The sequence below is a fragment of the Hoplias malabaricus genome, chromosome 6, assembly GCF_029633855.1.
Source record: "Hoplias malabaricus isolate fHopMal1 chromosome 6, fHopMal1.hap1, whole genome shotgun sequence".
Classification (NCBI taxonomy): Eukaryota; Metazoa; Chordata; class Actinopteri; order Characiformes; family Erythrinidae; genus Hoplias; species Hoplias malabaricus.
In genome coordinates this window covers 29,534,622-29,665,216 of record NC_089805.1, presented here as the reverse complement: position 1 = coordinate 29,665,216, position 130,595 = coordinate 29,534,622, and the positions used below count along the sequence as shown (strand labels likewise).

At 40.6% G+C, this 130,595-nt stretch overlaps 2 protein-coding genes across 4 annotated transcripts; both read right to left on the bottom strand.

Moving 5' to 3' along the window:
• Positions 1–9,590: 9,590 nt before the first annotated feature.
• samd12 (sterile alpha motif domain containing 12) lies at positions 9,591–113,562 on the bottom strand. Of its 3 annotated transcripts, XR_010803754.1 has the most exons (6): positions 112,701–113,096; positions 96,446–96,642; positions 90,214–90,343; positions 74,581–74,721; positions 13,677–14,049; positions 9,591–13,275 (listed from the first exon to the last, which is right to left on the bottom strand). XR_010803754.1 is itself a non-coding variant. In XM_066675842.1 (5 exons), exons 1-5 carry the CDS (start codon positions 113,437–113,439, stop codon positions 14,027–14,029), a joined length of 504 nt encoding a protein of 167 aa, XP_066531939.1. In that variant the 5' UTR covers positions 113,440–113,562; the 3' UTR covers positions 9,591–14,026. The 3 variants fall into 3 exon arrangements, 2 of the variants coding, with proteins under 2 accessions (XP_066531939.1, XP_066531938.1); XM_066675842.1 differs by lacking the exon at positions 112,701–113,096 and adding an exon at positions 113,427–113,562 and having other exon boundaries at positions 9,591–14,049; XM_066675841.1 differs by having other exon boundaries at positions 9,591–14,049.
• A 6,679-nt stretch (positions 113,563–120,241) lies between these two features.
• abrab (actin binding Rho activating protein b) lies at positions 120,242–123,960 on the bottom strand. Its single transcript, XM_066675815.1, has 2 exons — positions 123,284–123,960; positions 120,242–121,222 (listed from the first exon to the last, which is right to left on the bottom strand). The coding sequence occupies exons 1-2, from the start codon at positions 123,958–123,960 to the stop codon at positions 120,739–120,741; spliced, it is 1,161 nt and encodes a 386-aa protein (XP_066531912.1). The 3' UTR covers positions 120,242–120,738.
• Positions 123,961–130,595: the final 6,635 nt, after the last annotated feature.

Below are 130,595 nucleotides of genomic sequence, written 5' to 3'. Positions count from 1 at the left end.
ATTACATACTTATTAAAATGTAATTACACAGGTAATCGAGTAGTAATTACGTAATAAGTTAGAGATAAGCATCCTGTTCTGACAGGTTCAGGTCTGCACTTGTTCCTTTTGTTTGAGTTCGAAAACATTACACAAACACAGCGATATGTTTTTACTTTAAAACGTTATTGTGGTATAAAGTGAGATTTTTAAATAGAAACGACACACACACATTTGTTTTAATGTATTGTTTGGCCATTGCATAGTCTTCCACACATTTGTGAAAATGTACCCTTATGTTGTAGCCTAAACGTATCCCACAGCCTAAATATAAGACCAACACTAATCCTATCACTTTAACCCTAATCCTAACCCTAAATACTAAACATAAAACATACCTGCACCTTATAATTGTATAATATACGCTGTATGAACCAGTTGGTGGTCCCCATAAGAAAGAGAAGTCCCTAGAATGTGAGTGTGGTTTTACTCCCCACAACTGTAGTTGCCCCTCAGGGATTTGTGGGGCTTGCACACACACACACACACACACACACACAACAGCATGTCAACAGCATGTTAACAACATGACAAATTCAAACCCACCGTCATCAATCTCGCACGCCTCTTCCCAGACACACTTCCATCCTGAACATGACCCACAGGACGGAGTTCTCTCAGAGAGGATCCAGATGAGAGAGGGGTTCCAAACCGATGCGAGATGATTGTTGTGGCGGGGTTTGATTGGGAAACAGCAGCAACGCACAGTGGTGGCTTTGATGGAAATGGCCCACCAGCACAGGACCAAAAGAGACTATTACGAGAGCCATTTCACATCAAATGGACTTAATTAATACCCCTGACTCCAGCTCCCACTTTCTGACAGATAGCATTGTGCTCTTAAGCGTGGTCCAGGTTCATTAAAGCGGAAAACAAAGACCAGTTAAGTGCTTGCCTTGGGGTCCCACGGAGGGTCCTTCTGTAGCTGGTGGCTTTGATAATATGTGATAATAAGTGTCCCACTGTGATGAAATAGGTCCTTACAAAACCTGTGACTTAAAGCTGTATCCGTTCTGACAGAAAACAATATTGCTTCAGGATGAGGTCTGCCTCGGTTACTGTCCACTACAAGATCATTGGACAGGTTTAATACATCCCAGAAGAGCCACACAGCACTTGCAGCAGACAAATGAACCAACAACTGACCACAGGATAAACATCCGACTAAGATAGGGACATGGAGGTCGTGCTGCCAGGGATAACAACTACCTAGAGGAACTACTGTCCGAAATGAGTTAAAGGAGACATATTATGAGGGGAAAACCCTCACTTTTTGAGTGCACTAACACACTTATCTGGAACCTGGAGCGCCTTCCAGCTCACAAAGTAAAATAAAACAACCCCTGCGGTTTGCCTCACAGTCGGAAAACATGGGGAAAAACATACTGTTCTGATCGTGTGCTGCTCCTTACAGAGTGCAGAGTGTTACAGAGTTGCCCATTTCCTCCTCTCAGTCTCACCAATGCTAGTGCTGGGAGAGCACAGAGAATAGGTTAATAGGAGCAAAACACAAACAAGGAGGAGGGAGAAATGAGAGTACTGATTAAATACGGCAAAAACAAGTACAGAGAAGGAAGAGCACAGAGCGAAAATGACTCAAATCCAGAGCCTGAGCTGTAGCTCATTCTCATTTAAAGGAACAGGCGCTGAACCCGGTCGTTCTGAACATGGCTGTTTATACAGGGCGAGAACGGCCTTGCGGTATTTTGACCAAAGCACACATAAACATTTCATTAAGACCCCAGAACTGTAAAATTTAAAACTAAATATGGATTATTTTTCAAATTTGTTTATTTGCATACTTTTTTTTCTCTTTTCTTTTTTTGACACAAATGGTGTGTATAGAGCGGCCTGCTGGCACAGGTAGTGTTGGGGTTAAAATCCCACCTCGGTTCATTGTCTGTGAGGACTTTTGGTGTGTTCTCCTTGTGTCTGTGTGGGTTTCCTTCACATGTTGGGAGGTGGATTGAATGTGTGAGTGTGTGATGCCCTGTGATTGACTGGTGCTGTGCAGGGTGTGCTCCTGCATTATGCCCAATGTTTCTGGGTAAGCCCCAGGAGCACCCTGACCCTGAACAGGATGAACAGGTTACAGAAGCAGAGCAGGGAGCTGGGTTTAGTGCCGAGGAGCTTGAATATCCAATTCACAAAATTAAAAGCCAAATACCAACCAAGGAAGGAATATCTGAATTCCCGAATATTCCGAGCCAGCCCAGCAGGAGTAAGTCACATTGGGAGGAGCAAAACCGGTTTACACTTATTGGGGGGACCTGACCCCCTCTGGTCCACAGAGTAAACAATTACATTTTTAAGCTGAAACATGGTTTAAAGTTGTGTTAATGTTAGGGTTAAACTAGTAGTGTTTGTGGAATAGTTAATGGCATTGTGTCCACAAAATGAATGGGGGTCTATGTATGTTACAGCCCCACAATTCATCTTCATATAAGATTGTGTGTGTGTGTGTGTGGGTGTGTGTGTGTCAGAGAGAAAGAGAGAAAGAGAGAGAGAGAGATATTTAGATAATTTATTCCGTGTGGTTATCCTCAGCATAACTAATGAAATGAGTGAAATTGTATTCCAGCTAATTGAAAATACTATCTGATGGTGGTCCATCATTCCAGGGAACACTGTTCAGCAGAGTTCCACTGCTCTACAGAACAGGGCTTGGGAGATTTATATAACAAACACTTGGAAATGAGTATCCCAATTCATCTTGTGCTTTTCAATGGGGATTGCACAATGGGTGAGAATCTGAATTCAGAAACGATTAAGTCATTCTGCAAACATTTGGGGGCAATGAATACATTATTGTTGCAAAATGCAAATTTCATCTATCTATCTATCTATCTATCTATCTATCTATCTATCTATCTATCTATCTATCTATCTTTGTACTGAAATTTCTTTATTCAGAAGTATAAAGGAAACTCCTTGATTCATACCAGTTTCAAGAAGCCATGCCACTTTCATCTGAAAAAGAAACTCATACTCGCACAGACATGTCTGTCTCTGAGAGAGAGAGTGAGTGAGTGTGTGTGTGAGAGACAGAGAGAGAGAGAGAGAGAGAGAGAGAGAGAGAGTGAGTGTGTGTGTATGTGTGTGTGTGAGAGAGAGAGAGAGAGAGAGAGAGAGAGAGAGAGAGAGACACTTGAGAGAGAGCTTGGGGGAGAGACAGTGAGGGGGTCAGTGATGATACATCAGATCTTTGTACTGGGACACCTGTTTTCTCAGATACACACACACTTAAATTTCCCAGGTGGAGCACGTGGAAGGCAATGAATCACATCTTTCCTCACTGCATCATCTCCAAAGAAAAACAAAAACCTATTACCTAGAGTTGCACAACGTTAACTGGAAACAGGGCAAAGTTGTGAAACCAGATTGGATTTACATTGAAAGGATGAAGTTTCCCAACAGCACCACGCTGTTCTAACTGAGCTGAGGTCCCACTGTCCTACACTGTCACCAAAGACCAGCGCTTACTGTACACACGTGACCCCACGCCACCGCACTCTACTGTACACACGTGACCCCACACTGTATGATACACAACTGGTTCCCCATTAGCTTTTTCTACAATACACATCTGGGTCCTGTCAGGAATTTGGTGTGTTCTCCCTGTGTCTGCGTGGGTTTCCTCCAGGTGCTCCAGCTTCCTCCCACAGTCCAGGAACACATGTTGGTAGATGTACTGGCTAATCCAAGTATCCATAAGTGTGAGTGTGTGTCACCCTGTGAAAGACTGGCGCCCCCTCTAGGGTGTATTCCCACCTTGCGCCAAGTGATTCCAGCTAGGTAAAGACATCGGGATCCACATCATCATTATGTTTCAGGTGACTACACATCAGCCTCCTGTGTGAGAGCCTCGCTAACTGTACAGCGCAGTTTATTATTGTTGATTGACATTACTCTGAGCTGATGGTCCTGAATGTCCACTCCGCAGTACTTTGGAAAGGAAGGGAATGTTTTCTGATGTCTAAAGTTTTGTGGTACACCTGCAGCGTGAGTGTACTGAACCATTAAGTATGTTTTTGTTGCTGTGTCTAAGAAAAAAAAAATAACTGACAGAGGGGCGTTCCATTCACTGCCTGCAGTGTGAAGTCGGACTGTGTTGGCAAAGTTTTGCAGAAGTTGAGTGTAACGCTGCACATTCAGTGATGATGTTTGTTGGAGAAGGATATATTCTCACTAACTTTGAATTATTCCTCCTTATTTATAGTGGAGTGTCTTGTATCTTATCCTCGCAGAAGGAGCTTGAATCATTTTTGGATCCTATTACTGACACGCACCTATATTCACACAAGTTTACTCCATGGTAATAACTAGTGCTGGAACAACGGAGAGTCAGAAGGAAATTCTGATGCTGGGTCAAAGTTGCCAAAGCCAGGTCCAGTTCCACTGCAGGATTTTGAGGCTAAATTTATTCCATTCCTCCGCCTCCAGCTGGGAATTCCACACTGCCAGTTACTGAGTTAGCAGACCAGTGTGAGGCGGCTGTCTAATGTGGATGAGTGTGAGTGTTCTCGGCTAATGACACACTGGCAGCATGAGCACTGGGTAACTGCTGCTCATTACTGGTTAGAGATGGCCTGAGAGAGGGAATGAGAGGAAGAGAGTGAGAGAGGGAAAGAGAAAGAGAGGAAGAGAGAGAAGGGATGGCATTAGTGCATTAGTGACTGGTGCAGGCTTTAACGAAGCCAGCACTCCTCCATCCGTGGTCGTGTCTGGAGCTGGTAGCAAGCAGTGGCAGCTTCCTGCTGGGTTAGCTTCTCTGGGCCTGGAGGGGCTTAAAACATAAAGTCACATACATACATACATACAGAATTACATACAGTATCAGTGAGGATCTTTCACTTACCTCCAGGGGCATCATAGTGGAGTGAAAAGTGAGACTGATTTACCAGGTCCCCAAGTGGGGGGAGTGCCCTTGAGGAGTCTGGAATTTAATTTTTGAATGTATTAATGAGCGGGAATCAAACCCATAACCTTCAGGTCCCTGGGGCTGTGTGACTGTGACACTACCTGCTGCACCACCGTGCCATCCTACTACGCCCCTGCTTACCTGATAGAATATGAAGATATAAGTTACACAATTTTAAGCATACTGCAGCTCAGCTGAGAGAGAGTTATGGCATTTGGCAGGTGAGACTTTTCAATAATTGTAATCATATAACATGATTCTAGGTGCCTTGCTGTCTTTAATGTAGCCTGGTGTTCATAAGTCATTCCCTCTAAACAATAATACTAAAATATACACACAGCTACAGTGTAAACAAAATCAGTGAACACGTCTAGACCCAACAGTTCAACACACTTGGAGGAGAACCTCAGCTGTCTATTCTGATATTTTCATAGGCACCTGTGCTGGCTAGTCTCGCACTGAGTGATGGAAGGCAGGGAAGGGGCCATTCTACCCAGCCAGGCTGTTTCTTCAATACAGACTTACTGAAAAGACACACACACACACACACACACACACACACACACACACATACACCCCTTCTGTTCAGATTGAAAGATCTGACTCTCTCTCTGTTGTTTCTGGAGTAACAGAATGTGTGTGTGTGTGTCTGTGTGTGTCCAGATCTGAGGCCCAGGCTGTCTGCAGCTGTGACAAATGTTGAGAGAGAGCTCAGCGTGGCCAACACACTGAGCCCACAGGATTCAGCACTAAAATGTTTGTCCACCATAAAGATTTTTCTGTGTGTGTGTGTGTGTGTTGATCACTGAGGAGAATTGTGGGGCTGAAAGAGTAGGGAACTTGGAAAAGGCCTAAAATGCAGGGACAATTGTCACTGCCAGCATCAAAGCATAAACTGTCCTAAACACACACACACACACACACACACACACATACACACGCACACACATGCGCATGCTTAATTTCCGAGAGATAGAGATAGTAATTCTGGAAACAGACGTACAATAAACTAGACTAAACAAAGCATGCATGTGTGTGTGTGTGTGTAAAAGAGATTATGGTTTGTTATACTGAAGGTCTTGAGGAAAGAGTCGTCCAGCAGATAAAAAGCTTGAAAGGAAAGTAAGAGTGTGGTGAGTAACGGGAGAAAATGATAAGAGCAGATAAGCCGTTTTCATTCCGAAACTGCATCGACCTTATTCTTTTAAAGGATGGCTCCGGACTAAGGAAATGTGGTAATGTTCTACTCTAGGTGTTTATAAGACATGACTGTAACTCCGTCTTATAAGTGACAATTACTCTGTCATTACACAGCAGTACCACAGAACTGAGACTCCACATTTAACCCTTACATAGCAGTGAACCAATGTATACACACATTAAAGCTTATATAAGCGACATCTAACTGCATGAACAAAGACTTTTACCATAATTTCTTACCAGCTTTTTTTTTCTTTTTTACCTCTACATTTTTGTCTGTAAACATGTTCACTCACATCCCACTACAACGGTACAGTATTCTCTAGAGTGATTTTTTTTTTCGACTTAAAAGACAAGAAAAACACCGTCTGAGGACGTAGCTTGAGCTCGTTCTGTTCTGCGTGGATTTTTGGGGGCGGACTGCTTGAAGTGTTTTGTTGTTGTTGTTGTTAGCAGGTGAATGCCGAAAGAGGCACAAAGCATATGTTACTGTCAGAAAGCTGAGTAGCTTATCACAACTGATTAACTGCAGTGAAGGTCTTCAGATCACCCATTACCACAAAGGCCAGTGTGGGTGTCTGTGCACAACCGAAGTGTTTGGCAGTTAGTGTTCTCCTCCAAGCATGGTGAACTGCACTTGGTGACATCACGAGACTGGTGCAGACCAAGAGGTCTAGAAGGAGGTGTAGGGCAATGGCTATAAACAAGTGAAGACAGGGAATTATAGTCAGATGTTTAAATGAGTGCTTGTAAATCAGCGTGCTGAAAAATCTGTGGTTGTACCATCAGTTTGGATGCAAAGGTGCTCCATTCTGGTGCTGTATTCAGTCAAGGCTTCAAGTGAACGGTGAGTGTACAACATTGCGGTGTCTGCCTGAGTTCAACAGCTCAGGAATAGAAACATGCTTGACCCGTCCCTGTTGAATCAGCGGCCCAAACACACACACGCGGCTGGCTTTCTGCTCTGCGTTTAGGTGGCTTTCTCTGCGTGAGATTTTCAGGGTGTCGACTGTGATGTTTAATTCATCCAATGGTGTGCTTACACATCAGAGAGAGAGAGAGAGAGAGAGAGAGAGAGAGAGAGAGAGAGAGAGAGAGAGAGGGTGAATGCGAGTGTACGGCTTTGATGAGGAGAGAGTTGGATGCAGGTAAAGGGAAAGAGGAAGAAGGAATATGCTGTATATATAATGTACAGAAATAGAGTAAAAAGAGCACATTTGGGAATGGAGAACAGAGTGACAGGAGAGAGGGAGTGAGAGAGAGGAAAAGAGGGGAAAAGAGAGCTGGGAGAAGATGAGAGTGCTTCTGCTGGAGTCACAGGGGAGTATGGACAGACAGAGTGATGGACTGTCATCGGTTTCAGTTCGTTCATCTCTGAGCCTCCCTCTCCCTCTCCCTCTCTCTCAGCAGCTCAAATGAAGCCCCTCCGTCAGCAAGAAGACACCGCGCAGAGCAGCAGGAGGGTGGAGGAAGTCCTGGTCAAGCGCAGTTCAGCTAAACTCTGCAGTGAACTGACCTCACGAGAGCCTCTGTTGTTAGTGTCGGAACAAACCATTCTACCTCCATTTTAGTCACTACCTGAAAAGTTTGTGCACAATTCATGATGAACATTCCAATAAAAATAGTATATAATTATGTATGAAGTTTCCAGATTTTCATACAAGGTATTGCTCTGACAACAATGTAACAATGCAACTTCATAAATTTGCATTACGTTTTTGAAAGCATTTGAAAAAACATAAAAACTTTTCTTCACCATTCATTATCTGTAAGTGCTTATCCAGTTCAGGGTCGCAGTGGGTCCAGGGCCTACCTGAAATCATTGGGTGCAAGGCGGGAATACACCCTGGAGGGGGCACCAGTCCTTCCCAGGGCAACACTCACTCACACCTAAGGACACTTTTGAGTCACAAATCCACCTACCAACGGACTGTGGGAGGACACCGGAGCACCCAGAGGAAACCCACGCAGACACAGGGTGAACACACACAACTCCTCACAGACAGTCACCTGGAGCGGGACTTGAACCCACAACCTCCAGGTCCCTGGAGCTGTGTGACTGCGACACTACCTGCTGCACCACCGTGCCGCCCGCTTCTCTTCATCTCTAGGAACGAATGAACGAACGAACAAACAAACAAACAAACAAACAAACAAACAAACAAACAAACAAGAGGATCAGACACAGCAGTGCTACTCGAGTTTTTAAATAGCCTTTTCACCAAAGACCTTATAGACCTATATAGACCTTTACTTTCCCATCTATTAGACACACCAACTTCACTGGTCCACCTGTTGATATTCTCAGTCCAGCAGTGAAACCGAGAGGTTTTAAAAACTCCAGCAGCCCTGCTGTGTCTGATCCACTCGTACCAGCACAATACACTAACACATTATTTACATCAATCATAATATTAAAGCCATGTTCAACAAGGGGAACATGAGTGTTTCTGGTTCACCCGTTGTGCTTCCTCTGACCACATTTGGCGGGTACAACCAAAACATTATGACCATCACAATTTGGCCCTTGTGAAATTCACTCAGACCCCCCTCCCCCAACCTTCACAGGAACTATTGTAATGAGATGATAAACATTCACTTGACTTATCAGTGGTTTTAATCTTATGGCTTGTCAGTGAACATACATACAATTGTATGTCATTCATGTCACATTTTCATGTACACAAATATTACACTATTATTCTGAATGTCTGCGTTATCCGTCCCTGGTGCGGCTCTATGATCAGCTCCTGGCTCCTCCCCCTCCACTCAGACAGCACTGTCCCTGCTCTTCTCTCTTTATATGAAGAGAGGTGTGCAGTACACAACAAAAAACACATGCAACATTTGTACCTAATTAACATGTGATTAAAAGTAGACAGCAGCTGTGAGAGCACTCTCCACAGTCCAAGGTCCAGCCTCATCATCTGCTCAGAAACATGCACAGTACACAGCAAATTCACCAGTATTACATCAACACTGAGAGTGTTGACAAGTTTACATTTTTACACCAATGGTGTCAATTTAACACTGGTGAATTTGCAGTGTCCGGCCAAAAGCGTGGACATTCATGCGCCCCGTGCCTTCTGCGATGAAGTGGATGAGAAGATAGTTGTACTGTATTGGAATTGGGCTTTACAGAAGATGTCAGAACATACCTGTGAAGAGCTGCTGGAAAGAGAGCATTAGTAAGGTCAGGTGCTGATGTTAAGTAATGAGTTTTAGATGAGGCCACTCCAAATAATCCTGAAGTGACTTCAGCTCCACTAGACCACAGCCGTAACATTTGGTGTCTAAAGGTGTTTGACCATATAACCACAAAAATAAACAAATGAATAAATAAATAAAAATAAATAAATAAATAAAAACCCCACACAGGTAAACGAGAGCTTCTGATATATTAATATATTTATTATAATTTATTAGACATTTTAACATTTGTTTTTTAGTCAACCATGTTTAGGCACACGATATGGATGGAGAAAAGATCAGGGTGGTCGGCATGCCTGTCCCATACACAACAGCAGAAAAACATAACATGCTACCATAGTGTTTAAAATCCCAGATGTGTGTGTGTGAGAAAGAGAGAGTAAGAGAGAGAGAGAGAGAGAGAGAGAGAGAGAGAGAGAGAGAGAGAGAGAGAGAGAGAGAGAAGAGAGAGAGAGAGAGAGAGAGAGAGAGAATGCATTATCACAGCATAAGTATGGAAACCGTACACAAAAGGCTTTGTTACACTAAACGATCACTGGATTAGGAACACCTACCTTAGGAGCTCCACTGACCATGCAGCAGACTGAAGTGCACCTCTCTCTCTGCATACATTCATACTAATTTCCCCCTGCTCTTCAATGGTCAGAACCCCCAGAGGACTACCACAGAGCAGATATGATTTAGATGGTGGGTTATTGTCAGCGCGTGTTTGGATTGGTGAGAGTGGATCAGACACAGCAGTGCTGCTGAAGTTTTTGAAGCCTTCAGTGACAGTGCTAGACTGAGAACAGCCCATCAACCAAAAATATCCAGCCAGCAGCGTCCTGTGTCCACTGATGAAAAATTAGAAGACGACCAACACAAACTGTGCAGCAACAGATGAGCTACTGTCTCCGACTTTACATCTACAGGGTGGACTAATGGGGTAAGTGTGTCTAACCGAGTGGACAGTGAGTGGACACAGTGTTTAAAAACTTGAGCAGCACTGCTGTGTTTGATCCACTCATATCAACACAACAGACACCAACACACCACTACCATGTCAGTGTCACAGCACGGAATACTCCACTAGCCAAATCATACCTGCTCTGTGGGGGTCCTGAAGATTGAAGAGCAGGGTGAAGTGGGGATAATAAAGTATGCAGAGCAACAGGCGGAATACAGGCAGTAATTGTAGAACTACAAATTGGAGCTGATGAAATGGACAAGTGATTGATCCAGTTATTGTTCAGTGTGTGTGTGTGTGTTAGTTCTATGTGCTCCAGTGTCCATTTGTGTAGTTCTTCTGAGGGGGCTTCCCTGCTCTAAATGACAGTCAGAGGGAGGAGCTGGACCACATGTCAGTGTACACTACTGTTCTAAAGTTTGGAATCTCTACACATGCTAGTAATTTATGTTAAGCACTGAGCCTTTTGTTAGTAGCTTGTTTGTTCAATCCCTCGTGCTTCCACAAGTAGCATAACTGTCTCACTCTCTATTGCCATTCAATCACTCTGTGCCTTCCACCAGGTTTGATCACTATTTCCCAAAATCTACAGCTCATTTCATCAGGTTCTCAGCAACTATGGATATATACACCATGTCCATGTCCACCATCTGCAGGTAAAACGGTCTTATATTATTGAAAACAGATTCCAAATTTTGCATGCCCATATTTCAAACTTCTGAACAGTAGTGTGCTGCAGCAAGTGCAGTCTTTCACCACTGAAGACTTTGTCTGATAAGTGGAGAGCTACTACAGATGCAGTGACCTATGTTTGATTTCCTGACACTCATTAGATCTCTGAGCACACGTTGAAACAGCATGTCACTGAAGAGGAGAAGAGAGTAGTATCTAGAGGAGGTTAAGATATCATTATGTAAAGAAGACGGCCCTAACCCCAGATCAGCTCTCTTATTCTGTGATGTGCTATAATTGTGGCCTGGAGCTCATAGACCACTAGGGTGAATCTGCTTTTAGCTCGAGGCTGAGGAAGGTGGAGGTACAGAGACGTGAGCATTCCGAGGTATATCTCTTGTTAATTCATTCTGTTTCATTTGTTCTTAGGCTCAACTTGTCCTCGACTTTACGTTAGAAGCCAAAGTAAATGGCCGTTATCCCAGGGCCTGGCTGATTTTAATGACTTTGAAGGGTCTAGTGTCTCGGTTTAACTGTGAATTAAGCAACTGAAAGAGGAAGTGCTTCCATTTCACTTGTGTGTTATATCCTGCTCCTCTGAAGTATGGGTCCTTTCAAAAGTTCAGCACTGAAGAATATCTTGACCGCCATCGTTCCCGTTTTGACATTTCGCAATATCATGGAACATTAAGTGTCAAATTTCCCAGTGGTCGTCCAATTACCTTTTCTCAAATGGTGCCTCTTCCATACGCACACAACAGTAAAAAAGCCCTCATTTCAACCATCCTGAAGGGGTAACAATTTTTCACCGCAAAATGGTTGAAAATACCCCAGGGACAGTAAAACTCTGAACAGACACAATCTGGCATGAGTAATTCTGTAAATGGGAAAAGTCTTTTCAACGACTTGCACTCTATGGCCAATGTACCATAGTTTTATAAACGTCTGATCAAAAACACTACTCTGTAAGGAGACTTCCTCTACGTTTTTGATATTTCACAGCACATTAGTTACAGTTAATTACACATGCCTTGGTAATTACAAACAAGGGTTAGTGGTCAACATTAATAATTAGTGATAGATAAATAAATATGAATATGTCTTAAAAAAATGCCCTTAAATGTACGACACCCATGTAACAAGCCCTGAAATGAAAACAAGGCCTCAAACCACTCTACACTCCTAAGACCAATTACATGCTCCTCGCACCACCATATCCCTACACACCACGTCAATAATCACAAAGCTACTGGCGCGGAGTCCTTCTGTGTAGGCTTCATCCAGCCATGAAATGGTCGTTCTTGGTTTAACTGTAACATGGTCTATCCCATGTGAGTCTGTTGTAGTACTTTTCCTGTAAACCATGGTTTGGCTAACACACGCTAGTCTAATCAATACCATTCAATCTGCGACAGTTTCCCACATCACTACATGAATCGACTTCATGCACTCTTTAATATCACATGCCACTGCCACCCTCAACACAAACTGGAACTGTTCTTTTAGATCAATTCCTAATTCCCCTTGTCTGCTCGACTGGAAGGCTAGTGCTATGTGTCATGCTACATTGTGAGATTGGGGTTAGTGGTTTTTATTTTTTTTTCAGCTACTGCATCACAAAGATTTGAGGTTTAAGACAATGGTGAACATGACAATGAGCGAAGCCAAGATGCGTCCACCCCATCCAGCAGTTCCATGTGCTTCATAGTAATAAAGGTAACAGTGTATGGCCATTATCACACAACAGTGACACCTCGGAATAGATCGGCAGACACAGAATAGGAAATTCACCACTTCCCTTGACAGACAAGACATCACGTATCTTTTTTTTCCAGTCAGTTCTTTCACCTCTATATTATATAATAATACTTTAATAATGTTATTCTACAGCTGGTCTTTTTTCCCCCCTCATAGTGGCTTGTTGAACTAGAGGAGGCTGCCCAAAAGATCCATCATCACAAGAAGAATTACTGGCCATTTTCCAGGGGCTTTACAATAGATGCAGTTCCTCTGGAAGTTTCCACAGCTCTCAGGTCATCTCCGTGTTACCGTTTCTAATCCCAATGAGGACCTGTTTTTTATTTTTTATTTTTTTTCTGTTGAGATGATCAGAATATAAGTGTTCTACTCCAATGCTGTAAGTAGATGAGGTTTGGGTGTAGCGCCCCCTGTGGCAGGGCAGGGTGGTCTGTTGCTTTCAGACACCTGGTCAGAGTCACAGTGCAGTTCAGACAGAGGGGAGGACTAGTGATCGACTAGTGGGACTCGGTACAGCTGCAGTGGAACACTGAGGGAATGCGATCACGGGGACACGATGAAACAGAACAAAGAGATGACTCATTAAGCAAGGCTACAACAGACAGTTCACACGCCAGAAGGAGACAGCAGACTGAGGACGAGACATGGGGGGGGGGGTTAGATAATACACAGATGTGCAAAATGCAATCTATTCGTAGTTCTTCCGTTGCCATGTAGAGTAGAGAAGAGGAAAAATGAGAGAGAAAACGAGAGAGAAATATAACAGGGCAAAAGAAAAAAATGGCCAGCCCTCCCCTACTACAGTGATTAGGAGGTCTAGTATGTGGTAGAATATATCATGCTAGTCTGCAGAGCGTAGCTAACAGGCTCTGGAGAGGTTACTGACAGGAAGAGCAAGGTTAAAGTGCTACATTTGATGAGATTACATACAGTGAGTGGCCTACGTCAGCAGCTAGTCTCACACTGTCCAGTTCAGGCAGGAAGAAGATCCATTGTCCAGGTCCTTGAGCTCCTTCATGGCACCAAGAGAAGAAGAACACTGAAGAGAAGCCTTGAGGGCCGGTCTTGGGGGAGACCAGAAGAGGTGAAAGTAGAGAAGGGGAGGGTGACACAAAGGATCTGATGTAGAAGAGGGACTGGAGACTTTTTTTTCTTCTTTTTTTTTTGAGAAGGTTCAGGAGACTTGGCGAGGTCTGGGAGGCTGGTGCATGTGCTGTTGGCATTTGAGAAGACGTTTGGAGGGTCACGCGGTGGCTTGCGGGTCTCCAGGAACGCTCAGGTTATGGTGAACTCTCCAGAGAGGCTGCAGAGAAGGACAGAGACCGAGGGGAAGATAGAGAGAGAGTGAGAAAAAGAGAAGGAAGGAGTGGAAGAGGAAATTAACACAGGGTGGGAGGGAGAAGGATGGCAGGGCGAAAAAGAAAGTAGAGAAAATTAGGAGTGAGGAGGGGGGAAAAGCAAGCGTGAAAGAGAGTGTGAGAGAAATGACATGAGGGATTGAGGGAGATAGAGCGGAAGCAGGGAAATTAAATGAAAAATAACAAATACAATTTGAGGAAATGGAAGAGGTAAAAATGAACATGGGCAGGGATGCGGAAAGCAAAGGACAAGACATTTAAAAAAACAAATGTTGTGGGTAGGAATTTAGCCAGATTTAAAAAAAAAGAAAAAGAAAGGAGAAAACAAGAGCAGAGGAGAAAACACAGCTTAAAATGGTGGTTACAGTGGTAAATCAATAGAAACACGGCTCAGGCTTAGCATAAAAAGACAGGAGAGGTCCCACAGTGTCTGTATATGTCAGTGAACTGGCACCCCACTAGCATGTCTGCCCTGAAAAACATAGAGAGAGAGAGAGAGAGAGAGAGAGAGAAATGATAGACCTAACATTCATATGCCTCTGACATGCCCGGACATGCCATGTGTGACGTGTGGCATCACAACACGTCTGATTTGAGACAGATCTGACACTCAGCAGTCGAACAGCTTGGTTAAATCTTGTAGGAAAGCTCCAGCAGAGGCTACCGTATCAATCTCTATTGAAAGAATCCCACTTATATCAGTGCAGATTATAAATCCATACATATGCGGCATAACAAAGCACAGCCTCCCTCTCAGTGAGCACCTTATTAGAGCGTATACACTCCAAGAACATGCATTGCCTCCTGGCTAGCATTTGAAATTCATTATCATGGAGCGTCTTGACAAGCTGTCAACGCGGCACAGGCTCTCCATCTCAAGCAGATGCATCGGTGCTGTTGTTGAGCAGTGAGTATGAATGGCTGACTCTGGAGGCTCCGAGCCTCAACCATAAAGCGGCTGCGTGTGTGTGTTTGTATGTGTGTCTGTTTTTCTGGGGGGATTCTGAATCAAGGTCAAGAATTTTCACTCACTTTGCCAGAAGGTGTGCCAACATGACAGCTACCATACGTGTACACACAAACACACTGAGGCGCACACACACACACTCACACACTCTTTGTCATGTCAACTGTGGGGTGAAATGCTTTAAGCACTTTCCCCTGAGGCCTAAAAGTAGTAAATGGAGAGTTTTTAGGGAATTGGCTGCTAGGCAGAACCAAAATATCCCATCCTTACGCATGCCGTCACTAGGAGTTTTAAGAGTTTTCCAGCAGTGGGCCTCCATCACACTTTGACATTTTGAACCACAAGTGGAATCATAATTTCCACTGTAACTGAGCAGTTCCTAACTTCCCACCACTCAGACTGAACACGGATTACTCATTCATGCACTGCCTCATTCCATTACGTGAGTAGCCAAGCATCACTGAGATTATTTTAAAGAATGGATAACCTGGTTCTGTTGTTGATTCCATGTTTGATTGATTTTAAAGCCAAACAACAAAAAATAGGATTTTTATATTAGGTGGCTATGTGTGTGATGTGTAATGATAATAATGTAATTCAAAATGTAAACATTCTTCTGCTCTTTTGTCATTTCAAGGTATCTGTTAGTAGTTTTAAAAACAGAAACTGTCATTTATTCAACAAATATAACCAAACAATTAAGTAGTTTGAAAATAGCGGATAATTTATTCGCCACTGCATTTATTATGAATTCCACTGAGGTAAAAGAGCTGCATAAGCATGTGCATCAATTTGTTCTGTTCTTTGGAATAATATTTTATACAAAAGTATTTGAGAACTTTGGTTTAGATGAAGTGTCGCAGTCACACAGCTCCAGGGACCTGGAGGTTGTGGCTTTGATTCGAGTTTCTGTAGGTGTGAGTGTGTAAGTGAATGTGTGTGTGTTGTCCTGTGAAGGACTGGCGCCCCCTCCAGGGTGTATTCCCGCCTTGCGCCCAATGATTCCAGGTAGGCTCTGGACCCACCGTGACCCTGAACTGGATAAGGGTTACAGATAATGAATGAATGAATGAATGAATGGTTTAGATGATTTAATTGTGATTTCAATGTCAGCGATCACAAACGTGGTGTATTATTATTAATTTTTAAAATAAAAATACAATTGTCATTTTACACAAGTTACCATAAAACGACAAAAGAGCAGGAGAATGTTTGAATTTTGAATCAAAGTTTTATGTTACACAAAAAATACTTTAAAGAAATTTTCTACATCTAATATGTGTCATTTTTACAGTGAGTCCTTCAGTAAAGCTCAGATGTTACTGTATACTACTGAAGTAGTAGTATGTCTTTACCATGGCTGTTTACCATGATGCTCAGATTAGTTCCATTTATTCATTTATTCCCAGTGCATTGAAAAACATGTATGTCCCAAAATAGTAACTTTAAAGTGAAGGTAAAAACCTTCTTAACTGTCAATGGTTAAGAAGTCAGAATGGTTAAAGAATGGTTAAAAAGTCAAAGTGAAAAGATTTCATCCCAATGAATTGGAGCATTTCTATTGGTCCATTCATCATGACTTTTTCACACAGTGTGAAGGACAGCTGCAGTGTTTGATTTAGTTTGTGAAAATCCACAAAAATGAAGAGACCTGTTATTTAATTGGACTGCAACAAATGTATATACCATTACGTCACATAAACACAATCTGTAACATGTTGGTTTTACTTAATACATAGACAATGTCTAACAACAAATTGTTAATGACTTACCGTTCAAAATACCAATTCATTGTTATTACATTCATGTATTCATTTTCTCTACCAAGTCACTGATTGTAATCTTAACCCTGGTATTCTAAAATCAAGTGACCCAGATAAAGTTTTCATTCTTGCCCGGGCGTCTTCTTTTCTATGATTACTCACCCCAAAGCCTGTTGAAATGACGCCATTTAAAGTACAGCTCTGAGATCACACTCCATTCTGCTTCACCCCACTGATTCCATCCTCAAACAATGTGATTTACTCTCGATGGAACGGTGGAAGGATTTGTGCAGTTCATATGCTACGCATTATATGCCTGTGTTCCGTTTCCTTTCCAAACAAAAGATGTTTATCATTGTAACCTTCCCCTGACGCAATTTATAGCGCAATAAAAGATGACGAAGATAGAGTGTTGGATCTTTTTTATCTCTTCCTGCACCATACTGGTTCGCCCTCAGCCTCTGTGGAAATGATAGATTGGATTCAAATGAATTACAGATGAGCAGCCCAGAGAGAGAGAGAGAGACTGAGAGATCCTGGAGAGAGCTCTGGAGGAGAAGGAGCTGGAGGCTACCTATGCATTCATAATCAGTTCCTACCTCTCCCACTGAATTCCTGCAAAGTCCCTGACTGTTCCAAGCCAAGCTTCTCTCTCTCTCTCTCTATAAACCACCCCAAAGCCCTTTGAGTTCCATCATGACTGACAGCTCGGCCTTTGTAGTGGTTGAGGAGCTTGCTGATTGGACGGCTCGCAAGGTTTTTGGTGACTCTGATCTACCGTGGCTTCTGTTTTGGCTAATGACCTGCGGCTATATTCGAAGACTCTGAAGGGGGATAGCCTCTGCTCTCTCCCTCTTGATTTTCTTGAATCGATTTGAAATGGCAGTGGAGGTGAGGCTTAGCATGTTGGCTACTGAGTGCTGCAGGTGTATCATTGCCTTCTATTCATGCAGGGAACCTCTAAGCAATTAAGTGCAGCAATGAGAAGAGGGGAAAAAAAATCTACAAAACACTGTGGTGTCTGACAGATGTGTGGGCTCACTGCCTGTCAGCTATTATGTATGTTTGAAATGGCAATTAGATGGAAGAGATTTGAAGACATGACAAGGTGCAGTTATTTGTTCGACACAGCAGCGTTCTGAAGTGGATTGTTCTTAAATTTATTGCCAATCACTGTAAGCTGGTGTTCAAATACCTCAGAACCCACGCATGAGCTTAAGCCATCAGAGTTTCCCTTAGAATGTCCATAAAATGTTTATATTCCTTGTGTAATAGGGAATTTAGCTATTTTAAGGTGCACTTATATACAGTCAATTGTGTTTACACAATGTTAATAATGAAAACACTGCACAAGCGGACAATGAAAATTGGACACAAACACAGTGATTAGCTAGCAACCTTGGCTTCCAGGGAGCAGGTGGGGGTTAGGCTCTTCAGCTGTGGATGCTGAGTGAGGAAAAAAGCACTAATCCTTCACTCTGCAAACCCATACTGTTTCTGCCGGTCCTGAAAAGCCCCCAAACATTATGCTGTGGGACACTGTAAATGGAAAGGGTGAATTCCACCCAATAGATTAGGAATTATCTGGTGTGGACCTGTGGTGGTCTATTCCAATGCAATCAAATTCTCACAGAAATGTTCCAAGATAAAGTAAAAAGCCTTTTTCAGAAGAGCAGACGAACAAACCCCCTATGAACACCCTTGATTACAGCACACATTTGGGATGAACAAGTGTCCTCAAACTTTTGGCCAAACATCGTAGCTTCAGCTCTTCTGTGCGTAGTCTGCCAGCATATGTACAAGGCTTAAATAGGTCGTCCTGTTCTCCCGCACACTTAGTTCCTGCCCTGATTTTTGATAACAAACAAAAGAAGGAAGTTTTCCAAACAAAACTGCTCGGCTGCATAACCCGCAGAGGTTAAGTAAATAGGTCTATTTATGCAGACGGAGTCGTTTGCTCTTTGTTCTGACTCTCATCATCAACGCTCCCATTTGTCGCTTTGGCTCCCTCCCCTCCTGCTCACTCCCCTCTTTCCCTCCTGCACTGAGTACAGAGCAGAGGCACTGTGGAGAATGGAGGCAGAGAACAGCTGGTTTAGGCACAGCATCGTCCCTACCTCACTTTTGTGTCAGTTCCCCCGCTGACTTCAGGAAGAGCTGCTGAATAAATCACTTGGAACACTCTTAAAACATTCACCAGTTTACATTTTGGTTTGTTTCTATGTTAACCAGAACTGGATAATTTCGCAGATGTAGCCACTTACACCTAGATACACTTTTGCATAGTCAATTAACCTATATGTGTTTATTGATTTGCATCCAGTGGAAAACCACACAGACACAGGGAGAACACAACAAACTCCTCACACACTGAAATTTTCCGCAGGTGTAAGAGTGTGAGACAGGGGATGAGACCCTCTGGTGGACTACCTTTTGCCCAATGATTCCGGTTAGGCTCCAAACCCACCATGGCTCAGTAGGAACTGCTTAAAGAAGATGAAAGAATGAATGAATAAATGTTATTTGAGTTCAACTCTTTCCGGCATACACTACACTGAACGATCACCTGATTAGGAACATTTACCTGCCTTGTATCTCCACTCATTTGCCATGTTATCAGCTCAACTGACAACACAGCAGCACACAGTAGTTCTATAATTACAGGTTGGTCATGACCACCACAGAGCAGGTATGATTTGTGTGGCAGAGCATTCACAGCACTGCTGGTACGAGTGGATCAGACACAGCAGTTTTAACACTGTGTTGACTCACTATCCACTCTGTTTAACACACTTACCTTATTGGTCCACCTTGTAGATGTAAAGTCAGAGACAGGATCTCATTAGTTTGTGTTGGTCACCTTATAATACTTCATCAGTGGACACAGGGCGCTGGTGATTGGAGGACTATTCTCAGTTCAGCACGGACACTGAGGACTTTAAAAACTCCAGCAGCACTGCTGTGTCTGCTCCACTCGCACCGTCACAACACACACTAACACAGTGTTACTAGAGTGCTGAGTATGATGCACCACCCAAATGTTCTGTCTTCTGTGGGTGCTGACCATGTGGATAAGAAAGTATGCAGAGAAACTGATGGACAACAGTCTGTAATAGTAGAACTAAAGTGCTGCGGTATGGTCAGTGGAGCTGATAAAATGGAGAATGAGTACAGAAACAAGGTAGGTGTTCTTAATCCAGTGACAGAAAGGTGCTCCATCACTCAAAAGAACACTTTCCACTACTTCAAAATCTAATATGGTATTGGGCATGGTCATCTCAAGCTCTCGAGCAGTTACTCCTGGGGGTTCACATTTTGTTTCCAGTTTTATTAGGGACACTATATAAGCTGTGCATACCCATCTAACTCCACATTTTAATTAATCTTAAAGCTGAATTTGCTCACTATAAGGAATGTCTAGAAACTCTTAAACACAGTTTGTACTCTCAGTGAACCTGAATATTCCACTCATCTACTGAGCAACTGTGAGAAACCTCTCAAGGCGAGAACTGTGGTGGGGAATATATGGCCCCTGTGATGAATTTGTAAAAAGACCAGTATCTTTAGAGTACTGTGTTCAATCACACAACTCAACTATTAAAAGGTATGGGCTGGGAAGGAGCTAATTATGCTAAGCTAAGGAGCTGTTATACTGTGCTGTAACTGAAAGAAAAAAGAAAGTCTTTTGATGTGGAAATGCTGAGGAGTTTTTGGAGGTTAACAACACTCTTTGCACTGCATATGAGAACATGTGTAGCATATATAATTAGTTATGCTGTCAAGTGATTAAAATGATCTAGATTAATCACACTTATTTGAGCAAATTAAAAATGAGCTGAAAGGAAAGTTTGAGTGCAGATCTCTTGAACTCATGCACCAGAAGGTCAAATGTCAGTAGAATGTACTCCTCTTGGAAGGGTTTATACTCAGTGCTGAAACATTGCGGTGAGGGTTTGATCACATTTGGCCATGAGAGCAAAATTTGGGTCAGGTAATACAGGGTGATAAGTTTTGTATCACCAACCAAAATCCAACTAATCCCAAAAATTATTGGATGGTGCTCCATCACACTGGGGAATACCATCTAGCTGACTCGTGGCATTGAGCAGGATGACCTGGTGCTGCTCTAGAGAGTCTGGTTTTGTATATGCTTCTGTATGGATATTATACAAGCAGTGCACACACAATAGAATGTGTTTTCATTAGGCATGCACCTTACAATGGGCGAGTTCCCTATACATAAATGCAGTATACAAACCTACGAACATATTGTGTATTGGGGCTGGACGATATAGCCAAAGTTATATTACGATTTACTTCTTAATTTCTGTCAATATGAACCATATAAAGCCACAGAAAAACTGCCAAGAAAAAACAAGGAACAAGACATTACCATCAAACTTCTTGGCTTTGTTTATATTAATATAACTATAAAAATGAGTGAAATGAACTGATGGCGGCGCCCTGTAATGAGCATCATTCAGTGACAGATGCTGTAAATAATGTATATAGAAATATTAAACATGGGTTTAAAAATCACATCACATCACATGACTGATCACAAGTCATTACATGTGTCAGCACAGTGTCAATGCAACAAGTGTCACTGCCACACAGCTTGTGTCTCAGAGTCCTAACCCTGGTTCAAACCTGCCTCAGGTCACTGTCTGTGAGGAATTTGGTGTGTTCTCCCTGTGTCTGTGTAGGTTTCCTCTCACAGGCCAAAAACCCATGTTGATAGGTGCATTGACAGTGAAAAAGTGCCCATAGGTTTTACAGAACATAAGTGAATAAATTAGGTGTCTTTTACCTGGAAACGTCACTTTTGTTATTTGCCTATCCTTAGAAGTTTAAGTTCATTTCTGTCTGGTCATGGAATCTCCCCCCACCGCAACCTAGGAATGGTTCAGTCCAGCTAATCATTCTCCACACCTGCAGGCATTCCTGAACTCATTATCAGTCCGACTTAAACATCTGTTCTGTATTTGTGAACATCTCTGCAGTCCTTAGCCTTGTCTAAGATGTGCCTGTTTTGAACGCTGCCCGTACTGACCATGAGTAAAGCTAAAGTTCTGCACATGCACCCTGCCTCCTGCACATGTCTCATTTATTTATTTATTTATTTACAACAGGGAAGCTAGGAGAAGTAGCTGTAGCTGAAGGAGAGGTAGCTGGGTCTCACCTTGCTCTTTCATGGTTCATTCATACACATACTCTCTCCTAAAGTACTGCTGGTGATAGTGATGCAGGTCGGGCTGAGGGAAGAGGAGGCAGAGGAACAGAAGGACATTCCGGTTAAACTGAGTATTAAAGTACAATGGAAAGACGAGGCTGGAGAGTGGTATACATTCACACTCCTTCACCTCTGGGTGAAAACAAAACGAGCATGACGCCGCGTGGTGAATCAGCCTGACTCACCTGCTTCACTGTGAACACAAACAAAACAAAGAGAGAAATAAAACATGATGCTCGGGGAGCTCGAGGTGCGAGATTCTGGAATTAACTCTGACAGCGAGGAACCTCTCCTTCTTTCTGCAATTTAGTGCCGCAGCACTGGCTGTAGCCTCAGAGTCAACGGTGCATGGAGCCAGGCTTGGCATGACACTGATAAATACCTGAGGAACTGGTCCCACTCTCTTAGAAAAAAAAAACAAAAATAAAACACTCTCTCCCATCATTAACCTTGTAAAACCTAACCTCCAGCCTATGATTAACGACACTCCATTATAGCCCTATTACCTAGCATTATTAAAGAGAATATTGTACATACAAATACAACAAACTTTGCCAAAAGGAGTATGAATGCTCTTACCGAGGTTAGCTCGGGGCACTCTGCAGTATAACACACACTGAAGAGGAATATTTATGTCAATATTAGCTTAAGGACTTGCATAATAGGCTGTATTTTATCTATTAATAGTTAAGCAGTTAACTATTTTTGTGCACTTCTCCACTTCTCGGAATGCTAAAATATACAGTCTGCATACATTCAGCATTGAGGGAATTTTAAAATATGGCCAAGAAAGAGAGGAGTATTAAAAGATAGAACACAAGAGCATGCAGAGAAGGATAAAGAGAAAGAGGAAAAGAGCAAACGAGAGAGAGAGAGAGAGAGAGAGAGAGAGAGAGAGAGAGAGAGAGAGAGAGAGAGAAGGCACACAGACACAGATGAGGGGAGGGCTGTATTCCCTAATGTGGTTCTGGGTGTAGGCTCTCAGCTCCTGCTCAGAGGATTACTGCATTTACACTTCAGCTTAAAAATAGCCCCCGTGATAATTTATTTAGCCTGAGTACGCCTGCCTGCATTGTGCTCCTGGAGAATGGCTTCTTCTGCCCAAGGCACGATAACCCTCCCTGTACTGCACATCTCCTGTCACCCTACCTCAAACACCCTTCCAACACCCCTGAAAATACATGCAACTGCAACTATCAGTACCTCCTTTCCCTCTTAATCACGTTACGACAAAAACACCACGTCATCAAAGTCTGGTAGGGACCTGGAGGTAGGGGAATAGGGGAAAAAAAGCCTAGAGCAAAAAACACAAGCATGCCTGCCCTTGAGGTTCGTCCCCTGTTGTTCTCAATCTCTGTCTGTAAGAAATAAAGAAATAAATAAAGCCTCGAGGAGTTTGATAAGAGAAGAGGAAAATAAATAAATAAATGAATGAGGTCCACTGCTCCCCAGAAATAAGTCCATGGAAAACTTGGAACTTGTCAGGAGCAATTACGGCAGACATTGATAAGGGTGTAGCCAGCAGCTCTCCTCGCTGGCTTGGAGAAGGCCTGTGGTGCAGGGTAGCAAGCTGGCCAGAGCTAATCGGTGAGGTGCCGAAGCTCATTAGCCCTTCATCGGTGGGGAAGAACTCTCAACAGAGCTCTAAAATGTGACAACTCGACACTTTCAGTAGCCATGATCCATGTCGGCCAGGAAATGGGTCCAGGAAGGAATCCTAATGTTTTGACTCAGCGCTTTATCTCCATAACCTTGAAATTCATTGGTGAATAATGACTCTCCTTCGTGAGTTGACATTGCTCATACGGGAAAAAGATATTGTATTTTTCCCCCCCTGCTGGCACCACCAAAACGCTGGTGCTTATTGAGGACGCTAAATTGCGGATTCTGTGACATAAAACAAAAGTGCAGATGGTGTACGTTATGTGCAGGCTAATAAAGAAGCACAGAATATAAAAAAAGCTACAAAGTTTAAGACAATGAGAAATTCACCAAACTTACGGCAAAGTGCTTTGCGATGACATTTCCTCGACCTTGCTGTAAAAGTACAGAAGTCTTTTCACTTACCCTTCATGTTGCTATTCTTTAATAGCACTTCAAAACAGACATAATCAGCCACTGAGTCCATAATGAATTTATACTGCGTTCACAAACTATACGCAAACCTCATAAGAAGGAGAAATGGGTCATGATCATATGCGCGTCTGAGATAAAAGTGCTTTGTGTGATCAGCCTTTCTTTATGACAGTAAACAACTGCCTTAAAGTGTCCTCGCAGCTCCACAATATGTTTGCAGCTGTGCTGGTGAATTTCTAACGGCTAATGGAGCTTGTGGAAGACTGGGAGACTGGGCGTGGAGCTGAACGCAGCGCCAAGTTAAGCGCATTAAAGAAATCAGGTTCAGTGCTTTGGACTTGAAACACAAACTTTCAAGCAGCACTGGCCTTTTTCCCTCCAGAGTTCTGCATGGCCCAGTGCTTCGTGGGGAAATGAATTCTACAGTAAAGTAATTAAATCAGAAATCAATTCAACAAACAATTAGTCTGGGAGAGGAGAGTTCCTCCATGAATGTGGGTGTCGGGATGTGGGCTGACTCATTCTGGTTGATTACAAACATGCTTTCTTTTCTTTTTTTCGTTCTTTCTTTCCTCCCCCTATTTGGTTTGTTTTTCTAGAAGCAGGAAATTCTACTCAGGGCAAGTCTGGGCCTAATTACCCAGGTTCTGGAAGGGAGGTGTGTACTGGGGTTACAGAAAAGAAGAAAAGGGAAATAGAAGGAGGATAAGGCAATATTCCAGTCACACCTCAAGTAATATTCCAGTAACATGCTCCATGGATGAAGGACATGGCTCTAGAGTTTGGTTTGGCTTTTGTAAATTATTCCCTTGCATGCGCATTAGTTTTACCTGTGGACATAGGGCTAATTATTACTGGAGTATCCCAGTAGGTTTAATCCCATGCGAATAGATCATTTTGGTAATTTTTTTTGGAGTGCCCGCTCAAAAAGAAAAAAAAATCCTTAATCTTTTACCTACAGTAAAACAAGCAGTAAAAACAAAAGCAAGGAGAAACTAGGCAAGCTTAATGTTGCCGAGATAGGGTTAGCTTGTGCTGAGCTTGTGAACTCTGGCCAATGCGCATGGTGTCACACCAAATACAGCCCCAGAAACACACACAAAAGGATCATGTTCCTGTCTTACTTCCTATTATTCAGCCAGGTGCTGAAGAACCTACCATACTTTGGTTCCAGCTGGGAACAAATTTTTGTTTTGTGAACCAGTTAATGTCTGTGGAAATGCACCGAATGGTTCCAAATTTAGTTCACAAATTGGAATGTGAAATATGGCTGAACTAACAGTTCCTGCTCACGCATGTGTGTTTCAATATTAGAAGTCTGTCAGTCAGTCACTCAGTCAGTTAGCAAGTGAAAATGCCTCCCAGTGCAAATTAAACTGTGGGGGGATTTTTCATTATATCCCGGGGGTTGGATTTTTCCATGGGTTTTCTTGAGAATGGAGCCACTGGAGGAGGCGTATAGTGATGAAGTATAAAGTTCAAGTATGAGGCAGCATTCAGACGTGTTATGTACATGTGTCCTACTCACCTAGTTACCATTAAAGGCTTTATATTATCAGTTATAATAACTAAATGAGGGTGGCATGGTGGCGCAGCAGGCAGTGTCGCAGTCACACAGCTCTCAAGTCCCGCTTTGAGTGACTGTCTGTGAGGAGTTTGGTGTGTTCTCCTTGTGTTTCCTCCGGGTGCTCTGGTTTCCTCCTAAGATCCAAAAACACACGTTGGTAGGTGGATCGGCAACTCAAAAGTGTCCGTGAGTGTGTGAGTGAATGTGTGAGTGTGTGTCGCCCTGCAAAGGATTGGCACCCCCTCCAGGGTGTGTTCCAGCCTTGCGCCCAGTGATTCCGGGTAGGCTCCGGACCCACCGTGACCCTGAATTGGATAATCGGTTTCAGACAATGAATGAATGAACGAATAACTAGATCATTAGTAAAGCTTTTTGAAAAAATTTTTTTTTGAAAGACTAGAAGATAAGTTTGTTGAAGTCTGGATATTTTGGAATGGAGGGCTGTTCTCAGAACACTAGTGACAATCTAAAAACCTGTGAAGCTCAGCTGTGCATGATACACACAATGCGAGAATCGAGTAGCCACTCCCATCTCTGTTATTTTCACCAAGACAAGATTTCTTATCCAGTGTGAACACACCATAAATATTTTGAGTTACATCTGTAAAATTACATTACCTCAGCTCCCCATGTAAAACTAATTCAGTCCAAATAGTGCTAAAGACATTGAAAGATGGCCTTAAGATACCAAGGGTCATGTCTGTAGTGGGGTTACTTGGGATTTCAAACCATTCTGACAGTCATCAGCATGCATCATAGTCTATGTACATTAAGAATCACATTAGCAACTGTAAGCTATGTAGGTCGCATCAGAAAAGGGTGTTTGCCAAGCAACTAAATGATAAATATTAATAACAAGAGTGCACTGGGACTCTGGGGAGTGCATGTCGCCATGACGACTCGCTTCCTTCCATCTCTGGCTTGTCGGCCCCTCGTCGGCTCTCATCACCGAAGCAACTGCTGAGACTAACCTGCCAACTGATTAGCCCAGCAGCAATACCCAGAGATCTTTGCCAGGGAGCCCTCTTTAAAGGGTTAAATTCATTAAAGAGCTTTTTAAACCAACAACAAGACCAGGAAAGAGGGCGGCAGAAGTGGTAAAACAAGCATATATCCAGCAGAAACAAAGTCAACAGAAAAATACAGGCCAAAGCAAACAAAGCCAGAGGAAGACTGTGCATTTGTTGATGACTAATGGCCGACCGTTCATTTGTGTTCCAATAAAACGTGTCGCCTGATCAAACACCCACTCCTCGCTGAATCACGGAGGCATACATCTGTCCTGTTAGCTCAGCCTCTCCTCTTCCCACCACACAGCCAATAAGCGCTCAGCAAACATGGCTGTGCCCACCGTGCACACCTCTGCTGAAGACGTGTTGGGAAACGGTGTGTCTGACTGCCAGCAGGGATAAGGTGAGAATTAACACAATGAGTCACTCACAGCCCAAATACGGCTAAACAATGACGGCGAGCGGAGTATGACAGGCAGAAGGAGAAAGGAAAAGACGGGGAGAGAGAAAGGACGAGAGAAAGAAAAGGCACCATCCTTGTTATCAGTTACAATTAAAAACTTTTCTGCCGGGAGCTTAGGGAGAGCTCAATGAAGCCGTGACACAGTCGAAAATCAGTTTTCTCCTTAAGCACCTATTATAATCATTCCTTTTATGGGAAAAGGGGACTTGCCCACATTTTCTATCTCAAGGCAATTATATTAGGAGAGAAAAAAGGGAATACAAAGGGGAAATGATTCAGTGAATCTTAATCACTCTTCAAAAACAGAGCCTATAGGCGCAGAAAAGCCCAAGCTGACTCCTTCTCAGCATTTAAATTAACCCTGTAACTTAGCCAGTCCAATCCAGACCCAAATGACTATGACTGAACAATTTGGGGAAATACAGTTAATTGTGGTGTTTCGGTCTAATATTGAGATTGCAGTTCAAGTTGAAGTTATTTCCTCTACATTTCCAGGGCCGTTTTTATAAACAAGAAGAGCTGGCATTCATTTTGAATGCTGAACCCAGTGTGTTGGTTTCGTTTGGTTGTGGTCATGTATACAGCAGCACCTCTTAACCCATTTAAACATCCATCCATCCATCCATTATCTGTAACCGCTTATCCAATTTAGGGTCGTGGGGGGTCCAGAGCCTACCTGGAATCATCGGGCGCAAGGCGGGAATACACCCTGGAGGGGACGCCAGTCCATCACAGGGCAACACACACACTCACACATTCACTCACACACTCACACCTACGGACACTTTCGAGTCGCCAATCCACCTGCAACGTGTGTTTTTTTTGGACTGTGGGAGGAATCCGGAGCACCCGGAGGAAACCCACGCGGACACGGGGAGAACACACCAACTCCTCACAGACAGTCACCCGGAGCGGGAATCGAACCCACAACCTCCAGGCGCCTGGAGCTGTGTGACTGCGACACTACCTGCTGCGCCACCGTGCCGCCCCCATTTAATCATATGAGCAAAAATGTTTATTTATGGAACCAAAAGTGGCTCCTCTATGGCATTGTTCAAAGAACCTTTATTGTTAAGAGTGTACATGTCCTCATATAAAACTTGTAAAGACATACATTCATGCATTCATTCATTTTCTGCAAACACTCCCTAGCCTACCTGTTATCACAGGGCACAAGGCAGGAACTACTGTTGCAAAGGGGTGGGAAATTTCTGATAAATTTCCAATAAATTACAAGTAACTTTTTCATGGGAAATTTAGCTCAGGAACTTTGGAAATTTTCCAAAATGTAAACTTTCCATGGAAATTTATGGGAAAACCATATCATACACTATCATCAATGTACAATTTTTTGTCAACAGCAGACGTGAAGGCATAAGAATACAAATAACTATCACACCTGTGATGTCATAGTTGATGCATGTGGCATTCTTCTGTTAAATAAAATGACAAAGTATAAAAACACTGAAGCTAATGGTCTTCAAAATGTTAAATAAACAATTAATAAGTATTAATTCTTGGTTATAGGAACCCATTGAGGCAAGTATATGTAGCTAGCCTATGCTAGCCTTGGTAAGCTAATCTCTTGCTAGCCTGCTAGCCTTGGTAAACTAATTTCTTAAATGAAATTGCTCATTAAGCTTTTCTGATTTACAAGACAGTAAGCAACTTAGATTACACCTTGACTTAATAGTTGCTTAAATGTTTCAATGCTATTACTGTCAATAAATATATGAACCTTGTAAAAACTTAGCTGACTTTAGGTAGTCCTTTGGTCCAAATGTGTGCTTTCAGTAAGTGGTGAGTGTCAGGTTTCTAGAAATCATCTGGACATATGCTGTACATGTGATGGAAGAATGAACAGTGCATGCAGAAGGTGTGGTCTCAATAGCCCTTCAGTGTGTGAGACAGAATGAAATATGTAGCTATTGTGATTTGAAAAACACCCTTTTTTAAACTGCAATTTCCATATAAAAGCAATTAATCTCTGCCCTAAAATAGACATAGGAGAGGAATTAATACACCTCTGTCTAATGAAGAGTCAATAGACACCAATGCGTGAAGCACACACTGTGACAAACATAAAAAAAATGTTCAGACTCACATTCTTCATCTCAATCCCCGGAAAGGCTCAAATCCTATATAAACATGTCACCAGTATCAATTTTAAGGAGCTGAAAATTCGGGGGAAGATAACAAAATCCAATATACACTATATGACTAAAACCCAATGGAGTCTTTTGAAATGAAGGGATTTAAAAGGTAGTTTTCTCCCTTTGGTTCAGAAATAGCTTCTTCAAGCCCCCAATGAACCACAACATTCAGACCATGCTATTTGGCAGAAGGCACATGTCAAACTGATGCCCCCATTAACTCCTAAACAGTTCCCAGCATCATAGTGCTTCCAATTGGACCAGGAAAGGCATCCTGGTGTCTTCACTCTTCCAGTCAAATGATAGACATACACCCGGTTGTCCACTTGATAAAAAAAGAAACAGGGACTTAATGGGGACAAGGTCACCCTCATTGACGGCTCCTAAGTCTAGATGCAATTCAAGCAGATCCTTTGTTTGTAAATTGGAGAGTGGTCAGGGGTTAGCGTAGGCAGCTGCAGAGCCCCATATGTGAAACTGGTGTAATACAGTGTTAATACTGCCCTCTGCAAAGCACACTAGGGTTCAATTGCCAGCTTCAACAGGAATACAGTGCTGTGCCACTATAATCGCTGTAAGATGATTAAATTACAATTATGAATTTTTGTACATTGTACCACAAAGGGCCCCTCTGTTAATTCAGACAAGAATAACATTCCTTGGCCTTGTGCACTGAAGAGACTTGGACACCTCCTCAGACCACTGTGCGTGTATTTCTGAGCAGTATCATCCCAGATGCGTTAGAGTTTAGGGCCAAATCATCAGGCCAAAAAAAATTGACTCTCTTACAAGTCTTTACTCCTGTCCCTTTCTCTCACATACATTACCTCAAGTACAAGAACTGACAGCTTCCTTTCTGTCCAACCTAATCCAGACCTAGACTGTTATGAGATAATCAACAGTATTAACTTCAATAGCGAATGGTCTTATTGTTGTGGTCCATCAGAGCATGCAATTACACTGGGCCTCAAGATCAGCTGATGTTGTCTGTCAACAGATATCAGTCAAATCCTAGACTCCAGAGGTTCTAACATCTCTGAATCTTGGAGCTAAGCTCTTCTCAGCACATCCAAATGCGGTAACTCTTTCCAGGTTGGAGGCTCGCCTCCTGGATGCAGACTCTGGCTATGTTGTATGCCAGAGGATGTAGGCTACCAGAGCTGTTGCATCAGGCATGCTGATATAGCACTGGCACAACCTACCTCTAATCATTCCTGACATAAAAAGCAGCTCTGCAAGCCACACCAACCCTATTAGGTGCAGAACCTAGAGAAACAATTCAAGAAGCATGACAGTGGAAAGTAAATCAGGGGCATTAATGCGTTAGTGGGTTTTCAGGTTCATGCGCTGGCGTGTGTGTGTGTGAGGGGGGATAGACATGTGAATGTGAGCATGTGCACTCCATTTTGATCTCTACATTGTGTGTGTATTTCATCTAGTTTACACCACAGCCTCTGCATTTCTCCCCTCCCTCTTCACTGCATCAAACCGAGGTGAAGACGAGCTGTCACACACCGCAGGAGAGCAGGAAAATGGCAGGATTTCATTCTTCATTAAGGGAGGAGAAAATGAGTTTGTCTTCACGGCTGGCTGCGGTGCAGGTTTGCAACAGTCTGCCGAATGCACTGTGGCAAGCAAACTTCCACTTATTTTAATGACATTTTCTGAGGAAAGGAGCACTGCCAAATAAATGAGAGTGAATTAGAAAATGAGTCGCTATCTTGATGAATGTTAATTTGATAAAAGGTTTCTCCTCTTTTCAAGCAGAAAATGGTGCTTTTTGAGCTCCTTTCCCTGAGGCTCTAAAAATTCAAATGGGCAAATAATCATTATGGCCTTGTCATGGTCATCATCACCATCATCACCTTATTCACATAGGGCCATTTCTAAAACAGATATAAAGCTACATTAACAGTTTAAACTGGAAGTGTATTACCATTATTACTATTCATTGTAATTAGCAGGGGTCGGCAAAGCCAGGTTGTACTGGTGGTGAAACTGTGTTCTTGAAGTGTTTTTTTTTTATTTAAGAGCTGAGAGGTTATTGTTTTTCCTTAAATATCATGACTTATATGTATACAAGTATCTTGGACCATTCGCCGTAAAGCTGAGGAACAAATAACTGTTTTATTGTAAGTTCTATAAGAGTAGGTTTTTTAAAAACAGTATAAAAAGTGGAGTATATCATATCATTTTAAGTACATAACTGAATTGGATTACACATTCATGTAAAAATCATAAAGGACTGATACAACTAGAAAGCAAAGATATGAATTATGGACTCATTTTTCAAAACAATACAACAAATGATTACAGAATATTACACTATGAAATACAGGTTTTAAGCAACTAGTTGAATGGACTGCAGGCTGGACTTTGTTACAATCCACACTGTTCAGTTTGTGTACATGCGTTATGGACACGGTAAAAGAAACCTTTGTGGTTTCCCTATAAAAATAATTGTAGATCTGAATTTAATTCATAGAATAGGGCTCCTGTCTGTTTCTACTAGTGTTGTACCGGTACCGACAAAACACTAGCAGTATTGGCTACAGAGAGCACCGATACAATAGGTGTGTTGAAAATGGCCCATTACTCGCTATTCCCTACATGTAGTACACATGGCACTTTAAAGGACACACCCCATAAGCAGATACTAACGGTGGATATGCGCCGCTAGATGCAGCTCGAATTTAAAGTTCGGGCAGATTATAAACAGACTGGGTATTTCACACCACACGACTGTAAGACTGTAAAAATGTCACACACAGTACATAATCCCAAACTCCCCAAACAAACGCATTTCATCGTTTCCTTGGAGACTTAGATAAATGCAGACATACAACTTGCTGTAGTTATTGTTTGCACTGCTATTTGTGTAGATCCACAAAAAAAAATAAAACACGTAAAAATGTCTTTGGCTCATGGATGGGAAAACATAGCCAGCGCAGTCTCTACACAATGCAGCCAGAGCTGGAGATTAGTAGAATAGCACATAGTTGCGGCTACGTTCCACCTTAAATGAATCAAAAACAATGGTAAGTGTAGCATGCATCACAGTGTTGCATAATTTAAGATCTAATGGATCATTAGAATACAGTTGGAATAACAGCGTGTTGTGGGGTGGCACGGTGGTGCAGCAGGTAGTGTCACAGTCACACAGTGCCAGTGACCTGGAGGTTGTGGGTTCTCCCTGTGTCCAAGTGGGTTTCCTCCGGGTGCTCTGGTTTCCAAACACACGTTGGTAGGTGGATTGGTGACTCAAAAGTGTCTGTAGGTGTGAGTATATGAGTGAATGTGTGAATGTGTGTTGCCCTGTGAAGGACTGTCACCCCTTCCAGGGCTGCCTTGCACCAAGTGATTCCGGGTAGGCTCCGGACCCACTGCAACCCTGAACTGGATAAGCAATTACAGATAATGAATGAATGAACAGCGTGTTGTCCTGCGCATTATGTTCTCCTATGAGAAAAAAAATCATAATTTGGGAACATGTGCATCCAGCACTATGTAATATATTGTAGTTTTTCATAGTTTTACTGTTTAATCCATCCTCCACTACACACGCCTGTTTTTACATTCTGTGCTCTGTTCTCATTGGCTGTTGAAGGGACTCGTTCAGCCTTGAGTTGGGGGAGAGTGTATACTACACGACTACATCCAAAGTCAGGTTGAAAAAAATCTTTTCAAAAACATTTGATATGCTGCAACCGGTATGAAATGTGATTTCGAGGAGAAAATAAATATTAATAAATATCAGATAAATATTAAAGAGTATAAGTATTAAAGAGTATTTATTAATTCCAATAATTCCCATGAATTTTCCAAAATGTCCATGGAACATTTACATTTTGGAATATTTCCAAAGTTCCTAAGCTAAATGGAAAATTAAAATGGAAAGTTACTGGTAATTTACTGGAAATTTATTGGAAATTTTCCACCCCTTTGCAACCCTATGGGCAGCATTCTCCAACAAACAATGAATTGTTGTCAGGAATTAAATTCAAAATGCTGGTCTTCCAGTTCCCTGGAAATATTTTTCTCTCTGCTTTTGTCAAAACCAATTATTAAACCAAGTATTTTTGGATTAATTGTATTTTCCCAAATATCTGAATTGTTAAAAAACAAAAATGGGGTTTTTGTTTTGTCATTAATACGACAGCTGCTGACCAGGCAGAAGCTTGCCTGGGCAATGCACAATGCCACATCATCCGTAAGGCTTTATCTACAAAGGAACATATTGGCAGATCCTGTTGTCTTGAGTACTGGCTTGGTCAGGCTTCAGTAATTGCTGCCACGGCTGGATATCTTAATCAAGACGTGGGCAGGATAGAGGAGGTTTCTAGGACAAGTGTTTAGAAGAAGTAAGTTTCCCCCCAGCCTGATGCTAAACATTTAAACATCTAAGCCATCAGTTTCTCTACATAACCTGCAATTAGAGCATCACTTTAGGGCATCATATACTGAGTCAAACCACGCTTCAGATGGGGATGTTGCGATCCTGCCGCAGGCCGAACAGTTCTTCAGGCTTATAGTTGACAGATGAAGGTAAACAGTTGTTACTGTCAGCTCTTGGGCAAAAACAATTTTTTCTTCTTTAATGCAACACGCACATGCGAACATTATGGAGAGTGAAAATGGTTTACCAAGAGATGTGGGGAAATGAGTGGGCTCCAGAGGAAACTGGACAAATGACAGAGGACAGAGGCATTCTGCTCATCCTGATTCTGAACTCAGCAGACATCATGTTCCTCATGGTTCCCACTACAGAGGAATGTTTTTGTGACTCCTCTGGGTCCGCGATTCCTTTGGGGTTTTATGATGTTCATGACTTTTCTTTTCAAAGCTAATCTAAACCTTCATAGAATTTATGAGGTTGCTACTTACCACGGTAAGACGGGGGCCAGAAAAGTCATGTCATCACAAAATGTCCTTGGTTAACTCTGCCGTGGGCCTAATGAACAGTACATTTGGGATATAAACAGAGTATAACCCACAGCCTTTATACTTTCCGCAGCTGCAATCTGTTTTCAGGGCATGAAAATATGCATATGCACACTCAAGCATTCTTCCTTTCAACAACGCATGCTTTCTTTCCACATGCATGCTCTGTCTTTTTAGTAAACACAGTGTTGAGCCTTTAGGCTGTGTTCATATTACAAGGTTAATGTGATACAAATCTGATACATTTCATTAATTTGACTCAGGCCTGATTGCTGAGTGTGCCATAAGGGACTGGGCTTTTTTGGTGTCTAAAGTTTGTTTCCTTAGTTTTACAAAGATAAAATAATGAAGTGTAGGTCACACAGCACTTGTCTGGGTGACAGTATTCTACTAAAAAAAACAACAAATAAAAAAATCAAAACAAAAAAAAACATACTTTACTGTGTACAATATCATTGCACTGAACACACACAATCTGTGAATTATGGGGACATCACACATATTTCCATTCATTCTGTGGAGACTTACCATTAACTTTTCCTTAAGTACTACTAGCCTAACCCTAGCACTGACCTTAACCCAAACTTAAAACTTGTCTTCACCTTATTATGTAATGATTTACATCGTGGGGACAAGCTGGCGATCTCCACAATGTGAGTGTGAGGCTTAGTCCTGCATTGTGATATTTTCTGGCACACACACCGACACAGTAGTGATTAGAGGAAGTGAACATACACACCCCCAAAGCAGTGGGAGGCCTTCAGGGCACCTAGGCAGCTGTTAAGAATTGGATGCCCTTGCTCAAAAGCAATTCAGCCATGAATGTTGAAGGAGGAGAAAGTGCTATATCTGCCCAATGCCACGAATCTGCCTTTTTCATTTAAGCCCCAGAAGACATAACATGCTTTAGCAGAGATGATGGTTTATGCCACAAACTAAATACAACACTTGGTGTCTGAAAATGACACAGCTATTATGTCATAGCTCCACACCAAAAAGGAACACAGCAATGGGGAGGAAAAGGTGCTGTTTGGGAGAGGTTAGCCCTGATGGCCTGAAGACACTTCACACAGGGTGTGGAGAGACCAGACAAGAGGCGATTATTATCAGCCATTGTTTTTTCCTCTCAACCAATTGAGGGCCTTTAGCTCAAAGACCTCCCCCCAGGACTGCCGCATTCTCACGGCACGGATGTGATAAGAGTCCTTCAAGCCCTTTCCCGGGAGCCAGGGCTGCAGTCCTGTGCCCCTGCAGAGGACATGCAGCTTCAGCCATCTCAGGACGCTGATATTTTACTGCCGTTAAAGGTCATATATTGATGCCTGCATTTATATTCTAATGCATATTTCAGCTCTCGGAAATAAACGCTCTGCTCTGACAAACCTATTTTGATTGGCACGGTGAGATGGGTCTTGGCCTTCAGCATAGATTATCAGCAAGTCTCTAAAGTGTCTTTTAGTGCTGAACTGAGACCAGTTTTTATGTTCCTCTTATTATGGTAGGGGATAGCTCATATTAGTGGGTGTCTGGGAGAGGAGAAAGGCTGCATGATAAAAATACTACCAAATGTAATATATATATGGCAATTACTGTAAACAGTATATTAAAAACGCACTGGTGAATCAATGGAGTGTCACAGTTAAAGCTTGGCATTCCTTTTAGTTATGCTTTATTTTCTGCATAATATTTTTGAGTAGTATTCAATGTGGTACTTTTGTTGAATACTGTTATAATACAGATTCACTGGAGCTGTAATTGGGAAATCGAATGCTTAAAAACAATATTATAATAGGCATGAGGAATTATATGCATACTGGAGCAAACTAGTTTGTTGTGCCATCTGTATTATCCTCTGAATTTGAAACTGTAGGTTTAAGTAGAATTCTCCTTGAGGAAACTTTATTTTATAAAAAACAAACCAAAAAACAAAACAAACACTTTTTGGGTAACTTTTTGCTAAAAGAGGATCTACTTGATCATATATACAGGGCGAGTCTAAAGTCGCAGGACACCCTTTTATTTCTTTGATATGCTACATTACCACTTCCCACTGGAAAAACTTGCCCATGATCCAATATGGTAGCTATAATGACATCTTCACCTCATAAACCCAATAAATTTGACAAAGATGGCAGTAAAGTTACTTTGGTAGTAGCGTACAGGCTGATGCTGGTGTTTAACAGTAGACTTACTTTCAACTGATGCCATTTCAAAGTGTTCATTTGCTTGTAGCATCATCTGTATTTGAATGACTCCGTAATTCAAATGACCTGGGGTTCCGTATAAGGGCATGACCCTGACCACAGTGGTCTACTGCAGAACACAGTATGGTGATAAGAGACTGTACTCTGTTGCTGAGTCTAAGGGGGATTAACAGGTCTCTGAGTCTACACTGAAAGTCCCAGTGTAAAGTGGCCTTTCACTTCTTTCCAAGGAGGCTTTCCGGCACTGCTGTCAACCATTCATAATTAAGGCCATGTCAGGACTGTTCTGGCCACACTCATATATACACCCCTTTAATTACCTCTGCATGTGACAAAGCCAAGTAAAAAGGATCAAAGGGTCTGCACTGGTTTGCCCCCATCTCTTTTATTCCCTCTTACACTCTCTCTCTTCAAGCCAAAGGTGATTACTCTCTCAAGCCCACCTCAAACAATCAGCACAGATGGAGAAGGGGAAGGAGCTAGGGTAAACATTAGCTTTGTGAGTGAGGACTACACACGAGCTCTGCATATCTAAGCCCCCTCTTCCATATGTGACCGCCTCATATTAGTGTACACACTCCTCTGCACACAAAACACTCTCAGGCATGAATGCACACACGACAAGCATACAATCGCACAAACATGCAATCTCCTGCACATCACCCCATTTGTGCACAATGCACCATATGCCTTCCCTTGCTTTCTAGATGAACATGCTTTGAACCCTTAATTGCACCCACAGTCTAACCACTGCACTGGCTACACTGATAGCAGGGATGTTTGGATCTTTACCTTCTGGCTTTGTGTGTTTGAAGAGGGGAGAGATATGGGACTAGCAAACACCATCTGCTGACTGCTTATCATGAAACTTACAAACAGAAAGTACCTATTGCAGATGAACTGTATCTCCATGGCAGTGCAACTCCACTGACCGGTGAGTGAACGGACAATTTAATGCTAAGTTCCAGTATCTGAAAGTGAGGAAAGAAAAGGAAGAGGGAAAAAAAAACGGGTCTCGACAAGTTTGTGGCTTGTAACTTGGTTAATGTTTATGTAAAACTTCTTGCTGCAGCACATTTTTATGGCTATGACGGCACTGATGACTGTGATCATCTAAAAAATGAGATGGTGGAACACTGATTACCCTTCAGTGCACCTCACAACCCATCCATGTATTCAGTCTTGGGTTAGGAAACACTCCACGGTGAGTACAGGTAAGCACACCAGTAGCTCCAGGTAATTACAATCACAAATTCACCAAAATTAAGCCAATCCTTGTAATATATTGAAGGGCAAACAATTTTGTTCAATCACGCTATTTCTGCATTAAGTGTGTAAATGTTGTCTTTGAGGCTTGGAAAAAAAATTGATTATTTGTTGTTGCAGTTAAACAAAACACTTGAAAAGTAACTTCTAAGCTTTCACCTAAAAAAATGTGAAATTTGCAAAACATAACTTTTATTGTAAGAAAGATTTTACAGAAACAAACACACACACTAATATATATATATATTGCCATGATTACAATTAATGAACGATTATTTTGTTTTTGTATTTTTGACCCTCATAATAACAAGTAAATATGCTCCAGTATAAAATAAGGAATATTTATTCTAATGTTGCTGGGAGCTAGTTCCTCTTGTTTACATTTGACTTTTGGTTCACTGTTGTTTTAACTGTAGTCAAACACAGCACGTCCAAACCACAAACTTCTGTGATTTTCTTTGGTATGAGCTGCTTGAGTTGCTTGGTCGGCCTCTGCATTTAGGTTGCTTCCATGTGGCAGATATGGGCAGAATCACGTGACTACAGCTTGGTAATATGGTTTTAAAGGGACATATATGAGCACACAGTGGGGACATTACAGAATAAAAACAATCAATATAATCGATATAGAGAAGATTATGTCGATTAGAAGTTCTGAATGTCAATTTCGATTAATTGCCCAGCCCTAATACGTGTGTGTTTTCTAATCCCACACTCACCTGTGTCTAAATTCCATCATATTAATAACCTTACAAAAAAAGATTCAGGGATTTAATAATGTATAACTAGGCCACCTTAACTTCTTCTATAAACCATCTGTGCCACCTTAACACTTCAGAAAGATTCTCCTGCAGGAGCTCAATGTCCTGCAGCCAAGCCATGTATGCACAGCAGAGGCCCCAGAAAGCAAAGGATCTGCCTAAGCCTGTGAGCAGGAATGCTGCTTCTTCATCGTGTTTGCTCTTCAACTCAGACACCTTGCCAATTGTTCTGGCATATTTCTGCACTGCTCGAAATACAACTAACAGAACAGTAAGAGCGCATATGAGACAGAGCTATGAAAAAAAATGCAGTGCTAATTAGCCACAGTCTAATGACACGTGTACTGGTGGGAGCAAAGATTTAACAGGTTATCTACTAAGAACTTCCACGTACTTAGCACAGGCACGAATCTGTAATTAACATATGACCAACGAAATATAACCCCATGTTTGGCTTAAAGTCTCAGTGTATTACAGCTCATTTCCACAAGTCTGGAGGAAAGATTTTTATCCTTCTGTTTTTATGCTTCTGTTTCAGATTGACTCAGAAAAGATCAAAACAATGACTTCTTTTCTCAAGGTTCCAACAAGGTTACTTTCAGACATGACTGAATGACAAATAATGAAGACCAGATAACACTTAAAAATGTTGGCAAACTACTCACAGCAAACCCCCAGCCGAACTCTTCCCTAATAGTATTTTTAAACTGTACTATACTAGTGGTTGAAGTGTAACTACATTTTTATTCGCTGTTTGAGTTACAACAGAGCCTCATCTGTAACTCAGGTTGTTTAGTTTCGTAGCACTTTTTGTCTGTGTTTACTTTCATACAGTCAGCTGTCTCCTGAATTTGAAGTCAGTTCTACATTAAGTAATGTGACAGCAAAAATAAGTCTGTGTTGCCCATCTATGGTGCCGGAATAGAGTAACATCCTCATCTCTTTTCATGCTTTTCAATGTTCTGAGGTCACTACGCAATTCAAGCACCTCCAGGTGTCAGCCATAGCTCAGCCAGAGAAAAGCCTGAGCCATTTCTGTCAAATTTTATAAAAAGTTTTTTGTATTTGGCAAACGTCACTTTAAAGTCAGATTTAACTACATTTAAATAAAGAACAAACTGAATGTCTGAAATAAGGTTATGCACAAATCACACTGGAATGAAGAGCTTCAGTGCAACACAAGCCTTGCATTCATTGTGTGATAAAGCTACTAAAGTAAATGTGAACCATGTTTTTCTCCATTCTACTCATTCAAATACTTGATCTGTGCTATTGAACTACAGTTCAAAATCCAACTCTTTTAGGGCAGCCCAGGAATACATGCATTTAACTGTCATCATTTCCAGGCACTGAGCTCAAAGGAGAGTCCTGGGCTAACAGATTTGAGAGCAGTGACCTTAAGTTTGCAAGGGCAGTGACCTTAAGGAAAAATCAATCGAGCAAAAAATGTAAGATAAGCTTGCAGAAGCGTAAACTGATCCCTGGTCAACAGGACGGCTTTGTGATAGTGTATCAATACAGGCCTGCACTGCAGATCTATGGACTTTTGTTTGAGCGGGAGCCATAGATATGTACAAAACACACACAGCACTTTCTGGAGGCACTGGCAGATTTGCAGATTTCCCTGCCAGCACTGTGTTACAAGCTGTATTCACATTTCCTTTTGTAAACGTTAAAATAGCATCTCTTCTCTGTGCAAATAAAGTTTAGTTCCAAAAAGTCTTTTAGGGATTTGAGACCTCCTTCGGCTTTCTTAGCAAGCTGTGTTTGGCATCAGTGAAAGAAAAAACACGGGAAACTAATGTGAGCTTTGCCGAAGCTATTCAAAAGACCTGTGTGTCAACAGTTTTACACAGCCTCAGCATACAGCTGTATTTTTAGCAGACACAACTTCATAATAAATGTTATAAAAACAATGCACCTATTAAGTCACATACTATACACAAGTGTGCCTTGGCATTTTCTAGATGCTTCTTCAATTCGCCCCAATTAGAGACAAAAGCAGAATGCCTTAAAGCAGGAATTTACAGAATCTGACACAAAAGATATATCTACTTCACACTGTTCAGTTAACTACTTCTTTACAATATATTACTCTCTATGTTCTATAGTAAGGGCAGTCACAAATGTAGACAATGGAATAGCCAAACTTTGGTCGTCCTTCACCAATTAAAGACGTTGCATGGAAAACCTTTCTAAAAGAGTGCATAAAAACAACACAACCTTTATAATCTCCATAGAATAGCAAGAAATATATCTAGGCATCCTGGAGTAGCTGCATATGACCCTGAGGTCACCAGGCCCAGTGCCAAGCATCATACAGAGGACAAGCATCAAACAGTAGATGAACTGCATTACAATACCTTTTTCATCATTTGGAGTGGAGTTTGTGATCCTGAACTAACCGTCCAAAATTAGAACCTGACCCTACCAGTTACTGGAGTGGCTAAATCCAATCAAATTCTGAAATAATTGAAGAAAATAATCCGTATAAAAGCAGAGGACCACTGAGATATTACAATAAAATACCTATACCTATACCTATTCTGGAAGAGCTGCTAGAGTTATCGCATAAATGCCTCAAGTTTGCTGTTATATCCGGCCCCCCCAAAAACATCTCAGTCTGACTGGTTTTCTCCTCACTGCTATCCATCCATGTTTTGCAGCAGACTATAATGTTATAGCTCCGGACTGTTTTCTGACATTCTTTTTCAATAAGACACTGTTAATGCAATTTCTGCTGGCTCTATTCGGAGAAATCCAGCCAGTGACAGGCGGGCCCATCAGCCGAGCTGGCAGGGGATCTGGGTTCAATATCTTTGTCAGATATATTGTAATTGTGAGGGGCAGTGTGGCAGAACCCGCTGGTTGGGATATTGGTTTGTATTTCCCCAGAGCCCACCTTAGCCTCCTCCAGTTCTTGCTCTCCTCTTTCTCTGTACATCTCTCTCTCTCTTTCTGTTTTTCACACATTTCTAGGAGAAGGAATGGTGGCATACCCAGGAGAGAGGGTTTGTGTCTCACACACTCATCCACTCGGCTGGCTGGAGCTCACTGATACAGTGATCCATTTAAAAGCCTGTATGAGGAGCAGGTGTCTGGGCAACTTCTCAAACAAGAAAGAGAAACACACGACGGTATGTCTGTGTATGCAAATGAAAGCACTTGCAATTATATATTAAAGAGGATGTCTACTATTGTGCAGAAATGCAGTTCTCTCTGGGTGGTTACATGTCTTTTAAGGTGGAATGGTTTGTTTGTGAATGTGGCCGAAGTTAAACTTGTCTGTAAGTTTGATTCACTGTTTGAGTTACTCATTTGTAACTCGAGCTGTTTAATTTTGTAGCACTTTCATTAATGCAGTTATCCGAATTTGGAGACATTTGGAGTGATCCAAAACAGCAAAAATAAGTCAATTTCCATGTCTAAAAAAATGACAGCTGAGCAGAGAGAGAGAAAGCCTAGCATTCCGCACCGAGGCAATTTGTTTTTTTTTCTACTAATTTACAGACACTGGGTCTTTGTAAACACATTAGGCAGGTTTCCAGCGCGCAAATAGAGTGGAGAGCTAGCTAATAGCAAGGAAGCATCTTCAAAATGTTATAAACAAGTGTCTTTTGCTTACAATCATGAACGTCTCCTTGAAGTGTTCAACAGTTGGAGGACACCTGCCCATCTAACATGTCTCCTGTAATCATGGGCTTTAATAGAGAGTTCCCGTTTGTTGCAGTAAGCGCATCAGATCTTACTCATGCTCTGAAGGCTGTTGACTAGATGCTGAAACCTGATAATTTTTTCTACATTGCACACACTTTCATTTCTGTCAGTCCAGAGAACACACTTCCACTGTTCCACTGCGCAGTGCTGGGGCGCGTTCCATACTTTGCATTAGCAATGTTGACCTTAAGCTAATGTAAAATAGCATTAGCATTAATATTTATTTCAGCTAATGCTCTTACTTCAGCACCCCAGTTCATCCTGTACTCATGTTTCATACAGAGGCTTCTCGGGTTGTATTGCAGTAGTGCATGCATGTTTGATGAATATATAATGTACACCAAAATAATAATTACACAGCATAAGTACAAAATTCATGTGTGCAGTCAGTGGTGAATGAGTATAGAAACAAGGAGGTGGTGGCAATGTAATGGCTAATCTGTGTATGTAAGATGTTCTTGTGATCGTGTGTATGCTAATTTCAGTGCTTTTTTTACTTTCACACATCTGCACATATTTTAACTTTTGGTAAGGTACTGGCAATTGATGTGGGCAGAGCAGTAGTTTCCACTGTCAGTGTTGTGTGTGACACAGGAGATAAGGGCTCTGCCAGGACCAACATACACCAAGCCCAAATACTGTGTCATACACTTGTTCTTGTTCCCTACGTCCTTGTAGTATGGGTATAATAAAGAGCAATTAAAAAGGCAATATGACTGTGTCCTTCAATCACACGGATTGCAACAGTATGAACACTGAATTTTTATGTGCATATTTAAATAAGTCTATAAGTAGTTAGAACTCACAATTAAATGTATTTGATTTGAAGATGCTCAGTGTATAATTGTGTTACACAATTGAACATGTTTTCCTTTCATTATAATTCATTTTCTACCCACAAAAGCCAACACAAACGTGAACTAGGCAGTATGACCTTCAGACAGCATCTGAATTCATTTAAAGGTAACCAGAGGGAGCTGTGTAGAGGCTCTGGATCTGCTCTATTCTCCTCCACCCCCAGTCTGTTCTGGTTCTCTTTCTTTTCCTCCTCTATCAAAGTCACTCTCTCAGCCTCTCCCTCTGTCCCAGTCGGCTGAATCCTGCTGGCCGTTAATCCTGCTCAGCCGCTGCCTTTCTCCTCCACACTGTGTTATTAAACACGGGCCTGTTTTAGTCAGTGGGATTAAGAGGGACCGAGTTGTGAAGTATAAAAGAAAGTCGTGTGGGAACGCTGCAAGCTCACAGTCTCATGCTGTGGTTCATGTTGTGATTTGTGTTACAAATAGGCCTTCAGCTAATGATCATTTCTAAAATCAATTAATCCATCAACTCTTATTTGTTTAACCCTACCTTATTGACCACCTTGTTGGGACTGGCTTTGTCTCCTTAAACAATAGAGCTTCCTTTTACTATGTAAAGAAGCACAAGGCTACCTTTATTATTGGATGCACTTTAATGCTTTCTGAGTGTGCAGATATTCAGATTCATCTCATGAAGGGCTTGTTGTTGATTTGTTTCATTAGGGTAATGGAAGAGGTGACTGAAGTGTGAAGCACCATTCAAAAGATTAGGATGCTGTTATTTTCTTCAGTAATACCCCATATAGCATAGACTGAAACAATAAGGTAGACATGAGAAGGTATTCCTTGATGTTATTGGAGAACATCAAATAGTAATATGTTAAATGATAATGTAATCTTTTTGCAGTTATTCCTTAATTGTTTATTTGTTTTGAAATTTCATATCAACAAATCAAAAAACGTGCTTTCTCAAATATTAAGCATTTTCTGTCATTACAAAAATAATTCATCACTGTGTACTTCATTCTAGCTGGGTCTCAGATATAGGTATGCAGTGCCCTACAGATTTGTTAAAATAGAACTTGCATCATGACATGTTTGTGTACTTCTATACATCTGTAACAGAATTGATTTTATGTTATTTAAAGGATTCCACAGTTAAGACCAGTAATGTGTGTATGCACAAATCTTCTGGGACAAAATGGTAGTCTGTGACACAAACAATATAAAAACCTAGTAAATGCAACAAAAGTAATGTTACTCAATTTGAGGAAGAGCACATATCTATCTCTGCTTTTAAGTGGTAATCGACTAATGTTTCTTCTTTTGTTTTCTCTCTCTTTAGCCTTTTTTTCAGGGTCACAATCATTGTGTCTATAGAACAAATGCTTTCTACTTTTATGGTGCCACAAAACAAAAGTAGCCATATTACCCACAGCGCTTCCCCTAGTGCACTGTTAATAGTCTAACTGTCCACATGGACTTCATGAACTTTACAGCTAACCAGCTTTTTGTTTTTAAGTTACTTACTGTTGATTATATGTATGGAATATTTTACTTATAGAGCAGTTGTACCCTTAAAATCTCCAAAAATATGTACAAAATTGTCTCTGAGGGGGTATATCACACTTGAATGGAGTGGCACAATAACAGAAAATATAGTACAACAGATGTAACCAACAGAATAATTATATTTTATAACCATTAAAGGTCTTAAAGATCCAGTGTTTTTAATTTCCCAGGGAGTACATGTATAATTTTATACCTTTTTCTGAGAGTGTATCTTTAGTCAGAACATAAGAAGGCGCCATATTCCACTGCAGTAATATATTTTAAGTTGCAATGATTCCAAGCACCTGTCTTAATTACAGACTTTTTAATTAATTTATTTTATTTTAATGTGGACCTTTCTGCCTGGAAAATTTAAAGCAGTGTACCTTTAAAGAACAAAAATAGACCTTTAACTATTATTGTACCTTTGGGGGTAATGTATTTTTAAGGTACACAATTGTACCTTAAGCCTATTATTATACCTTTGCTTGTAGCTTTGGTGAAGGAAAATGTACCTCTACAGTATCTTTTGTCTGACAGTGTGCTCACAAACTGGAGCTGCAAAGCCCAAGTGAACAGTAAATGCTGAGAGGAAGGACAGAAAGATAGAGAGAACAAGAGAGAGAGTGAGAGAGAGAGTGAACGAGAGAGTGAGCAAGGGCAAGAGAAGGCCAGTCCCCTGATACTCAAGCTCTCCAGGTGGTTTTTGGCTCTTTGCTCACAGCCCGTCTCCCACTTAGTCTGTCTCCAATCAGGTCCTGTGTGCGAGCTCTATCAAGCCACTATCGCATCTCCTGCTGCTGGAGGCTCACTGCATGACGATGACAGCACCCGTGGCTAATGAATACAATGCAAAAAATGAGCTGATGTGGGGGCCCGCAGGCTCAGGACTGCTGCAGATAAGAGGCTGAAGATGACGAATGGCCTTAGGCGCAGTGCCGCACAGATAAGCTGCTCTGAGGCCAGTCTAGCTGGGGACACATCTATTGTTGACCACTGTGAATACTCGGTGCTTAAATGCAGAAAAATGAAGCAAGCCCCATAAACATGCATTCGGTGATGGAACACCTAATTAAGACAAAGCGGGCCACAAATCTATCTGACATTTCTCCAGCACCAGAGGGGACGCCTGTCCGCATGGTAATGCTTTAAGACCCGGCCAACGACAGCCCCCTTGGAAACATCGTCACCCAATCTGATAGCGACTTTATCCGTGACATCCAATCAGAGATATCAGCGATATTTGGCTATGTACATAACTAGGGCAATCTGACAGTGATAGGAGGAGATTCTTACAAATCCACTTAATATTCCAACTGGCACGATGCAAACTGATCAGAATAAGAACCAGAGGGTGAACACTCCACACATATACAACATATACCAATTAAAGTCTGGATTCAGTATTTTTAGGTTTACAAATAAGTTTTAATGAATTTTTTTAATTATAATTGTAATTAATTATTCACATATTCTCCTGCTCTGTCATTTTACTCAACAGAATATAACCTACTTATTTAAGCAGGGGTGACACGGTGGCGCAGCAGGTAGATTCGATTCCTGCTCTGGGTGACTATCTGTGAGGAGTTTGGTGTGTTCTCCCTGTGTCTGCGTGGGTTTCCTCCGGGTGCCCCGGTTTCCTCCCACAGTCACTCCCAAAAACACACGTTGGTAGGTTGATTGGCGACTCAAAAGTGTCCTTAGGTGTGAGTGTGTGTGTTGCCCTGTCAAGGACTAGCGCCCCCTCCAGGGCGTATTCCTTCCGTGCGCCCAATGACTCCAGGTAGGCTCTGGACCCACCGTGACCCTGAACTGGATAAGTGCTTACAGATAATGAATCAATGAATGAACATTTAAGCAGTTTTAAAATTGCAAGCATAAAGCATCTATTTGTTCTGTTCTTTGGTATAATATTGTATCCAATATGTACTTTTTGGATGATTAAAAATTGCGATTTTGATGTTAGTGATCTTGAATGATAATTCATTTTTATTATTTTCAATACTACAAAACAGTAACCATAACATGACACGAGTTTTAGAATGTTTAAAAGTTTGAATTAAAATTATGTTACACAAACATGCTTTAAAGGTAATTTAAACTTTTTTGTAAACCTAAAATATGGTGTCCAGAAAATGTATAGAATGATATTAATAACAAAATATCACATTAAGAAAATTTAGTGTAGATTGGTGACATTCAAAAAGTGGGTTCCACAAATAGTTCAGACAAAAGCCACTTAAAAAAATAATAATAAAATAAAAAATTATAATATATACACACACAAACACACACACACAATTACATACAATTTTTAGAGCCCCCCCACCCCCGTTTTCCAATTAGAGAAGGTGCCCCTACTGTGGATATAAACAAAAACAAGATGAATGTGCAGAGTTCTCTACAGTGATGGAACGCATGTAAGTAATTACATTACGACCAAATGCATGAGTTAATATGACAACACCTGAGTCTACCCTTTTTAATAGTAGTGTTTATGTATTCACTCTTCAGGGAACGTTAAAGCAAGTATACATATCAGCGGAACTTTCCGAATCAGAGATAAAGCCAGCGAGACAGAGAGAAAGAAAAGAGCAGAGAGAGGGGGATCTTATCAGAGCGGCAGGCATGCAGGGATCAGCTCGAGGATCAGAGTGGAGCGAGGGAGGGTCACACTCAAAATCTGGAAGCAGCTTTAGACTGGCCTTATCACTGCAGCACTACAGAAAGGGAGACAGAGAGGGAGAGGGGGCAGAGGGGTTGGGGGTGGGGGGGGGGTGCGTTAGACTGGGTGCGTCAGCACTGAGGTGATCAGGCCCATCTGTGTGATGTGGCTTCAGACAGAACAGACTGCCACAGCCTGTGATGAGATTCTGCCCTTGTTGCCTCAGAGTAGGTAAATATCTCGCTTGCCGTGACGTGCTGCTTATGCTGGAAACAACAGGCTCACGCTGCCAACTGATAACATTCTCCAGCTTTTTACAAACAGTGTAGTACAACTGACCTGGGACAAAAGAAATATATCTAAGATCAACCAGGTTCATTGCCTCCCTTATGCACAGAGTTAACCTTTTCTACTAGGCTTAAACGTATTATTCAGTAACTTGTATAATAGTAGTGGTAATAATGTAATAATATGATTACCTGACTTTCTCTCAACAGTAAAACTTTCAAATCAGCAACAAGAAAAAAAAAAAGACGTACACACAGCAGCATTCAACACTTCCAGGATAACTTCTGTCCCCAACATCAGTAAATATTCTTTGGCTGAATACCTTCAGTATTCACAGCATGATTTCAGCAGCAATGTATGATAATCCACTCTAAGATGGACTCAAGGCTGTTTTATACTTCTGTGTAGATCCACATAAATGTCTGTGCTTGGGAATCTTGTACGTGTAGCATGCAGATGCTAATTGGATATCCAGTAGCCGTGGTCACAACGCCCAAACATTACTGAACCTGAGTCGAACTAGCATGGAGAGTTTAAGCTGGGGTTGTCAGAAAAGGTACAGCATGTTATTGGTGCAGGTGATGCTCAAAATGTGTTTATACTACATCTTCCTTTATTTTTTCCCCAGTATTCTCTTGCCTTTATTCATTCTGTGAACAATGGAGTGTGAGGCTTCCTTCCTCGTTGTTTGTTTCTATACATTCTCACTTGGATGCTTCCACTAGCGCACACACACATTACTTTAAAGTATACTGGCTGACACCTAGGTGAATGTCTGCATATGCCGTATGTGTCACAGTGCAGACACATTTACATGGGTTTTCTTAGAAGTATAAACCAGTCATTCACTCTGAACTAATCTTAAGCCTTCCCAGAGGAATCAAAGTGTTAGAGTAGTAAAAGGTGGAATAAACTACATTTGAGAATTGGGCACCACTTTAAAATAAGACTAACCTTACAAAGGTTTATACATAGTTTAAAACTGTTAATTAAATTGTTATTAATTGGGTTGTAACAAATGTGATGTAGCAAAATAAGGTGAGTATCTGGCAAGCTCTAAGGTTTACCAGTATATGCAAGACACGTTTATTTATAGAGCATCCTTCGTACACAATGGCAGTTCAAAGTGCTTTAAAGAGCAAAATAGGAAAATTACTGAATTAAAAAAGTTAAGGAACATAAAAAAACTATTAAAAAGTATAAAAATATAATAGAAACACTATATAATAAAAATAAAAATGATTAAAAAGCTATTCAAGTAGAATTCAAAACAAATCAAAATATAAAAGACAATAAAACAGTGTAATAAAAAAATGAGCTATTAAAATAGTACTAAGAATAAAATAAAATAAATCTGCATCTCTACTTCAGTCTAATTGCAGCGCTACTCAAAGGCACAGAAGAACAGAAAGGTCTTTAATCTTAATCTAGAGATAGTAATATTTGGGGCAAACCTGATGTCTTCCAGGAGTCTGCTCCAGGTGCAGGCAGCATAGTGACTGAAAGCTGCCTCCCCCTGTGTGGTTCTGACCCGGGGCACCACTAGCTGACAAGTCCCGAGTGATCTGAGAGGCCTACTGGGTTCATACAGTTCTAGCAGATCTGAAATATACTTTGGTCCGAGGCAGTTTATTGATTTATAAACAATTAATAGCACTTTAAAATCAATCATGTGTTTAATTGGCAGCCAGTGCAGTGACCTGAGGACAGGAGTGAAATGCTTAGTTCTCTTGGTTCTGGTAAGAGTTCTAGCTGCTGCATTTTGAATAAGCTGCAGCTGTTTAACTGTGGACTGGGGAAGTCAAGTAAGGAGACCACTGCAGTAGTCCAGCCTGCTAGAGACGCAAAGCGTCCGATGGGCGGGACAAAGCCCAGCATTTACCCGATGACTCGTCTCGTTTCGCTGCACTTGGCTGCTTCGCTATTGTTTCAAGCACTGTGAAGATGCGGGAATGATTGAGAGGAAAAGCCGCGTCTTTACCAGTGATAAGAAGCTGATTCTGAACAAAAGTTGAGCGTGTTGTAGTGCAGATTTATTCAATGACATGTACACACAACAGTATATATTTGATCACTTATTTTTTGACATTTTAGGGGAAGCTGAGCACCCCTTGCAGTCTTAGAGCAATCGCCTCTAGTATGCATTATAACTGATCATTAATGAGTTTTAATGAGCTTAAAACCTAAATAATAACCAGATTTTAAACTATTTATAAACCTTTATTAGGGTAGTTATAACCTTTATAAGGGTAGCATTTGTTACATGCTATAGATTGCTACAATTCAACTAGGAGTTATTCTGCATCTTTTTTCGTTCCCCCAAAGGCAATATCAGTTTATTCAAATGCTACTGCACGATGAGATAACTTCTGAGGGAACATTCCACTGTGTTTTGGTATGCTGCCGATGTTGCTGGCGCTGGCCCAATTTTTGTGGTCGCTCCATTGAGAAACATCCATTTTCATTTGGAACATCCATTTTGCTTTCTTCTATTTACTGTCATGATTTAACACAGCATGGACATAAGATCTTTACTGTGGGCTCATAGAGGCTCTTCGAGTTAAATGGTTTAATGGACATGATATCTTTTATGATATCAGCACAATTTTGGGATATTTTCATATATGAAATATGTGGTGCCAAGGAGGAGGTCCGGAAAGAGGCCTTTCGCCTTGCAAGGGAAAGTTGCCAAATCCCTTTTTGGTGGACAAGTTGTGTGCCAAGAGTTGATGAGTCAGAGTGGGATTGAGAGAAAAGATCCTAGCAGAAACACTCAGCAGCACAAGACTGCACTGCTACAGAGGCAGGAGGAAGGACGAGTCCTAAATTCGCTTTACATTCAGATTGCTTTGTTATGAATCATCGCCCAGAGCGGAACAAATTGCTATAAATGGCACTATTACCATAAACTAGAGGGTAAAGAAGACTTCAAATTAAGTCTACCACACACACATACACATGCACTCACAAGCAGTGTAATTATGCGAATGTGTGGAGTAAATACAGCCGGCTGGTGTTTGCTCTGTAATTGATTTGGCGGAGATGCTTTGTTTCTTAATGGCCAGAGGACACGGTGCTGACCCGCAGTGAGAAGGGGGAGTTTCTGTGCAGGGTGAACAGGTGCAGTTAGATATGATTTGTCAGGATGCTGAAATGCCCGGGACAGCTCCTCTTAATCATTCAGCTTAATTAAAAACGGCCTGCATGGTGTGGGACAGGCAGCTAATCCCACCGCTGCCACCAGTTCAGAGCAGAGAAAAAAAAAAACACTCCTCCTAAACCAGCAGCAATAATTAAGCGTAAAATGAGGGCAGCACTGAAGGCGTCGTGGGCGTGTGTGTGAGATCAGATGGGGTCACATTACGGTGGACCGTGCAAGATTGAGGTACACAGCAAATTAAGTGGTCAGTGGATGATAGTGGACTTCAGTTTCTGTGGTTCAGCCCTCCAGAGTAGCATGTGCTGTGCCTGGTACCTACTAGAAAGCAATACCATGGACAGAGATTGATTCAACTCAAGTGGAACGCCGTTTGGAGGTTGAAAGAGAGAGAGCACTTCCAGTACTGACATAAATAGAGATGGATGGCATCTTTTTTTCATACCATATCAAAATATTATCACGGTATACAGTACTATCGTGTGGGGTGCGTGAGCCTCACATCTGTGAGTGCGAGTCAATATAAGGGTTTTCGACCCTGTGCAGTACAGCTCAGCTCAACCTAACAGTGCACAATGTTGACAATAAAAAATAAAATTGGGGAGACAGCAAATTTCAGCAACTGGTGCCGGAGGAAAAGAAAAGTTAGAAAATACACTAAATAAGATGGATTCTACATTGTTTAGAAGCATAGCTGGCCAGCTAACAGGTACTTGCGGTTTAACACACCACAGCAGATGATTTTCCAGCTAACTGAAGCTCAAAACACACACATTTAGTGGATAAAGCACATGTCACCACAAAGTGTCTTCTGAGTATTTTGTCTGTTTTCAGCTTCATTCCTATGTCTTTTAACCCAAACTCAGAACTACACTCACAACTGCGGTGGGCTACTGAGCTTGTGTCCCCCCACCCACCCGTTTTCAGAGTATCACCAGTCAGTGAGCTCCCACAATTCCCCTCCCCCTAGAAACAAATTTGACACACAACAGACCTCATAAATACTGCCCACATTTTGAAAAACTGTCCACATTTTAAATACCGCAGTATACGGTATTATCATTATAAAGCCCAAGCCTAGATACAAACATAAAAAAGATATATGGATGAAAATGTCATAACCGTTTGTGACAACAACTGCAATAACATCCAATAAATATTTTGAACCACACTACAATAATATCCCAAACACTTTCTGAACCATGCTGTACAATAACATCCAGTAAACTGCATGAATGGCCTAACTGAGCTCGTGGGTTATGTATCTTGTGTTATTATAAAGCAATAAGCCATGAGAAGCCACCAAACCAAAAGATGCAAACAAAAGACAATTAGATTAAGAAGCCACTACTGATTGGAACGATTTGGTGACAACAACTGCATTTTTTTATATTATAAAATAAACTTTCAGAACCGCATTGTACAATAACATCCAACATAGTTTCTGAACCATGCTGTACTCTGAGCATTTGTGTCTTGTGATATTCTGAAGCAATAAGCCATGAGAAGCCCCACATTACTGTGGTTTCCCAAAGACGTGAAGCACGATGAATCACTGAAAACATGGCTGCCAGTGTCGTACTACTTTTATAAAATAGTGAACCCTTGAAGACGTAATATATTAGTGCATGAATCCCTCCTCCAATTTGACATCCTATAAACTCCTACATCTACCTTCTGTTTCTGTACCACCCACCACCCCATCTCTTACCTCCAGCTCAGCTCTGTCAGTCCTATCTCCATTTATCACCACAAGGGAGCTCCAACCTGAAAGCTCCCAGAACTCCAGCCCAGGTTCTCAGTATTCACTCCCCTCCTTCAATGTCCTCTTGTACTAACACAATGCTGAAGGCAAAGTCTGAACACTTCAGAAAAATGATGTATGAGGTGATAATATACACGCTGAGTATCGTATAATGGCATCAGACATGCCTCAGCTTGGTATTAAAACTGAAGCTTGCAAAGTTGCTTAGAGTCAGACCAAGGCTGCGTTCCTCAGGGTGTATTGTTTTGGTTATTTGGTGCACACCAGCGACTGTAATTCAACCAAAATGAAAATATTTTAATTGCATTTTACATCACCTTATACACTTCAGTGCTTAACTAAAGCACAAAATGTGACCTAACTGATCATAAATAATGCATAATAATTCTAGATGACCTTATCCGCATCTGTCTCCAAACTGGGCTGCTTCCCTGGTACAGCCTGCCAGGGTCATGCCCCTGTGCACTTTCCATTTCAGAGACTTTTCACTGTCAGGTATGTGACACGACACCTGCTAGCTTTAGTTTCATTATGGCAAGTGTACTGAAACCAAGGCAGAAAAACAAGCATTTAGAAAGCTTGATTTACCCGCACATATCCACTCCACTGCTTGTCACACACACACACACACACACACACACACACACACACACACACACACACACACACACACTCTATAATAACATCTGTTGACAACTGCTTATTCAATATTTTAAGTGTATCAATAAAGAGTTTGCAGCAGTTAACAGCCTCTACTCTTCTGGGAAGGCCTCACACTGCTGTGGGGATCTGACTGCATTAGGCCACAAGAGATTTAGTGAGGTCAACTGAGGTTGGTTGATTAGTTCAGGATCATAGCTCAACCCAAATGAATTGCAGCTCACTCCAGAGTACACAGTTTTCCATAGCCCAGCATAACTTAGTTTTCCATAGCCCGGCATAATTCATTTAAGTGTTTTCAAATGTACCCACATCAGCATCTTCAAATTAACCCACACAAACAGATTCAACATAACCCAGGCCAGCAACCTACTGCACATTCATTCATTCATTTTCAGGGTGCCCCGCTGGACGTAACGCACGCCATGGATGGTGCCCTAATACATATGTAGTATATAAAATATAACTTTTAAATATATTCTGAATATTGAGAACCTTTAAGCCGATACTTTAAATCAAATTCTGGGCAATGCTGCAACAAAGAGGAGTATGCGGTAACAAAATAATAAGCAGCATATCCCACATAACCAGCGAGAAGAGCCCCAGAATTGAATTCAAAAACTGAAATTAAGATTCTACACACACTGCCTTGACGACAAACCTAATACAAAACTGTAAATAACACCATGCGCTGACTATAACACAGTACTGTGCAATACCATTTCATTTTACAGTCACTTTCTCTCCAGAAGGAGCCTGTGGCCCAGTGGCACTTCACTGACGTTAAAATCAAACTCCTGATTCATTCGTGACAGGCCGCCATGTGACCCAGTGACAGCTCATCAGGGTACAATAGCTCTCCTCCACAGTCTCCCCGACTAACTGCCACGCTGCTCTTTCAGGAACATGACTGCTTAACAACTGCTGAGATTAACTAGCCTCATAAAGCCAAACGCCACAGCGCTGAGCACATCCAACACGGCCTCTGCGAAGGAGCTCCTGCAAATGAGATAACAAATCACATTGCATGTAATAAAAGAAGCTGCTACATAGACTCAGGCCAGGCCACTGGGGTCATCTGCTGACCGTGCCCTGGGGTTGGGTAATGAGCCATCAATCAGAGGATTATTGGGATGCCATTGGCTGTGGAGCAGCACCATCTGGGCTCAGCCGTCTGGCTTGTGTTGGCGCAGGTGACTGCTGCCTCGCTCCTTCTGCTCTTCCTCTTATCCTCTCCAGAAGAACCGCAAGATCTCAGCCCATTTAAATGCCAATATTTCCCTTATTTTATACACTCAAAGTCTTTTACTCTTATACACTATACTCTTCTACTGAGCTAATGTCCATCCTGTTGTTTTCTGTTATAGACAGCCTTATTAAAAGTCAAACGTCACTGGCAATGCGTTCAGAGCCTTCTGGTGCAAGCACATCCATACTGTCCATACTGTCCAACTGTATATGAAGAGAATGACCCACCCCCCTCATTCCCACCCCCCTTCATAAGTAGCATGTCTTGTTGAAATATTGCCCTGACACTCCTCCTCAATGCAAAGATGCAGGCTTAACTGCTGCAGGCCAGATGGAGCATTTCTGTGTGAATGTGTAGAATATTAAATGAGTTTATTTTTGAAGGTTAGTTTGTATACATGAATAGCTTGGGCTGTGGAGAGTTTAACCACATCAAAATGTTATTTTGAAAAAAAAAAAGTGAAGAAAATTCATTTTCACCATAACAGAAGCTGCATGGCAGAGAGAGTATAGAATACAATCCAGAGCGCACACTTTCAAAGCGGAACGGCTTTTACTGTGATGGGTATTTCAATATCAGACAACTATCTATGAAGGTGCTCAACTAATGTGAAATATTAGGAGGGTCAATTACATACAGGGGCAAAGTGACAAGAAGAAGATTGTGTGTGTGTGTGTGTGTGTGTGTGTGTGTGTGTGTGTGAGTGTGTTTAAAGAGTCGTACGGATGGAAGAGGTGGCACAGGTCCTGAGAGATATTCTTAGTATGCTGTATCAAAGTCTTGGGGAAGATCAATCAGCCAGAATAGCTTTAAGACCTTTCAATGAACTAGCTTTAATCTCCCCCAAATGTTACAATCAAACTGAAAGTTAGCGTCCTAAAGATGACCCAGGGGTTTAATAACTATCTCTGTGAACACTGTAAATCTTTAATAGAGGGCAAAGTAAGCCTGCGGCAACTGTGATGCATGCACATTCGCGTACACCCCCCCACCCCCCCCCCACACACACACACCTCCTGTGTTACAGTATGAACTAAAGTGCTTCTGTGACTCATCCGCATCAAACCCGTCGGGCATCATTTTGTCTGTAAATATTTATTATCTGATCACTATCAAGCTCTAAAACCACTAGAAACCAATTGGCTCTTCGTGACGAATAAGCACCCCAGGTTCGGCGACTCTGAGGCTCTGCCACCCAGACTTCACTCAATGAGATCTTGGCACCATCCACTGCCTCCATTATGCAAGCACTGGAACAATTACAACCACTTCTGCAGTGAGAAAAGAGGTGAGTGCAAAAGAGGAATAAAACAAGCCAAGGGAAGAAAAATTTGGCTATGGGACATATCTCAGGATTTGGCAAGCGTACCTAGTGTGGCTAAAGGCGTCTTTCAGCAGGGATACTTCAGCCAAAATGCCATTAAATCACTCCAGGGCAAATGAAGCTATAACATAACATCCAGCTGCATTCCCTGGCTGTCTTTGCTGTAGATTCTCAGTGTCGTGTCAAGAGTTTGTAGCTATATTTTAAATAAATGCAAAATGCTTTTATTATCATTGAGGAGTTGGAAATGTAGACTCTGCATTTAAGTCATCTGTGGTACTGTATGCACACACACACACACACACGTATGTCACCTGGATCCACCTAGATGTCCAGGGAGCAGTTAGTTGGAGTTTAGGTGCCTTGCTCAAGGGCACTTCAGCTATGGATTCTAAGAGAGGAGAAAGCACTTCCTTGTTTCCCCTTTCCCCTATTTAGTTCTGCTGGTCCAGAAAAATAATCCATATTTTGGTACTAAGCATACTTCTTTAACCTTTAACACTGGAGCCTTAATCCAATGCCTTAGACCAATCACCATGGGAACACACTGTGTCAATAGGACAATTTGGCCTCATTATAGATCTGAATATGTACAAAAACACAGTTCAGATACATAAACATACATTAAAATATATGCTACATAAAAGTTTATATAGCTATAAATATGATAAATAAATATAATTATATAATTCTACACTGCAACCCTGAAATGGAAAAGCGGAAAAGATGTATGTATGTATGTATGTATGTATATTATTCTACTTTGAAATATATATATATATATATATATAAAAAGGTCCAAAAAAAAGTTCTGACTCTGACCCTAAATGTTTCCATGTCCTGCCTAAATCTGCCACTGTGGTCGCTTCTGGCCTCCTCCTCATCCCCATCTTCAAATAACGGGCTCAGTTACTCTCTCATGTCTGATCTCTACCACTGCCACAGGTTGGCTGCCATGTCTTCACCCAGTCTTATGTTTCAAAAAATATTTACAGCATTAGTGTCCACTAACATATAAGTGTATATGTCATTCAAAATGATCATTTATGATAGTGACATCAGCTCTGAACATTCTCATAATTCTGGATGCCATATGAATCTATAGATTTGTAAATAATAGAAGTGCATCATCTCTGCATCCGAGACCTGCACACATGCAATAATAGCACTGTCTGTCTTAATCAAGGCCAATCTTCTATAATTACAGTCAGTGTTCAATATAGAAAACGACTGGAAAGATTAAAGCGCACAACAGCAAATGAAAGTTACCCCTTGTCTGTTTGTTCACAGGTGTGTGAATGCAAAAAAAACTGCACACAATAATCACTTCTCATCCAGCTCACCCACAGAGATAGGAAAAAGGGACATTTGGGCAGGCAATTAAACATGAAATACGCAACAGCACCAATTATGTCTAATGATGGATTGTTGGATTGTTGATTAGTGTTTGAAAATGCTGGGGAATTTTTTAGAAAAGAAGAAAATGAGAGAGGGGAAGGGGGGGGGTAGAGAAGGCAGTGAAGACTGAAAAACTAGTGTATGTGTATATTTGTGTGTGTATGAATGTGTGTGAGAGACCACACACATACTAGAACGTGTATGTGTGTGTGCGCGAGCACTGTCACAGCAGGTAGGCCCGTGTTCAACAGTGCTGTGAAAAGCCACAATCAGGCAAGTACAAGCGAAAGGATAAAAATTAGGCTCGTTTGTTACAAACCTGTGTGAATCCATGAAGAAGCAGCATCTTAATAGGTCAGTTTGTAGCAAAAAAAGCTTGGATTTAAGAAGTCACAAACTCCCAGCATGATTCTGTGGGACTCTACAGGCTCGTCAGGTGCTGCTCTTGGCTCATGCTCAGCTTGACCCTGCTTTTTCAGCACAGCTGAGACTCCATGGCCCAGGTAAGGTCAGTGAATCCACCATTTCCAAAGAAGAACACTTAATGATGCATTGGAACTATGAATCCGGTCCAAGTGACCTCAGCAGCTGGCTACTCAGAGTATCCTCAGGCTGAAAATACGCAGCTAAGTGCCTGTTGGATTGGAAAATGAAGGAAAGGTACTGATCTTGTTTCACTGCAGCATAAAAGGACAGCCCTGTTTCTGAAAGTTGTCCATGTACACATTTGAATGACAAGTGTAACCACACTGAGATGGAACTGTGTTTGGATCTAGGTCCTGATGATAATTATAATTAAATGATATTCATCATTTAAGAACATGGTAACATGAGAGGATTCCAGCAGAGGCTCTGTATTGAAACTTAACACTATGTGGATGTTGTTTAAACTTTAAGAAGGTGCTCCAATAAAATGGGTAAGGTTCCTATGCCTTATTGTACAGTCTGTAACACTCAATCTACTGGTACATTTCTGCACATGTTTTGCGATTGCAGCTTGATTTCTAAGTTGTGGGATTACATTTTATATAAAATTTCTGATATGCTTGTGATTCATATAGAAAAAAAAAGTTATTTTACCTTTACATTAGTTCAAAAGAGACTAATTTCTGCTGGTTTAACAGCAGCTAAAAAGACAATTATATTTAATTGGTTTAATCCCAAAACACCACTCTCAAAACAATGGCTACCATTTTATTATGACATAGTCTCTCTTGAACTGACTACTGCAATGATTAATAAAGCCAAAATAGCTACACTTGTGGGGTGGGATACCATCATAGTAGCCCTTAAGGACTTGCTTCCAAATCATTAGCCTATACCCACCTTGTACACTTCTTTACCTACTTCATGTGACAGTGAATGTGATGTTTAATTTTTTATATCTGGGTATGTTTATTTACGACTTTCTTTTCTGCATTGAATTGTATTTTTTTCAATGTGTGTAAAAAGCAAATAAAAAATTGATCAAAAAGAAAAGAAGGTGCTCCATACTTTGACATCTCATTTACAAAAAACAGCTCTTCATAGAAGCGGCTACTAAAAGCGTCTTAAAAAAATAAAGGAGAGATGATTTATTAATGGAGTAATGAAATTGAATTTGGATGAAGGACCACATCTGAAATTCACCCCCAACACATTTCTCACACTATAAATCCTCTCTCCCCTAAGTTTCCTGCCATGACAACCTTTGCCTGTCAATGCCACATGGTGACCACCCTTTCCGCCATGACAGCTTTATCCCGCTGAGTGACATGAAGCTCCAGCTAACATACCCACGGCAAAGCTTCCCAGAACGCCTCCCCAAACTTCAGAGTTCATCTGTTTTAAGTTCAGTTTTTGGGATGGTGTGTGTACACAAACTATAATGTATCTTGGCTCTATGATATGGAGGTCCCCTTGTTTGCATCACCTTCAACCAATCAGTACATTCTCATAAATAACCATTCTAAACAGGTCCTGGGCTTGGATGCAAGGTTCTAGGGAAAACCATCGGTAAACAGCTTTCAAATGACTTGAAAATTCTTTCAGCTTTAAGAAAAGTCCCCTCCCCTTGCAGTGCCTCTTCTATGACATCATTCCATAAAATTCTTTTTGGCACTTTATTTTATAAAGAATGCATGTCTGACATATAAGAATCTATCACATTAATAAACCAGTCTCATTTCTACCAGTATAACTTCTCCAGATTTCTGTTTTAAAAAAGAAAACCATCTTTCAGACATTTTATTCTGTCTTCTCATATTGATGTTTCTCTGAACCACTCACACTCTTGACTCTCTATTCTATTCCCAGCATCTAAGTCAGTGTCAGTTTAAAAAGTGCAGCCTTGTGGAGCCTAGGCCCATTCAGTGACCCAACCTAGAGGAGAAGAGAGATTTGAAATCTCTTATTAACAAGCCTCAGTGGAGTTGAGCAGAGATATGGACTGCCCAGCCCTCCTTTAATGCCCACAGTATCGATTGTGTTAGTGAGGTTCATGGCCCTGTGCTGGTAACTGAATGCATGGCAATGGGCAGAATGTGTGTTTTTGTGTTTTGTGTGCATAGCACTGTGTGTGTGTGTGTGTGTGTGTGTGCGCGCAAAAGGGTACAGTTCAGTGATTGCATGAGCACTGTGTGTGTGTGTGTTTGTGTCCTGGCGTCTGGAGGTCCCAGAGCCTGGTGGTTTTACGCTGGAGACCAGGGGCAGACAGTACGGAACCGGGCCAATGTCTTTTTAATGGACTTTGCTCCTCTGTGTAAGATGATGAAGGAGGCTCTTCGCTGTGAAACGCGAGCCTTCAGGCACTTCATTGTGAACTCTCACTGACCCAGTGCTCTGCTCGTTTTCACTGACCTGCTGTACACTCCGGCCCCATTTCCACTGTAAACACATCCTGCCCATTCCTCAGAACTGTCTGTCTTCCCCGGTGCTTGATGAAATATGCATCAAAAACAAAAGTGCAACTAAATTACGGAAAGTCTTTTGATGTGGAACCATTGTTGTAGGAATTTGATTGCATTCAGCCATAGTGAGGTCAGGTACTGGCAGGGGATGATTAGTTTTAGATCACAAACTCCACCCCAATCATTCTAAAGGAACTGAACGGTGCTCACTCTCTCCAGAGAACACTATTCCAATGCTCCACAGCCCAATGCTGGCGGTCTTTACATCCCTCTAGTGTATGCTCGACATTTAGGATAGTGACCATAAGCTAATGTGTGGCTGCTCAGGAGCACGCTGTTCTAATGGCCAGGGCTTTCCCATGGTGATAATAGAAACTGCATGTACTTAGTTGAACTTTAATGCACATTAAAGGAGCTGGAGTCACCCATTCTAAGCTGTTTAAATAAACCTTCGGACATCTAATATACTACAGTGAAATGCAGAAAATAAACACCTATTTATGTCCAAAAACAGCCCCCTGCATCTAAAGCCTGGCAAAAAGTGTACATACTTTATTTAATTGATTAAACCATTTCGAAATCAATGCTGCTATAATGCTACATTTAGACCTACTCATCCCTCACAAATCACTGATGCATTTTTAGGCTGCAAAGTACATCCATCCACAAAGACAAAAACTGGATGGGGTACTGTTGGATATGTAGTATCCAACCTGTAATAAAAACCGACCTGGCATATCCCTGGTCATAGAATACCATACTATTTCAGAAATTCATTTTCTCTAACCGCTTATCAAGTTCAGGGTTGCGGTGGGTCCGGAGTCTACCCGGAGTCATCGGGTGCAAGGAAGGAACACACCCTGGAGGAGGCGCCAATCCTTCACATGGTGACCCACACACACTATTGCTGCGCCACTGTGCCGCCCACCATGCTATGTCAAAAACCACAATTCGTATTTCAGGTGACCCCTGACTGTTGCTGGCCTCCAAAACTTCATACGCTGTTTGATTACATCACCGTTTTTATTACCCAACAATACCATATCTTCAGCAAAACACCTAAATCTCAGAGGCCATTCTGGTTGCACTCTGAAATAAGTCATGATATGGAAGGCAGTGTGGAGTGATTATGGATTCATGCTGGCTTTAAAAAGGCAGCTCCACCAGCATTTGTATTCCCAAATGTCATCAAAACACATCAGATTCGCTTTATCAGTATGGGCAGCAGCATGGGATTGTTAGAATGGGGACAGAATACAGCTGGAGAGCTACTTTGTATATACACTGCCCCTATAAATTCTTAGGGACACCTGATAAGCAAATTCCACACATTTAACTTCTTGCTGCGTTATCAGCACTCAAACCTTTCAGGTGTTTAAACCACCTTTGGGGTGAAAGATTTCCAATATGTGCTTTGAAACGAAACATCTAACCTACTGCAAATCCTACTCCGTCTAGTAAGAAAGTCCTGATAGTATGCAACAAACTACATGTTGAAAACTGTATGTAGTGTTTTAGTGTGCGGCTGTTTTACTTTAGTGAAATCACTGAAGATATTTTATATGAAAAAGTTTCAATCAAACCTCCACAGACAAGCATTGCTCTAAGAGTTAGAGCACATGAGCCAAAAGTCACCTTGCCCTATGTCAAGAGTGAGTTAGAGTTGTATAAAGCTCCCCCAACATTGGGATGTGAAGTAGTGAACCGAATTCTCTATCGTGATGGAGCACCATCCAATAACTCTGGGATGAGTAGGAGGCGTGTTTATGATCCAGAACTAATCATTCAAGCTCAGTACTTGACTTTACCAATGTTCTCATGGCAATCATATCCACACTGTCAGATGGGCCGAGAACATTCCAGCAGGCACTAAAATAAAATAAAATAAAATAATAAAAAAAAGCCCACAGTGGGGGTGGTGGGGTGGGGTTGTGCCAGTTTCATTAGGAAAGTCCTACTGATACACTGGATTTCAAAAGAAACCAATGTAGTGTATTATTACTTGGTAGAAAAGTAACATCAAGAAAATTCTAATTTCAAATGAAGGAAAGGAATCTTTCAACTTTTGAAAAGCACTGTATGTAATGTGTTTGAGCACACATTTATTGGTCCCATTCGGTATGTGCAAACCCATTCTGTCTCAGTGTTATCCTCCTCTCCAGCAGGCTTAAATATGAAGCTTCATTAAGAGCCTGCACATGTTGCTCATGCATCACTGCTCCTGCTTCCACTGTCCTTGAGAGCCTCTTCTCTCTGTCTCACTCTCTCTCCCACACACCCCTGAGAGGGTACTATACGCACTACTATGAGTGTTATAAATCCAACACATCATACTGCATTGATTTGGTATCACTTTATCATGGGTAACAAGCTACCTTAGCTGTATCAGAAAATCTATGAATGTTCACTTGAGTTTTGAAAACTCTTACAGTAAGCTACCTATGAATTTTCTATATTTAATTCCACCATAAACCTAACCATAAGTCATGTAATGTAAGAGATGTGTGTTGAGTCACAAGTTGCTTCATGGAAGGAAGTCATGTGTTATTGGAATGTGAGTCCAAGTTAAGTCACTGGGATTGTGTGTTTTAGTCCAGTCACCCGTTACAGAGGCTTGAGTTGATTTTAAAGTCAGACATAGGGGTTTGAGTCAAGTCATAAGATGCTTAAGGCAAATCTGAATCGAGTCACATGTCATTGGATGTGATTCTAGAAAACAAAACACTAATCATTCATTTATCATAATTGAGGTAAAATATTCAATTAACCATGATACTGATTTGCAGTCATATCACCCAGCACTAGTGAGTATACTGTGGTATTTAAAAAAATAAAATAAACTCTGCATAAATTCATCATCAGGTTTATTTAAACCATATAATACAGAGCTATAATGCGTAGGTTCTAATATTAAGGGAGTGGGGTATTGTATATTGTTGTCATTAACAAAATCCACTAACAACCCTGCTTTAATATCCTACCTCAAGGCTGACTGTGGCTCACAGCACGTCTTCACTCACTACACATGCATGCTAACCTGTTAACTAGCTCGCTAACTAAGGGCACACAGTATACACAATTTAACCTGATTGAGCGGAGGTGCTCTAATTTCAGGCACAAATCTAACTAAATGAACTGTGGTGTTGTTTTGCTTCGCTGTAAGTGTGCTGTTTTAGCATGTTCGGCTGTTTTATATGAGTTTAGATTTCATTTGCACAAAGACTTTTATGTTGAAGAGAGTGGGGAGAGCACTGTTTTTACTGCTGGAGAGCCTGAATGTGGTGGAGTGTTGCCTTAATCATTAACCACATATTAGTGCTGGGCGGTCTGACCAAAATTCTATATCATTGTATTTTTCAATATTATATTGGTTTCACGGTATTTGACTCCCCACTCCCACCCCCACTCCCACGCATGATGTACTAACCACATTGATTGCGAGATGCAGTAGAGTGGTTAAGAGTACCCTATCCCACTGTCATTAGAATTGTACAAAAAAAATCCACATTAGTTTGACATGTAATACAAGTTTGCATTGCCCCACATTCATAATCAGTTTTCAGAGGGTAGCACTAAATCAGTAAAGGAATCATATGGCGTGACAGTTGCAGTGAAAATGTAGAACGTTTTATTTAACACATTTTCAGACTTCACAACTATAGGCTTAAAGTAAACCAGCTACACTCTGTTAATGTTAGCAGTCTCTCAAACAAAAGTTTTCATTTGTTTTAGAAAACTTTACCTTCATTAATTTAATACATATATAAACAAATTTAGATATAAAGTTGCCATAGCCGGTTGTCAGTGGTTGTATTGCACTGAAGAAGTCCTAAATATCTACATTAAATAACAATATTTAAACAAATAAATAATAACAATAATCATAAATAGCAACAAGGTGCAACTCCCAGCAGTAACACTATTGATACTTTAGATCGAGAGCATTTGCATTAAGTGTTTGTTTGGTCCACGTCTGACACGGCTCCTTTTTTTCAGCAAAAGTTCTCCTGGGTCATCATCATCTACTTCATCTACTTCAACTTCTGGTTCAGAACTCCCCCTGTCCATTTTCACCACGCTCAACAACTCCACTAATACTTGTGCTCCATTCCATGTGTGTTTAGTGGCACAGCAATGAAAACATCCCCTGTGAAACCATTTACCACTGCACTGCGTTCTGTACATGGCTCAGCTTTTTAAACCGGTGTGGCCTGTATGTGAAATGTTCATATCATAACAAAAATAAAAACCGGTTTTCAGAGCGAACAAGTATACTGCCCAGCCAGTGGCGAATGCTGGTCTTTCAAGGAGGGAAAGCTCAATTTCCGCCTATATCATAAAATGTGTTTATTTATACGTAAATTCTACCCTCCGTTCCTTTTCAAGAAAATGATCTGTGACCCTGTCGTACCAACAGTCTTTTTCCAGGGACTTGACTAGTGTCCTCTCTATGGCCAGCAGAGCTAGGCTGCTTAAACGGCCTTGGCCCATGTGAAGTGTGTCGGCCTGTGGGTGCTTTGTGATGGTGCAGGGGCTCAGCAGCACGCGCTGGACAGAAACTGCGATAGAAGTCAGAAAGAGTGATAGAAGTCAGTCTCCAAACACAAGCAGCTACAAAAAAACCCACCAGAAATAGAAGCTCAATTTGTCACTAGTCGTTTTTAACAAAGAAAATGCCGCTAAAAGGATTAAGAAAGTCTCCGGTTCAACTCAGAACAGAATGAAAATGTAATGCTCCCTCGGTTCTTTACACCAAAGGGTCGCTGATTCGCTCATTTCGCTGTCAATGAAAAAGGGATTCAGCCTCAGACGGATCATCCAGTCATCATGCAGAAGCTGAGCGTCCGGGCCAGCCGAGGCCAGCCCACTGCCCCATAGACCCCCAGAGACGCTGAGCGTCCGATGGGCGGGACAAAGCCCAGCATTTATCCAATCACTCGTCTCGTTTCCCGCCCAGTACTACCACATATAATACAAAAAAACTGAATATCTGAATCTCTAAATTAGACACTGAATACATACCCAATGAACTAATATCTGAATACCCGAATACTTGGGGCCATTTTAAAATGAAGGCTGGATTGCGGCCCCCAGATTGGCTTTGCTCACTGATTCATAGTGGAGTCGTTCGCTAACTTGTGCATACACGGTGTCACTAAGGGCACAGAGTGTACATGAATAAACCAGAGCTTCATGGAGATGTTCTAATTTGAGGTGTAAAGCTAACAAAATGAACTCTAGCTTTGCCATGCTTCATTGTAAGTAGGTTGCTGTAGTGTGTTAGGCTTGTTTTAGGCTTCGTTCAAAACTTTTAGTTTAACATGACTGAATACATGTCAAGTGGAGGATTGCCTTTATCGCCACATTTATCAAAAAAAAAAAAAAAAAAAGAATATCTGAATATCAAAATTATAAACAGAATTCCCACCCAACGAAGGAATATACGAATTGCTGAATATTCAGGGCCAGCCTTAATAATGTGTTTAATGTTTTTGTTGAACATACTCTGATGACTGGTTTGATGTTTTTAATGCATTGACGTAGTTAAATCTTGACACTCTGCACGGTGGTGGGCAGCTCATATTTGCTACAATAGTCTGAATGCTGAAAATCAACACTTATTTGAGATGAACAGAGGGTAAGCATCATCAAAGATCATATATTTATATAAAGCTTCCACAATCCTCTCTGCCGTCATCCAGTGCAAGTGTCCACACACACAGTGAATCACAAGACAGTGAATAAAAGTCTCTTGAATCATGAGTCAGTAAATTAGGGGCTCGAGTGCGCCTTTAGTGGAGAGTTTAAGTAGGCATTCACTCGGTTCACATTGTCGCCAAAATCACTGGTGTGTGAGCATTACTAAACTCCAGCTGACCTTGTCATGGTTTCTTTGATGCCAAGCAAATGCCATTGCTGTAAACCATACTTCACTGGCATGTGTCTACATAGCATAGGTAAAATTAATCTGACCACAATTCAGACCCATTCCTGCCAAGTACTTACCAAACATCAGATAAATTCCTTCTACAGAAGAGAAATCATGACCAAGCTGGTCTCTTCCATATCTAATAGGGTCCACATACTTGAGAACCAAAAAAAGGCATACTGTTTCACAGTGGTGGAGATAAAGCACATACCTCAGTGTTTAATTCCCTCTGGCATATGCCACAATATTCACAACTAATTTAAGGAAATCTCAGCTTTTCTTAATTCATTTGCATCATCAACATTTGCTCTGCCTCATGTGCCCAGCTCTCTGTGATAATGAAGGTCTTCTACAGCTATGTCATGTTATGTTGCTGTTGATTATGAATGTGAGGTAAGGCTTCATTACCCATCTGGAATCTAAACCTAAAAATAAATATTAACCTCAGGGTTAAAAAAGGATATATACTGCCAGGTTGGTTTGAAAAATAAAAGTAACATGCTGCTGTGGTAAACATTACATTGTAGTTTTCTCTCCATTCAGGCCATTTCTGTTTTGCAAAAGTATAAAACTATACCGTGAGTCCTTAGGATGCAAGTTCTAGTACAACTTTTGGTTGTAGTTTGATTAGTTTTGCTCTTTAGGTCTTAAAAAGCGATATATGCTACTTTTGCTGATGTTGACATTGTCGTGACCCTGCCTTTTTTTTCATTTCCCTACACAGTCAGGCTATTTTTGTATCCAAAATGTACAAAAACACACGTTCACATACACACCCACATCCAAACTCACACACACACTCACTCACATGACTCCACTGCATTCCCTCTTTTCCCTCCTTGTCTCTAGATGAATGAGGCAGAGATGGGTTCTTTCTGACCTTGGCATTCTGCGCCCACAGTGTGCCATCTTGTAAGGAGCAGAGAGAGGAAGCACAAACCTGCAGAACTAAGATTAGTCCAGCATCGCTGCTCAAGAACACGAGGCTTAAATTGGAAACGGAAATCGGGAGCTCTCACCTCCTCTTGTCAGAGGTATTTTAGTCTCAGGTGGGTGGTGGAGGCAGTAAGGAAATATTTCTGATAACGCTCACCTATACGTTTATAGCTGCAGTCACAATGGAGCAGCAGAAGAGCTTCCAGATTCATTGCAATTCTCCACGGTATTGATCACTAATAAAATCCTTACAGTAAATACCATCTACAAGAATACATCTTGATAACCATGTCGTGCCTCTGCTCAGCCTTGGCACCTTTCTCTCATCACTGTGTCACTCTCCACCTGTGTCTTGTTAACTCTGTGTGTATATACACACACCCTAGTTTTGTTTAGTCTTAGTGAAGTCTTGCATGTGGTTTATTCCCTCTGATTCTGAGCCATGTTTTCTGTTATACTGGAGTCTATATTTTAGTTTCCTGTTAGTTTCTAGTTCCTATGTTTTCCTAATCCTGTTTCTGAGTGATGTGTAATCATGTACTTAGATCTCCACTTACCTTCTACCTTTTTATAAACATACAGTCACATGCACAATATTGGGACCCCTATTTGTATGAGTTTTGGATTTCAAAGGAAAATAAATACACATCTTTGCAGAGAACTTTTCTGCACATTTCAGCATACAATTACTCTTTTGCTGTTTATGTACATATTAAACAATACTGGGGATACATTAAAATGTGCAAAAAAAGTGGCTTGTGTAAAAATGTGCGTATTAAAAATATTTTCCCAATTTGAAGAGGCATTTTTGCTTAGTGACTGACTGACTCCTAATGTTGAAACGTGCATGCACAAGTAGGACCTCTTCGTTCAGCTGTATTTCACAGAGACAACATAAGGTGGCGCTATTACACTGTCTGTTGCTAGTTCAGCTATATTTCAAATTCCAGTTTGTCAACTAAATTTGGAACCCTCCGGTGCGTTTCCAATGGCAAACTGAAAAGATTTGTTCTCAGCTGGAACCAAAGAACAGTAGGTTCTTCAGCACAAACTGTGGCTGAATAATAAGAAATAAGACGGGAACATTCTCCGTTTGTGTGTGTTTCTGGGGCTGTTCACATCAGGACTTCGCTGTTCACATCAGGAGGTTCGGAACTCTGCAACATTTACACACATTCACATCTCACAGAGAGAGGAGGACTGCTGAATTTGTCTTATTTCACATGGGTGTTTGTCTTTGCCTGAAATATTGTAAAGGGAAGTGGTGGGGAGACATTTTGTGGCGTTAGTGTGTTTATAAAACTCCATATAGCTGCACACAGCCTCATTAAACGTCACGTGCTTTAACCTGTTTTATTGAATAAATAAGTAATTCTTAAAATCAACAAAATGTTCTTGGTCTTCTTTGTTATTTGGTGGTAGATCATCCAATATTTATTTTTAAATAAAATAAAATAAAAATAAAATGAACAAGAAAAACACTAATGCTGGTGTTATATATTATGAACTTTGTGCTCCTTTTTTCATTTCTGCATTTATTACCTGCCCTCCATATTTTCTGTACAACACAATCACATCATAAAATAACACATGTAAATAAAGACATTGATATGAAGCACCAAAGCTTCTCCAGACCTTCCAATGACTTTCTTGTTTTTGAAATGCCAGAAACACCCCTGTGACAATGGCTATATGGTGGTCTGGCAAAATTAGGCTTGCCTAATTTTCTCTTTGCTTTTGTTTGCTTGGCGGCACGTTGGCACAGCAGGTAGTGTCGCATTCACAAAGCTCCAGGTGACTGTCTGTGAAGAGTTGGTGTGTTCTCCCCATGTTTGCGTGTGTTTCCTCCAGGTGCTCCGGTTTCCTCCCACAGTCCAAAAACCCACGTTGGTAGGTTGATTGGCCACTCAAAAGTGTCCGTAGGTGTGAATGTGTGTGTGTGTGTCTGTGTTGCCCTGTGAAGGACTGGCGCCCCCTCCAGGGTGTATTCCCACCTTGCGCCCAATGATTCCAGGTAGGCTCTGGACCCACCGCGACCCTGAATTGGATAAGGGTTACAGATAATGAATGAATGAATTTTCTTTGCTCAGAAATGATTTCCACACATTGCAATTGGGGGTGGTCATCATGGTCAAGTTATGTGTTAGAATGGTTTAAAGCTCCCCATCATCAGGCTGTGCAGCACTGGAACATGAGTGATCCACCATTATTCACTCATGTTTATGGCTAAATGCAGTTAAATCCCCAAAACAACCTGTTCTAGTAAATATATTTAGAGACAAGACGCTAGCAGTAAGCAGAATTAAAAAAACAAAAAAAAAAAAACAACAATAATAAAAATAAATATGTATGAACAATTTTTGAATTTTTGAACTGGCAGTTACATATTTTGTGACAAAAGAGAATAAGTGTGGTGTTTTTATATTTTTTACATTATAAAGCATTATATGTAGATTTATGTATATTTTGTGAAACATGTTTTAGAAAGGTTTTAAATGAAATTAAGCAAAATCAATTTGTTTGTGTTTGGGAAGTTAGGGGCAACAGCAACTTTGTGTTAGAGCATAAAACTGCTTCCCTGCCAAAGACTTACTTAGTAGACTACAAGGCAAACTTCAGAGTTATTCCTAAGTTACAAAAGTGCTTTATAAAGTTGGACCTGCTGCCAGGTTGTTGCTATTTAAAAGGCACTTCACACCCATTATTAGGAAATTTTTGTGGCATTTGCACATACAGAACAGTTCTGCACTTTCACAAAAATGAAGACCCCAACTATCTTCCACACAGAGTAAAGAGCACAGCTTATAATAAAAACAGAAACAATCACACTCAATGACACTAATTTACTGGAGGAGCATCTGTGCTGTGTATCATAACAGGCAGGCGTTCACTATAGGCTGAAGTCTTTTGTAAGTTGTCCAAGGACTGCAATGCCAACTTTCTGAACTCTGCAGCTCACTCCCTCTATAATGAGGCCTGGGTCTTTAGCACGCAAGTCAAAGCGTCTGTCTAATGTGCAAACTCATCTAATGCGGCCAGATTGTGTTCCCATTAAAAACAAGTCACAAGCATGAGAGAGGACTTCATTATATGCAATATCTCCATGTGGCTGAATTTATGGAGGCATTAAATGACAGGCCGTTCTTTTCTATCTTCTTTTTCCCCCCTCTTCAGCAAGACTTAATCACAGCTTCCCAAACAGGACTGAGATAGTGTCTCTTTTGGGATCACCAAGGAAGGCAATTAAAAAAAAAAATTAATCTGACCTTCTGGAGGAGAGTCTGAGAATTTCCCAGTGTGGATCCTAAGGCTCTGGTAGATAATGACACCAATCGGCTTTTCTCTCCTTCATGACCCCCTCAGAGCAAGAAGTGCTGAGCCCACTCCGCATTCCCACAGCATGCACATCATACCTCTGTAATGGACAATCCTTAAGATAGATTAGAATTATGACCGATATTGCTATAAGAAGGATATAATACTATCATAGATGGAGTAATAATGTCTTTGTCACTAATGCAGAGGTATTACATTGCTTCCTGCATACCTTTCAGCTTGGAAATTGCACTGAATGTGGCATTTAGAAACAGTAGAGTAGTAGGCCTGTTTGACATGGGTATAAAATGTGATGTTGGATAAAGCTGTTGGACGTCACAGTGATGTAGATACATGGGTAAATTTTTCATCAGAATTTCTTCTTTTGACTGAAATAGCTATAAATAAACACACCTTATTAATGATTTCGTAAAACGAAATATTAGCTATTTACATCACAAATATAGGACCGAAAAAAGGATATTTTTATGTTCTATATCGACTTAAAATAATCTGACCTTAGATACTGTATGAGAAAGGTGCTGTATAAATTATTATTATTATTTAAAAAAAGAATATAACACTAGCTACTGTATATTGTAAAGCCTGATTCTGACTAACAACATTATAATTAGAATACATATTTAAAGCATTTGAACACACTGTGTCTTTGGATATAGTTAAATGCTGGACAGTTAAAGGGGATATTATCTGTGCATTTTCATCTTTTCAATGTTTTTCACATTAAGAAGTTTGAGTACCCACAAACTTTAAAACATTACCACCCTGTCATTTCTTGTGGGCCGCCTAATTGTAATTTTCCGCTGCATTATACCTACTCAGCTCAGCTCTGGGTCTTTTGAAGAGGTTCAAGCGGTCCTTAGATTTGTGGTCGAATTTGGGGTTGAAGAGAACAATCTGTTCAGTTGTTGTAGTTTTCAAAGACAGCAGTTCCCATTAGAAGTGGTGTTTTGCTGCATCACCGGATACATTGTGTGGGGGCTGTGCTAGTGGAAAAGTGACCAGCGATTAAAATGCATGTAGAGCTGTGCCAAATCTAACCAAACTAAACCAGCTCAAACAAGAGGTGCTGTGTGTGTCATTTGATGCTATAAATATAAAGGCCTGTGTTATAGGTTTAGGTTGTAATAGCTTGGTAGTGTTAGTGGCAATAACAAATGTAAATCTATTGGAGCGATTTTATTAGGCCTGTCAGACAGTACACACATGACCTACAACACAGCCGTCTCTGATGCACAACTACAGCAGAATCCCCCACTTCACTAAAGAGACCCTGAGGACATTCAATGCACTAGAAACAGCTTGCAAAAACCTCATAACATGTTTAAGCATCCTGATATTTTCTTACAAGTTGATGCACCCCTTTATGCCCCGTGGGCTTTTGACACATCTGGGAGTTAAGCATTTTAAAGGAGTTTAAAGTTTTAGGATGATGAGCATGAAGCGGTGTCAAAAACAAACATTTTCCTCCACTCTTTTTCCAGAAAGCTGTTTGGGAGATAAAAGGATTTTCCATCAGTGCCAATCGCTTCCTGGTCACGGTGAGTGTCCATGGGTTTGATTAATGAGTTTTAATGGCCTGCTATGAGGAACGTCCCGTGTAATTAATGGCAGACAACCTGAAAGCCTGACAGAGAGCAACATAGGACTGACCTTTGCGAATTCCTCAAAGTATAAGTAAGAAGTTAATTAACATGCAAAATAGAAATGAACACGGAACGTGCTGTATCTACGCCAGTGGTCTGGAAGAAAGCTGAGACACGCAAGTGTAAAGAAATAGAGAAAATGAAAATGAAAGAAGAAATAATGTGCGTTCACTTGAAGGGAAATAAAGTGAAAGAATGAACTGTTTATGAAACCTGTTTATTTATGCTTTAGTCATTCTCCACTTCCTGAGCTGTCTGGAGCAGGCATTTGTTAAATAAACGAACGCAGAGAACATCTATTTTTATCACGACGATGCACGTCGCATTCTTCGTCTTGAAGTCTATGATTATTTGATGTCGTCATGGATACAGATTGGAAGACACTTTTATATGAAACGCTAATGAGAAGAGTGTGTGTCAAAATGATTAGGAATGAACAGTTTTTGCACGCATGATAAACAATTGAACAACTGCATTCCCAGCCATCTGCTGTGTTTGTCTGGAGACCATGTGTGTCATTAATGTTGACAGCTTGCTATCTACTTTCAGTGTTAAGACATTATCCGTCACGCCTTTGTACAAATGTTACCTTACATAAAGAAAGAAAAGAGTCTGCCCCTTCTGGATATCAAATACAACATTTAAACCAAGCTGGAATCAAAACTTTGCTTCAGACAAACATGCACCGAGGAGCTTGCAAAGGTTGTCTAGCACCAACACAACCCTCTTCCTGAAGAGTCAAATTCTCAGAGAGCAAAGCTTCAGACGTGTGAAAAATATCTGATTAACGTACTTCTTGGAAAGTTGAACATGGGGAAAGCTTGCTAGTCTTAGTAAGACTCCATCTGAGTCATGTTTCAGACAACTCCACATCAAGATCATGTCCCAGCGTGCTCCATCGACTGCACAAACTCAATGATCTCCTCAAACTAAGTCAACTCTGATGATGACAAAAGTGACGTGAAAAACAACAGTGAATCAGTTCTTTCTGCCCAGTGGTCTGCTACATGGGCTACGAACAATGAGGCCCTGCTAGTGCTTGGCTGACTGTAACTGATAAAGCCACTACTTTCCAATCATCCTGCTGGTATTCAGGGAGCCAAGATCTAATTATTTTCCTTCTATGGCCCAATGAGCCTTAAAGGTTAATTACTGTCCGTCTGCATGACGCTGCCAGAGCGCTAGAATAGCTGCTAGTCCATCAATGTGGACAGAATGCTAACATGAACGCAGATTCTGGGTGGGGAAACAGACCCTAATCTGACACGTGGAGATCAAGGGTCTTTAGCTTCTGCTCTGTAACAAACTCGGCCTGTGAATTCAAAGATCCCAAAACCTGACTTCAGCCCAAAATAATGGTCAGCTTCTCCACACATGAAGCAAGGGCCTGCTTTCTCCTGCAATATGCTATATACCTCCACGGTTTGTTTGGACAGGAGGTAAAGGTCGCTTGACTGTAGTCAACCACACCATTTTCCCCAACACTGACAAGTTGGAAAGAAGCTAAAGCCAGGCCAGTGTGCAGCAAATAGGTCTTCACCATCCTTTCCACTTTACTGTCTGTCAGAGGCTAAAACTAGCCTGTCCCGAGCTCACTGCGTTTTCCTCTTATACTGTCAACTAGAGCTGAATCAGGACCCCTCTGTGTCTAGAGGTGCTGTCCATCCTCATGCCTGTCAGGAAGCAGGCTTGGTGCACCATGTGGACTGTCTTGGTAGTCATGCGCATCGCTGAGAGAAGAGGATAATATAACACCCCCCATAACATTCCTGTCAGTTTAATTGGCTGCAGGTCCCAAGCAAGTGTACGGTATTAACCTCTGAAAAAGTCTAGGTGATATATTACTGTTATTGAGGTAAATACTTTGCAATATATTTCTCTAAGGTATACTAAGGCAGCCAGCTCATCTAGAAAACAGTACAAATTAATCTATCATAAAAAAACTACAACAGCTGGTTCATTATTATTCAACAATGATCTAATTTAAGACAATGAGATTGTAAAAACAATTATTGGATGTTGACTGAAGTCCATTTGGCTATTTAACACTAATGAAAGTTAAAGGTTTTTTTTTGACTGTGGAACAAAAGATAAATATATAATAATTTTCATAGCTGTTCAAATGCTTTTTTGGCTTTGTTTTTTGGTGCATTCAGCCACTTTCAATATGTGTTTCAGAAAGCCCCAATAACACAACACCTTGTATCACGATAACTATTGTAATATTTACTGTATAATAAAGTTGAAACCTCAGCCTGAGTTATGTATATTCCTGTGGAATGTGCAGCTGATTTCTCCATCCTATTAGATGTTAGTTCCATGAGATCTGTTTGCAGAAAAAGCTGATTGCAGGCAACTTATGGATGAATAAATCTTTGGGTTTTTAGATAGTTTACAGACAGTTAAACGTGTTGTTTAATTTTTATTGCAGCAAAACAGAAAGGCTCATCTTGGTCAGCCAAAGGCAAATCTATGGATAAGCTATGTTTTAAGTGAAATTTATTACTGAATGCACAAGAGTGAGCATGGACAGTCACAGTCCTACACATACTTTGTTTCCTGCAGCCAACAGCACAGACAATTGAAGGGTTCTTTTAGCGCTTAGTGCAGTCAATCCTCTACTGAGCTTTGAAAATGGCAATGATTATACAGTGTGATGTCATGTGAATTGTATGGCATTATAAGAGTTAGTCCTTATGTGTAATCTGTTTGTCTGTGTTTTTATTTTTTTGTGTGGGGTGGGGTGGGGGTGTATAGGTATACCTTGTGTGAGAAGCTGCAGGGTGCGGACCTCCTCTCTGACACGGAGCTGCAGGACCTGTTGGAGGATGTACTGTCTCTGACTCTCCTGCATGATCCCCATTCTCTCCAGCTTTCTGTCTGTCAACCTCATCAGAGCTCGGCCTACAACACACACACACACACACAAAAATAGGAATTTCCCTATTTCAGAGAGGGAAATAAATCAGCAGAATAACAGAAGCAGTAATGACAATGCTAATAATCTGCATTTACATAGCTTCCCACTAATTACTTATAAATTAATTTGCAAAAATGTGCAGCATGCACTGATCCTAAACACTGTGTGTATTTGGCATGTTAAAGTGCCTGTATTAATAGGTCCCTAATGTAACACTGGACTGGATATTGCAGTACATTATAAGGACATAACAAGGATAAATACTGTAATTAGGGAAAGGAAATGGACTGGAAACTTTTGCTCCAGACAAAAGACTAGTCAAGGTCAGATGAAGTTCACTGCATTTCATTCTTTTCATTCCGCACTTTCCTCAGCATTTTCCATTTCCTAATGACACAGTTGCTGGGGGCAGAGTGAATAATCTAATATGAAATTTCACTGCCTCAGTTTGTAATTGGCATTTTTGCATGGCAAAGCACTACGTGGCTAGATCTCCTTTCAGCTTAGGGCGCATCCGTTTGTATGGGTATGGGTAAATATGGGTATATATACAAAAGGGATAGCATTTTAAATATTGTTCTACAACAACAAATACCATGTAAATACATATCATTTTAGTTGCTTCCTTAAAACAGACAAGCACCTTGCTCTATTCCTTCACCAAAAGGCTGGATAGAGGAATATAAATGTTTGATGACATGAGTAAATTAATTAGTGCACTCTCATTTAATGTCCTCATGCTCAGCCAGGTTTTTCATTTCTAGTAAAATGATGTTGTTCAAATATAAAAAGTTTATTTTTTTTCCAATTCTTCCATTTCAGGAAAGGAAAGTCTAACAATTAAAAGGAAAACAAATACTGAAATATTTTTTGGGGTGGCACAGTGGTGCAACAAATTAGCGTTGCTGTCATACAAGGTCCTGGGGTTGTGGATTCAAACCCCATCATGGGTTACTGTCTGTGAGGGGCTTGGTGTATTCTCCCTGTGTCTACATGGGTTTCCTCCAGATGCGCTGGTTGCCTCACAAAAACACATGCTTGTATTTTGTGTGTCCACACTCAGTCTTCATTACAGCTTTCATTCCAGTCCAGAAGCTGCTTTCTTAATTTCACAAGTTCAGAATTAGAATATGGTTGCATCTTTTGCTTCTTATAATCCAAGTAATTCCAAACACACTCACTGATGTTGAGAATTTGACAGTTTCACATCTTTTCAGACCCATATTTTTCAACAGTGAAATGCTGGTCAGAATCACCTGCAGATTTTTCAGACCTAAAGCAAAAGTGAAGCTTAGGCTTAAGTCAAGTTTGAAGTACCGTTTATCTGATGGTCAGTTCTGGTGGTGTGGCAGGACCTGCACAGTTGTTAGTAACCATTTTCTTGTATCTTATACAACAACACTGCAGCTTTGCTTTTATTTGACACTGGTTTTCCTTTAACTTTCCACGTCCTACACATGGATCTTCTGTCTTAACTCAGTAAAATCTCCTGAAAAATGAATAACATGTATTTAGTGGCTTATTTGACTGGAAATGACATAAATAAATGGTGGTCTGGGCTTTCTGCAGAGTACTGTATGCTGCATGTTCTCTATAATTCAGTCCTTCAAATTGCCATTCACAAATTTCCCACAGAAAGAGTAATGTGGAAATACAAATAAAAAGCATCCACATTGAAAAAATGAAGTAGAAAAATGTCAAGAAGCCCCTAATAGGTGTGATCTGTGGATATGTGGACCTTGAAGACTGAGCTCCTGGGTTCACAGAGTCTGGAAAGGCCAAACTAAATGGACAGGGGAAAGCACGACAAGAGAATGAAAGGAACGTAGAGGAAACTGGACACACAGTGTGGCCTTTTGTTTCTAGAGCTTGATAGAAATGGAACATCGTTTTGTAAGGTAAATGATGAGGTGAAAAAGAAAAAAATAGAAGAAGCCTAGCAACACCAGCAGTGTTTCCATGCCTGTCGCCAAGCAACAAATGCGTCAAAGGACATATCAAATTTTTGCTGACATTTACAAATGCCTGAAGTGTGTATCTGGCCGGCGAAAGCACAGATGGGTCTCGTCTTTAGTCAGGCTACATTGGAAGCGTGAAATGGGTGTGCGTTGTTGTGTAGGTTGATGTGATCCGAGAGAGGCGTCTCCATCAGCTGGACGTGGGCCAGGCTACCTCTTCATTTGGCAGGCGTTGGCCAGAAAAGGCTCAAGGAGGAACTGAAACTCTGTGTGCTATATTTTTGACTCAGTGCCTACAGAATCCCACAAAGACACAGGGGGGTGGGGGGTGAGTCAATCCACAGCTAATACACAGAGCAGTGTAGCATTGAGAGACAGAAAGAGAGGAGAGATAAGAGAGAATACAAGGATATAGAAAAGAATAAAGGCAGAAAGGATGAAGTGAAGAAATTCAAAGACACCCCAGATATTCATACACTATCCCCAGGAACAGAGCTTTCAAAACAGAGCCCAGCGTGTGAAGGCATCCTGTAAAAACATTAGGGACATTGCTCAGCTGTGACCAGCAAAAAAAAAAGAACCACAAAGGAACATCAAAGGTCAGAGAGGAACTCCTCCATCGTGGCGTTAACTGTGACAAGCCTTCACAGTTCATCTGAGTCCACCCAATCTCCCTACAATGCACTGCATGGCCAATAGAAGAGAAACAAACCATAAAAGGCAATAAGGCTGCAAGGCCATCATGTCTGTGGGGCTTACTCTACCTCCCAGGACTAAGAGGAAGTCTGCAAAACACAATAATCTTGCCCTAAGTATCTGTAAATAATAATTTCCCACTAAAAAGCTTCCATAAACTCTTAGCAGACTTCTGGGTGAGATGCATCTGCAGCATCTGCACAGACACCGTTCCTGCTTGTGTGATCTTTAGTTATTGAAGGAAACTGGCTTTTCTTTTCGTGAATGACTATAATGGTCTTCCTTTTACATGGCTTTTCAAAGGGAACAGAGGCAGGTGACAGGGCTAACAGTATCAACCGCTGTTGCTTCTTCCCTCTTGTATCCACCCATTTTGTTCCAATTGACAGAGAAAAGCATTTAAATCCCTCTGCTGTCCCGGTTCGCAGGATATTGATTTGATTCAAATTCTCCTTTTCACTTGGCTTCCTCCAGACCGTGCGCAGATTCTCATGCTGACGTCCCTTTAACTAAAGATGCATCAAACCCCTGCCAAGTAGATACATAAAGCTTTGTGCTTGTGTACTCCTACACATTTTTTTGCGGTTAAAAGCTGTTAAAATGGTGAGAGGAGTCCTGTCCTTGATAAATGGGCTGAGTTTCAACTCTTTCTCTCTCAAACCCAGCCCTCTCGCCCAAGGGACATGTCCTTTTTACATGCGAACCAAAAGCCCTGTTAATTACTGCTCCATCCACCAAAAGATAGAAGAGGGAGTGAGACAGAGTGAGAAAGGACACGGAGGCCTCTAAAGCTGCTATTTAACCTCACTTTTACTCTCACGCTTTTGCTAAACTCTAGCCCCCACACAAAAAAAATCAATACATGTTGCAGAAAGGCAGGGTAATATGGCAAAATCTGAATCTTGTGACACTTATAGGCATATCTGCCATAGATTATAATTATGTATTACAATGTTCAGTTTCTTCTGAGGTTTGAGAGTAAGTTAGAATGGAAGAGAAAAAACTGCGGTGAAAAAGTGCCAATAAAGGGTACACATCTTTACAACACAATGAATACTCGGATTTTGTAAATACAACACTTTTTTACATTCAGGGATTCAAACTGGGTGTGATTAGAACATTTATAGTCAAGTCATAAGAAGAATTCATTCATAGCTCTTTTACATTTGACAATACAACAATGTGGATATGAAAAAATATATAATTATACTGTTAATGGTTCTATGTTCACAGTAAAGAGTGTTAGAAGCGAGTCCATAAAAAGCTCAAACAGATGTGCTGTTGAGCATTAGAAAGTTGCCTAGATCTGTTAAATAAATGCTCATTTTATGCTTTTACTTTGATTAAAAGAGAAAAATAAATAATAAAAAATGCCACCACACTAGATTTTTTATGTCTATTTGTACAGTCTTTTGAACACTTGAAGACTAAATCAGAATTAGATGCTATATAGATGATTTCAGCTACTGGATCCATGCCACAGTTAGTATCTGAATTAACTCCTTGTCTTTAAATTTGACAATAACACATCCATCAGGCAAAATTTGAAAAAGATTTCCTTGTTTCTGATTGGACTGTCCTTTCTATCAGCTCCACTGACCATATCAGTGAATATTGTGTACAGTTTCAGCCCCTATCTGTTGCTCTTGCTGCTTTGTTAGGCTTCCTTCACCTGTTCTTCAGTGGTCTGGACTCCCAAAGAAACGCCACAGAGCAGGCGTGATTTAGGAGGACCACTGCGTGGCAGTAACACTGATGTGGTGGTGGTATGTTGCGTTGGTACAAGTGGATCACACACAGGAGAATCCTTAAACAGTGTCCAATTACCTAGACAAACCTAGCTAGTTGGTCCACCTTGTACAGTCTCAGTAAAACTGTCCCTTGTGGTGGTACTTTAAAGGGTACATATTCAATACTTCTAATTAGTTGAGTTGTGTTCAATGCCCCATTTCACCTCCAGGACTTTTATTTTAGTTTAATAATGAAAGCTCAAACATATTCAACTCTCCTTCTGGAGGAGAGGATACAATATTTATTTAGGGAACAAAGCTGGACTTTAAAACCAATGCTGTACCTTTAAAAAGGTACATTTACACTGTTTGTATCTTTAGGGACTAATAATACACCTGTATGTGCCTTTTATTCTGACAGTGTAGATGTAAAGTCAGACAGTAGCTGCACAGTTTATGCTGGTCATCCTCAAGTCCTTCAGTGGACACTGGACACAGTTGGCTGGATATTTAGAGGTAGTAGACATTTCAGTCCAGCAGAGACACTGAGGGCTTTTAAAACTCCTGCAGCACTGCTGTGTCCCATCCACTCGTACCAGCTCGACACACACTAACACCACCACCACCACCACAGCACTGAAAATGATCAACCATCCAAATCACACCTGCTCTTTGGTGGTCCTGTTGGACCCCAACCACTAAAGAATGAGGTAAAATGGGACTAACAATTACACAGATCAACAGATGGACAGCAGTCTGTAACTGTTCAATGTTGCTTGTTTTATGGTAGGAGAAACGCTGAGCTGAGAGACTTGAGCACCTACATGTTACTACATAGTAAATGCTGTTACCAAACACTTGCAACTGCTGTATTTCTACAGTAATCGGTCTGTTTTGTTTACTACACATTCTGTCATTCACTTTAAAAGTAGGGACATATTGTGATTATTTGCATCATAAGTTATATATCATCACATTGCTCAGTTGGGAAAAGACTGAGGTTAGATGTGCGAAGGGTGGGGGGGGGAGCTCCTCAGGTGAGACTGTGGCATACTTCACATAGTTTAGCAGCAGCTGCTTTCATAAAGCCTGTGGGGTAATCTCTACTTTCCACACACACACACAGAGCTGAGTTTGGTGACTGGCAGCCACTCAGTCTGATGCAAAGCCTGAAGGAGTGTCTGGCTCCCATGCACCCAAACAGTCTTTAGCCCCAAAGACACCATGATCCATCCTCAGCACTGGCCACACAGAGATATCACCCACTTTAACTGAACTCTAGAATATCCTCGGGGAGGTGGGGAGGGGACGAGGGGGACTGATCAGCAGCTTAGGGTCTGGAGGTTAATTTGGTCTCACAGCCCCTTTAACTGCATAATATTCCAGACCCAATGGTGAAGACACACTCATGGTACTCTTTGATTTTTTCCATGTGCTACATTTTTTTTTCTATTTGTATATAGAAAGAAACACAATGCCATCTTTGACTAAATCAACAGTAGTGTGAAATGAACTCAGGTTTCATGCTCATCAATACTTCTCTGTGATATATTCTATGTGCTGCAGCTTTGCTTTGTACTGACCTCTACAAGCGCAAAAGCCCCTTTGTCAGGATGGTACATATTTTCCAGTGAGGGGCAGCCTTCACTAGCTACATTAGTCTTTTTGTGCTTCACTCAAAGCAGACCAAGCAGGATCCTCGTTGTCGTAGCACAGACTTCAATATACTTCTTCAATACGAGACTGTATATTGTTAGACTCTAAATAGATTTTTTTTGTTGCGATGTTAAGTAATATTGGCGTAAAGGGTACATTAAAGGCAGAAATAGCTTTAAATATTTTTTTCCTGCCCTGCCATTAAGGGGTTAATGTAATCTAGTAAGGGCTAAATCCAGAGAGTAACTTCAGTGAAAATAACAGCCTGAATGTCAACTTCGTAAGTTTGAATTGCTTGAAAGAAAATTATTTGGCCCATTCCGTTGGTAAGTCTGTATTGATTACTGGATAGGAGGACAAAAAGTGTTTGGCATTTCATCAAGTCGGGCAAGGATTAAGATACTGAGAGATACACGAATGGAAGACTGGAATGGGATGAGAGAGAGAACGCGAGAGCGAGAGTGCTCACAAGAGGGGAGATATCAGTAAAATTGGCTTACTGATCCTCATCTGTAATTGTGTTCACGTCCAAATAAACCAAGGCCCACTTCTCCTGACTGACTATGCATAGGAAAGCCTTCTCTAATGACATGCTGATTTCATTGGAGAATGCTGAAAAGGGAGGGCATTATTCTAATGGCCAAGAGCTACTCCTATCTAATGAGAGCTGCTCCATAGCCACTGTAGAGTAATCAGTGCCCAATCACAAGCCAGTTCCTCACCTCCCTCCCCACAAAAGGGACATGGAGATCCCTAAACTAGGCTTAGGCTTTGAGGCTGGGAAGCCACTTGGAGTGGGCACAAAGCTTCCCTTTTTATGACAATCTACATTCGACGGATCAAACCATTCTTGTGTAGCTTGTCCTCCCTGCTGTGGTATTCAGTGTAACATGAGCTATGCTAATGGGGGCGCTCAGGACAGAACCGTATTTTATAGACATCATGCCACTATAAAAGTCTTTGCAGCCGAACGCAGGGCGAAGTTTTACTGCCAAACACTTCAAAGCTGGGACACGATCGCATTTATTCATTCATCTAAAATGCGTATGATGATAATAAAAGGTGTTATGAATAGTTCATGAAAGTGCCAGTCAGAAGCAAGTGCTCCCAGATCACATGCGGTCTAGATGTTCGGATGTTGCCCCAGAACACAAAACAACAATAGCTCTGTTCATGTCTCATCACGTTTCTGTGCTTGGAGATCACAGCAGTCCAGCCTGATCACTGCTGGGCGCCCTGGTCGATGTAGTTCTATGAAATACTGGTGTTTTTGTCTGATCTTTCCTCATAGAATGCTAGGGGGAAAGAGAGAGAAAAAAAAGATTTGGATCTGCATCTCTCCAGAACAGAGCAATTTTGGCAGGCAGCACCTCATCGTCTCTGTCGCAGTAATGACCACTGTGCTATGGAGCGCTCAGCTCAGCTATCACATCAAATATCCCAATATACCAGAGCCACTCACAACAGCTGCTGCCTGGAATCCCTAAAACTAAACTCCACAGGTTTGGGCTATGAACTGAAAAGGATTTAGGCAGGGCTTCTCCTGGAAAAGTGGCATGATTAGCCAACAGATGTTGGGGTTTACATTTCAATAGGCTTAGCGCACCCAGTGGTAATTATAACTTTACTTTATGATTCTGAACCTGACTGTTCTGGTTTTTAAGGTGTGACCAAAAAATAACAGGTTTGAAAAGAACTTTTACACAAACACATGACATGATTTGCAGCAGCCTTAGTTTCTTATCATTTTTGCATTTATTGTACGTTCGACTTAGAACCAACTCGCTGCTCACTTCTAACTCTCATGTATGTGGTCATTTCCCATACATTCCTCTTACATCCAGCTCAGATGATCAACAATGTGGTATAATTACAACCTGGAACCTCTTCTCATAGACCATATGGGAAGCCCATTTTAAATGTCTGGATACAATTTTTAAAATACAAAATCTGGATGAAGAGCTGGTGGAATGAATATTTTGACCTGTGACTCTTTTGCACTGCACGCTACCTACTCTACTCTGCTTATTTTGTTTTTCCTTCACACAAATCTGTTACTTGGAACCAGGTAATTTAAGTCCTCATGGTTCCAAGCAAACAGAGTAGGGACAAAACATCACATGTAAACCTTGCTGAGCAGTGATTTGCCAGAGAGAATTGTCAGTCACAACGAAATCAAACCTCCACCGTAAAAAAAGGTGTTTATAAAATGTTCAAGCTACAGCAGAGATCACATTTGTTTTTATCCGACTCACAAAGGCAGGGCGTAAAATTATGACATGTCTTTTGAAGAGGTTCAAAGACTCCTTGGAGAACTATTGTTCTTTCTGAAGTGGGGCACAGTAGTGTTCAAAAGCAAAAAATATAAAATAAAATAAAAGCAAAGCCCACAAATACATGATGAATAAACAACAGAAATAATACTGCAGCCATTTTTGTGCCCAAAGAACAAATTTTTTGCAATTTCACTGGCTACATTTTTTGGGTGGCGGTGTTATAGTGGAAAACCAACCAGATACCATGCAGTGGAAAAGCACCACTAAAGGCCTTTCACTTTGTCCTTCCAAAAGTCAATATTAGCTGCAGCTTTAGCTCAGGCTTCCTGGGGTCACTTCTAAACCCATACTTTCCCTTGGCCCATAAAATTCTGAAGAAGATTGAAACTTGCTTTAGAGGTCATCCAAATGTAAGTGGTTTGTCATTTCAGAGTGGAAAAATAGGATGATAGTGGAAATAGACGGTTGCTTTTCGACCTCAAGTCAGCTAAGAAAAAAATTCTAAGAGTCTTCATTGGTTTCTGTGTGCATGAAGAAAGAAAGAAAAAGAAAAGAGAGAAAGAAGATTCCCCTTCATTCTCAAGCCAAGGCCTAATGCTGGTTCTTTAATAAAACTATCATCAAAGCTCATAAATAAACCCAGACTTTAACCACACCCTCAGTATAAATTCCCCCTACCATTCTTTGGAAATGGGAGCATGGGTGGCTGAGGCCAAAACTCCTCAGATTCATTTGCTTTCCTCCGAGGACATGAGAGCATAGCCTGTTAACTAGGAGCGTCCCAGCTGGTTTCATTTAGCCTGACAGCAGAAGATCTGGCTGGCTTTCCTATCTGCCTTCAGTTCTTCACTTCCTTGCCTCAGCAAACTCCAGGCATGTGTGCACAAAATGGGCCGGGGCTTTAATGTTAAAGTTTGGAGAGTCGGTTTATGATATATGGTTCAGTTATAGGTTGTCAGACAACAACCCTGCGGCTGATGGATCCGGCTTGTAAAGAATTCCCAAACTGGGCACGCTTGTAAAGGGAAATAGCTGAAATAACAGCAAAAGGTCAAGTATTACTGAAAGTCTAATCCAGACCTAATTTGTGATACTCAAAAGCTACTGTAGCAAACATCAAGCCTTGTGTAAATGTGTTTCTCTACATGGTCAGCTGGGGTATACTGTACCCTAGAGTTATAAAGTTTTTGAAAGGATTTATAGAATATATGGCTGAACCATTGACATTCACTGTAAATGTAGTGTACCTAGAGACAGGTGGATCTTTTCTTTTCGGCTATAGCTGTATTATTTAAAGCAATACAGCCCTTGGCAAAATCGGAGACTAGCATTTGTTTAAAAGGGGACTATTATACTTCTTTTTCATGAGTTAATGGAGGTCCCTGGGCTCTTAATGAAATATCTATGACATGCTTTAGTTAAACACATCCTTTGCCGTACCCTGTGCAAAAGCCTTGTTCACATCAAGATGTTTAAGCACCTGTTGAGAAGGAGCCTGGGTTTACTCTAAAGGCGAGGCGTCCAGCAGTGAGGAGGGAGGAGCAGAAATGCTGGTTTTAATCATTTTTCGCTTCCTCTTTCTGCTAAGTTCTCTCTATGCTAGTAATTTTTGCCATATTTTATCAGTGCACATTTCTCAGAGTGCATTGTGTTTGTTTTCATCTCTGTTATTGGAGAGACTCAGATGAGGAGGCAGGACAACTCTGAATTGCCTGCTATCTACTTAATATGCAGCACAGAATCACAAGGACTCATTTCTGTCCTGTATTCAGACTTGGGCAGATTACAAAAAAAATAAGGGTGATGTTTTATTTCACAGCGTGGGTAGCTCCAGAATTCCAAACGAATGTGTTAATGCATTCGAAATAGGATTTTTTTTATATAATAGGTCTACTTTAATTCATTTGCCTTCAAAATTGCTATAGAATAATGAATTCAAATTGAATAAGAACAATGGTTCAGAAGAGAACCAGGAGTTCAACAAACAGCTTAAAAAACTAATTGTAAAACATGAACACCTCTATATTTTCTCTCTCATTACTTTGTCATGAACCTAATAACCCTTAGTTTTTTCCTCCTCTCTGCGCAGTTCTACATCGATCCAGCTCTCCCTACATGTATGTAACCTGTTTAAGATCTTGGCCTTGACTTTATAACAGCAAGGGAGTTTTAGAACAATGGACTTCACACCAGTTGTTCCTCTCCCACTGAGGTCACTGAGCAGCTGTCCTGCACCCTCCCATATCTTCACAACTTTTGTTTTACTTTCACTTTATGTAAAGTTCATTATCATCACAATGGGTTCTCATTTTGAGTGTTTGTTCCTCTCAAGGTTTCTTTCTCTTGCGCTGAATGTGTTTCACCTTGCCACCATCACCCTTGGTTTCTCACAGGAGGCTTGGACCCGGATCTCGGTAAAGCTGCTTTATGAAGACAGCTGTTGTGAGAAGCACTATACAAAGTTAACTGATTGCCCAGTCAAGACCAGCAAAACTAGAAAATTTAGCTGCACTCTTGATGCTAATCCAGAGGTTTCTGTCCATCCTTCCAATGTACAGAGTTTGAGGTGGCCACTATTAAGAAGAAGAAAATTCAGAAAAAGAAACAAGTCCAAAAAGTTCTTGACAGAGTGTAGACCTCAATCACTGAAGGTTGTTTGGGATTACAAAAATCACAAGAAGCAAAAAATGCTACCAACATCAAACTCTTCAGAGCTGTTTAGAAGAAGCATGTAACAAACACTCTAGGTTTCTTTGAAAAGCTGAATGTAAGTTTCAAAAAAGAAAAAAATAAATACAGAAAAGTAGTTTTTGAGGCGGTTGGGTAATCCTCTGTTAAAATGTATGCTTTCTGCTTTTCTCCTGATGTTCACAGAGAATAGGAAAAATGAATTTGGTCTCTGACATTTGCACTGTACTGTTTGTGAAAGCCTTTAAACAGAAGCCACCATTTTGACATTACAGGAAGCAACAAGTCTGAACCCAGAGATTTAAGCTGCAAGTTCCAAGTGACTGATCGTGCTGCGAAAGTTAATACGGCTGTAACAATAAAAAAACAATTCTAAACTTATTTTGAGCTTCAGGGAACCAAACAGTCCCTGGAATCAGAGTTGTGTAATAAAAATGCAGAAGTTAAATGAACTACAGCTGAACTAAAATTAACTGCTCATACTGAATGATCTTTAGGGAACAGTTAGCTTCAGTCTGAGTATGAGAAATGATATCATTTGATACTTTTCTTCAGCAGGGCGTCCAGCCCCTGTGCAGATACTGCGAGGTATCTGTATGTAAGTTCATCTGCATAAATACCCTCTCTCTATTTCTCTCTCTCTCTCTCTCTCTCTCTCTCTCTCTCTCTCTCTCTCTCTCTCTCTCTCTCTCATATTCACGCACTTTCATGAAAGAGGCCCTAATTTCAGCCCAATTTCCCGGCCCGCCTGCTCCCTCCCTGCCGGCTGGTGGATGGTTAGTGTGGCATTGTTGTGCTGTATGGATTTTTCAAAAGGCCCATTGCACGGTGGCCCATGGGAACAGGATCGGAGTGAAACTCAGCCCAGCGTTTGATTGTGTTTGACATCCATGCCCCGGTTCAATCAGCGAGTCTGCCTCTCCCCTCGGCAGATTACACAGTGCGAGTGCACCTTCTCCGCTGATTACACCTACGCTATCAGAAATATGTGCTTAACTCATTTACCAAAACCACTCGCTGCCTCTGTCTTTGTAATTACTGCAGATTAGGGACTAATATCTAATTATGCCTTAATATGCTTTAATGCATTTTTAATGACAGCTCGGTGCTCAAGTCAAGCCCAGGGAGTCTGTCGGGAACCAGAGAGGAGGTATCTTGGCAATCTTACCCTGGCGACGGAGGGAAGAATGTTTATCTGTCTGGTTGTGTTTTCTGCTTCAGATGGAAACCAAACCATACTTTAACGTCACTTAGTCAGAGGAGAATGTGATGCCTGAAAGCAAATATGTGACTGCTTATAATAATTGGGACTAGACTATGTCTACAAGAGGCTTTGTCTTCAGCAAGTACAAAAATCACGTCAGCACACTAAATCCAGCGTGCACTACAGGCCCATAACTTATGTCCTTCTGATTCATTTATCGGCTGTTTTAAGTTGCGAAAACTAACAACACAGATGGTCAACTGCCTGCCCTCCAGCTTAAAAAGACCCTGCTGATAGAACTCGGGAACAGCTATGTATGAGTTTAAGTGTTTAAGTTTGCTATGCCCAGTGCCAGATCTCAGCTAGAGGCATATATGGTTCCAGTACTGTATTGTGGAGTTGGAGAACTAGTTTTTCTGCAGTGATACAACACAGAGCTCCATCTTATATCTTTGGAGAAGCTGAAACGGCATTAGTGTTTCAAAACCAAGCTTCCAATACCAGCACTTTACATCACTACTGCTCGGGTGGCTGAATGCAACCAACAACTCTCTCACAACAACTCTCCCCTCATGACTAGGGGAAGTTGCTAGTAGAGTGCAAAAGCTACTGATGCTCTTGTCTTCAGACGCAATGTTGGATTAGCAAATGTCTACAAATGTTTGGGTCCACAGTGTTGTATCAGAATTGTTGCTGGTCCACTGCTGCTGAAAATCTTAAAAGTAAAAAGTATGCTTGGTTAGATTAATCTCTTTAGATATGAAAGCACTGATTATTCAAATAAAGGCACTGGTTGGGGATTACTCCACACCAGTGACTTCCTGAAAGTGTTCCATTTGTGTTTTGAGTTCTTGATCAAAATCATTTCTTTCTCTTCAGAACGTGTTGTGATTTGAGTTCTAATCTTTTGTTTATTCTAATGAAGTGTGTTGAGCTACACAGGGCATTACAATCACCGGAGAGAGATGCAAATTGCATTGTGTGACTAATTGGCGAGGCCCGGCTTTTATTAACTAGATTCTGTTAATTAATGCTGGATAGCCAAACGGAGTTGCGTGCATATTCTCTGCATATTTTAAAGCTAATTGGAAAGCACATTACCCTGACCTTTCACGCAAAATGTAATCAAGATCCTTTGAGTCACATTAGAGTGATTCAGGGAAGGACATGCAATTGTTTTAATAGAAACTGCACTTCATTTAAATGAGCAGAGCAAACATGATAGGTAAAAAATATATTTAGCAAGAAACAGAAACTGATCACTTTAAGCCTAAACAACAGTATAATTGTTTTTTCAAAAAATGACCATCTGAAGAATTACTGAAGTATCATCATTATCCATATAGCACTTTTGAGCAATATACAGCATCCGTCTATAGCTTGCATTTTCCCTGATGCTTATACAATTGCCATATAACTCCTGAACTGGGCTGGAGTCTAATATTCCTACATAGTTTATAATGACTTCTAGATTCTGTTCTTGTTTAATTGAGAAACAAAATATAGGCAAACTGGTGCTGTGAGACCCTTCTTTAAAAGATTCCACTCTAAGCTGCAGAGTAGTTCTAATGTACATTGGGTTCCTCTTGTTCATTTGCTTCATTTGTGTATTTCCCAGCATTTTCTGACAGCAAGAACATCTACATTATATTCTTTCCAAGTCAAAGATTTTAGAGCCTATACAGTATGTAGCTAGTTAGCTGGTGACATTCTGTTTTCATAGCCCACAATAGTCATGTTTTTCCTGCATACACATTAACTACTCACGGTTAGTATCGTTATACACATAGAACGTTAGATAAAAAGAATAGGCACATGACACAGAATGAAAAACAAATAAAATTTGCATAATTTATATACACAGATCAACCATAGCATTATGACAGCATACTTGATTCTACGTTCACTCTCCATTTTGTGAGTGAGTGGGGGACTATTCTCAGCCCAGCAGTGACACAGAGGGTTTTAAAAACTCCAGCAGAACTGCTGTGTCACATCCACACATACCAGGACAACACACCACCACCATGTCAGAGTCACTGCAGCGCTGAGGATGATCCACCACCAAAATCACACCTGCTCTGTGGTGGTCCTGACCATTGATAGCAGAGTGAAAGTGTGGAAAACAATTTACACAGAGCAACAGATGTCCTTGTCCCAACAGATGGGGTTAGTCATAGTGTTCTGGTTGATTGATGTATAGCATTTACATGAAAACTACCACCATATTCAATAATAAACAGCAATCTCAAAATTCTAATTCAGTTACTTCTAAATATGAGAACAATATTCAGTAAGTCTTTAAGGTGGCGAAAACAAAGAAGTCAAAGTATCAGAGTCCTAAAACATGTGGGTGTGGTTACACCTGTCACTTTGATTTGATTAAAATGCAGCTTGGTGCAATTGCTGTTAGTGTACAATGTTAGACAAGTGTGAATGCTTCCTTTTGAACTTGAGTACCAAGAAAGTGTGTTGGTGAAAACACACCAGTTATACACAACCCCAATATGTGCATTAAGCCCAGCCTGGTACATTGTTCTGACCACTGGCTCGCAAAATATACTCCTGTGTGTGTCATACCTTTCCCTCTCTCACTGTCTGTTATATAGTGGTTCAATGGCAAATTTGTCAGTGTGAATACTAAGCAACCCATGACTTAAATATAACTATGTGTAATTTTCTTGTTTGGTTCGGACCAAAGGAGCCAATATTCAACGCCTAAAAGAAACAATAAAATGAAAACAACAACCCATAAGCATAAACTGAAAATGTAGAACACAGAACGAGGAAAAACAAGGTGAAACCACATTAAGAAAGGGTCAATGAACTGGGACCACCTGTGGATGATCAATCTCTTAGCAACTGGAGCTTCACAGGTGATTGGAGAGACAAGAGTCGACAACACGAGGGTAGGCATATACAAGAACCAAAAGATAAACATGAGACACACTGATAATAAAGCTGAAAACACACAGGGCCTGGGCAGAACATGACAAACTGTCTCAGGAAATCTAAAATGTCACCTTATTACTTTGATGCTAATTATATTAATAAATAATTTCGTCATGAAATACTGCTTCAAACAAGCCCTACGGAGCTAATAAACATTCAAATGCAATCAAAACTGGTCCAAACTTTTGAGGTAGTGACAATAAGCATGTGGTGTCATTATACAGGAGTTAATTTAAGCACAGGAATTGTGTATGAGGAAGTCTGTGACCTTGGCTGAGTTTGTTGTGCGGCAGATTGGACAGGAAGGAGTGTGTACCTGTGATATCGTGCTGTTTGAAGGAGTCGCTGTAGACTTGGTGCTGGTTGGGGCAGTGTTTCTTCAGCCACTTGCAAACGTCCTGTTGGGTCCACAGAGCAACCGGTTTGGACAACTTCACTGTCCCTGGCTGGACAACAGAATCAAGACAAACTTAGTTCTGAGAAAAAAAAAGAGGACACTAGAAAAAAATATCCCATATTTAATACTGGAGCATATCTACAGTACAATACTCGTTACTGGATCAAAAATACAAAAACAAAATAATCATTCATTAATCGTAATTGTGATAAAACGTAATTAATCATGATATTGATTTGTGCTCATATTGTCCAGCACTACTACAAAGCAAGAACTAACATCCCTTTCACCAGCACAGCATTGTCAATAATATTCACAATGCTGGAACAAAACCTTGTGTCAAAAAATGGCAGTGTTATAGTAAGGGGGTAGCAGCACATCTCAACAGACTCATTTCATTATGAAAAACATTGGTAAGTTTTTGTTAACTTTTTGTAGCTGATGCTCAGTTCATGGAACACAGATTTATGTAAAACCTCAAAGGAAATGGCCAAATAACAGCATACAACTATACGAGGCTCCACAATCAATACAGATTTTCATAGATCTATAAAACCTTCCACCCTTGGCAGCAACCCACTGGGGATGTCACAGGGGTCCCCTGCTGGATGCCTGCAGCTAGACCCTACAGAAATTTACAGGAGTAAACTATCCTTAAATGGCAAAGTTGTATTTTTACTTTACAATTCAAGTTATAGTGCTGAGAATGTATTCAAAAACAGTTTTAAATCATTTATGTTTGTATGTTTATCATTAAAGATTTTTTTAACATTAAAGTTTTAAGTGTTTAAATGGCAAATTGGAGACGTGAGGCCTGGTTTCCACAGTGACAATTCACAGCAGCATAAATGGTTCTGATTTTTTCAGTATGATTCTGACTCATGCTCATGAACCAAACTAGCCAGTTCATGATATAATCACAGATTAACGACATGTCAAATACTAACTGAAAGGGGTTAAAAATAGATACGATTTCATTCATTCATTCATTCATTTTATGTAACCACAATAATATCCTGTTAAGACCTGAGGTGTGTCCGGAACCTACTGGGAATCCCAACCTAAATGTGGCACTAGACTAACAAAGGGCACCATACACTCAAATATTTACTCACAAACTCGTACCTATGGACACTTAAAAAGCCAATACAGCCACCGGCATGCATTTCTGGACTGTGGGAGGAACCCCATGCAGACAGAGACAACACAACCAGCTTCTCATAGACAATGACTTAAGGCTGTGTGTGAAGCCACACGCGACAGTTCTAATTACAGTGTTTACTTACTAAGTACGTACTACGAGTCAGCTAATCACTCTTTACTTGGTCATTTAACTTAAGTCATAAAAGATTTGGACTGTTTTGGCCTTCAGACATGGGGCCGTTAAAGTTATGAGATTTTATTCCAAGTCATTTTTGATTAATGCTCATATATTGTGAATATCTTCGCACACACTGTAGAGTGAAGCTGTTGTGTTCACATCGTGTAGGAAGAAAGAAGAAAAGGAGATGCTTTAATACTCTATTGGCCACTCCATTTATATTTGTTAATGTTGCTCTTTTTAAAACTCTCACAAAACCACCATCACCAGTTTTTACATATGATTATTCAAACTCTCAGTTATGAAATCTTCAACTCCTGCAGCTCTCTAGGTCTTGGCAAAGTGGTGCTGAAGTCTCTCTCTCTCATTCTCATACAGGAAGCAGAGGATACTGGTGCATCCTGAGGGATGCGTCAATGGACTAATCTGGCCTTATGGACGAATGAGAGCTGAGGACTCCTTGGCAGTGTTTAAAAATACAGTCACGCATACCATCCTGGAGCGGAGGATGGATGTCTGAGATGATTCTTTGGGCTGCTTTCTTCCTGAGAGTTTTCTCACCGTTCGGTCCATGTTCGCTGGCCAAGAGAAACCAACAGGAACATTTCCCAACATCTTAAGCATTTCCTTACCCTAAATAGGAAATACTGACAAACAAAGGCCGGATCCATCCACTCATTTTTTCATGAAGACCCAAACAGTGCGCTAGCTAGTTTTCAGAAGTAATTTAATAAAGCAGTGACACAGCTCAGCCAAAGAGGCAGACGCTGATTCGGCAGAAACTGGCTCCTGTGTGTGTGTGTGTGTGTGTGTGTATTGCTGGGTGTATGTGAGGTTACTGTCCCTACTAAATGTGGCCCTGCAAGAATTAACCCAATATGCCAGGCTGTGAAGCTAGAAGCTTACTGGGTCTTGTGTGTGTGTGTGTGTGTGTGTGTGTGTGTGTTCTTATCACTCTGACAGAGCAGTTCACCGAGCCTTGAGAAGGCGCAGTATCTGAAAAGTGTCTTGAGCACTGCTTTGAACTGTGATGGTGTGGAGATTTGCTGGATGCATCCAGTAGCCATGCAGCTCCTGGAGAGAATCTCGCTGAGGATTTCCAGCCAATTAGAAAGATGAGTGACAGAGCCATGGGGCAGGAATGAGACAAGAAACTGAGAGTATAGAAAGCTCTGAAATTTTGCCTCTCTCCCTCTCCCTCTCCTCCTCCCCCCTCTCTAAAACACAACGAGAAACAGACACACACACACACACACACACACACACGCTCACAAATATTAGTCGACATGAAAATGGAGAGGCAATCCAGTGGTGAATTTGCCTAGGGAAACACAAACAGACAAACAAGCACACGCACACGTCTCTTTGTCCTTGGTATAATTAGACAATGCAGGTATTTTCATGTTCCTATAGCAACAAAGCCAAGTCAAGCTGAAGTCATGAATGCATAAACAGCAAAAATCACACCATCTGTGAAGTTCCACAGCTCGGTCAATACAGCGGGACTTCAAAGTTCTACAGAGGGCGTAAAAAAAAGAAGACGGCTAGCACATTTATCAATAAGGATTATGTGCGCAAAAAAGGGGGGACTGCAATGTTGACTGATATTTTCAATGAAGCCTGCTTGAAAATTCCTTCCAAACACAAGAAGGCGATGCTGTAAATGGTTTCATGAATTGCCTCACTTCAAATTTCAGGTAAATCCTCTACTCTGTTCCAGTGCAATGCCTAGAAATATTGATTGAGAAGTGCTTTTCTTTTTAAGGCATGTCAGTTGTTTATTTTCAGGGAGAAAAAAAGCACAAAAAGCCTCTTATCTGAAGGACCCTCGAATTGGACAGCAGACAAAAACATAGCCCTTCAGCTGAAGATAGCTCAGGCGAATACAGAGCGCCATCGTGTGGTACATAAAACCAGTTAGCCCTCGTGCTTTATCCTGGGTTTTTCACGTCTCCAGCGTCAAACATCAGCCCCACTCCAAGCCTTCTGTCTGGATCCGCGGCCTGTCCTTTAATTAACTGCCCCTCACAGTCACATTTTCCCGCCATAAACATTTTTTTGCCCTTCTTCACGTGATGTGAAGTAAGGGCTCCCTGTTAATTACTTCCTTCCATGCTGCAGTGCGAGCGCCTGAGCGGACAGCTGGAGAAAATAACCGCCGTGCCCTGAGAGTTTATAAGCGCAACGGGCGCCCAGTGTTTAAATTGGATTTACTCGGTGAGGGAACAATTGAGCACATCAAAGAGCTCGAGAGTCGTAAGAACTTAGTGTCAGGAGAGCGGCGGCTGATTAGAAACTCAGAACACAAGCAGAGCCTTTCGGAGGCTGCTCACACACTGTACAACCAGTATCAATCAAAAGTCTGGAAACATCTACTCATGAAGCATCACTCAATTTATTTAACCCTATCCACACTTTAGACTATTACAAAATAGCGGTAGTGTTCAGTGTTTTAAGGTGTCTCACACTCATCACACACACACACACACACATGACAGGTTTGTCTGTAAACCTGCACTAGCCTTCAGATCAGGCGGTCTGTCCAGTGTTTTAAAAAGTAGTAGCCATTTCAAAACAGCACTAAACAGATTGTTTGACCAAGGTTCTGTGGTACAGCATAGAGAAGAACTACTAAAGCAGGCAAAAGACCAGCTATGCAGTAAAATCAACCTGTTTGTGGGTATTGATAAATCCACTGATATACCTAGAGCACTTTGGAAGGATCTTTTGTTTAGTGTGTATTGGAAAATAAAGAAATAATATAGCGCATGGGGTAGTAATTTATGAATGTCATAATGTTTTTGTTCCATTTTCAGCTGTTCCCATGAGGGGTTGCCTCAGCGGATCTACTGATCTGCACAGTCAACTTGGCACAGGCTTACACCAGATGTCCTTCTTGACGCAACCCACTCATTCCACCCGGGGTTGGCGCTGGCACCAGGATTGAACTGAGCAGTGCAAACCCCAGCGGACACGAGAAGAACACACAGAACTCCACACAGACAGTAACCTGAGACAAGGACCAAATCATAAATCCTTGCTCCCCTTGCGTCACCTGTGTGAAAGTACTTGGCATTTTGCAGCATAACGATAGGTTTCAGTTCGATCACAATAGGGTTTTCTATTTTTATTTATTAGGGTTGGGCAAAGTAAAATAAAAAAATAAAATATCTGGATACAGGTGCCAGATTTCACAGAAAAGAAAATCACCTGCACATTTCTTATTCTTATTTGTTTCTTGTTTGAAAAAATAAAAGAGAGAAGCGAATGGCTTGTTAGGAGATGTTCCAGTGATTTATCATACTGTCAACCCTTTGCTGTATTTATATTCATTTTAAACTAAGAGAGTAGTCCAAGTTCACACAAAGCTCATTTGCCATTAGATGGAGGAGGGGAATTGATAGAACCCATTCATTATCAAGAACAGAAAAAAGAAAATATGCCCCACAGAAGCAAGGCTCAGCAATACATCACAAATGATTACTCTACGCAGCCTTAGATTATGCTTAGCTTCACACAGATGAAATGCCACATTCTTACTAGTATTCTCTCTGTATTGCTATGCACAGTGAATACCAATTGTTTTTGTTTGTAAAGGAAGAGTGGATTTTAAAGATCATTCCATGGTTTCAAAAAAACACTGACATATATCTTTTAAGATTCACACACAAAATGGTCCTGATCTGTACATATATAAATGAACTTAGCTAGATTTCCCATGAAAATAACAAAGATTGGGGTTTTGGGATTGTTTTACCTTGTTAACATGGTCCTGTGATGTTGTTTATAAACCAGAAGATGCATCGTTCAAAATAATAAAGAAATAAGCTATCAACACCATGACTGAGCAATTCCACTTTTGAAAGTTGGTTTTCCTATAACAGTATCAATCAGGCAGATTCAGACAGCCAGGGTTTCATACATCATTAACCCAAAGGAACCAATCCCATTAACTTTCTTTCAAGCTGCAGGCAAGCGACAGAGGGGTGGAGTATAATAATTTGGAGAGGTGGGGCGAATTGCATAGTCATAGACCTGTGTGTACTGAAGGAAGACAAATGTATAAAGTTATATCCAGCCACTCATGATATTAGAGACACTTTTGTTAGAAATAACTTTAAAGACAAGTAAATGTAATTAACAGGAATTAGTTTTTTGGTGTTTAATGGATGAAAATGGGGAGCTTTTTGAGATATAACTTGCTTTGTCTACTCATAAACAAGGTCATTATTGAAAGATTAATATCAGCATTTCCACACATTTTTATAATTACCTACTTGTTTCAATAATTGAAACGAAATTTGCAAACATATTGACCAGTGATAAAAAAATAAGTTGTTTTTAAATCACTGAATCTGTTTTTAATAATTTCCCGCTCCGGGTGACTGTCTGTGAGGAGTTGGTGTGTTCTCCCTGTGTCTGCGTGGGTTTCCTCCGGGTGCTCCGGTTTCCTCCCACAGTCCAAAAACACACGTTGGGAGGTGGATTGGCGACTCATAAGTGTCCATAGGTGTGAGTGTGTGAGTGAATGTGTGTGTGTTTGTGTTGCCCTGTGAAGGACTGGCGCCCCCTCCAGGGTGTATTCCCGCCTTGCGCCCAATGATTCCAGGTAGGCTCTGGACCCACCGTGACCCTGAACTGGATAAGCGCTTACAGATAATGAATGAATGAATGAATAATGTCCTTAACATCTGTATGTCAAATTTGTAAAGAGGTTGACAACGAAAAACCAAAGCAGTATTGTTTGCACTGATTTTTACTGATCTTGAAATATGTGAAATAAATGTAAAAAACATGGTGGTTTAGTGAGTTTCTGTCTGTGGCTCTTACCCTGGACAGTTCAGACTCAGAGACTGAGCGCTGAGGTGGGGAACGGTGATGGAAGCCTGGACTCTGCTCTTGAAAACCTGGGCTGTCGTCTTCCAGAGCAAGGCCATGGTCAATAGGCTCCTCCTCCAGGCTTGAGGTCACATCCTCTGTGCACACCTGGTGATCAATCCCATTCTGACTCAGGTTGCTGTGGACAGCTGAGGAGAAAAAGAAAATTATGCACGTATGAGACACATGAGCTGGGCTCAAGTTTTTAGGTATTTGGGTATTTAATGGGTAGGTATTCAGAGATTCAGATTTTAAAAAGTTAGTTATCAGTAAAGTACACCTCTAGTACACTTGTATTCAGGCTTTCTTAAGGTAAAAGAACAGCCCTTTGCTCTGCTTCCAGAAACTCCCCCACTCAGCCTGTGTTCAGGCTCCTCTATATAGAAGTCCTTGTTCAAATTAAGCTAAAACCACCAAACACGCTAAAACAACCCACTTACAACAAAGCACAGTGATGCCACATTTCATTTTGTCAGCTTCATTACTGAAATTATACCACCACCACTAAGCTCGACCATACATTAACACGAGCATACACTCTGCTGTGCTCTCAGTGGCAGCGTATGCACGGGCTAGTGAGATAAAAATGACATTTGGAAAGCCCTAATTTGGTTTGAATTTAAGGTGTGGTGTATTTATCTCCCCTTCTGGGATGGGCCCTTGTTGAAGCAGTTATTAGGTAATTCTGTGCAAGTCATGGATTGCAAGTCAGGGAGGCCATCAAGCTAAATCTACAGCAGGGATGGAGTTGAGAGGACATGGAGGATGACTACTGGGCAGTCTCAAAGTAGTTCAGAAAAACACTCCCAACTAGGACTGGGCGATATGGCCCTAAAATAATATGATGATATTTCAGGGTATTTTGACAATAATGATATTCTTTCTGATATGAACAAAACACTGAAAAATACTTTTATTAATTTCAAGCATAGACTATTTCAACAAAACAAATGTTATATTAATATTAGTAATATGGAATATATTTACATATATTAATAATATTAAATGGCTTTATTTTAATAAACATTCAACAAAAATATCTGTAAACCTTTCCTTATTTTGTAAACAACAGTAACTTACCAAGGTCCCAATCTCAATTTACTGGTTGATCCCCATCCTCATCCTCACCTATGGTCATGAGCTTTGGGTAATGACTTAAATAATGAGATTGCATATATAACCAGCTGGAATGAGTTTTGGCCGGATGGCTGTTGGGTATATTCTCTAGGACTAAGTTTGGGGGGAACTGTTAACACTTCACTTTGAGAGGAGCCAGTTGAAGTGGTTCGGGAATCTGTTAAGAATGCCACCTGTACTCAGCACACTGGATATCAAGTATGACCAACTGAGAGGAGGCCTCGCAGCAGACCCAGGGCTGTTCTGAGGGACTATATTTCCCGGCTGGGCTGGGAACTCGTGATCCCCCAAGAGTTAACTGAAGTTGCAGGGGGACAGACGCACCTGGGCTTCTTTGCTTGCTGTTTTGCCACAGTGACCATGAAAGTGACCAAAGCGGAAAGAAAACAATTTTATTTATTTTTTTGGGGTGACACTTTTTGCAAACCAGCAACTAACAAGCTAAACTAGACATGTAGGAGTAGGATGTGCTGAAATTCACTATTGTAGATCTGCAGCCGCAATGACATTTGTGCAAACAGGTAAGCGACTGACAACACTGCACTCATTTTGTTGAGACTGTCATACATAGAAAACCCATGGTAGGTCCACTCATGACTGCCATAGATTAAGAATCCTGATAAAAAGGCTCTACAATGTATGGAACTTCAAAGCAATTTTGACCGAAGGCATGTACCGTATATGTGCCACTGAACAATCAACATCTACATCCAGGGCTTCCATTTTTAACATCAGAAATTTATGCAGTTTTAATTTTCTTTGCAGTGATATATTCCTCTGGTAAACTATTTATTTATTACCCATGAAATATCTATATCTACTTTATAGAAAAGTTAATTAGTTGAAGAGTATCTCACACTGCACTTCCTGTATCTGAATGGATGCTTCCAAAACAGAAAATCTGTAGTAGTAATGTTCCTGAAAGTAAAAAACGAATATGATTATATCACCACGTCACTGTCCACAACCACATGGTGGCACCACAAACCTTGAAAAAATCTTACTTGAAAAGAGAATGTACTGCGACTTTCAAGGTACACAATCACACAAAGGGGGCATATAACATCCCTTTTAAACAAGTTTACACTGTTCTGGGATCTTAATGAAAGACCTTTAACAAGCCATAGCCAAATTACCACAAGGATCAAACAAAGCAGCATTCACCGCCTGTGTATACGGCCCTTTTCAGAATGAGCACTTTCAGTTACAGCTCAGTTCAGTATAAGGCCCTCGGTAGTGAAGATTGCGGAGCTAAAGGTCTGTTGTGTTTCCAAGTACTTCTCAGGACTTGTGATTTACTCTGGTTAAACTTACTCAGAGAGGAGGGGCGGGACAACTTCTACTTAGGAAGAAGCACGAATTCGATCAGGACTTATCTTATATTCACACCTATAACCTATAACCACAGACTGTGTGGTTATATTTCACACTGTGGGATGGTATACACTCCGGATGCCAAAGTTAACATTTATATGTGCCGTTTAAAATGACTGGATCAACAAATCTACCACTAGTTTTTCCTGAAAGTGTAGAGAATAGCAATAAACCAGTATGTGATGATCTAAGGGTGTACAGGGCACTGTAGGGATAAATGTGCCCAGAAAGTCATGCAACAGGAGGAGCACTTGTAGGATAAAATTGGGCAGATAGCTCGGTCAATGAGAGCTCTGGCTGCTGAATCATGGTGACTGAAAGTGAAAGTTAAGATAAAGATACACTAGATGGCAGCAGATAGTAACATCAGAGCTCCACAAGCTTAATCTTCATGCTGAGACAGTCTCCACTGTGATATTTTCAAATGGCACTCGCAGCCTGTGCTTGTGCGTGACCCATCATCAATTACACTGGATCCTTGTCCATATGAGGTTTTAACATTTTTAATTCAGCGTATCAGCATGACAACAGGCCTCTCGGGGGGCAGCCTTAAAAGTCAATTCAGGATCCAGTTTAGCCTGGATTTCATTACCCATCACAAACATCACTTTCTGTGCCATACACAGCTAAAGAGCCTAATCCCTTCCCAGCACGTCTGCAGATTACTCTTCAGCCACGAGCTCTGACTGCGGAGAGTGAGAGACGAGAAGACGACAGTCGAAGCTGCTGTTCTTGTCACTTTGACAGAATCAAGGCCAGGCAGCACTCGGAGCTCGTACTACCAGAGAGATTACATGAACTCAACATGGAATTAACAGCCCAGAATAAATAACAAACACTTCCTGAAGCAGCCACAGAGAGAGAGAGAGAGAGAGAGAGAGAGAGAGAGAGAGATGTAGACAGAGCTCAAGAGAGAACACAGGGAATTGAGAAAAAAAAGATAGCAAACACAAAAACAAAGTCAGTGTGTATGTCTGTGTGGAAGAGAGAGAGAGGGGAAAGAAACAATAGGAGAACGAGACATGCAGAGCATGGGAGAGCTAGAGCGGAAACAAATGAGAAGAGAGATAGCACCAAGACACTATCAGTGTGGGTGTGTGTCTTTGACAGTGTGAGAAAGTATGAGAAACAGGTGGAAACAACTGAAACAAAAACAGAGGTCAGAGAGGAGATTCAGTTTTAGTTTCAGACTGACTCCTAGATCAAGTGTTCTTTAAATAACAAGACTGCTCTGTGATATTACAGGTCTTACCCTGTGCAACAGCTACATACACTTACTCCCAGAAGATCAGAACTGAGGCTTTTTTTATTATTATTTTATTATTTTTTAACATTCCCATATATAATACATCAGTCAGATACTAAAACGATCAAAGAACTCTGTCAAGAGCAGCCTGGTCAAAGAAGTGCAACTCTTATTGATCTCCTGCCTCAGAGCTGCCCACCTCTCGTCCTCAAAAGTAACAGAGCATTATGTAAGACGACCAGTGACTGTAAGCAGGAGTGACTGCCGGGTGCCAGTGGCTCAGGGACGGCAGCTCAATCCGAACAAATCGCCCCTCGTCCTGTTGCTATGAATGCTGGGAATATTCCTTGGCCTTGATGCATCCGTTCCACACTAGTGAGAGTGAGTGGCTCCACAGAGAAAAAGCCTTTAAACAAAGGCAACTTAGCATGCGCAGCACAAAGCGCTTATCTTCTCTCTGTCCCTCACTGCCTGCCTCGCTCTCCTTCTCTCTCGGCCTCATCCTTATATTCACCACTCCACAAGCAAATAAATTATGCATCTAGCTGAGTACGGCTGAGCAATGCTGAGAACAGAGCTGGTGGGGAGAGAGAGAGAGAGAGAGAGAGAGAGAGAGAGAGAGAAAGGAGGGAGTGAGTAATTTAAAAATGTTCTTGTGGTGTAGATGATGCAAATTAAATATGGTCTAAATTTGTTTATTCATTAAGGCTTACTTGAATTTAAACGAGAGAGAGAGAGAGAAGGAGGGAGAGAGAGAAGTAAAGTGAAAAAAAGATTAAAATTTTCTTGTGCTGTAGATGAAGCCTATTAAATTTGGTCTATAAATACAGTATGTTTACGCAATAAGGCTTACTTGAATTGAAATTGGACAGACAGAGAGAGCGAGAGAGAGGGGGAGAGAGAGAGAGAGAGAGAGAGAGAGAGAGAGAGAGAGACCAATAGAGCAAGGGCGGTGTGAGAGAGAGGAAGCTGGTTCCAGTTACTTCAGTGATGCGAATAAAATACGGTCTAAATATGTCCATGCCTATAAAGCTTAAAGGGATAAAGCGTGTGAGAGAGATAAAGAGTGAATGAGAAAGGAGAACGAAATGAGGAAGGATGAATGAGAAGGGAGATAAAAAAGAGGAGAGACAAAAACTGGAGAAAGAGCAGTGAAAGGGAGGGGAAGTGAAAGTGAAAAGCGAATGAGAAACAAAAAGAAGAAAAATGAGAAAAGACTAGAATTAGAGTGTGGACATTGGAAAGTGGGGAAAGTTTGAACGGGCCGGAGTCTGGCGTGGAGAGATCAGAGTGTGAGGGGTGATGCTGCTGGGCAGGATGCTTTTTTTACATCACCTTCTAAAAATAGCTCAGAATGTTCTTCACCCTCGCCTTTCTGTCATGCGCAGCAGAGGGGGGGGGGGGGGGGGGGAGTGAGAGGAGAAAGAGCGAGAGAGAACAAGAGAAATGGGAAGGCGGGGCAGATGAGAAACGCATCATTGAGCACAGCCCTCCCTCCTCCTCATTCACAGTGTCTAATGAGGAGGAGAAGGTGAGAAAGTGCTGAATGAACACCCCATTGATCCTTCCCTAATGACGGCAGAACACAGATAGGTCTAACAGAATTAGCCTCCCTAATGCTAATGCAGTCAGTGGAACAGATAGCCTGAGCACACTTTGCTTAGCATCTGTAGCGCTCCAGTGCACTTGCCAGGGTTGGGTGGTTGGGAGGGGTCTGACCAAGCTTGTGACAAGTACATAATCTGAAGTGAAGTTGGGTTAGGCTGTAGGTTTCTCCAAGTAGAACACAGTGCTTTGTTTATGACCCAGAAACACAGCCTAAAGACACAGGGTCAATTCGAGTCACCGTCAGCTATCTCACCTAAGAACAGAGGTGCTGAATCTAGAACCTGAACAACACTCTTCAGGGCCTAGCCATGGTCACTCCAAATGTTATATTATAGCACACAGTAAGAGAAACTTCACTACAAAGACTACACTTTGGAAAGCAAACATTTCTGCTTCTGCTCTTCTTGGAAGGCTTTGACATAATGGAACTTTTTTTTTTTTTTTTCGTTAAACTATTTATATACACCAGGGCTTTGTAAACACTAGGGCTGTGCCATGTGGTATTGTTTGCAACACTGTCATAATTCTTAAAATGGTTTTAAAAATGAATAAATAAAATCAACTTTGTAACAGTGATATTCTGACTTGTTTATCTGATGATAACATGCAGTAACCCATAATATGGCATACGTTCTTTACATGAGTCATTTAGGCAGAGTGAAGTACGGTGGAAAGGCTCTAAGGTGGAGGAATTTGCTCCAAAAGGGGAGTGTGGAGGTGGGTTGGTTACAAAATATCAGATGTACAGTAAACCATGGTATTATGTAAGAAATGAAAGAAGTCTATAACAACAGAACAGAACACAACTAATCTGTTCACTGCCTCAAACAGAAACACCTGGTTGAAGATGAGGAAAATTTAAAATGACTTTAGAAGTGTTCAACAGCCAATGAGCTCTAACCCAGGCAGATAGACTACAGTGACTCAGCAAAGCAACTATTCGGTATTTGTTTTATTTTACTGTGAAGTTCTAAGGTTACTTTTTGTATAATTGCTTAGGTTTGCTATTTATATGAACACAATATATTTTCTGCACTTTGGTTTTGAGGTAAATTTATATGTTACACTTTATTTTATTTACAAAATCAGAATCTTTTTAAATGTTTGAAACTCACATTCATTTTTAGTAAAATAAAATTAATAAATAACAATTTAATATATAGCAGGGCGGCACGGTGGTGCAGCAGGTAGTGTCGAAGTCACCCTAGCTCCAGGGACCTGGAGGTTGTGGGTTCGAGTCCCACTCCGGGTGACTGTCTGTGAGGAGTTGGTGTGTTCTCCCCTGTGGGTTTCCTCCGGTTTCCTCCCACAGTCCAAAAACACAAGTTAGTAGGTGGATTGGCGACTCAAAACGTGTCCGTGAGTGTGTGTATTGTCTTGTGAAGGAATATACTCTCTCTAGGGTGTATTCTTGCCTTGCGCCCAATGATTCCAGGTAGGCTCTGGACCCACCGTGACCCTGAACTGGATAAGCGCTTACAGATAATGGATAATGTATAGTTAATATTTCATTAACATTTATTTTGTTGCAATTGCGTGTTTTTGAAAAAATAAAAGTAATTTTCATTGTTTTGTCATATCGCCAAGTATATCGTTATCACCAAAATACCCTGAAATATTGTGATATTATATTAGGGCAATATCGCCCGCCCCATAGTAAACACAATAGACCGTTTTCGAGCTAGCAAATGGTGGGGCAACATCCTTAGAATTGCATAAAAGGTATCTTTGATTAAAATTACGTCACATCTAGAGCTTGACCTTGGCCAAAATAAAATATCTGCCAAGAATTGAAAGCAACATGACAAGTTAAATTCACCAAGTTCATTAAGGAGTGTCTACAATTTTTGGCTCTGTAGTGTATAGAAATGAAAAATATCACAGTGCAGTAGATTATTGTGGGAAGGCATTTTCAAACTGTACGTCCCTGCACATGCTGGTATGTCATGGCAGGCACATGAACACTTTACCTTATGTCTGCACTTTCTGTTGCCTGTGAGATGTGCATGGAAGTAAAGGGGAGATAAATTCTGAGGAAAATCAGTATTCAGCAGAACATCTGTTGCCTAAAATGGCTGCCCAGTGTGGCCTGACACACTGTAAAGCCTTGTTAAAATTGAACAGTTCTCAGTAAGTCAGATTGTGCCCTAAAGCATATTTGCTGGATTTATCTGCACTGTGTGATACTTATATAGATCCACAGACACCACATTCTCTATATTTGACTATCTCTCTGACTTACATTGACACCTTCCATGAACAGCTACCAAATACAAGTTGGAATCAACTCCAGACCACTTATCTCCTTCATTTATTATATAAAATATAAGGAACAGGTTGAACCTGTTTACTTATTATTAGTCAAATAACCTGTTGCTTTTGAGTCTGTGAAAATGGAGGGGCAATGTAAAAATGGCTGTAATTCTTAAAATAGTTCATGCAATATTTCTGTTACTTGAACCACGGACCAGTTATTTCTGGACCCAAATTTAATACTTTCATTCACATTACTGAAAACCAGGTATCAAAATAAAAGGAAAAGCAGGATGTGATGATAGACAGGATGTTTGCACCATGCTAACTGGTAGTTAAAAGCTTCCATTACTTGTTAGCTTCATTAGGCTCATGTCTTCACTGTAAAATGAATGCCCCTCCGAGACACAACCTGAGACAGGGACTGACAACAAGGTCAGGGTTGGCATTACGAGGGATTCACAGTGTTTGCAGGCAGCATGCAGCTGTTCTTGCCACACTGACAGTCACTGGGAGCAATGACCTACACATTGAACAAAACAAGGGAAGAAATATTATATACTGTTTATATGCTCCCAAGGGCGTAATTCTTCCTGACTTGCACTCAGTGTTTCTGGGTAGGCTCCGGACCCACCGCAACCCTGAACTGGATAAAGACAATGAATGAATGAATGAATGAATGTGCGAAAGTGAAAACGTTCTATCTTTCCCACTGTTACAAGCACTGTTATAAGTTGTTCACAATGTGTTTCAGCTCTTAGGAGGGTTTATTTATTTAATAATTTATTATTTTAAAGTCTTCTTAATCTATCTCTATACTCTTTCTGCTTCTTGAAATACTTGAGGTAGTAATGCTTTGAGAATGTTGTCATGACACAAGACAGATATTTACCACCTTTTGTGGTTTAAAAGAAAAAAAAAATTGTTTCAGTTGAACATTTTCTTGTGAATTTGAGTAATGTGCATATAAATGTACAGTAATGAACATTTGTAGTGTATTCAGTCTACAATTTTAGAAGCATGTCCTTTTGTCACAGTGTGACAACATTTTAATTTTGTGATGAATATCGAGATCAAAAAATGTATGGTCTTATCACCCATTCATTCATCCATTATCTGTAAGCACTTATCCAGTTCAGGGTCACGGTGGGTCCAGAGCCTACCTGGAATCACTGGGCGCCAGTCCTTCACAGGGCAACACACACACACCCCTACGGACACTTTTGAGTCGCCAATAAACCTACCAACGTGTGTTTTTGGACTGTAGGAGGAAACCGGAGCACCCAGAGGAAACCCACGTGGACACAGGGAGAACACACCAAACTACTCACAGACAGTCACACAGAGTGGGAATCGAACCCACAACCTCCAGGTCCCTGGAGCGGTGTGACTGCGACACTACCTGCTGCGACACCGTGCCACCCAGTATGCACTTGTACATTATGACCCAGCTCTAACTTAAAAACTAAGTAAATATTATATTTGCATTTGAGAAAAGATATACCCCCTATTCTTCCCCAAAAACTAAAATTTATATCTGGAGCCTGGTTTCTCCATCCACATTATTTTAATGTAATGCACCAATGACACATGCACACAGGCTGCGTTCTTATCATCTGTAGGCATCAAACAGAAATCAAGTATCTAAGAAACCATATGTGCTCAAAAACAGCCCCTGCTGCCATGTGTGAGGGCGAGTTCAATGGCGCTTTTTAAACCGAACCCTACAGAACAGCTTTGCTGTCAGCGGGTGGACTCTTCTGTGGGCGCCTTGTTACACGCTTGCTAAAGTTCTAATTGAGCTCTTTGAAAACCATGCAAGAGAAAGAGTAAAAGAGGGAGCTAATTGTCCCATATGTGGGCCAAAGGCTGGCTCGCCCTCATTCACCGTCTCCTGCCAACAATCTAGATGAAGGGATTGTCTCAGTCCACTAAAGTAGGTCATCTTCCCTTCAGCGTAGAGCATGGAGGCCCTTGTCCATTCAAGTGCAGGTCTACCAAGTGGTGGTCAGCCTCATGTCATGCCTCAAAGCACCACACAATCCACAGAGTTTGCCTCTGTTCCCAGGAACCACTGGAGTGAGGTGAGATTAGGCCTCTAAACTGATCCTAAAATGTTCTGAACTGAAATTAAAGAGCAGGAAGATTCACCAAGCTTGAAGGTCTTTCAGAGTCTGTGTGATGAGCTTTTGCTCAGTCACCAGTATGTTCTGCTCTAAATGATCTCACACTCACTTTGTTTTAAAATAAATAAATAAATAAAAACACCCACAACACTCGACCCACTTTTAAAAAAGACCCAGTTCTCTAAAAATAACCTGGACTTCCACCCATTCTTAAACTTCAGAGCTTCAATGCTGCAATTACTTTATACATCCAAAACAGCTCGGGCAAAAGGATGTCAACATAAATAGCAGCACAGCCTAATGTAGATGTAGAGCACAAGGGCAGCTATAAATATTTCAACAGAAGTCAGAACTTTGAGAGCTTTTCCAAGCCTCAGCAAGTCTATTTTAAGCACTCCTGACTACTACATGATGCAGGCCTTTTCATATAAAAGTTTCTTCTTGAGACCTCATACGCCAAAGGATTTATTTTATATAAAAGCATTTTACCATATAAACAGAGATATCACAGGAAAACAGAATAGCAGTTCTTAAATGTAGATGAGTATGGTTCTTCTACAGATGCAGTGCTATATGTTTGGGATGTGTTGGTGTACGACTGCAGTTCCCCATCAATGTCATCCACTCAGTGCAGCATTATCACCTTACCACTAAAGGAACAATTTGCAGACAATACAAGTAACAGTAGCCTGACCGTTGTTACTGGATATCTAAAAAGGACTATTGATTTTTACATATACGAGCCTCACAGAAGGGGTAAATAATCAGCAGCTTTTGCTGTCCAATCAGGATAAAGACCAGGACAGTGTAAAGGCTGATAAAGTGAAAACAAATATGCACAATGTGCAACATTAAAAATACACCATATTAAATCACTTTCATGATGTTCCCTGTACATGACGGAGTGCTGTAAATTGTTCCTGGCACTGTAATTCAGCAGATCCTCAGTAAAAAGCTATGCATAAAAGCCAAGCTGAGTGAACAACGGACTCTACTGTGATATACAGTTCATAAATTCTTGTATTTTTATAGAGGACATGTGGAAAAGTTCAGTTTTTCAGAGCATGTGCACATAGGTTTGGGGGTCTGGAGCTTCTCTCCACCCACAAACTGTCAAATAAAACAACCCACTCCTAGCAGAATTGCTAAAGCTCAGCTAGATTTGTAGGCCTTCGAGAATTAAGTGCAAGTGTTACGTCCCATCACATTTCAACAGGCTTGAACTCGGACCATATACAGAACTGAATTTATAGGTCCCTCAATGGCAAAATGTCCAGGTCATGATGTAGTTTTTATAGAGGTATTTTGCTGATCAGCTTTTAATATATTGACAATTTTCCATTAAAGGGACACTATGTAAAATTTTACCTTAAAGTCACATCTTCAAAATCATTGTGATGCTTCATTGACCTGTAACAAAGAGAACAGGGGCATTGCCATTGCTACTCTGTGCTCAGCACTGCAGAAACTGCACTATGTATGTTTGGAGGAGGGTAGGAAACCAACACCTTGCTCATGACACTAGGGAGAGTCCCATGAGAAAAAAAAAAACAATCTGACCTGGTGTTTCTTTAAAATTACACAGAAATGGGTTTTGTGGAAATTCTTTAAATTACACAGTTCCTGTTTTCATGAGCAATATTTCACCATCACTGCTGTGTCAGATCCACAGTTACCATTGTAACAAACACTGATGTCACCACTACATAGCTGCAGTGGTGAGAACAATGCACCACCCTAATCATACCTGCTCTGTGGGGGTCTGTGTTTCCTGCCTATTGAAGAACACTGAAAGTGATGGGGCAGCTAACAAATTACGCAGAGCAACAGACTGACTACAGCCTGTAATTGTGTAACTACAAAGTGACCCATATGGTCAGTGGAGTTGATGAAAATTGACTACGAGTGCAGAAATATGATAATGTTTTTGCTGATTAATGTATAATATAGTTTATTACAATAGAACTAATAAATCATTAACATACCCAGATGACACCATTGTATATAGTTAACTATAGCCCCACAGCTCCATTATTTTCACATTTGTAAAGAGCAGACATAATGCAAGTTTATTCAAAGGTAAATATAGTCTCATATTATGGTTTGGGAAGAGAGAAACAATGAGAGAATACATATAAACCACAGTCTTTTCATTCAAGAAAACCAAGTTATCTTTTGAGCCTGTTTGGTAACGGAGAGAACTTCATGACACACTGAAAGTCACAAAACATCCGGCAATGATTCACCACTGCTACCTCTGTAAATCTGATAGCACAACTAGATCTGTCTGAGCTTTGCTTCAAACGAATGCTAATCAGAGACAAAATTAGAGTCCACATTGTTTTTCCCTTGTCTACAGTGTGAAAGCACTACAGTATAAATAGAGCTGCCACAGATATAAATAGATACATGCCCCAATCTATTACTTGTCTCACTTTACTTAGCATGATACCCTGCCTGGTTAAAAAAATAGATTTCATTTGAGTGGTATGAGTTTTAAATAAGCAAATACTTAAAAGCCTGTGACTGGGAAACTATCACAGGGATTAACACGTTTCAGCCAGCAACAATCCTTTTCATTTTAATGTGAAGCTAACAATGCCAATGCAATTTGTAGGAATGAACTTGAGGTGATAAGAAAAATATCCTCACACATTTCTTTGAAACCAAAAAGATCAGCTGAAAAGAATGGAAGCTGCAATTGAAGCTGCTGTAAATGGTGGACACAGTAAATGCCATAGGCTGATGTTTACTTTCTTTGGCTCCTGGGTAATTGTGTGCTATAAATATCGCCTGTCGCTTGCTGATGCTGAAAAATTAATAACAATTTTGCACAGATATGCAGGTCCAATAGAAATAGAATCATTAGCTAGAATCCCACTTAGATCAATGTTTCAGCACTTAGACCATTACATAAAAACAGAGGGACTTCTAGCAAAACTGTGTGGAAGATCAGGCCATATGGAGAGCCGAAAGGCAGACAGCTCTTGACCAAGTTATTCCATAAAAGCAGCTGTTTCCACAATCACGAACGAATGAGTGGTTCTCATGTTATTTGAAGTTCAAAAATTTTAAACCCTCCGGTACAAAGCATGCTGACCACCACGCAATATCTAACAAAAACCATTGTGTAAAGACAGCACAGTCTTAGTACTTTTACTTCTGGTATGTTAGCAAGTTCCTTGGCATTCACAGTGGGATACTAGTCTCTGAGCTAAATTAGGCCATTGAGAGGTTTCAATGAAGTCTAATAAAATTTGAGACAGTTAAAAGACTAACAGTACCACATTGTCAGTTTCACTGCATCACTTCATACCTGCTCTATGGGGGTGCCATGACCGCCCTAACATTAAAGAACAGGGTGAAATGGGGGCTAACACATATGCAGAGAAACAGTTTGTAATATTAGAGCATCAAAGTCAACTTCATAATAAGTGGAACTGATCAAGTGTGCAATAAGTACAATAAATGCTGGAATACTGCTGTGAGGATTTGCTGGCATTCAGCCATGAGAACTTTAACGAAGTCAGGGTCTGTAGTTGGACCAGTTCTGAAATGCCTCCATCTAATCTCAGAAGTTCTGAACGGTGGTAAGTCATTACAGAAATGCAGTTTCAATACTTCACAGATTAATGCTGGAAATGTTTTACCCCTGAAGTTCACATCCCTTATAAAGGGTGTCTAAATTTCTGAACCTTTGTAACTAGTAAATTACTAGTTAATAAACTTACCATCAAAATGTATGTACACTCGTGTGTTACATATTGTTGTGGAAAGCTGTAAATCTTTATGCCATGTATTGTAGCTTACAGGAAAATGAGAGAGCAACAAATCATTGATCATCAGATAAAGAAACTGTACATTACAGCTATTATCCAGATTGAAGGTTCAGAATTGTGAAAGACCATCACGTGCAAAAGCTCATTATGAAGAAACAATCTCAAACAACAAAACACGGAGCACATGGCCATACCTTCCTTGCGCTGTTATAGGTTACCATGGTTTCACTGTTGTTGGTTTGCATTTGTAACTTGTTCCTGGTCATGTTTCATTCTGGTAAGTGTGAAGTCGTTTAGTTCACTACAACTCTTCTGTGTACAAGATAAAACCTTTAGCAGGACAAGTACAGAAAAGAGCATCAGCTGTGTTACAGTGTCACAACAGTCCACCTGGCCTTCTGGATGTGCTTTTATATGCCATACCCCTGAACAGTTTTCATTTTTAAAAAAATTACCGTAAAGAAGTAGAGTGCTTATGCAAGAACACCCAGGGCTAAGACTGTCCACGGGGATGAAATGGGTTTAAAGAGAGAAAATCATTACTGAATTCCATGAGGCAGAAAACTCACTGGGTAACCTGACTACCTTTGGTGGATGTAATTAGACTTCTGCAGCCGACCTCTGCGGATGTTCATTTCTCGATGGACCTGTTGAAGCACCTTGGGCCCACAGGATATAGGGCAGGAATTTAAGCTTCAAGACTGAAATGTAGGTCCTGCAACTGGGGCACCTTCAATCTCAGCTCAATCCAGATCCATGTTTAACATAACTGAGGTGAAGAGATTCTCAATATTAATGATTAAATAAAATAAATAAAACATGTTCTGACCTACACTCATTTAGTCATTTGTTTTGACACTTTGTGAGTCAGGACTTGACTCCACACAACTTTACTGATCAACAAAAAAAAAAATCTAAATCCAAATGTACGAAAACATTTTCAAAACAAAGTAAAATGTGAGTGTTCTCCCTGTGTCTGAGTGGGTTTCCTCCAGGTGCTCCGGTTTCCTCCCACAGTCCAAAAACACACGTTGGTAGGTGGATTGGTGACTCAAAAGTGTCTATAGGCTTGAGTGTGTGAGTGAATGCGCGAGTGTGTGTGGCGCCCCCTCCAGGGTGTGTTCCTGACCCACCGAGACCCTGAACTGGATAAGCGGTTACAGATAATGAATGAATAAATGTGATATAAAGCAATATTATGCCATCTACTGAAACCTATAACAAAGAAACAAATTGACAGTAGTAATTGGTTTCTACTTGTACATTGTACTTTATTCGTCCTACATCAAACTTGTCTTCACTTAAGCAGTGTTACTATCATCGTACATTGTACGCATGAATAACCACCATCACAGTAACAATGCAAAGGTTTCACAATCAATGTATTGTTTACAACTGAACCAAAGAATTATACAGAACACCCCTACATAATATTTACCAGGCATCACTGACATGTAATAGGGATAACAGAGCCTGTCATTGCGACTGTGGACACAGCACTGCAGAATCTGCACTATGTATCTTTTGGAGGAAGGTAGGAAACCTCCATCATCCTCCCCAATGATTTCAGTACATTTCTGTAAAAATGAAAAACTAGGGGGGAGACTCCTTCATCTTACGCAGTGTTCCTTTAAAGAGCCCCTCCAGGGAAATCACGTTGTTTACCTTGTTAACATGTTCTTGTGCTGTTGTTTATATGTTAGAAGACAAATCATAAGCGAAATCAACGCCATGAGCAAGCACTTCTCCCTTAAACCGCAATGTTCCAAAGGCAGCCTCAAATGCATTCACATATTTTTTGTGAATTTCTAAATATAGATTTAGATTTTGATGAAAAGAGATGGGTCAAGGGATTTCATCAAAGACCAGGTTTGTTACATTGCTGTGAGACTGTGATGGCATTCAGCCAAGACATTAGGTACTGATGCTGGATGATTAAGTACGGTACACAAACACCACTACATCTCTTCTAAAAGTTAATGGATGAAGCTCCATCCCCATCACTCCTGAGAACAATTCTTTTCACAGCTGAACTCCAGAGCTGGCTAGGAGGCTTTATACTCCACTTGCCACAGCTTGGCATTGATCATGGTGACCTTGGAGCTCAGTGGAGGTTATACAAGCTGTGCACGCACAACTGAACATCGACCACAACGTGTGCCCCTTAAAGCACCTGTGTTCATCATTAAGGGTGTCTATATAGTATGTATTAAGCCAAGTATAATATTTCAGAACGTCCCCCCACAGTCATTTAGGCTGACCTCTATGTTTAATTTCAGCATGCTCCCAAACCTGCTAACTTCCTAATTCTGTGTGATGAAGCACGCTTGTCATTCCAGATGACACTAGAGTCAAGCTAAACAACCAGTTGAACAAGACCAGGATGGTATTTCACCTAGGAGTTGGCCTGACATTTCTGTTAGACAGACTCGACTTTGGACTTCAGTGCTGACTAAACTGAGAAATTCTGCTTTGTGGCATAACCCCTTGGGTGGCTCATCGGTTCAACTTTTCCAAATGACCACAGAGAGTGCAGAAACCACTCGCATATTCAGATAAATATGTTCGTTCTTCAGAAGCGCTTCACCCCTGCGACTTCAGGTTAGTGCTGATCCGTTAAATTGTCTTCGGGAAGGTCTCAGTCTGAGAGAGGGACGTAAAAACAAGGCTGGATGTGAACCTACCTCGCATTGGGTTTTGAATCCACAGGATGCCGCCGATAAGATGCGGAGACTGGCCGAGCATCGTGAGCGCGAGGAGCACCTGTTCAACCGAACTGAACCGAAGAGAACCGAATCGTGGTTCAATCACGTGAGCATTTCTAACCGTGCGTGTGCATGGCACGGTTTCCCGCGCGTGGGGCAACTATAATATATCGCCTGAAATAATATAACTGAGGGCTTTCTGGCGTTTAAACCCTCCTCACCCTATTACTGTCGCTCGGCTTGGTCAGTGACTCGTTCTGAATGTAAAGCATGTAACAGAATAAGAGACAGATAACTTCCTGACAAACAACATTCAGATAGACGCCACTGACACAGATTTAGGCTACAGTTGGTAGATTTGTTCGTCTTTCGGCGGTCCCTCAGTGCAGTCCTCCAGCTCCTGGGCATCAGTGGGCGGATGACAACAGCGCATGAGCTGAATGATAGAAAAGCGCGAATTCGTACACTATGCGCATAGGTTTCTTTCAGTCTCCGCCGCCGCGGCCAAGACCATCACCATCTCATACAACACGCAACCAGAGCGGGGATGTGCTGCGAGCCAATCATAAAGTCTGCTCACCACCACATCAGCTTCCCACAGCTCCTACATTTCACTCGTTCCTGAGCCATTCCGCAGCTCTGCCTCTAAACCCCGGGCGTTTAAGCTTATCCTCACCACCTCTGGACGTTCAGAGCGAGTCTTACCTTCGACAGCCATTCTGTTACTCCACAGATTCACGCATAATTCTCCCGCTCTCTGTATCGCTGGACTCTCTCTCCCTCTCCCACTTTCTCTGCCTTTAACGCCTTACTCGTTAACACTTGCTGCACACACAGGCAGTCTTTCTGAAGCCGAGCGCTCGGCTAAAAGCGTGTGGCTTTATCTCCGAGAATTCTGGGTCTTGTAGTTGTCACACCTTCAGAGTCACCACCGAAGCCACGCTCCTCGAAGACACACCTCACAGGAACTTCATTTCCCAACAATAAATGCAGCGCCTCCACACAAAAACAGTGGCGGGATTTAACCCTAACGGTCACATAAAAACAAGACTGATTTTTCACGGAGCAGATTTATTTTATAACATGCAAGGCATGTTTTAAGTGTATTCAAGAAGACACAGGGGAAGCCTTGAAAATCCCTCTCTGAGCTAATAGATAATACAAAACATTTGTTAGTGGAAAGTAATTTTTTTTTCCACATTTAAGTATATTCAATCATGCACTGGCCATTTCTTGGCACTTGGTTTTATTATTTGGTTAAATATATTCAAACTAAATATACACAACATTACATTATTATGTAAATTATACTGAGTGTACATAATAATATACATTAACAAGGAAATGTTCACAGCACAACGCAGCACAGTGATGACATCTGTTTCGTTTTTAGGCTCCACAAAACACAAAAACAACACTAACGCCTAAATTAGGGTGACCAGACGTCCTCTTTTACCCGGATATGTCCTCTTTTTTAGACTTAAAAAATATCCGGGCGGAATTTGCAACTGTCCGGGATTTTGTTTTTCTAGAGTTTACATAGAATTTCGAGAAGCGTTTCGTTCACAAACTAGTCCCGCCCTCCCCTACTCCGATTGGTTCGCTTGAGTGAGAAGGGAGCGTGGTGAAGTAGCCTAAAATCTTCTGATTGGACGGTGTGACTGTAGTGCTACCGTTATTGGTCGATAACCTTCTCTGTAAACATTTAATTGGTCAGTCTGCACGTCAGTAGTCCTTGTTTACGTCAGGCAGAGCTCATTTACCTACCCTCATCTCGAGCAGCTATGGCAAAACGTAAATGTAATCTCTCGGATGAATTAAAAAAGAAATTCCCATGTTTTGTGTGGACCATGCTACGTGGACCTAAAAGCACACATAGGTTCAGCTAAACATACAACGGCGAGGGGCGTGACACCCCCAACCCCCGAGACTTGTCCTCTCAGATCTGGTCACCCTAGCCTAAGCGAGCAAAAATAAAGAGCTAAACACTGACATTAATTGTTATCATTTACCAATGAATTCTGTGTAATGTTGCACTTTCATGCTTAAAAGCAGAATATGTGTATCACTCTGTTTAAAAGAAAATGTAGCTATTTACATGGAAAAAAAAACTATTAACTGGCTATGACATCCACAAATTACATTTAAAAGTAGCTACATCTCAGTCACATATAAAATTACAAATATTTTCACTCAAATTGATATGACTTCACCTACCTGTATGGCCTCCAGTTTCAGCAGTCTTCACAGGGAGATTCTGGCAAAGGCAAGAAATGAAAAACACAATGAAGAACACCACTGTTGTGATTTTCTGTTTGTACTATTCTCATAATATTACGTTCAGGAGCTCAGTATCTTTAAATATGGAATGGTATGTTTGAGGAGAAAAACGACTGCTCTTTGTGGATGGCTAAAATTTAATGGCGTAGTTTGCAATTGTAATGAAAAAAACACTTTTTATAAAATTGTTTCCTTAACATTTGCTAGCTCTCCAGTTTGTTTGCATGCTCGAAACAGGTATAATATGTTTACGAAGCCCCGGGGAGTAAATAAGCAAGCTGTTTTAGTCTGGTGTGCTAGTCTTTCTCTCTCTGCTCATGGCACAGAAATGTCATCTGTCGTTATTTTAGACAGTGGAGAGACTCCAAACATTTAAAAGAACAAATCAAGGTGAATATATTGCTCTATTCCTGTTCCATAGGTGCACAATATTCACTTATTTTTGCTCTTTCTAATTAAATAATGTGGAAATATCTCCAAATTTGGGAGACGGCCAACTAGAAAGCGCTACAAAACTAAACAACACAAATGAGCTTCTGTGGTAATTCAAACAGTCAATAATATCTTACAGAAAAGTTCAAGTTTAGCCATGCACACACAACAGTTATTGTTCCACCTTAAAAGTTGCTGCGCTTCAGAACGTAAACAAACTGCTTTTCCCCACAATCGTAGACATCCTCTTTAACCTCTGTATATTTGAGTCACTGAATTACCACCGAATTTAATTTGTGACCTAATTTGTTTAGTTTTATCACACTTTTGGTGTGTGTTTACTTTCATGCAGTTACCAGTCTCCCAGAGGGCTGGGTTCCTACTTGAAACTCCAAATAATAAATCAATATTACCAACCTCTGGCAATGGAATACAGCAATATCCTAAATTCTTTCATGATTTTCAAGATTTGGAGTGATCTTTGCTATTTTTTCTGCCCGGCATGCCTGACCAAGCCACTTTTTTTTTTTTTTTTACACTTTTACTGACACTGGGGATTCTTAAACACATTAGACTGGTTTCCAGTGAACACACAGACTGGAGAGCTAGCAAACAGCGAGGGAACATTCTGAATTTCATATGATTTTGATTGCACAGTCATCTGCAGGTACAGACACATGCTTCTCATGTTTTGTTGACATTGATCATGAAAAGGAACTTGAGGAGAAAAGTGTCTAGTTGTTTTATCTGCCTTTGCATTCTTGAATCATACATATGTATTCATCAGTTGTGCCTGGGGTACTTCTCAGATGTGAGTTCCATGCATTGTTATGTGCTAAGTTGCTAAGTGACTGATATTCACCATGACATGTTCAGTTATGCTATTTCTTATTTCTGAAACCAGTCAAACAAGAGGAGTGACTTTCCTGTTAATGTCCCTGGTTAGGTTGAAATAATATTAACCAATAAAATATTATGCTTCACCTTCCCACCTGTTGTTGAGAGAAAATGCCCACCTAGTTAGTAATTAAATCCTCCCTGATAGTGAGTTTCATTCAGACATAATATACGTTAAGATAATTAATTATTTTCCAATTCACATTGACTTTAATCTTTTTGAAGATTTTTTGGCCAATTATCAGAGCTTAGGCTCAAGCTGATACTAATTAATAGTCAAGTGATTGACAAATAAAATAGTGAAATATTTATGGGTTTGTGAAACAGGTAAATGCTACATGAAAGCTGCACATCCAATTCTCAACTGATATATTTTGGTGGGCCTAAAATAATCTAATTGTCTTAGATTGTTTTAGACCAGTTTTCTTGCTACATTTTCAGTCCATGAGCTGAGTATTCCTAGACATGGTTTAGAATTGTCATTTGCATTTTGAATCTTGGGATGTTGCCCTTTAAAATAAAGGCAAAATAAGTGCCAAGGCTTATGTAGTTCACTGAAATCTCTGGGCACATTAAAAGATTCATCTGTATTTACAAGATGTTTGAGAGTAAAATACAGAATTCTGATTGGTCAGATCCAACCAAATACCTCAAACCCCAAAGATGAAGGAGAAGGTCCTTCATCTCGCTTGATCAGTGATTTTTTCAATTTATTCATCTTTGAAGCAACTTTTTCACGACCAAAAAAACTAAAGGCAAAAAGAAGTGAAACAAAAAATGAACAAAGCACGAACTTAAGTTTTCCAGTTACGCGTGGTCCCGTACACCCACTGTAATTCAGGTTTTGTCAAACCATTGTAGATGTAAATAACTTCATGATAAAGATTACTATCTGCGCCTCTTCCTTACATACATTGTTTGAATCCAATGTGCTGGTTATAAAGCATTTATGTTTTTTATGAATATTACATAGATGTTCTCAAATTCTCACTCTTCTGTTCTTAAAATACAAATATAGTAGTGAAATGTTTAGCTGTTTCTTTGGCTCAGGTAAAGCATCACCGCATGTGTGATTCTGAGTCAAGATAAAGTCTTTTCAAGTAAGTACAAGTCTAACCAGGTGCGTTCCTGCAGACCAGTTTGGTAAGCTAGTTTTTTTCCCTGATAATCTTGATCAACCCTTACCTGAATAGAGAAAGGGGGCAGACATTTTATTTAAAAGTAAGGGTCAACATGACAAAGAAGTAGGTATTTACTATGTTCTTGTTTTTTTTTTTTTTTTTTTGTTTTTTTGTGGGAGTTTCTCAGTATCAAGAGCAAGCATATGTTACATCTATGAGCCAAGATGCTAATTTATTTTAATGGTAATTTAAACATAAAAATAAAAAAAAATGCTTTTGCATTTACTTTTTGTTGGAATTAAGTGTGTGTTTGCTTTGTTTTTTGTTTTCATTCCAACAATAACCATCAAGCATATCATTATGACCACCTTTTGTTTCTACACTCATGGAGCATTCTCTCAGCTCCACTGAATTGACATATAACTGTATAAAAACAGCATTATAGAGAGGTATAGTCTCCCAGAAGCGAGGATGGGCTGAGGTTTACCATTTAAAAACTGTGGAAAAATTTTAGAAAATTACAAATATATTGTTTTTGTATTTTTGCCCCCCCCCCAGTGACGAGGCTTGTACTCTAAACATGCTCCAGTATTAAAGCTGGGTTATTTTTTTCTAATGTTGCTGGAAGCTTGTGTTCTCTTTTTTTTTTAGCACTGTTTATATTTGGTGTGTGATTGTTTTTTTTTTTGTTTTTTTTTTTGACTTTTTTTTTTTCAGTGTCATATTAGTCAGTCAAAACATAGCACGTCCAAACCACAGACTCTGTGTTTTTCTTTAGTACTGTTCAAGTCGCTTGGTCTGCTTCGCCATTTAGGTTGCTTCCATGTGGTAGATAGGGGCAGAATCACATGACTACAGCTTGGTAGAGTAGATTTAAGGGACAGTACATGAACACAAAGTGGGGACATAACAGAATAATAATTCTAAAAACAGTTAAACAACAGTTAAAAATATAATTGATATTATCGATATAGACAAGGTTATGCCAATTAGAAGTTCTGAATGTCGAGAGAAGAGGGACCCATCCAGCTTATTCACACACAGTTCAAAACCCTGGATCGTTATCATCTGATGGTATGGGGTTGCATTAGTGTCTAAGGCATCGGGAGCTCACACATCTGGAAAGGCACTATCAATGCTGAACTGCAGCTGCAACATATGCCCCAATCCAGACAACATATTTTTCAGGGAAGGCTTTGTAAGACAAAGCTACATTTTTTACAGACCATTATTTAAAAAGAAAAGAGGATGCTACACAGAGTTAGACATGGCCCTGTCCCAATATTTTTGAAATGTGTTGCTGCCATCAAGTAAATTTTTTGATGAAGTGGTAAAATGTATCACTTAACACCTGATATGTGTTTTATGTTATACTGTGGGGGAAAAACGGGTCTATGGGATTTGCAAATCATTACATTCTGTTTTATTTACATTTATTTACATTTTACACAGTGTCCCAACTTTTGTTGGACTTGGGTTTGTACATGTTCTCACATCAATTATAGAAGTGCACATTTTTATTTTACATGACCTCAAATGACACATTATATATGTTCAGGTTTTTCATTATATTGACCATATATATTTTGGTTCAACGCATAGCACAGGGGCACAGAGAAATAATTGTTTAAGAACTGGATATCTATCCATCCGTCTATCCATCTATCTATCTATCTATGTAAAATTCAGATCAGAATCTGGCAAATAAGTAGCTAACAATAAATATTTGCCAGTTTTTTTAGTGTTAATGTTCCTTCATTTCTTCCTTTGACTGTAATTTATTCATCTCATCTGTTGACCAGACAAGCTGCCTTATGACTACAGTACATTAGTTGTAGAAAGTGCCAGGCAAAATAACTTTTGATTGATTGACTGAACAATTGATTAATTGGTTTACCACAGACTGTATATTATGCTAGTTCCTGATTAGCCATTTTTGTGTTGTAATGAAGCCCTGAGTAAGCCACAGTTCCTCTTACCATGGGTCTTTACAGGCTGTTTAGATTTCTTTAAAGACTGGGTGCCTGAAATCATCTGTGCCCTGCGAGTTTCATAGCACTTTTCTGAATCACATTTTCAATTATGTAATTATTCTCTATCTCTATCCATTTATACATGTTACTAAAGAATCTCACTCGGGATTCACTTGAGAAAACTTCTGAAGCAGATACGCTATGTACAGACATTTGTTGTCAACTTGTACTTGGTGACATACACTACTTTAAGATACATCCATTTGCCCTCATTGGAGCGTCATTGATAATTATTAGGATACAGAAATAATCATATATCATCAGGGTCGTACCTCACTAACGTAAAACAACGTTCTTACATTTATTCCGGATGATATACGATTACTTATGAACTGAGGGCTCTATAGTAGTTTTCAGTGCTGTGACAGGGCACGTTGAGGGAGCAGTGTATAAGTTTGCCCCCTGCTGGATCTGTATGTTCATTACAATACACTACTCCCAGAGGAGAGTAACATATTTACTGAAACCAGGGACAGCACTGACATCTGCACAGGACCATTTGCCATTAGAATCGTAAGGTGACATTTAACCACAATTACGTACAGACTATGGCATTTATGGTTAAAACATTCAAACAAACTGTTCAATAGATTGATGTTTTTATCAGTTCATACTCATACTGATACTCATATTTCCAATTGGAAATATTATATAAAAGTGCACATGTATGGTGTTTGGAGCTGAGAGAATGAACAGTGAGCATTGAAATAAGGAGGTGGTCATAAAGATATGGTTAATTGATGTTTTTATGTCATTCAGTATTTCTCATAGGAAACAAGGACACAAGACGTCATTTATGCGCCAGTAGCACCCCCTTGTGGACCATGTCTAATGAAAACAACATACCACCAAAAATAGTAACTTTACAGAAAAGGAAAAAAGCCTACTTACTTTCAATGAAAGTCAATGTAAAAATATTTTATTCCAGTTAATTTTGGAGCATTTCTATTGGTCCATTCATCGTGATTTTTTTACACAGTGTGAAGGACAGCTGCTGTATTCAAATTATGTAGTAAATTAAAAATGGACAAAGTTAGAGATACCTGTTTTTCATTAACAGTTAAGATTTGCGTTTGTGTGTTAATATTTACATAGTTAGTATGAACAAAAATATAAAGTCACACAACTTCAGGGGTCTATGAGAGTAAACTGGCTAATGATTGTATACATATCTATATACATCTTTTATCAATAGCAGCAAAATCAATCTTTGTTTTTGGAGTGCATGAAATTATAATGAAGCCAATTCCTTTGTCACACTAGTAGCGTAATTATGACCCCATCATCCCGGCCCTGCCACAGCATCTCCCCCTCAAAAGCAACTTTGCCGTGCTTCCTGGCCCTCATCAGGATGCCAACCACTTTGTCAGAGATTCGCACATATCTGTCAAACAGCTCAGCGAATGTGACCCTGGTATAACCGTCTGGATCTGGGTCAGCCATGGTTCGTATGATGAAGCACATGTGTTCGATTTCACGTTGGATGTGCACCTCGGCTCGTTTGGCCCTCTCCGCTGTTTTGCTGCCCTCCTTGGGCCTGCCGTAACCCTCCTCACCCTTGTGCAGACGCATAGACATGGAGTACTCATAGTCAAAATCATCGCTGAAAGGGTTAAGCTTCTGGTTGATGGTGTGCTCTGAAGCCCAGTCCTGCCAGCGGCTCTTCAGGTTCCCCACCGCGCTGTACTTGTTGGAGAGAGCGTTTATTTTATCAGCATCCTGCACCTCCTTCTTGTACCTAGGAAAAACATCCACATTTTTTAAATAGATCACTTTCAAACAAAATGTACAAAATGCATTTTAAACCACACTGTCAACATGACTTCACATATAAACACTGATAAAACCTTATAAAATACAGGAATCTAACCATATAATTATTATAAATTAGGACTGAAACCTCATGAAACAGCACAGGAATGATCCTTTTGATTTCTGGGTGTGTTATATATTATCTGTAACCACTTCATCCTGTTCAGGGTAGTGGTGGATCTGGAGCCTACCAGGAATCATTGGGTGCAGGGCAGGAACAAACCTTGGATGGGGCACTTCAGAAACTGCACTATACTACGTTTGGAGGAGGGCAGGAAACACCAACTCCATCACACCCCCCCCCCCTTGTTTTCAAACACCAAATATTACCTAGTGTTCCTTCAAGGGATTATCTAGGCCCAACCCCAGTGCCAGAATTATTAAGCACTTTTGATTAAAAGCACTGACAGGTGATGTTTTATTGGCAAATGTGAAGGAGTGGGATGTATATATTTTACAGCAAGTGCACAGGCAGTTCTTGATGTGATGAAAGAAGGAATAGTGCAGTGTAAGGATGTAACTAACTTTGAAAAGAGCCAAATTATGATATTAATTGCATGCCTTTTGGGGTGTTCTTGGTATGCAGTGGTTAGTACCTACCAAAATTTTTTCCAAAACGTATACATCTACTGATTGGTGGGGAGAACAAAGGCTATCCTGTCTGGACTGATCCCAACTACTGTAGATATTTACACTCCATCATGCATTCAAATAAATCATCACTATAGGTGCTATTTGACATAAAGTTCATTTTATTTTGTAAACTTCAGTAAACTTGAAATATATTTCCCAAGTATAATTTATGCAGTAAATCAATGTATTAGTGCAGTGGTTCTCAATCCTGGTCCTGGAGTACCACATCGTTTTACGTATTTTAGAGAATCCCTTGCTTCAAACTGAGGAAACTCATGAACTTATTACCAAACCTTCATGAGTTGAACTGTGAGGTTTAGAGCAGGGAGATCATTACAACATTCAGATCAGTGGTACTTCAGGACCAGGACTGAGAACCACTGTACTATGGTCAACCTTGTAAATACTATTTCAATACTTCTTGGGACTACATTGACACACATTTTAGATGATAAAAGTGTACGTTAACATCAATGTTTTATTACTGCAACTATACTAAAAGTAAACTAGTAATGTGTATATTTGACTAATTATATAATTTTATCCCACTAATGTATATGAATTAAGACATATTTTAGTATTCATAAATTGTGTATGAAAAAGATGGGAATACCTGGCAACCCAAGTGAAAAAGAAGTCTTAAAACTTTGCCTTAAGTTAACTGTGAACATAACCCTAACCTTACCTCTAAACGTAACCTGGAGATTTCACTGCAGATTCCCAAAAGTTAGAAAAGCAGTGTTTTCTGTTTGTGTAATGCTAATTCTTAGCTTTTCTTTGGGTAAATAACAGAGAGTTTGGGTGTATGCAGTGAAACAGCGCCACCAGTGGATTGGGGCTCTTAGTGAACATATAATAACTATGAATTATGATGAAGCAAAATGTCTTGGATGTACAAATGACAACGTTTTGACAAGGCATGGTGATATAGTAGCTTATTAAGGTCTTAGCTGTGAAATCATGCTGCTTATACCTTGAAAGTATATTGTCAATAAAATCAGCCAAATGTTGGCTTCTTGTTTAACACTGTGTACAGTTCCAATCATGTAGCATTTACTCTAACCTATTCCACCACCAATTACAAGCCAAATTACACTTTTAGGTATAAGGCAAGAATAGATAATTATACTTTTCTTAAGTGTATCCTGATCCAAAGTTTGAATACAAGTATATTCCATATATACTTAAACATCTCTGTATACTTGTTAGCATAAGCCATGTACACTTCAGTATAACTGTTTAATATTCCACTGATAAGATGAAGAGTAAACTGAAATCATACTCCCTTATATTTAAGTTTAAATGTAGTTAACAGCACACTTGAATAATCATGTCTGGTGTCGTATACACTCACCCAAATGTGGATGATCTCTTGATCCTGAGTGATGATGACTCTGTTTCATACTCTGTGGTGTCCTCTGCGTTCTCCAGGACAGTGTCCATCTCCAGTGCGCTCTCCTTTGCCTCAGAAGAGCTGTCGTCCTCTTTGGCTTCCCCGGCCCTCTTCCGCTCCTTCTCCATCACCTTCCAACTCCGCGTCAGCTCCAACACCACATTAGAGCACTTCCTCCGTCGTGTGGGGGAGCTCCTTTTGTTCAGCATCTTATCTAGATCCTCTGTTGCTGGGTCTTTACAGATGCGGTGGGTTAGGAACTCTATGCCTGCGCTCTTCTCCTGGACATCTCTAGTTACTGTCTTGATCACCTGCTTGGTCTTGATGCGAGATTCCTCAGATTCTTCTTCCACTTCAGTTTCCTTCACCTCACTCTGGGGATTTTGGGCCTGGCTGTTGGGCGCCTTCATCTGGCAAGGTCGAGACTTGGTTTGTTCCTTCTTGATGGTGTTTGGGTCCTCACAACTCTCCGGGGCCCAGCCTGTGGGCTCACTGGCCTGCTTCTCCTCATTTTCACATATCCACTGCTGCCAGCTCTTTGCCAGGCTGCACACCGCACTCAGAGTCCGCAGCTTCTTGATGTTTTTGTTGGCTGAAGGCTTCCTCAGAGACGTGTCTGCAGGCTTTGTTCCAGACATAGTTGTAAAGAATGTGGTAGTGCTTCCACTTTTCTTTGCCGGGTTGTTGTTTTTTTTTATTCAGTGCTGTTGTTGTTGTTCTCTATACTTGTGGTAATTTCTAGACTCCGTGTCCTCTCTTAAGCAGAGGTGGCTTTGAAATGAGGAGCAAACCCTACATGATGGTGGAAAGTATGGCTGGCATGCCCACCTCCCCTCTGATCGTCTTTCCCTGACACCCCCGACCTCGGGGGGACCGCTGCGGAATCACGTTTCATCAGAGACAGTGGTCATTGCAGAAGGTAAACAGGGCAGAGCATTGAGAGGGCTCTAAGCTCATCCAAGCTCTGTGCAAATGTGCAGACAGCTGTATGGGCAAACACGCTGGTCAGCCAGGTCACACAGCTTATCTGGATGTGTTGCCTCTAATGCATGGGGCATGTTATTGTTCAGTTTAAGGCTTGTAAATCTGCGTCTACTCCATTAGACGAGACAGGAACGAGTAGGTTCTCCTCATCATACCAAGTGATGTCTTAAACTTTGTCTTTCAAGTTTTTCACACTGTAAGATTATTATAAGAACTGAATGCAGCCTGTTTAAAAATAAAAATATTTCTTGCTTTAAGTGACTTTATAAAAAGTGACATATTCCACTAGAAGATATTTTTGCTTGTTTTAGGCATTATTTCTTTAGAAAGTGCTAAATTATTCACATTACGTCTTGACAAAAATAAAATCATTCAGCAACAAAATTGTGACTCTATATTTAACCCTTATGGTGGTGAAAACACACACCCACACACACGCACACACACACTGAGTGGTGGGCAGTTATCCACAAAGCCCAGGGAGTAGTTTGGAGTCCGTTGCCTTGCTGAAAGTGAACTAGGCAGTGAATGTTGTGGGGGAGAAAGTGCTGTTCCTTCATTCCCCTTGGAGCATTTTTTCATGCATTTCTGCAAACTGGCCACCTTTCTGTCCCAATCTTGCTTCTCTCCACTCTGCAGACAAGGAACAAATTAAAGAATAATCTATTTATTTACAATAAAATACAGAAGTGTTTGAGCTCTTTCAACAAATAACCTGATATGGGGAAGTTTTAGCTTCTGTCATTACAGGAGCCTGTTTTCTACATATAGGAATATTTCATTCCTATAACCCTTTCCAATCAGTGAGAAATGTAGCTACTGTTGGTGATTTATCCAACGCTGACTTGTGTTACCATGTGCTGCAACTAATTTAATACATATTTTGAAGGGTTCATATATAACAGTCACCTCTGTGTATCAGTGGCATGAAATGCTAGTTTTGTTGCCAAAAGCTGTGTGGGGATATTGCTCCTGAAACTGTCTATGGAATAAAACACTAGTACTATGAAGAACTTGGGAACTATTAGATAAATGGACTTGATTTAGGATGGTTTCACTTGCTAAGTTGTGTATTTGCAGCAAGTCAAAGGTTCTCAGAGGCACTAATGTAATGGAAAGTTTATACAGCATTTTTTGGAGATTTGAAGCTGTAAACAAATCATAAACACCTATCTTCTTTCCAAGATTTATAGTGCAGACACTACGATAATACTGTAAGTGATGTATGGAAAAGAGGAACAATAATAAAATCCAGCATCAAATGATGTTGACTTTTAAAGTTATTTCTAATTCTTATTTGATGATAATTATTCCTGTATTGAATTTGGCAGATATTATGATTCAGGAGGTGTCATATTATATCAACTGACTTGAGCAGGAATCCATTAGTAAATCACCTGGGATAAAATCAACACATTTATTTTAACTGAGCTAAATGGAACTCTGTGTTGTTCGTACTTGTAAACATGGAGCTCTTGTCAAACACTTGTCCATGTTCAAAGTAACTGCAGATGTTTTTGATTTAACATCTGGGAAATATTAAACAGGAAATGCATGCATGTGGAGTCACAGGATGTGGAAGTGCCTGAGAACAAGCTTGTTGAAAATATAGAAAATCAGTGATGTCTGCAAATGCAGGTTAGATACACAATGAATATATGCGCTGTATGGATATAAGATAACAGACTCTGCTCACTTAACATTTATTCTGAAATGGAGGCTTTTAATAGGGAGTCACTTGCTGCGCTAACAATCTTTAGTTGTTGGAACATTTCTGAAAGGATGTGATAGCATTCAACCTCGATAACATCAATGAAGTCAGAAAACATTGTATGATTAGTTTCAAATCACATGTACAGTGCTCTGTCACTTCACAAACTGCTCCACAGCCAAGCGTTCCCAGAGAGTGTACTTAAAGTGTACTGTTTTGGAATCACTAATTTGTACTATATCATTACTAATATGTCATTTAAAATACATTGAATGGCACTTAATACATACTGAGTGAACTAGTCATATGTTATTTCTGCAACTCTGTAAGCACTCTTTAAATATATTTATATACTTATTGTTGTATAAGTCAAATTCTTATCATTTACAAGTTTGTAATACTATATATACAATTATGTTAGTGATTATTTTGACATGGTCTGATTGTTTATATTAGTTTATGTTATTATTAATTTAAGCTCATTTGAATGTGTTTTAGAGTTCATACGCCAGCTCAGAGAAATACATTTCAGTTGTATTAGAAGAGTGACAAAAATGACATGATTACTTAACTCACACATATTAAGTGTAATTTAAAATAATTTAAATTACCTCTCAGTAGCAGTTTAGTACAAATTAGTGGTGCAAAAATAATTTTAATAAACTATATTACATCTTTTTTGACAAGGGTTGCAAGGCTTTATACCACTACAGCCCAGTGTTTCTCATTTATTGTCCTCCAGGCCCAGCCTTCTGCACATTTTAATGCCTTTCCTGCTTTAACACACCCACTTTAACTCTGGTAATGGACTGTTAATGAACTGATTAATTTGATCAGGAGCACAGAAAACAGTAATGGGCCTTACTGCTCTAGCCCTTGCTAATGTTAAGAAAGGTTCACCTTAAAGTAGCTGAATTCACTCATTATAAGAGCTGCATACAACTGTTTGGACATAGTGTATATATATTAACTTCTGCCATCAGCTCTCCAGTGATTAAACACGTGGAAGGAGCATGAATGCCAAAGCAGACTCATTTGATCCACTCCAGTAGTGCTTTGGTTAGCCTTTGGGTAGGGAAGAATGTGACACCTGAAGGAGACGTGAAGTCCTGCTTGCGTATGTTAATGGATCATCTTGCATTGCATCTGCCACAACTCAAAGACATGAAGGCATTTACCAAATGACAGTTCCATCACATTACTGCATTTACTGCATATCACTCGTGCATGTACTGTTTGCATTTATGTGCACTGGTGCATTCATCTGAACGAAGACTGAATATGAGTTGTATATTAAGTTTGTTTTTGTTTTCTGGGTGAATTTAATTGCTGTATTATTAATATCACTCCTGAGCAGCGCCCAAATGGTAGCAGCTGTTAGACATCAGTCATGCTGCAGTGAAAGTGTGTCAGTGAGCATGTGCAGGAAACACAGGACCTGCTGGTGACCCTCAGAGGGAGTTGTGTGTACAACTGATCTGATAAGATCTGGGAGTCAGCATCACATCATTAATTAGCAGCAAATGTTAGCCAACCACTGCTTTGCTTAGAAAATGAAAGCTAGTTTTAAAAATAATTTTCATATGTTTCTAGTATGAACATAAATGCTTTATGATGAGCTGACTTCAATGAGAATAACTGATTCCCTTAATAAATAATAAGATATGATACAGACTCTAAGTAAATGCGAAAAATAGTTCTGAACAACAAATGATTTATAAATGTTACCACTAGTGCAACAAGAAAATCATAATCTACTTTTCATATGTGCAATGCATGTTTTTTTATTATCAATCAGAGCGTTTAAGGACCCAGGGAAGTATGGTGGTTGGTTCAAGTAGTGTCACTGCCACACAGCTTCATGGTCGTTGGGTCCTGGCTTCAGACCTCTCCGTGGGTCACAGTCTATGAAGAATTTGTTGGGTTCTCCCTGTGTTCATGTGGGTTTCCTCCAGATGCTGTCGTTTTGTCCCACAAACTACCTGTGGTGGACATGCACCCTGTCCCAAGTGTGTTTCAACTGTGAATGAATGAATGTTTCATGAACCTAAAAGTAAACAAGTTTCAGGTGTCAATTCTCTAAAGACTGTTATAAATTTTTTTGTGAGGAGTAAGGCATTTTGCTGAAAGGTCACTAACACGGGTTCGTAATCCTGCACTCGCATCTTCACAAAGACTTATTTCCATCAGATGCATTGATTATATTGCTGTTTTTTTTTTGGTGTCGATCTTTTGTGTCTTGTTTTCTCTCAGAGTTTATCCTCTTGATCTGAAAGAGTCACATTTGACTTGCTCAAAATAGGCTCAGTCACAATTGTCTTGGACCCTGATCTGTGTAAAGTTGCTTTGTGATAACATTCATTGTGAAAAGCACTATATCACTTAATCTTTTCCAGTTTACTCTGTGTATTTTAGTTCAGTGGCTCTTCCAGGTCAATTACCAATTTGTAGATTCTCCTTATAATCAGTGAAATCAGCTGCTTTAAGGTTCACCATCTGATGACGTGGGTGTTCAGTCGTCAGAACACAGCTTGTATAATCTTGTTTTTGTAGACATGATACAAGCTGTGTTTACACATCCGTCCACGTGTGTCACCAGTGTGTGTATGTTAAGCCAGTGGAATCAACTTAGTATAAAGGGTTTCTACAAAAGCTCTGAGTTGTGTGTGCACTGAAAAACCAGTAGATGTCATTGCAGTCACATTATAACAGGTCAGCAGCCGACCAGACTTTGGTCAGTCCACAGCCCTGCAGCTATATATACTGTGTGGAATATCTGTGGAGGTTTTAATAACACAAACCAATGTAGCTCAGATACATATATGAAAGCATTCTAAAATATGTCTGTTTCCAATATTAGTACAAAGCAGACAAAGATTAACAGATCTGTGGATGATTCTAAAATAACTAAGAGAGAGGCAGAAGTAAATAAAAAGTAAAATATTTAAACCAGACCATAGTAAAACTCCAGATAGAAGATTTACAGATAATTTAACATTAAAATAATTGAACACTAAAATTTAACATTAACATTTTCAGGTCAATTTAGTACAAAATCTACCAAATCTTCCATGAAATAAACCGAAAATCCTTCTGGCGTAAACTTCAGAAACTGAAACTTGAAATTCTATGAGTGCAAGTATTCTATGAACTGGATTATTTTTTATCAATAATAAGTCAAATCCTTTTAGATTCTAAAGGAAACAACACTAACATTTCATTAGTACAAAAACTGTAACATTTCACTAGTAACTAAATGGCAGCTCAGCTATCACAAAGTACTGTTAATATTAAGTACTGTACTGTGTAGAATTTTAACTGTAATAATATAACATTATTAAATGTTACATTCAATATTTAAGCTGTGACTTCAGTCCTCGAACTCAGTTCACCCCAGCAACACTGACCCAACTTCAGTTTCATTCTCTAGAGACTGTGGCTATAGTATATTCCACCACCCACAACAACAACCCACTGTTTCACTGACTCCACCTCTCACCTAAACACATTCAGAGACATATTCATCTGCTTCATGCTATGAACACTGTTCCTATAAATCCACCCAGAACAACAGCAACACCGACCTACTGATTCACACTCCACTACAAACACATCCTAGATATGTTCATCCACTTCATTCTCAAAGTTACTGGTCACTTGTGTAATATTTCTAAATCATTTTTCACTTTAGATTTTTTTACATGTTGATACATTTGTTAATGTTATGTAATTTGAATCACTTCTTTTCATTATTCTTATGTACATTCTGGGATGTTATTAATGGAAGTGATTTCAGATCTAGAATTCACAGCAAAATATGAAAACCAGAGTGTGTTACTGTTTTAATGAACTGTATTTCACTGTAAAATTACAGAAATTATTTTTTGAGTACATGACAGTGTAGCTGGGTTGAATGTATGTGGAGCTATGCATTCATTATAGTTCTTTAATGTTCTAAAATATATCTAAAAATATAAAATATAAGAAAAAAATATATTTCTGATGAGATACTTTAATAACTACACTTTAATTGAAGATATTTCAGATTCAGTTTACCCAACAACCAGAAACAATAATTTATCTAAACAACCTGTAGTGTCCATGTAAAAAATGATGGTGTTGGACTTGTGAACCACTGCCAACTGGTTGCTTTTGGATGTGCGTCATAGCATAAGAAATTCTGGACCTAAATTTCTGGCAGTGCCAAAACCAATCACTCAGAGAATGCAGTTCCACTGCTCCACAGCCCAGTGCTGGGGGGCTTTATACCCCTTTAGCTGTTGCTTGGCATTGTGCATGGTGACCTTAGACGCTTGTGCAGCTGTTTCAGAACATCCCATCATCCCATTCTAATGGTCAGTACAGTTCTACTGAGATTACAAACTGTGTGCACCCAAACTTCTGTATTACAAGTGGTTGCATGTTAACGTAATTGCATTCATCCATTAGAAGGAGAATAAACAAAGATTTGACATAGAGTATTTGTCTTAGTCTTTATGTACAACATTGTGGAAATGGTTGTTAAAGTGAGTAACTTAGGAAATTAATATTTCAAAATTTCAAAACTACCAAATACAT

Coding starts and splice junctions, on each gene's coding strand:
- samd12 (XM_066675841.1), bottom strand. CDS start 112,761: ATGCTCGGCCAGTCTCCGCATCTTATCGGCGGCATCCTGTGGATTCAA. Junction 96,643..112,700: donor GATTCAAAACCCAATGCGAG/GTAGGTTCACAT, acceptor TTTTCTCCTCAG/CTGTCCACAGCAACCTGAGT. Junction 14,050..74,580: donor CCTGCAGCTTCTCACACAAG/GTATACCTATAC, acceptor CCTTCTCTGCAG/CCTCTCTGGAGAGTTCACCA.
- abrab (XM_066675815.1), bottom strand. CDS start 123,960: ATGTCTGGAACAAAGCCTGCAGACACGTCTCTGAGGAAGCCTTCAGCC. Junction 121,223..123,283: donor AAGAGATCATCCACATTTGG/GTGAGTGTATAC, acceptor TGTTTTTCCTAG/GTACAAGAAGGAGGTGCAGG.